The sequence below is a fragment of the Callospermophilus lateralis genome, chromosome 14 (genome assembly GCF_048772815.1).
Source record: "Callospermophilus lateralis isolate mCalLat2 chromosome 14, mCalLat2.hap1, whole genome shotgun sequence".
Lineage (NCBI taxonomy): Eukaryota > Metazoa > Chordata > Mammalia > Rodentia > Sciuridae > Callospermophilus > Callospermophilus lateralis.
In genome coordinates, this window is record NC_135318.1 from 30,745,272 (window position 1) to 30,889,450 (window position 144,179).

General features: G+C 39.1%; 2 protein-coding genes across 2 annotated transcripts; one reads left to right on the forward strand and one right to left on the reverse strand.

The window, feature by feature from the left end:
* The first annotated feature begins 18,115 nt into the window (after nucleotides 1-18,115).
* Nucleotides 18,116-78,123, forward strand: Tmem178a (transmembrane protein 178A). Its single transcript, XM_076833862.1, has 4 exons — nucleotides 18,116-18,515; nucleotides 64,722-64,835; nucleotides 68,079-68,216; nucleotides 77,882-78,123. The coding sequence occupies exons 1-4, from the start codon at nucleotides 18,116-18,118 to the stop codon at nucleotides 78,121-78,123; spliced, it is 894 nt and encodes a 297-aa protein (XP_076689977.1).
* Nucleotides 78,124-97,594: 19,471 nt separating this feature from the next.
* Nucleotides 97,595-140,541, reverse strand: Thumpd2 (THUMP domain 2 tRNA and snRNA guanosine methyltransferase). The gene is made up of 10 exons (XM_076832856.2): nucleotides 140,410-140,541; nucleotides 132,987-133,122; nucleotides 131,335-131,732; nucleotides 130,313-130,390; nucleotides 128,335-128,387; nucleotides 122,477-122,564; nucleotides 115,296-115,367; nucleotides 114,706-114,820; nucleotides 105,499-105,607; nucleotides 97,595-99,300 (listed from the first exon to the last, which is right to left on the reverse strand). Exons 1-10 carry the CDS (start codon nucleotides 140,533-140,535, stop codon nucleotides 98,976-98,978), a joined length of 1,500 nt encoding a protein of 499 aa, XP_076688971.2. The 5' UTR covers nucleotides 140,536-140,541; the 3' UTR covers nucleotides 97,595-98,975.
* Nucleotides 140,542-144,179: the final 3,638 nt, after the last annotated feature.

Here is a 144,179-nt window from a genome sequence, read left to right on the forward strand (position 1 = left end):
AGGTGAGAGGCAAAGGATATGAGGGCTGAGTCACCCTGTAGAGTTCACCAGTTAACCCCTCCCAGCCTTATGCAATGGGTTCTCTCCCAGTGCCATTCCTTTGTTGTCTCCACACTCTCTGGGCTGTATTCGGCTTGGGCTTGTGCACGGTTGTGTGCATGGAGGCATAGCTGGTGATAAAAAAATGATGAAAGTCAGGGTAATTACTCAAAGTAAAAACACCAGTCTTGGTTTCCTGAGCCATCCCATAGGTGTCTATTGGTTGGCTTCTAGGAATCAATTCTATAAAAATACTCACATAAGTGTCCATGAATAGTTGGGCCTGGTGGTACACGCCTGTCATCCCAGTTACTTAAAAGACTGAGGCTGGAGAATTACACGTTTGAGGTGAGCCTGGGAAGCCTGGAAAGCTTATCCAGACCCTTTCTCAAAAAAAAAAAAAAAAAAAAAAGTGGGGTGGGGAGTTTTTGCCTCGCATGCACAAGGCCCTGGGTACAATCCCCAGCACCACACACACACACACACAAAAAAAAGCTGGGGATGTAGCTCAGTGATAAAGTGCTTGCCTAGCATGCCAAGACCCTGGGTTCCAGTACTGCAAAAGTAATTAATTAATGTGTCCACAAATATGTATACAATGAGGTTAATTACAGTACATGTATACGAATTCTATCTTGGAAATCACCTGAATGGGAGAGGAATTATATATTTTGATGAATTTATGCAATGGAATATCATGTAACTCATGAAAAACAGCTGGGCAGCTTTGTAAGGATGAAGATGCCGGTCAGATTGCTAAGGAAAAGCATCAAATGCATTTCTGTATTTTAAGGAACTGTGTGTGGGAGTCAGTGCTACCTTTTGGAAGTGGAGTCTGAGAAGGTGAGGGAAGGGCCCTCTTTTGTCTTTTTGCATCTTTGTATTACTGGAAAGTTTGTAATTAACATGTATTACTTGTGGAGCTAAATATATATATTTGGAAAAAGAGATTAAATAATTTAAAAGTGTTTCAGTCATATTTCCCAGAGTAATCCTGGGATTACATTGTAGCCAAAAAGAACAAATCCATAATTGCAAACAGAGGTTCAATGGTAGCTCGGGGCTGTTGGATAAAACATTTCATCGGAGTCTATTTTCTCTGACGTGTGTTCTGTCTTCAGAGAGCGGGTGGGGCTATCAGTCCAAGCTGTTTATTGTTCTGGCCCCTTTTCTTCTATCAGCTTAACAATATTACCACTAATAGACTGTCACTCATGTCCCATTTCATAGTTTACAAGCAACGTTCACATCATGAATAATTCAAGAGACCTGTGAGCCTGTGAGGGGTACTATTACCCCCCTTTTCAGAAAAAGGAGTTGAAGTTTCTGGAACTTCATGGAAGTGCTCCAACGACCCAGGCAGTTAGGGACGAGCTACAGGAGGAGTCAAGTAGGGATTCTATTCCCAGAGAGGCCATTACTTCCAGGTAGATCACCGATTTTCTAGGGCTCTGGTTCCTCAACTATAAAATAGAGGCTAGGGATGTTTTCTCGGTATAAAAGTACACAATTGTTTAAATAAAACTAAGTAGCCTTTCCCTACTCATTACTGTCAATTAGCTTTGAAACAATTCCCTGGGCATGTTTAAAGATATTTATACTGTGTGGACAGTGGCTGGTATCCTTTCTATTAGGATGTTTACATGGAAGGTAAAAGGCTGGGTATTGTGAGGTGACTTAACATCTTGCAGATTGGTTAGAAAGAACCTGAGGTGATGCCGTCTTACCAATCCTGTGGTGGCCCTCCTCTTCAGGAGGCACAAGAGGAAATCGGAAAGCTTAGAGATACTGTGCATCTGTACTGGCTCAGGTGGTCATGGCCCATCAGAGGTGAACTGTTCTCTCCTGACCTTGGTAATTTCAGCTACTTATATAAGGATTCCACTTGAATTTAAAGTAGAAAGATGGTTTTGTACAGACCTAGTTGATACAATAAATATACGCTGAACAATTGAAAGTGCTATGTGACCGATTGGCAATGGGTCAGAGGAAAACAATTTTCCTTATAACTGACTATCACCTTATTCTACTCAATACCATCTCCCAAACAACTGAATCCTAATCTTTGGCTTATAAATAAAATTTTCACAAACCTGTGCCCATCGGGTGATGCTTTAAGGTGTTGGTTTTAATTATTCAGACTCAGTGAAGCCAGGAAATCAGGAGATGACTGTCCCTGAAAAGAGGTTTGTTATGCCCAGTTCCCAGGGGCAGGGGACACAGCCGTCAAGGCCACATTGAGAAGTAACAGGGTCGATCCATAGGCCAAGGCAGGGAGCATGAAAAACAAGGGCCAGGGCCTCTCTTGTGGTTTCCTGGGGAAGGAGTGGAGAAGGCAGGGTGAACAGGCTTACCCTTAGCTAGCTGAAACACTTCTAGAAGGTTCCAGGTTTAGAGGCTGTCTCCCAGTTTAAGAATCAACAGGCCTCAGGCCCAGAAGCCCTCTCTGTTGGAAGGACCCAAGTTAATTCTTTAAATGTAACCGATTCCTTTCTTTCAAGGCTTCATTCGTTGCTTCAACCCTCCTTCTTCCAAACCTCTTCCACTCTCCTCCCCAAATGGTGCTAATTAGTCACAGGTAGCCCGACTCCTGACAAATGGATGAATGCATCTTTCCCCTGTCATGACATCATTAACAAGAGAAAGACATCCCAACAACAGAGCAACAGGGACTGGGGCAGGCATCACTCGATTTCATGCTTTCGTGTGAACCTTCAGCTTGTCATGCCTAACCCCACGGTGCTCTTAACATCTTTTTTTGCTTTTATTTGTGGTGCCGAGAATATAAACATTCTTCAGTTTCTCCTTCCCTTTTTGTTTTTGTTGTTTTCTCCATAAAATCTTTACAACTGGTCCGCGTTCCCCTGGATTTATTAACTTGGTTCCTTTTATTTCTGCTTGTTAACCTTGATGTCTTTCCTTCCTCCTGGACAAAACAGTTCTCCCTTGTACCAACACTGCTTCCTCAGTCTTTGCAGAGTCCGAAGACCACCTCTGGGGTCTTGACATCTTGGGTTAAGTAATGAAGGCCGTAGCTGAATGCGCTTTGTTCTATTAAATGCCTGGTGAAAATCCATTTTGGTGGCATTGAAAGGGACAAAGTCTTCACAGCTGTTTGATACTGGGAACAGCTCAGAGTTTCTGCAGAAACCTGAGCAACTCACTGGATATATCTTTGTGGTGACTATAACAGACACAATAATTTGCACTCGGGCTTCTCCATTGCTTTCTGGAGTATCCACTGCAATAATTCTCAAACCTTTCCTACCCAGTGGCAGCCAGAGTAGTGCCTTGGGCGACGGGTGAGCGCTCAGTTAAAACAAATGCCTGAAGACAAAGGATGTGGGAAGGCCTGGAGCGCAGGAGGATCTGCTCAGACATTCCCTCTCCATCTGCCAAGCATTTGAATTTCCCCTCTTTTGGACCCTTGGAGATGGACCAAAGAGGGGACAGGGTCAGGGAGGAGAGGAGACCACTGTGATTCTGGGGCTACCTGTCTGAAAAAGGGAAGCCATTTAACCATTATATTAGTTTCCAATTGCTGCAATATCAAATTTATTATCATCCAGTTTTGTAAGTCAGAGGTTCAAAATTAGCCTCATTGGGCTAACACCAAAGTGGTGGCAGCTCTGCATTCCTTCTGGAAGCCTCGTATTTTCCTTGTCTTTTCTGAAGGCTGTTTCATGCATTCAGAGCCAGGTACATTGCTGCTACTCTCTCTGACCTTTTTTTTTTTTCTTTTAATATTTTTGTTTGTGGATGGGCACAATGCCTTTATTTTATTTTATTTTTTTATGTGGTGCTAAGGATTGAACCCAGTGTGAGGCAAGTACTCTACCACTGAGCTACAGCCCCAGCCCTCTCTGACCCTTTTTATATTGTCACAGTTCTCTCTTTCTCAGACTGTCACTGGGAAAGATTCTCTGATTTTAAGAATAAATGTGATTTTGGGGCTGGGGTTGTGGCTCAGTGGTAGAGCACTTGCCTAGCATGTGTGAGGCCCTGGGTTCGATCCTTAGCACCACATACAAATAAATAAATAAAAATAAAGGTATTGTGTGTGTGTGTATGTGTGTGTGTGTATATATATATATATATATATATATATATATATATATATATATTTTTTTTTTTTTTTTTTTTTAAAGAATGATGTAGCTGTGTCCCTGTTGTATGCTCTTTTAAGGTCTTTTAGGTATAGACCGAGAAGGGGAATAGCTGGGTCAAATGGTGGTTCCATTCCCAGCTTTCCAAGGAATCTCCATACTGCTTTCCAAATTGGTTGAACCAATTTGCAGTCCCACCAGCAATGTACAAGTGTACCAGGGGAGGGGAGGGGGCGATAGGAAGGGTAGCAGAATGCAATAGACACTAGTATGTCCCTATGTATAAACGTGGCTGTATAACCAATGTGATCCTGCAATCTGTACACGTGGAAAAATAAGATTACGTACTCCATTTGAATCAAATGTATGATATGTCAAGATCATTGTAATGTTTTGAGCAACTAATAAAAAAATTTAAAAAAAGAATGAATGTGATTAGATTGGATCATTTGTATAATTCAGGATAATCTCCCCATTTCAACAAGAATCCTTAACTTAATCTCTCCTGTAAAATCTCTTTTGCCAAGTAAGGTAACATATTCATAGGTCCAAGAGGACTGGCAGTTTTTCTGTCCTACCACCACCACAAAGGTGATAGCCTTACTGAGACAGAAAAGGAAGCTTTTACACTGGACCTGCCTTTTCCATCTCCTTGAGATCTATTGGGTATCCATAATTTCTCTCTCTTTAAAATTCTCTATTTTATTGCCTTGGATCAGTCTGTGACAAATGAGATTTTATAGGTAAGCCATAATATTATTATTAATGATATAATTATTCTTTACTCAAATTATAATCTTAATTTCAACTATTGAGGTAAATTTGGTCTCATTTTTTTCTATGCCTCTCTTGCAAACCTATACAAGTTTTCCCTACTGTTAGAAAATTTTAATCTTCCTATCCTCTGTAGCCCTAGAATGATTCCTCTCCCTTCTTTGACTATCAAAGTTTTCCAAAAAATTAATCAAGAAGTACTACTTTTATTTTTTTCTCACCTTCTATTTACCCCTCTACATGAGCTCTCTCTCATCCAGCAAGGAGGTCCATGGAACAGGGTAGAGGAAAGTGTGGCTATGGAGTCACTAATCAAGACCTCCGGAGACCAAGCAGGAAGCAGGTCTGATTTTATTGCACAGTTACCATGTATATATACTCAGGCAGTAGCTAAGCAGATTACAGGCAGCCACCAATGCAATTTCTGCTAACTGTCCTTGCAGTGACCAATCGAGGAGTGGGCTGTGGAGCAAGCTCAGGGACTGCAACACATGGCCTCGGGTAAGCAGCCTGCCACTCATTCGCCTAGCACGAGGGGAGTGGCCTGCCACTTAGATGCCCTTAACATATGCCTAGGCAATACTCCATTGTCCTCACACCTCTCAAACCACAGAAGTTTGATTCCTGCTTTAACTGCTCTGTTGACACTTAAGGTTTTAGGGTTACATCTCTGGAACCCTTCCTTTTCCTTATCAGCTGCTAGATGTTACTGTAACTCTTGGTGCTATTGCCTTGGAACTCCATACTCTTAGCTTGTATGGCTCTCCTGATTCACTCACATCATGCTACCAGACCCTGGTTTCTTCTCATTTCTTCTCTTCATGGTTATCTCTAGATGGAGGCCAAACTTACTTTCCCCACTATCTTGTGGGTATTTCTACAGATATCATTCTGGCCCCTAAAATGGGAAGAACTACAATCTACAAATTTGTTCTCCCTCCTGATTTATTTACCTACTCATTTACCTGCAGTTACCTGAAGTCAACAGAGCCATTGTTGTCCTAGTCCTCTTGGCCTGAGCATTTAATCCTCAGCATTCATATGTGACTCATTCCCCAACTTTGGTTGACCTATGCATTCTTTATTCTGTATGCATATCTCTAGTGTTTCTTCTGCTTCAAATGCCACTATCATGACTCTCATCTGCCGGGCCTGGATGACCTGGTGTTCTTTTTTTTTTTTTCTTAATACCTTTATTTTGTTTATTGATTTTTATGTGGTACTGAGAATCAAACCCAGGGCCTCACACATGTGAGGCAAGCACTCTACTGCTGAGCCGCAACCCCAGCCCCACCTGGTGTTCTTTTTGCCATGTAGTTTGTCACCATGGATAGATGAATTTCTCCTTCCGTCCTGACATTCCATTGTATAAGATCATGGTGATGATCTATAGTCTGAATCTAATGAACACTCCTAAATTTATCATGAGTTTCTCATCACAAGTCCTCCTCTCCAAGAGGACCAGGGTTTTCATGGTCCCACGAGCATACCTTGCTCATTTACTGTCTCTGGATTCACATAGTTTTCCCTTCCTGAAATGCTCTTCTTCACCTACCAACTTACTTCACAGATATTCACAGTTTAGGTCCCCATAGTACTTCTTTGGCCATCTCTATGTATAAGATTTCTCTATCTTCAGAATATACTAACATTTGGGGAACATATTATGGATCAGCAGAGACCTTCCAGAAGGTCACACCTATCCATCTTCCTGCCACTGTCACCATATCTTCAATTGTTCCTACCCGTAGTATGGATGAATTGTGGTTGTGTCCACATAAGACAACTTCTCCAGCTATCTACCGGGTCCCTTCCCCTCTTACACACATATAGACTTTGGCCCAGAAAGTCTTTCTTTTCTGTATCAATTTATCTTATTAATCATTCTTATCAGCCCACAAACATACTGCTTTCTTCCCACTCTCAATATAATAAGCAAACCCTCACTTTCTAAAATTAACACACTTTAATTGTACAAATAATGGATTCCACTGTGACATTTCCATATATGCATATATTGTGCACTGACTGTGTCTACCCTCTCTTCCACGTCTCCTGCTCTCCCATGTCTCTGCCTCCCAGTCCCTAATAGTATCCTTTCAGGTCATCTGTGTTTTGTTTTGTTTTGTTTTGTTTTGTTTTAGCTTCTACATGAGAAAAGAAGCATGCCATACCCATCTCTCTGAATCTGACTTGTTTTCCTCAACATGATACTCTCCAGTTCTGTTTTTCTTCAAATAATAGGATTTCGTTCTTCTTTCTTTATGACTGAATAATACTCCATTGTGTATATGAACCATATTTTCTTTATCCAGTCATCTGTTAAGCAGACTGATTTCATATCTTGGCTATTGTAAATAGTGCCACAATAAACATGGGTAAGCAGGTGTCACTTTTGTATGCTGACTTCATTTCTTTCTGATACGTACCCAGGAGTGTGGTATAGTTGGAGTGTGTGTAGTTCTATTTTTAGATTTTTTTGCGGAACCTCCCTACCACTTTCCATAGTGGTTGTACTAATTTACATTCCCACCAACAGTGCGTAAGGGTTCTCTTTTCTCTACATTCTTGCCAATTTTTTTTTTTTAATTACAGCCATTCTAACAGGGATGAGATGGAATCTCAATGTATTTTTAATTTGCATTTCCCCTAAGGACTAAAGACAAACCCTCTCTAAATTCCATTTCCACCTCTAGCTATTAGTCTTTTTCTCTCCTTTCCTTTATGGAAAAGCTCCTTGAAAGAGTATTCTATACCCATTGCTCCACCTTCTCCCTTCCCAGTCTATCTTGAACCCACTCTAACTGACCCTTTGTCCCCATTACTCGGCTGAAACTGTTTTTATTAAGGTCACCAGAGACCTCTGTGTTACTAAACCCAATGCTGAATTCTCACTTGTAGTCTTGCTTGACTAATCAGCAACTTTGAGACACTGATGATTGTCTCCTGTTAAAAACACTTTATTCACTTGGCTCATGTGCTTCATGTGCTGTCCACTCCCCCTCAGTCTCTTTTTGCTGGTTCCTATGATCTCTTAGACCTCAGTACATAGTAGTTTTCCATGTCTCAGTTCTTGACCTTCTTCTCTTCTCTAGGCACTCACTTCCTGGATGACATCACCGAGTCTCATGGTTGAAGTTTCTTCTATATTTGGATCCTCTTGGATCCCAAATTTACATTTTAAGTCTGAGCCTCTTCCCTAACTCTAGACTTGTATATCCAATTGCTCACTCAACACCTCCACTTGGATAGCTAACAGGAATCTCAAGTTCAGTGCACCCCAAACTGACTCCTGATATTATCCCTGCTCCAAATCTATATTTTCCATAACCTTCCCTATGTCTTTTGATGACAATTCCACCAAGTTACTTTCTTTCTCTTTGGTCACACACTGTACACATTGGTAAATTCTATTTTCTTTCTCTGTGTGTGTGTGTGTGTGTGTGTGTGTATGAACTGGGAATTGAACCCCGGGCCTCACACATGCCAGCCAAGTGCTCTACCACGGTCAGCTGCCTTCATTATCTCTCCAGAAACCAACCTCTTCTCCCCACTTCAATTTTGTCACCCATTCTAGATCACTATTATCTTTCTACTAAGTATACAAATAATAAATAAGAGTGCAGGTCCTGAAGTCACACAAGGCAGGCTAGAGACCTGGCTTTGCCACTAAAGAAGAGTATGACCTGAGTACGTTATCACCCTCTCTGTGCCTCCCCAGTTGTAAAAAGGGGATAATAGTAGTAGTAGTAGTAGTGGCAATAATAATAGTAATTGCAATGATTAAAGGAGAAAAAAACATATAAGGTGCTTACCAGTACCTGGCAAATAGTATGTGATCAACACATGCTAGCTACGTACTATTATTCTATAAATCTATAAAAGCTCCTTAATAATAGATGGAAAGTAGTAGGCAAGAAGATCAGAGAAACCGTTTAAATGCCAACTCTTTAAATACCACATACCGAGCCAGGTTGGAGAATTGTACCAAACCACCCTGACCTGTGCCTACTGCTGATGTGTTGCTTATTTTGTTCAGCTTTAATGAATAGATGAATGGTCCATTCCTAACATTTATTAATCATGTACTTTTCCCCTTTGTCTTGAGAGTAATTTCTATCTCATCTCTTCTCCAAATTTCCTTTCAGATCCCAGGAACCTCAGATAGCTTTGGTCCTGATCCTGGCTATATCCTCAGTTGACCACTACTACCCCACTTCAGGATTACATATTTAGTTTGCTGTCACTACTACCAATTATAACAAAGGGACCATATAGCTGGGTATAGTGGTGCATGCCTGTAATACCAGCAGCTTGGGAAGCTGAGGCAGGAGGATTGCAAGTCCAGGGCAAGCCTCAGCAACTTAGTGAAGCCCTAAGCAACTTAGCGAGACCCTGTCTCAAATTAAAAAGTAAAAAGAGTTGGGAATGTGACTCAGTGGTTAAGTACACCTGGCTCCAATCCCTGGTACCAAAACTAAACAAACAAAAAACAAAGGGGTCATATAAACTCAGTTAAAACTGCCATGAGAGCCATTTTAAATTCTTGTTTAATTGACACAAAGAACCTGAGCTTCTTGACAAAAGTGGTTGATATGGAGAAAGGTAAATTGCTGAATGAGAATGGAAGGAGCCAGCAATTAAAACTATGTCTATAAAATTCAGGACCAAGACATCCAGCAATCTTTCAGAAAAAGAAAATTGAGTGATAAAAGAATTTCCCTAGATACCCAGAAACTAACCATTTCCATTTGGGGTTAAACTTCAGTGTCGGAAACTTCAGGAATTTGTTTTGGTTAAATACAAGGTTTCTTGGGAGAGAATCCCTTTCTGTTGTGTTTGGATTTCAGCGGGATTCATAAGGGGACATGGTGACTTGGCTGGAAAATACTAAGAGACGTCTTCCCCATCGCCAGCCCCTCTCCGACTTGCCACTCACCTAGTCTGAGGCTCTCCATCACATGCAGATTGCAGATACCAAATAAATTCGGCAGATGGAACTCATACATCAAACCACCTACTTGGATTCCTTTTTGGCTACTGTTGCATTTCCTCTCTCTCACTTTTTAAATCAGCCTCATAAATCTGACCCTGACAAGGTCCTGCCTCTCCATACCCTCATTGGAGGTGAGATGGTAATTTGTCCTCAAGCTTTCATTTGCTTCTCCACCTGAGTGGCCATCAGTGCCACGTGGTGACCATTCATTACAGGGGCTCAGGTGTGGCCATGAGAGGTGTGTGCCAAATCCTGCCAAACTGGTTACTACTTCTAGAAGGACAGGATGGTTCTCCAAGCACTGTGCACATCAGATGATTACACAGCGCCGGATGAAATCCTGGCGTGCTAGGAGCTATAAAGAACACAGCGCAGTGTTAGGTATTCTGAGTATCTGGTCCCTCATTTACATCCTGACTAAGGATTACCTGAACTGAAATAATTCTTCCAGGGGTTAATCTGAATCGCGAATTGAAGACAAAAGCAGCGCTGTCCAAATGCTGAAGTAGTTGTGTTGAATTTACCCATTTCAGGGACCTCTCACTCAATCTTTGTCCCTTGGTCTTGACAGGAAGAATCTGGAATGTGGACTCAGCTCCTATGGGTAAAGTTGGGATTCCTCCTCACGGGTGGGGAGCTGCCTTCTGTCTTTGGGGAGTTGCGTTTTTGTGTCTTGGGTTTTCCTGGGTTCTTGCCCTTTTCTCTCTGCCTTTCTTAGATGGAGTCTGTCTTGTTTTTCTCTCTCATCCAGATGCTGCCCACAGCTGGCTTAATGTCTCCCTATCCTCTCAGGATTTCCCTATTTCTTGGGGAAGGGAAGAGTCAGGCATTCTCTCTTGTCACCTAACATGATTTGTACCATAAGATGCAGTAGCTGTGGGCAGTCATTTTCCACAGAGGCCTTTCCACTGAGTCCATTTTAAAGACCTTGAGAAATGGAGATACCTTATCATGCTCTCGCAGCTTATTTCTGCTATTCGCAAAACAGCATTAAACCCCTTTTATGGGCTCATAACAAAATAGCCTATTGAAAGAGCATAATAGTTCTTCATACTTTTGAATGCTCATCATTTCACCAATACTACAGATGATTTATGTTTTTAGGGGCTTTATGGTAGGCCTTCATACTTTTCATTAGGGCACAGTCCTTGGGAGAGTAATGTTCTGTATCACATCTAGGATTACAGCCTGCAAATGTGAACTGTCTCCAAATATTATTGTAGGAGATGATAAATGTCAACAAGGACAACAGCTGTCATTTGTATATGGAGCACTTGCTACCTGCCAGCCTTCACACTCCTTATGTTGTTAAGTACTTTATATTCATTATGCTTGGATTCTCCTAGCATTTCCTAAGAAGGTCTTTATTATTCCAATCCCCACTTCACAGATAAGGAAACAGAGGTTTGGATAATGTAAATCACTCCCAGAGCCCTGATCACACTGAAATTTGAACCCAAGTTTCTTTGACTCCTCATCCAATCTCTATATTGTCCTCTTGTGTCATCAAAGTATATTGGTAGGCTCCCCTGTCTTGGCTCAGGGCACCTATGTTTTCTTACCTATTTTCCTTCCCTCTGTGGTACCTTCTCCTCTAATGCAGCTCTATAATTTTCAGTGCCTCAGAGCCTGGATCTCAACCTCTTACTTTTTCCAGCTACACGTTCCCCTAGCAATCTTGTCTAGTCCCATGAATTTAATATCAATATGTGTATATCACCTGCAGGCTGACATCTCTGAAATCTAAATCTCTAGTCCAGACTGCTTCCCTTCCTCTCAGGTTCACATATCCAACTGCCTGTCCCACTGGGATTTCTAAGTGACATCTCAAACTCAACATGTCTAAAACATTTTTTTCTGCTTCTCCTCTCAAGCACATTTCTCCTCTAGTTTTCCCCTCTCAGCACTCAAGCCAGAAACAGCATGGTTCACGATTTCTCCCTTCCCTCATTTGCACTCACGGTGACTTGGTGACCTTGACCTCCATCTGCTAACTTCTCTGTTTCTATTGCTGCCTCCTGGCCCAAATCACCCTTGTCTGCATGATTGTAATAGCCTCCTAACTGGTTTCCCTGACTCTCAATTGCTATCCCCAGCCCTGATCCATTTTCCACATAGCAGTCTGAGTAACATTTAAAAACATTAATCAATTCATGACTTTTCCCTGCTTAAAACTTTTCAAAGATTTTTTTTTTTTTTTTTTTTTTTTTTTTGGTACAGGGATTGAACCCAGGGCCTTGTGCAGATAAGGCAAGCACTCTACCAAATGAGCTATATCCCCAGTCCTCAAGATTTTCTTTTGATTAAAGTCCAAACTCTATAATATGATCTTCAAAGCCATGCATGATATGGCATCAACTCGGCTACTTCATCTCGTACCATCCCCCCCTCATTCACTACTCTAGCCCACAGTGGACTCTTTTCAGTTTCCTTAGTGATACAAAACTTTCTCTTGCCTCAGGACCTTTGTATTCTTTGTATTGGCTATTCTCTAGGACTGGAATACTCCCTCCCTGGCCATGGGTGTTCAATAATGAATAAATGAGAATAGTAGATTGTCTCCCTTATTTGAATAGTATAAATAATAATGTGGATAAATTGTGTCATTAATAAATGATTTGGCCATTTATATTTATGGCATTTAAATGAGACGGTCTTGATATAATGGACTTACGGATTTTCTGAAGCATGTTTACCTGTTTATGTAGATGGAGTAGGATGGTGATGGTGTGGGAAGGATGTATCTAGCGGGTGATAATAGTGAATCATGCATCCTAGGAGGTTGATGTTGATCTCTGATGTTCAAAACTTAGGTTTCTGGGTAACTAGCTCAGGTAGAAAGCAGTGGGCCTGGAATTTTCTGAGTGGCTCCAGTGCCCATGTGTGCATTCCCCAGATCCTGGTAAGAAAAAGGGGAGACACTTGGAAAGGCTGGCTTTTCTATTCACCTGGAACTGTATCACAGGTGGTTGAGAACCACAGACACTGGGTATTTCAGTTCTACCCAGTTTTTCTTTGGTTGTCAAACATGGTTTGAAGGAGCCCAAAGTATATTGGTAGGCTCCCCTGTCTTGGCTCAGGGCACCTATGTTTTCTTACCTATTTTCTATACCCCAGTTATCTGCACACATAGATGAGGTGGTGAATACAGTTAGGTATGGCAATTAATGAGCTACCATCTGCTCACACATCACACTTTGAGTGGGACTTAACATGGTTATGGGTTTCTTTGAACACTTTTTTTCCCCTACCATATGTGCTTAAAGGATCCAAAAAGGAAACAGCTTAATCCAGGAATGTGAAAAAGAATGGTGACATTCTGCGGTGTGTCAAGGAAATGAGAAACTTATCAGGCACCATCTATTTCAGGGGTTTTGTGGTATTTTATGGTTCCAGGCATCTAGTAAGTGACAAAATGGCACTGCCAGGATGACTACCACATGCGTGGGGTAGAGAAGAGCACCATGGTGTAGGAGCTACCTCGAAAATTCACTTTTGGCTTTGTCTTGGACTGAGCTAACACATACAGAAAACACTCCTTTTCCTCAAGGGCCTGCCTGAGATAGCTTCTATTCCACTTGGCTTACCCATGTTCTTTCCAATGGAAACCAATCTCACTGTACTAGATCTCCTGGTTACATTTGTTTGTTCCTCTGGGATAGCACGTATCCCTGACTGTCCCCCTGCATGGCCTTTTGCATTTCTGTTTTCCCCTTGTACTAACCTAAGCTCCCTAAAACATAGACCATGTTTCATTCATCTTTGTATAATACAGCCCAGCCGGGGCCTAGCATGATATCTTACATTGAAGGTGCTCAATATATGTTGTTGAATTAAAATAAAATTGCTTTAGAAAAACACTAAAACAATTTAGAGTGCTGACTTTAATATAAGATAACTCAAGTATTTGCAGAAATGTCATATTGTAGATAAACAATATAATTGACTATATTCTTACTTTAAATGCTAAAAAAATATGTATGATATTATAAGGGGGAAAAACCCTCACTCTTTATGAAAACCAGTGGATGGTTTTGGCTAAACTACATAGATTCCATAGTGGGATCCAAATTTTGAAATTTGAAAGAATATTTCTTTGAACATTAGGACAAAGGGTAAAAGTCTCTTAGAATATTCATGGTTAGCTTAGCATAGTTATGTCAATAAATCACCTCTGTGACACCTGGAGATCACATTTAGGTGTGTGAGTGTGTGTGAATGTGTGTGTGTGTGTGTGTGTGTGTGCCTTTTTATAAGGAAATATTTATTTAAAGAATATTTGACTATAGAGAAATATGAGAAATATGACAGATATCATAAAGCACTTAGGCATTATGGTAAATGTGTTTGAAGATGGCAAAAGTATTTTATTTTCTAAGTATTTAAACATGACCAGCACATTATTTGTAATTTTTAAATGCTATGTGAACACTGACAGTAACAAAGAAGGGCTCAAGAGTAATATAGTGAATCATTGTCTCTATCCTAGAGAGTTGGAGGCTGAAAGATGACATGATAAAAGTAACATCTGAGGAAGATGCTTCTGGAAACAGTGTCCATGATGACTACAGGGGGGGTTGGTCCCGGAATCATGGGGGTCATGGAGGAAGCTGGAGCATTAATCCAGACGTGAGGGGCATGGTGATTGTGAATCATAGAAATGTAAAGAGTGGATATATAAGACATGTCAAAGGAAAAATCTCTAAAAACTATATAATTCCCAAATACTGAGTTTGACAGACTTCAGTGACTCATCAACAGCATAGAAAGAGAAGTGGAGAGGGGGCAGCTAGACCAGGGGGACATTGTGAGAGTTCAGTTTTGGACACATTGAGTTCAATAGAGTGAGACACCCAGATGGAAATTCCCTGGCTCTTTTCCTGTTATTTTAGGACAAGTTTGTTTTCAGAGGGATGTTCTTAGGTATTTGATCTGGAGATGGCAAAAAGAAATTTACGACAAGTGAAGAACAAGCAAAGTTGGAAAATGTCGGAGTCATTGCACAGCCAAACCTAAGACATGGCACAGTGTACCGGCTGGATATTTGATCTCTCATCTTCTTGACTCTATGGCAGGCTAAATAACTGACTGTATTCTGGCTTAGACTACTGCTTCACTCATCTGTAAATATCTAGCCTGCAGTAGTCACTAGAATCTTTCAACTGTATGACTTAAACATGTAGAAAAAATACTTATTTTCCAATGTCCCCAAATATTGAAGCCTTCAAATGCGTATGAGGTAGACATAAAATCAAAGGGGTGTATTCTGACTGCAATGTTAATATCTCTGGTATTAGCCTCTTGGCAAAGTTTAACTCATCCTTTGAGAACTAACTCAAGAGACTCTCTGCAGCCTGCCTGAATCCTCCAGGCAATTAATTAGTCTTTCCATTGTCCATGTTCCCTCAACATTTTGTTCATTTCTGCTACAGCACTTGCCTCTTATTCTATGTGTCTCTTTCTTGCCACCGATTAGGAGCAACTTGAAGATGGGAGCCATTTATTCATCTTTGTATGTCTCACTCTCCTCACAGAGCGGAGGTTAGCGGGCGATAGTTCTTTGTTGGAAATATCCAAAAGAGAAATTTTTAAAATGTGGATGAAGCAATGTGCAGTTGCTGTAGCGGAGCCTGTGTACACATCATATGTCACATCCCGGCCGACACCGTTAATGCTGCACCAGCAGAGGCAGTGCTCTCATTACATACTGCTGGCCCATATTTGTAATGTGTGACATTTTTTATGAAAAACTGTCTAGGGCAATCCATCATATAGTAACCTTTGGATTATATGCTGAGACTGGTCTTAAACAGAGACGTAAATGAACTTCAAATATAATGCTATTTTCCAGGAAGGGTACGATCAAGGAGTTCTGGCTAGGAAAATGAAGCAGAACAGTATGTCCTTTTGAGTTAAATGGCAGTGCCTGAGAGAGAGGTTTCCCTCTGTCTAGCTCCAGTTGGGGAACAGAGTTATTGTGTGAAGATGATCCAGTGACTCTTGAGATGTGGCTGAATATTTCTTGTAGAACACCAGGTAAGGATTGAGAAAGGGATGAGGACATGCTAAAGGTTTGACTCTCCAGGTTTGTAATAACTTTATTTCAAGAAGCATTTTTTTTAAAAAAAATACAAGGACACATGAAAACTTGAGCTAATTTTAGATGTCAATTGTGGTCTCATAGTTCAAGGTTTACACATAATTTCTCTGGTATCCATAAAGATCTAGGATTTTACACATATTATGGAATATAAATAAAAGAAAGCTCCTAAGTCTCATCATTTTTGTGCAAATCCAGATAAGACTGCTTTGATGAGCTTAGTGTTTCCTGTTAAGGGAAAGCTTATAGGTGAGAGAAACACTAAAATTATAATTCTTTGTCTTCCTTAATTAGACTAGAGCTCACCATAGTTCTTGCTGAAGCTGTGAGAAAATCCAAGCAATAATTCACATTGTCAGGTCAGCAGAAACGGGCACAGGGGTCCTGATATGACTGAAAGATTTGCTTAAGGGATCTATCAGAACTGAACAGCTCAGAAGAGGCACATGCTTTTCCTTGGAAAAATACTGTCTGAAGATGCTGAGCACAAACAGCAATGAAAATAAATCCCAGCATGATTCTCAATACCACCTTTAAAGATGTCATTCCAGAGGAAATATATAAATCACATTAATACCAATTGATGTGGGGCACTAATTAATAAGTCCCATTAAATCATGGAGTAATGACATTTAGCATCTAATGAATGCCTCATAATCTCTTGATCATTAATATTTCATAGCATCAGAGCAGAATTGCCATCCCTGGGCTCCTGCAGCATGGTTTCCTGTCTCTGACACGGCCCCAAGGGCATTAAGTGGCACAAGGGTACTGCACCTCTGTTGTACAGATTATATACTTACACCATTAACTCTTAGATACCCTGGATCCTAATGTTTTTCTTCCTTTCAGAAAATGAAAATCTGCTTGCCATTCTTGGAATTAACATCTGTGACTATGGAGTGCCCTGGAAGAACACAAGAGCTCAGATGTTGACTTGAGTGTGTAGCACGACTTTGTTGTTGACCCTCTCAGCCCATGAGAGAAACTTGCACAGGAGAAAAATCATTACTTTGATTTATTACTGGGGGCTTTCTTTATTCAAAGGCAATAATCACTTCACAGAGCAGGTGCCATTGCCAGGGCTTATTGATCCTATGCTTTTCTAGAAATTCCAGGAGGCCCCTCACTCCTCGGGGGGAGGTGGAGGTGGTCAACGAAAAAGAAGTCCATCTCAGAGCAGGCTGAAATGAAGTGGGAGGAAGATCTCTGGCTATCCTTCTATCATTCCAGGGACACTGGGTGTCTTCTTTCAGAGGAGGGTCTGAGCTTACATAACGAAAAACTGAGAGGGAAAGAGCCCTGACAGAAGGAGCTGGCAGGGGGTCTAAGAGGCTGCACAATTCCAGCCCTAGGAGAAGGGTCCACGGTTAGAGAACAAGATTCCAGAGATTTAAATACTGCCGCACAGCCCGGGGTACAAAACAGAAGACAGTGATCAAAATCAACTTGGACAACTGACAAGACTGAGTCTGATGTTGGTGAATGTCTTTTAAGGTCATTGGAGGGGGAGAGGACTGGAGAGAGGTGGTGTGCTCAGGGGTAGGTGGAGAGAGGTTTCAAGTCCAGGGCAGGGATATAAAGAAACACGGATCCAGAAAGCAGAGGGACAACAGGAGTGGGGAAAAGAGCGACAGGACCAGTTGGAGAAAAGTAAGGGGAAAGTAGAGACAGGGTTAAGGGGAGAGAGGAAGATGAGAGTGAGAAAAGTAAGGACGGCGGGGAGCGATTGAAAAGGCATGAGCTCTCCAGAGACAAGGGCGGACTGCTGGACCTGGAGATAGGGCGAGGGGCAAGGGGAGTGAGCGGCAGTGGGGCGCCCAGAGTGAGGAGAGGGGGCTGGAGAAAAGGAGGCGGGCAGGAAAGTGCGAGTGGCGCGGGGAGGGCGCGGAGCCTGGGGCCGGGGAGGGGGCGGAGGGCGCGGGAAGGAGAGCTGGGCGCGGGGAGCGGAGCGAGCGGGGCGGGGAGGCCGTGGGAGGGAGGTGGGGGGCAGGTGGGGGGAAGAGGGAGGGAGGGCGCGCGGAGGAGAGCCGAGGCCAAGTGCATTGTGTCTGGCGGCGGCGCGCGAGCCCACCGGCGGCTGCGGCGGGGCGGGAAGCCATGGAGCCGCGGGCGCTCGTCACGGCGCTCAGCCTCGGCCTCAGCCTCTGCTCCCTGGGGCTGCTCGTCACGGCCATCTTCACCGACCACTGGTATGAGACCGACCCCCGGCGCCACAAGGAGAGCTGCGAGCGCAGCCGCGCGGGCGCCGACCCCCCGGACCAGAAGAACCGGCTGATGCCGCTGTCGCACCTGCCGCTGCGGGACTCACCCCCCTTGGGGCGCCGGCTGCTCCCGGGCGGCCCGGGGCGCGCCGACCCCGAGTCCTGGCGCTCGCTGCTGGGGCTCGGCGGGCTAGACGCCGAGTGCGGCCGCCCACTCTTCGCCACCTACTCGGGCCTCTGGAGGAAGTGCTACTTCCTGGGCATCGACCGGGACATCGACACCCTCATCCTGAAAGGTGAGCGGCGGGCGCGCCCCGCGTCCCGGCTGCCGCGCGTGGAGCGCAGCCCGTGGCTTCCCAGGGGCGCGCCGGTCCCCGCGGCCACCTCCCCGCCGCGGCCCCGCGCTTCGCTGCCCGGCGCATTCTTTCATCCGTCCCCGCCGCCTCCTTTCTCCATCCCGTTCCCTTTCTTTCTCCTCCGCTTCTCTTCCTCTTCTTTCTTTCCACGATTCCTCTGTCTTCCTCATCCTGCCCTTCGTATTTCCCCAAGCTTCAAGTCTGTGCTCTACCCCTCTTTCCTGCTTTTGCTGCCTCTGGCCCTCTTCTTTCCCTCTCTCGTCCTTCTCTGTGCCCACACCTGCCTGACTGGGGATGCATGTGTGGATTTTCTTGACGCGCCTCCCTGTGAGGGCAACAGTCAAAAAGACTCGATTCCCCCCCCCCCCCCCATTGGGTTCCTTTCTTCAAGTTGTGCTTTCCTTTTATCAATACCTTTTGGAAGAAAAGCGATGCAAACCTCAGAGGAGGTTTGCAATCTCTTGGATTGCGCGGATGTTGGTATCAAACTGAACTGATGTGGGCACTCCATCCTGGTGGGCTCCTGGGGAGATAAGGAAGCCCCAGAACCTTCCTCCAAACACCCGAAGTGCAGGGTTTGTGTGGATTGGACTTCGCATACCAGTAGTTCACTGGGGTAGGCGTTTAAAGGCAGATAGGACACCTGCGGTATTCAGTGATAATGACCCACCCGCACCAATCCCCTGCCCCATTCCGTCCCTCTTCAGGAACCAGGCAGAAGCTGAGGAGAGAAAATAGCCAAGCCCTGTAAAGTGAATGATCCAGACGTGGCATGAAGTCTTTACATATCACTCTCTTATGTTGTGACATCTTCTAAAGAAGGTTATTTTTATTGTTTTGTTATCTGGCACTGAGTTTGCTCTTCTGAAATCTATACAACACCTGGCTTCCACGCATGTAATCAGATAGTTTGAATTCTCTCTCTCTCTCTCTCTCTCTCTCTCTCTCTCTCTCTCTCTTTCTCTCTCTCTCAATTCCACTCATGCAGAAACATCAATGTGACTATCCTTTAACTTTCAGAACTCAACCCCTAACAATTTTTTTTCCTTTCTGAGAGAAAAATAAATAAATATATATATATATATATATATATCTTCTTCCTTTGGACTCATTTCAAAAAAGAAAAAGCTCAATATCAGTACATTTTTAATATTTAGTAGCCACTTAGGAAGGCATATGAACAGATGTACATTAAATTACAGCTTGAAATGGATTACATAGAAAGGAGGCTAATAATGTGTTGGCTTTCTGAGTCTTGTTAGTTGGCGTATTCTTCATTTCTCAAACATGTCAACTTCCTCCTTCCCATGGCTAACCCAGCTGGGGACTGCCATCCAAACTGTCTGTATATGGAAGGACTCCAGCAATTTGGGGAGAATTGGATACAGTAATCTTCCTTTGGAAAGTGCACCTTTTTCTTTTCTCTCCTAACTTGCATCCATCTCTGGTTCCTCCTCATGAAGATGCTGCATAATTAATTCTGATAGTAGCATAGTACATGAACAAACTGTAAAAGCTGAATTTGGAGGCTCAGTTATGGAATGCTCATTTAGGCAAAGCAATTTTGAAAGCTAAGCAGTGTAGTCTGTCTTTGGAAATGACAGAACTGCATTTCCTTACACTCTTTCTATGCCTAGAGTATTTGATTGCATGTAATTTGGGTATAGTGTAATGCCTGAAACAGCAGGGCAGAGTTCAACCCACAGCAGGAGAGGGACTCCCACAAGACACTGCAGAACATTTCTGCAAATGCCCTCACTAGCTGAGGCATATAGCTCTTGTACAGTTCAGAATCAAATGATCTTAGAAGTGGAAGGACTTTAGAGGTCAATAAATCCAACCTTTATCCCATTGTCCTACCTCCCTTCTACAATCCTGACGGAGGGTTGTCCAGGCCAGCACTTCCGTTAGACAGAACCCACATACTCGTTAAAGAATTAGAGTTTTCTAGTCTGAATGCATCTTCTAGATAAAAACAATCTCATATTTACATTGACAGGGTTAAGCTAATCCTTTGTAGAGACCACTGAAGAGTTTGAGGTTGTGATCAGAAGACATGGGATTCCTCCCTGGCTCTGTTGCTCAATTGTAGTTTGTTCTCCCACAAGTGTCCAAGCCAGGAGCAAGGATGGCCTTCAGTTTTGTTGTCCTTACCATTAGGAAGGCTGACTATTCTTTAGAATATGATCTAGTTCTCACATTTATCACTGTTGTAATCATAACAAAGTAAATTTAACTTTCTGGGAAGTTAATGAACTGGCACTATTAAGAAATGAGGAGCTTGGAAGAAAGGGTGACACTGGTCTGTTATAGAATCATAATTTGTTGTTTGGGAGAAGGTCAGGAATGTCTTGGGTACTTCCAACAGTACTTTGCTACTACCCTACCTTGTGTTGGTTATATAACTCTTCTGAATCTCAGTTTCATCATATGGAAAATGAATGGATGACATCAACAGCTTCAGAATCCTGATTCTTTACATAATTTGAGAATGTCATCAATATTTCCCTATCTCAGATGATTTTTGGAATCTGTTTTGGGTAAATATTATTGCCTGTGTTTAGGTGTCTGACATTAGCAGCAGTGGTATGAATTCTCTAAATGAGCCATATAAAAATAGAAACTGGGGGCTGGGGTTGTGGCTCAGTGGTGGAGCGCTTGCCTAGTGGTGAAGCACTGGTTTGATCCTCAGGACCACATTAAAGACAAATAAATAGACGCTGGGCGTTGTGGTACACACCTGTAAACCCAGCAGCTTGGGAGGCTGAGACAGGAGAATGGCGAGTTCAAAGCCAGCCGTAGCAACTGTGAAGTGCCAAGAAACTCAGTGAGACCCTGTCTCTAAATAAAATACAAAACAGGACTGGGGATGTGGCTCAGTGGTCAAGTGTCCTTGAATTCAATCCCCAGTAACAAAAATAAAAATAAAGAAACTAAAATAAAGTTTCAAAAAAACCCTAGAAACCGACACTACATCTAATTTAAAACTTTGGAAAACCAGAGTCCAAGTTCTTTTCTTACTTTTGTCTCTGAATTACTTTGTTTATGAATCCTAACATCCTATAGACATTTTAAATTGTTTTGAAAAGTTAACTCAAAAGAATGGAGAGGAATAGGATACGGGTATAAGGTCTGCCTGGCAGGTTTAGTGAGCTTTTGAGGAAAAGAAGTTAACTTTTTTCTCTGTGGACCCATAGGACAAAGCCAGGAGGTGGGTGAAGGTTGCAGAGAGGAAAATATGGAAAACATTATCACCATCAGGATTATTTGCATTTGTTATTACTGGAGACAAGATAAGGATTTCTGAGAGATGTGTAAGAGATGGAAACATACACTGTGAGCAATGAGAGATTAGTTTAGAAATGATATGTATAGATCCTATGGTATTAATCTACTTAAGAAAAGCCACATGAACCAGGATAGCATTGATCTTAATGGAGCTAACATTTGGAAGCATCATTGAATTCTGATTTTTCACCATGTCATTATGATTCTAGTTCATTTCTATCTGTCCCATACCTTGGAAGTGTTTAAGATTGGACCTCTAGGATTGGGGCTATGGCTCAGAGGTAGAGGGTTTGCCTACCATGCGTGAGGCACTGGGTTCAATCCCCAGCACCACATAAAAATAAAATAAAGATATTGGGTCCACCTATAACTAAAAAATAAATATATATATATTTTTAAATTTTTAATATTTATTTTTTAGTTTTCGGTGGACACAACATCTTTGTTTGTATGTGGTGCTGAGGATCAAACCCGGGCCGCACGCATGCCAGGCGAGCGCGCTACGGCTTGAGCCACATCCCCAGCCCTAAAAAATAAATATTAAAAAAAGATTGGACCTCTAACCAGAATCTTCAACAAGAATGGAGGTAAAATTATTGATACATTCCTTAAAAACCAAGACTAGATCCTTATGCTGCTCCATCAAGCTGATGAAGAACAGTTAACTCATAAGTATAGTTTGAGGCACAGTTGTTTTTTGGGTAGTGAGTTCTCTTTATAGCACTGTATTCACCAATCCACACGCCACTATCTTGCACACCAGGATGACATGAGATTTTATCAAATGCTTTAGAGATAATTGGTTTGCATTATAATTCAGTAGTTTACTATCCAACTCAATAAAATACCCATAGAAACCTATTATGTACAAGGTAATGCCAGGAAGGTTTTGGCTACACATATGGAGTTCTGATGTGTTTAAATCTAAATTATTCTTCCATATAGGCCCTTCTTGCAGCACTGGCTAACTTTCGACACTAAGGAAGATTCGCTGGTCAAAGGACTGGTTCTGAGAATATGAAATGAAGTCATCTTTCACCCAGGCGTAGGAAGTCTGGAATAGCTGGGGGAGCCTTGTGGTAGGGACTTGAACAGATGGACTTAAAGCTTAGCGGTTTTGGCATCCCCGTGCCATTGGGAGTGTGGGGGAGGTTTGAAAGAAACCTTTATGTATTAAAGTCATAAAAAGCTTATAAGGCAAGTGGGTTTGCATGATGTATGTTTGGGTCCCAGGCAATGAGAGGAGATGACCTAAAGATAGATTCTTGATTGATTGATTGACTCATTATCTGTTTATTCACCCAACAAATAGATACTGGAGTACTGACCTAGGTATAGGAGATTCATGTAGAGTGAATAAGAAGGATCAAATGCCTGCCTTAGAGTTTATTTCAAGTAGTGGCATTTGTATTTTGTAGTGGATTACATAGTAACTACTTCAAGTAGGTGTGGAAAATTACCTAATGGAGGCAGAGAGCACGTTGGGAAGGATGATAGTACTGGTGAAGTAAATGACAGAAAATCTAGTGGGAAGTGACGGAGTGCTGTGCCCTTTGGGGTACTCTGGGCCATCCTGTTCTGAGTACAATACATGTGTTTCAACTAGTGGATGCTTAGTAAGATAGGAAGACAGATGGAAGGAGACTCAGTGGGAATGTTACATGATGCTTCTTTCAGTTACTGAAAGCACTGACTTTAACAAATAAACATTGATAAGACTTGTGAATACACCATGTAGAACTTTGGAGAAATCAATTTTGAACAGGAACCCGAGTTACTGAAATTATATTGGAAGTTCCAACTGTTCTACTAGCTTCAACTTGAAATTTTAAATTAAAAACAACAGTACCTTTCAAATGCATGTACTTTGTGCATGTAAATCAAATTCTTACATTATATACTGCCTGCAGTAAACAAAAGGAATATTAATGTTGTAGTGTTTTGTTTTTATGAAATTAAAAATGATCGGATTTCAGATATGTGAAGATTATCATTCTATAACGCATCATGTTAACTTGTATAAATCATTTGGGATTGAGTTCTTGAGACTTGAAATAAAATATGTCCTTGTGATTTCAGAAGCATTTTTCTTCTAATGAGATAAACAGAGATATCAAAGACAGTAGGACATAAATACTTTGTCATTTTGTTCTGTGTAAGAAAAGGAAAGTAAAAGATTTGGTAGGAATTCATTGGGTCTGCTCTTCACTGTGCTAATGATTTATCTGCTTCCCCTGTTGCTTATTCTCCATGAAATTAATAGTCTGTACAGGACCCACCAAGTTCTACCTGACACAGAAATAGATTGATGATTTTCTTCAGCTCATTTGTAGGCCAAAGTATCATTTGTGTTAGAATAATTATCTCCCAAGAGCAGATGTATCTAGGGAAGCTGAGAGGCCAGCATTCTTCCTCCTTCTGACTTGGAAGTTCACGGATTGCTCTCAGACCTCCTCTTGGCCTAGAAGATGCTGCTGGAAAAGGGATTCCTCAGGTTTGAGGATGCTAACATTGCAATTTAAGACTTCCTTTTCTTTTCTCTCTTTATTTTTGAGGCAAGTAGTGTCTGAATTTTTTTTGAAAATGCACTTATTTGATGCTCATATAAACACAATTTATATTTACTAATTTTTAAATTATGTGTATGAACTGTGCTAACATATACATCATGAAAGTAGACATTAAATGAACCTTTTTTTTTTTTTAACTAAACAATTCATACTACTCAATTAATGGCTACATTTGCAGTTTCATTTTATCCCATAGTGTATTGGATCTGTGCACACCCAAGTGTGATAGTCAACACATTCTATTGCAAACCCTCATAAAGGTGATCTCAAAGAGAAATTAAATTCTTGCCACTCTGCCATCAAAAGAAAATACTTGCTGCCATTCTTGCCATCTGCACAGGAAATATCTTTAAAAAATAATTTATAAACAGAAAAGTGGATGGTGCTTGAAGTGGTTTGTGATCAAAATTTCCAGAATCAATAACATTTTCATTCACCATATCTTGTGGATAACATTTAGCAATGGCCATGAGGGGAAATATAGAAAAGTTTTTGCTGTGTCATAGAAAGTTCACATCTAGTTATATCCAAGTCACTGAGACTTTTTTTTTTTTTCCTTAGCTACTGATTTTTCTTCTTCAAAGCTCAGAGAGAGCCCTCAAACCCCATCAGGCAGACTGATCATAATTGCAAGTGTTCTTGATTGCTGTACAAGATAAGCTTTTGTTGGAGGAGCATCTGGAGTCACTGAGATTCCTTGTGTCACTGCTGAGAATGAGATCCTGAGCAGTGGGAACATTGAAATGGTTAAGGCAGGTCACAGGGTTTTTCCAACTGTTATTCAGAATGATCTGTCCTTCATCTCTATACACCTGCAGTGCATTGTACTCCAGGTCATCAAATTATGTAATCACAGACTACTAGATTACAATCACAGATTGTTAATCTACGCCCCCACCAAACAAACCATGACCTTGGATTGGCTGTCTCCTCATGCCCAGAGTCCACCTTTCTTGTGTCCACTTTATTTTTCAGGGAAATTCCACTGTCTTTCTTTGAATCTCGATTGTCTGGATATCTGGGGTCCATTTTCTTGAATATTTTGCTGATTCAAAGAATAAAAATAGATTTGGTTTGATCATCTTCTTCAGTTCTTATCCCCTCCCAAAGCAACTGGTGAGGTGGAAGGAGAAACAAGAATTGGCAGATAATACAGACAGCAAATATGTCTCTTGTGGAGCACAACATTAGCTCAGTATTTTGGTAATTCAGATAAGATCACTTTAACCATGTAGGTTTTAACATTTTCTGCTTTAGGTTTTAATTTTTTTTTTTCCCTATTATTGTTATTTGTTTTAAAACATCACACCATTGATATTGTCTAAGGCTGTGTGTAGCTGGTTGTAAAGATTTTTATCAAAAAATAAAAAGCATTTTAAAATGGACTTTATCTTTCAAACCTGGTAAAATTTATGACAGTTTATTCTTTTGTTCTCTCATAGCGTTTCCCCGTGGTTAAAAGTGATTGCAGTGATTAATCTGTTTTATTGCAAGTTTTAACTAAAAGGATGCAACTGAACTTCTTGGAGCCTGAGAGAGTCTGCGTCCGCAGTGGTGAGGCTGACAGCCTTTGTTTGCTGCAGAGTACCGGGAAACTACACGCTGTACTCCATCTTTCCTGTAACTCAGCCAGATAAGCTGATTGCAGACCAAACAATAATGTCATGGGGACACCCATCAGGGAATGCATTAGCAAGTGAAAAAGGGGGAAGGATAGGAACCATATTTCTTTCCCTTTTCTTGAATTACTGAGGACACACTGAATTATTTTCTATAACTTGCTGGATGTTTCCCAGTGCTCAGACTTTTTAATATGTTGTTTATAGGTGAAAATCAATCAAGTCATTTCCCTGCTAAGAACCAAAAGGATATTATGTGGTTCCTTTCAGTTTCTCCAAGTTATTTGATACTATACTATACTACTATACAGGTAGACAGGGAACAGACTCCAGAAATTCTGGAAGTGGCAAATTGTGTGTATATGGATAATTCTAGAAGGCGCAATTATCTCCTTACAACAGGTCACTCAACTGCAAATCAACACTGATGCTTTCATCCCCCATGCAAATAAGCACTGACTTACATACTTAGGGTCTGTAAAAACAGCAGAACAAGAAGGGTAGAGGGAATCAGGGTGGGAGGCCCATTTGGCTGGGATCTCTTTTGTCAACATTTTAAGCAATTTTTATTTGGTGTGGGAGATGTGAACATTTGCTTCACTCACAATCAGTCAACAAATGTTACTGTTAGAATTTTCTCTTTCTCTCCCTCCCTCCCTCTTTCTCTTTCTTTCTTTCTTTTGTAAAAGCCTGTTTAGTAAAACAATAACAACAATAGCAACAAAAACAAGCAAGGAAGCAAACAAACAAACAAAAATAGTGCTAAATCCTCTTGGTTTCAAAGGATTGAGCTTTTCCTTATGGCACCCAGAGCAAAGAAGAATGGGGTCTGAGTCAATGGGTTAGTCTGAGTTTGAATGCTTTTTCTTTTTAAGACCTCACAATTTCTTTTTCTTTTTCTTTTTCTTTTTTTTGTACCAGAGATTGAACCCAAGGGTTCTTAACCACTGGGCAACAACCCCATTCTTTTTTTTTTTTTTTTTTTAATTTATTTTGAGACAGAGTCTTGCTAAGCTGATTAGAGCTTTGCAGAGTTGCTGAGGCTGGCTTTGAACTTGTGATCCTCCTGCTTCAGTCTTCCTAGTGTCTTGGATTCTAGGTGTGCACTACTGTGCCCAGCTAAACTGTCACAATTTTGAAAACTGCCTGCCGTAATGTTTACCATTGTCATGAAATTTTAAGTATGTGCATCACGTTAAATATCATCAAATGAAGTTATCCTGGAAAAAACAACACAATTGATCACTTGTGATTGGAAAATTATAAAACAGAACATCAGAGCAACAATTTAACGTGGCAGAAGATAAACTGCTACTGCTGGTGGTGAGGGACAATAATTATAATGGCCAATTGGAATGAATATTCGAACCTATGCCAGTTGGAGCTCAGTGTTTGTTTTCTGCCACTAATAATTAAGAATCATTTATTGCAGGTGACTTATCCTTAGTATTTAACATATTGTAGGAAAACTGTAATTGGTGTTCAGAAAATGGACGTATTGGTTGCAGGAAGCTCACAAGTATTAGAAAAATAAAGAGGTAGGCTGAATGAAAGAGTGGCAGGAAAAGCAATAGTGACTGCTAACATGAATGGTTTTGAAAAATGTGGTTGTGTTTTTTTTTTTTTTTTTTCTTCAGATGTTCTAAACAAAACAAAAGCACAAGGTAACCATTTACCATTCGCAGTTACAGGTAAAATCCAGCCAGATGAAGCTGAAAAACAAGCATCAAGATCAAGTTATATTGACTTCCTGCTTTTCTCAAAGGTTACCTTTTCTTTTGGAAGGAAACTCAGACTAGTAGTAGGCAAATAGGTAAGCACAGGTAGAATCAAAGACTCGAAAGGAACTTCAAGCAGAGATGCTCACCAGATTTTTATACCGTGGTGTCTGTAATAGGTGATTTACACTTGAGTAGCAAACTCTGGTCAATTATATGCAGTTCCTCTCCCTCCCTCCCTTCCTCTCTGAAAGCTAATCAGAATGCCTGTGAGCAAGGGAGATCGGCATAATCTCAAATTGGTTCTAATTTATAAGACAGTATATCCTTAGTATATCCAAAGAAGGTTCCCTGCTTTGGTAGGGGGTATGGGTGGGGCTTAATTCAGACTACATTTTTTTGGAGTTTGGGTTTGTATCAGGGGCTGATGGATATTGTGGCCTGGGTGCTTGACTCCCTCAAAGTCATCCCTGGGCACCACTACTGTTTTAGAAAATTGGCAGCTGTATAAATAACTCATTACCTGTTAGTTCTCTGAGCAGGCCCCAACACACCTGATTTGGGAAAATTCAGAATAAAAATTACAGTAGGAACCATAACAGGGCACAGTTGTGTATGTCCTCCAAATGTGATAGAGTTATTGAATTAAATGTACTTGAGAGTTGTTAAATAGAGTAGTTCCCTGTTCTATTTGGCGGTGCATACAGATGATTATGCAGTAATATTTCGATTATGCCATGAGAGAAATTGAGTGCTTTTTACTAACAGGCCATAGATTTTCATTTTGAAAATTTGTGGCATGGGTGCTTTTTAAGAGTATATTTTTATTTCTAAATTATCACAGTTTCTTGTTTCAGCACTCTTCCAGTTCTATTTGCAGGTTAAAATGGCAGAAATATTTTTTTCCTCTCTGATCAGTTTCTCTATGTACATAGTTTTCTGGAAATGCTTTTTTTCTTTTATTTCTTCCTCCCAATAAGAAGGAACGTTACTGATTAGGTATGAAACATTATAATTGGGTGGGTGTAAATTTAAAAAATGAAGCTAATGAAGTGCTTAATAAACATTTATCCATTCCTGCGGGTGGGTTTATTAGTTAAGAATCTTTTAGTGTCCAATAAGAGAATACCCAAATAACAATGATTTAGTCTACAAGTAAAATGCATTATTTTGCATAAGGGTATATCTAGAGGAATCCAGCACTGGTAGTGAATTCAGAGATTTGAGCTGGGAGGCTTTAGAGTCCCAGCATAGGCAATTTTGCTTAAAAGCCTTGTCTCTTTCTGGTCATATTAGTTCTGTGTGTCCTTTCCTCACATAGGAACAAGTCAAAGACTAGGAAAAAGGAAAGGCCACTTTTGGTTTTTTCTTTGTAATTAATACATGCACAACCCCCCCCCCCCCAATAATTGTTTTACATACTCCAGATTTTATAATCAATATGATTTCTCATTGGTCAGAATTATGTCACATGACTGTTTTTAAACCAATCTCTGGCAAGTGGAGTGGAATTACCATGATTCTCTTAGGCCAATCAAAGTGGTACTCCGTGGGGTTGGGGAGGGGGCCAGTCTCCTCAGGAATCTCTTGGCCGCCTGGTTTCTGTTAATCAAGGAACAGTGGCTGCCATACACCTATAGAGGCTGCCACAGCAGGGATATTCCAATGGCATTCCCATCCTACCTGTGGTTATTCCATAGTAGGACACTGCAAAGAGAACCCAGATTTCCTGCTAGCTCCTCCAAGTACACCACTGTCTCTACATCCTGCCCTGATGGACACATGGAAGTGCCCTGAAAGCGCTATGTTTTTCTTTTTGAAGAGCTGTTTGTGTCTCTTTAACCTCTAGTGGCCCAAAGGTTACAGTTGTTTCTAAGGAAGTTTATTTATAATTTACTGTTAAAATGGAACATAGAATATTTGCAACTGTGCATCTGAGAGGATGTCCTTGTGCTCTATGATCAGATGGTACAGTTGTTAAATTTTAATACTCATCAGAGTAGTAAGATCAGTGCTAAAGGGCTTCCCATATACACAGCCTTTGTCCCCACCCCCATGCCCCCCCCCCCAAGAAAGGAAGTTCAGCACACTCCAGAGAAGACTGTCATGGAGATCATTATTCTGATCATGCCCAGTCCCTGTCCATTTATAAAATCTGTTCAAACCATGATATGACTTGTTTTAATTTCTTGATTCCTTAGGGGAAAACAACAATATGTTTCATTCCAATTCCTTGACTGATGCTGAGGGGCCATCATTACAATTTCCATGTGCATATACAACTATAATTATTTTGAGAAAGAAACTTTGCAAAACTCTTTTTGCTATTGCTCATGTCCCGGTGTGTGATAGAGGCACATATTCAAGATTTTAGAAATTAATCAATTCAAAGAAAAGCCAGTATCATAAATCCTTGAAATTTTGTCAAGAATCCTTTGCTTTTGAAAGTACAAATCTAGAAGACCATCTAAGGAAGTGATTGTTTAGCAATATATGTTTCTATGTTTGGAGAGTAGGATGGACACAGGGCATATGAAAATGAACCCCAGTCATCTCAGCAGGAGTGTTCACGTCAGACCACTCCAGTGAATCTCCGGTTTCTTGATGGAATTGCTGTGTTCCTCCTGGATCTCTCATTTGACACCGTGAGGCCTATTTATTAAAGCTTGGCACCTTCTAGGGCAGGAATTACGAAGCAAGAAAGTCTGAACTGTTGCAGATGGGCTGAGCTAGCAGGATTTTAGCACAGAAGCCTCAAAAGATGGTGTAAAACCACAAGGTATGTGGGTGGGCATATATTTGGACCTCCAGATTGCATGCCAACTTGTAGGTTCAGGGAAAAAAAAAGGCAGTAAGAGAGCAGAAAGAAAAAAGTATAGGAAGGCTGGGAAGGAGACAGGGACAGGAAGGAACAAGACATTTGGCGGGTCTTTGGGGAACAATCTCTATAGGATCTTATTTTCTTAAATACCCATTAGATACATTTAACTTTCTAAAATACAGTATTACCATGTCTTTCCTTTGACTAAAACTCTCTGATGGGGTCTCCAATAAGCTAAACATAGAATTACCAAAACCCCCAGCAGTTCCACTTGTAGGTATACACCCAAATAAATTAAAAATGGATACTTAAATAAAAACTTTACATAACTCTTCACAACCGTACTATTCACAATAGCCCAAAGGGAAACAACCCAGATGTCCATCAGCTGAGGAATGGATAAAGAAGATGTGTATGTCCATACACTTTTATTCCTTTGTATGGTGGAACCTTGAACGCATGCTGAGTGAAAGAACTCAGGCTCAAAAGCCCACATATTGAATGATTTTATTTATATGAAATATCCAGAATAGACAAACCCAGAAAACAGGGAAGGGGGGAATAGGGAGTGATTGCTTAGTGGGTATGGGGTTTTCTTTTAGGTATGAAAATGTATGGGAAAGAGCTAGTGGGATTCGATCACACAAGATACTAAATATCATGATGTTGTATGCTTGAAAATGGTTAAAATGATAAACCACAATAACAACAACAAAAGACCCCAAGAATGTCTGTTTTCCCACTGCCCAAAGCTTCAAGTCTAAATTTCTTTGGTTATAAAAAAGCTTTTGCCAGGGCTGGAGTTATAGCTCAGTGGTAAGGTGCTTGCCTAGCATGTGTGAGTCACTGGGTTCGATCCCCAGCACCACATAAAAGTAAATAAATAAAATAAAGGTATGGTGTCCGTTTATGACAAACTTTTGCCATGAGGCTCCAGCTCCCTTGCTGGTTACATGCCTAGCCTCTTCTCCATGAAATCAAGGGTCAGGCTACTTTAGACCATTTGCTGTTTCTTCTGTAAAAGTGCCCTTTCATGTTTCTGTGTCGTTGCATATCCTGTTTTTTCTGCCTGAAACACCATCCTCTCTTGTCCATCTGCATAGTGTCTGCTTTTCCTTGAAAGCTTAGGGCCATTGTTATTCCTTTTCTAGCTTTTTCTTGAATCTACCCTCATTTCCTGCAGAATTAATTGCTTTATAGTAGTTTGGTCTTATCCACAGTTTTGCTTCCATGGTCAACTGCAGTCTAAAAATATTAAATGGAAAATCCAATAAATAAATAATTCATAAATTTAAGTTGTGCACCATTCTGAAAAGTGTAACGAAACCCTGCACCCTCCTGCTCTGTACTGCTCAGCATGTGACTCATCCCCTGGACCAGTAAAACCGTTCTATGCTACCTGCCTGTTGGTCACCTAGTATCCTTTGTTATCAGACTGACTTGCAGTAGTATCTTGCTTGATGCTTGGGTTCAAGAAATCCTTATTTTACTTGATAATGACTTCAAAGTGCAATAGTAGTGATGCTGGTAATTTTATTACAGTATGTCATAATTGCTTTGCTTTATTATTGTCATTAAACTCTTATTTGCCTAATTCATAAATTAAACTTTATGAAAGTTTTGTATGTGTGGGATAAAAACATGGTATATACAAGAATCAGTACCATTCACAGTTTCAGAAATCTACTGGGGGTTTTGAACCTCATTGTGTGTTATATATCTCTCTATTATAGTAATGTGTACACTGTACTGTAGTTTAATTTCCTTGTCTATTTTACTCCCTACCTTAAGACCAAGAATATTTGCTGCCATGCTCAATATCGGGCGCATGGAGATCTATTCATAGAAGGGCTATTAAAAAAATTGCATTTGATTGATTCAAATCACAGTCATATTGGATCCATGTCTTTCTTACCTACTTCAGAGTTTTAATCCGATTCAAGGACAAGGAGAAGGGAGAATTATTCTGTTTTCAAAGACTAAGACACTAATAATTCAAAGAAGACAAAGTACTTGGCATTAAAAAAAATAGTAATAGATGTTAAAAAAAAAAACAAAAACAAAAAGATGAAAATCAGCATTCCTTGTATGCTTTTACCTCCTAAGGATTCAAAGTTATCAGTATAAAATTAAGAGAGCTTCTTTATGAGGGTCTTCCTTGTAAAATGCTCTTAATCTTTATTAGAGAGATTATAATTGTTATTCAGATTTTCTTGTCTTTCTGCTTATCTCTAGGAAGTCCCACTGTCAGGAAGTGTTTCTTTGTCTTCTTTCTTCCACAGCAGCCAGTAGGGTGGTTTTGAAATGATTGGAACTCAGTATACTGGTAGTATTTTACCAAGTTTATTTTATGCATGTCCTGTACAGTTTTGGCTTATTAAATTTTTTTTTTCCAAGAAGAGCCTTGCAAGTCCAACTATATACTTCCCTTTACCAGGAAGCAGAATGGCTGAATGAATTTGAAAGACTCTTGTTTGCTGTCCTTCATTAAGCTCTTGGCTGTTTTGCTGCTGTCGGACCTGTTGCTAGGTAGGTTTCTGTGTGCTGAGAAAAGCCTGCAGTCACGTGGGGTGCAAGAGTGCTCTTGAGACTCTTCAGGCAGAGGTGGCTCTTCAAGAGATGAGGGGCTTTGCTGGCATTCTGAAGTGAGATTCCTCTAGCAAGTTTATTTTGTGGTTTATGGAGGTAACAGGAGTCAGGATATTTGGGGGCATTTCTTCACTCTGCTCTTAACTAGCCTGGGTGACTATGGGCAAGTCACCTCTCCTCTTCAGATCTTGATTTTTCTCATTTGTAAATTTAGAGGTTGAACTAGTGTAACCTGGTAGACCTCTTGCAGCATTAACCAACTGTAATGATAGCATGCCCAGAAAACAGCAGCCTAATTAATTCAGCAATGTGGCAGACTAGGAAAGGTCACTTTTCTCCAGAAGTAGTTAAATGTTAGGACAACTCAAATTTAAGGGCCATTTCCTGTTTCCAAGTTGTTCATCCACATAGCTTTCTTTTGCTCTTTTGCATGTGGCTTGCTTTTTTATCACCAACTTTCTTTTTCATCTCCAGAGAGTTTTAAAGGATATGTCAAAACCGTCTGTATTATTTCAAGAATTCTGTGTGGTGGGAGCAATGTTTGCCATTTGGTTGGAAGAACTGGACTGTATATTTTTCTTTTTAGTTTCATGGGGAATTGGTATTAATAAGGCATATCTGGTTTTAGAAAACGGAATTAGAGTTTGTAATGGACAGCAGAGCAGAATTCCCTTTAGAAAATTGCATAGTATTTATAATTTAAATTTTGCTTATTTCTTTCAGATGTCTTTGAAAAACTTCTGAAAAGATTTTTGATGAAAGAAAAAAATCTACTTTTTTTTTTTTTTATTACTACAGGAAAAACTTCTAGGTTGATTTCCTTCTTGGCCAATGAAAGTATTTAATACTTCAATCCACATGAATTCAACGAGAAGCCCATAATTATGTTTCATTTTGTTCAAAAGTTTTAGAGACGTCCTTTTTGAATTTAATAATCCATGGTGTTAAATACCTGGAAGTTGTATTTGATCACTTTAATTTATATTATGAATATTGGTTATTCATTTCATTTCCTTCCTTTCTTCTTTGAATGATATTCTAGGTTGCTTGCCAAATATTGAAATAGGCATGATTGTTAATTTCACGGAGAGCCCTATTTAAAAAACTTGAACATGATGTGTTGACCCCAAATTTTCTCCTTGGTACAAATGAAAGGATGTTCGTGGGTATCCTGCTTTAGTCGACATGGCAATGATTACAATGGCCGACCTGCTCAGCCTCTGATGCTCCACAGGACCATTTGTTCCCTTCTATCTTTCCATACTGGGCAGACATTAGTTAGATAAGCCCATCTTCTGTGGCATCTGATCCAGTCTGGCTGGTTCTTATTGACATGGTCACAGTATGACTTCCAGTCATTTGCATTTTGGTTATATGGAAGACTTAGAGGATTTTCTAAGAGAAGAAAAATAAACCTCTTCAAAACACATTAACAAAACTGCACTGAAGAATGATGGGGAAGATGGGGGAGAGACTTCCAGGAAGGATGAAGGGAAGAGCCATTACCTATTGGTCTGAACTTTGGATTCCCGATTTGGGAAAGTGTTTGTTAGGATACATACATTTTTTTCATTTGGTTGGGGTTTTTGGTTTTTGGTTTTTTTTTTTTTTTTCCTTTTACAAACTGTAACATTAGGGAAGAGGCTTATAAAATCCACAGATGATTAACTAGAAAACTGAAATTATTCTGTAGTATCCGTGTGATGAGAAATGCATGACTCATGGAATGTAAGAAAATACACCTTAAGTTTACACAGCAACTTCCTTTCACATAACTCAAAGCAGTTTTTACATAGAGAAAAAGGAGAAACTCATTCTGACCAATCTTGTGTTTGGGGAGCATAACAGTGGAGCTGCTGTTTGTACGTGGCGGGGATTTCTATTTGGCATGGAGTGGGCAGATCAGGAACCCTGGGAACTGGGGGCTGGTGGCCTGGTCCTGGCTCTCTTGCACCTTACTGAACATTGGCAAATCATTTCAACTTCTCTAGACCTTAGTTTCTCAGTTTTTTAAAGTGAAGGGTGGAATTTCATACTTTCTCTGAGTTTTTCAAATTATTACGTTTTATGATTTATGCAGAGCATCAGGAAATAAAGGATGAGTTTTTCAGATAGCTAAAGTCTACCTTTATGTGCGTCAAAGCTTGTTTTTATCTAATTGGATGGATATATTTATTCCGTACATGATACATATTTCTGCTTTCTCAAACAGCACTAAATTTAACTTTTGCTTAATGACTCAAGGTTTCATTATGAACTATGATGTAATACCTAAGTGCCCTGAGGGAGCTTAGCAGTGTGTAAGAACTCTGTGCCTTAAAACTAATCGACACTCTCTACTCTCCATTAAAAAAATGTGCTTGTTCTGATTTGTGTGTGTGTATTGTTAAGTATTATTTCCTTCTGCTTCTATGTCTGCCTATATCTGTCCCTTTTTATATTCCACTAATGGACTAAAAACAGGGGACCATTGATATTAGGTCTGAAGTTAGGGCAAGTAGTCGTAAATGACATCTCAGGAGCTACCCCTGTGAGTTAAGACTTTGGAACTTCATTGTCCCAGAGGCCTTTGGGGGTATTCTTCTGTGGTGCAGACGTACAGTATATGGTGCTTCCTGTTTATAGAATGATGTAAAGTGTGTGACTATACTTTGTAGGAGAAAATAAAGATGAGAGTAGAGCAAGAATGGCATAGTCCCAGGGACCACAAGATGGCTCAGAAATATAAAAAGGTCATGCAGAGGGAAGATCCTCAGGATCTGTGAGAGTGTCCAGATAATTGACAGGCATGACTAGACCTCATTTATAGGGCATCCCACACAGTTATCCTGTTCAGCGTCCTGGCTTGCCTGTCACCACCTTCTTAAAGTAGATACCAGGGGATTGATAGTGGCAAAGGTTAAACTAGGATCCATGGATGCAGAACTTCTAGTTCATCATTATCAATTGATCCTTAGGACTACTTGCAGTGGAGTAGGAAAATTTAAATTGGTTACTCATTTTCTGTGTATTTACAAATAAAAGCCACTTTATTAGCTTGCAAACTACAGTATCGTCCATTTCAGCATAAATTTGGAAGCTGACTAATTTGCACTTGTTTTATCTGCAAAGCTGGCAATTTTGGGAAACCTCCTACCTCCTCCATCTTCCCTCCCCATGGTCTCACCTCACCCATCCAACAACAAAGCCAAGAATGTTATTTTAGGCTATGAAAGCCATATTAAAAATATTGAGTTTCTGTATACTTTTCTGAAATTTAAAATAAACAAAAATAGGACCAGTCTAATGCCAGACTCTTTTTTGTTGCATTTTCTGGGTGCTGGTGGAAGATAAGCAATGTGCCCTGCAGTCAGACCTGGTGCTGTGTTGAGACCACATTTTCCCTATCTAAGAGGACCATAGGTGTCCATCCTGGGCAGGGTGGAGCCTGGAATCACTAAAAATACCTGTGGCTGCAGCTGTTTTTAGGGTTATGTTTTTGTAGCTTGTGAAGTTGATGGGGTAGTTGGGAAAAAGCCACACGGCCATCAGCCATCAGAGAAGTACAACGGTATATACTGCTTATTTTTGCACGGAAGCTATGCATCTCGCGGTTTATGTGCACTTGGGGAAACTTTTGCCTTTCCTTTGACACAATCAGTGTGGATGTGATGGCCACAGCATGGAGGCAACCTCTGTTTTCTTCCCTTGCAAAGCTGGCTTCCTTCTCACTTCTCGAAAAATACTACCTAATGGAGCTTAGGATCCTGGAATTATAGTCCCTGTAGCAGTGTAGCTAGCTGGTTTTATTTATCTGAGGATTGGGATTGACTTCTTCTTTATTGATTTAGGCTGATAATCATGCAGTCTATTGGGCTGTTTCTAATTATTTTGGCTATCTTAATTATTGGATTGTGCATGATCTGTTCTGTTCAAATAATTTCTCAGCAAAAAGAATTGAACCAGCAGAAGAGTGCATGTGTCTACCTAATCCCTATCTGCTTCTGCCTCCAGCCCTTTGTGTCATGTTAAATGAATCATTTTGCTTTCCTGTTTTTCATTTTCCTCTCTCTGAGCATAGAGGGAATGATATTTATCCTGTGCTTAAGATTTAGGGTCACTAAATATCAAAATGTAAATTGATGTTATCAGTTTGATAGGACCTTCCTGCTGACTTCATGTAGTTTAAGTATTTCTTTCTGATTATGAACTTTCAATAAATATATGCCTAGAGTAGAAATTGCAGAAAGCAATTTTCCACACTATAGAAGAACACAAAAATCATCTGTAACCCCTAACTTAGTTGTATAAATTTGCTAAAAGATCTGTTTTCATTTAGTCTTTATTCACATCTGTATGCAAATATTTGAGATACCATGAAATTTGCTGCTTTGGATTCAATAGTAAAACACAAGAATTCTCCATATTTAATCATTCTTAATATTTTTATATGTGTGTATTTTAATGTTTGTAGTCATCTAGTTAATTATCTTTCCAACTCCTATATATCCTCATATCCCTTATTTACCAGGTAGACAGAATCATCTGCCTAAAATGAACTTGATCTGATAATTTCCTTGTTTAAATCATCTGTGGTGCCTGAGAACTTGGTGCATGGGGCCTTGTACTGCGGGGGAGGAGTGCTTCCTGTTTGGCCTCTGTGTACCCTTCCTTCTATCTTGTTATTTCTCGACGCTCCATCTTAGCATGTTTTGCTCTGGCAATATCCAACGTCTTATTGGCTCCTCTAGACACCCTTTGTTTGCACCCTCTGCATTTGTAGTTCCTCTGTCTGGAATGCTCATTCCTTCCCAGTACCACCCCAGACTGGCTCAGGAGGGCCTCCCCAACATCCCTTCCCTGGGAACTGTTTCCTGCTGGCAGTTCTGAGATGGCCTGTTTGTATCTCTATCACTTAAATTTACTGCTGTCCTCGCCTACTCCTCTTTGCACTCTTGCTTGTTTGCTAAAAAAATCAATTCTGATCATGTCTTCTCCTATTTTACAACCTGGGGAGACTTCCACTGAGGCTTATGATAGAGACCAAGTCTCAATGCAGAATTCAGATCTTCCTCGGTTTAGCCTCCCCCTTTCTTTCTAGCAGCATCTTCCATGATGCCCCTCACTTTCTCTCTGCACCTGGTCCTGCAGGCCTTCTCATTCCAGGAGTGAGTCTCCACCAAGAAGCCCTTATTTACACTCTTCCTTTGCCCTGCAAGGACAATCCTGCCCCTCCTTGGGACCTCGGCCTTCTCTGATTGCCTTTCTCTAATCCTCATGGCTCAGGCACCCTATTCTGTGATTGCAGAATGCCATGTGCTTCTCCTCTATGCCAGAGTTGTAATTTGACATCTTTTTGCCCTCTCATTTCAAGAATGGCTGTGTCCTTCGTAAGACTCTAAATTCTGCGAGTGAGGGCTTGTATTTGTTTTCATTCGGTTCACAGGTAGGATTGAACTGGGGGAAATCACAGGGTCCAACAGCTGAGGTTAGATAAGTTCTACAACCCATCAGGCTGGACAAGATTAATTATATTAGATGGAATCAAGTAGGGTAAGGCAGGAAATATGGATTAAAGAGGATATCATGCGTAAGAAGGGTCTGGACTCTTACAGTCCTTGGAATACCTGATAGGATCAATATTATTAGCCCCCTTTTATAGATTGAATAAGACTCAGAGAATTATTTTGCTGGAGGTCATGAAGCTAATGGGTAGTAAGGGCCATCATTCAATGTTAAACCAACCTTCAGGGAGATGAAGTGGAATGAAGAACTTGTCCAGGCTGTGTTTTAGGACACAGTCTGTAGAGCTCACGTTGGTTTCCTGTCTGAGGCAAACATGTTGGTAGCTGGTCAGCCTGTTGTGGGACTTAAACCATCCAGGCAGTGAAGTGGTATGACCAGCAGCTGTGAGTGCCTGCAGAGGCTGACTTTGCCTCTGCACACCTGTGTTCCTTGTGCCTAATGGGACTCTCCAGATATTTTGCACAGGGGCAGCTTCTGACCTGGGTAGGGTATCTGAGTCCTCAGAGAGCACTGGGCTGAGTCCTGAGCAGTAAGTCGCCAGGTGTTCCTACTTGTAAACCTCAGGTGCTTCTGAGCCATGCAAGAAAACAGAAGTGAGTTCTAGGCTTCCAGCCCAGGACTCTTAAGCTACCCCCCTAGGAGGCAGGAAAACCATGGGATGTCCTAGAATATTGGATATCTTGCCTTAGGCTTTGAAAAACAAACAGATTCAAAACAGAAGTCTTCTGGTAAAAGAATAATCCATACAGAATGTTGCCAGAGAGGTTTTTTTTTTTTTTTTTTAATGTCTTCAGAATTTTCTTAAATTAGGTTTTTCTTTTAATTACCTACTTATCCTTCGGAAACTTGGAGCAGTCCCATTCCTTATCAACATATTCCTTGTCAATTATGCACAGGCTCGAGCTGATGGTGCCGGGGGTGATGCTGAAGTACAAGGCAGCTGGAAATTTTTCCCCTTGGGTTGAGTGGAGTGATAGGAATGCTGATGTGCTGCAGCTCTAGGCAGACACTTCCGCTAAGGGGAGAGCCAGACCCAGCACAGTGCCTGGGGGCAGGGTGCGAATGGATGGCTGGGGCTGATCCTATGGCTACTTACTGCGTCCCAAGGGGCCAAGGACCTAGCTGCTGAAAGACAGGGTGAATGGGGGGCTGGGTGCTAACCTTTGATTTTTGTGATCTTGGTAAACTCTGCTTATTCACTGATTCTTAGCACTGAATCCTCCAATAGCTAATTTAAGAGATGCTTAACAAAACTGTCTATTGGCACTTTTCCCCTCTGCCTGATTAGTTATGTCAGTGTGCTGTTTGATGTGAAATTAAGGGTGGTAACATTATGTGGGCATGCTCTGTGGAGATTTAGGCTGAAAGGCAGTGGTGTGTGTGGGTGGTGTGGGGTAGGAAGCAGTGAGTGTGGTCTGGACTCTTTGCAAGTTATCTTGTCCTCTTTGTCCTTCTGCTAAGCATTCAGTATGCCCTTGTTAGGACTAGATATGACTAAGATAGGTGGTAGACAGAAAGAGAAATAGTTCCCTTCATGCTGTCATTGGAACAGTTCAAAAATATATTTATTTTTCAGGCTTATGCACCTGATGGCTACTTGGACTGTTTGAACTATGCAGCAGGTGGGTAATTCTGGAAGGAGGAAACATGGGGAATTCATTGTAGAGTGTGCAGCTATGGGGATGGGGCCACCTCCCCCATGGACAGAGACATTCCCACCTGGAGATGTCATTTCCACTTGGTCATTTTGTGAGGTTTTCCAACCCTCATATTAGAGGTGAAGCCCATTCCCACCCCTGATCAGGGGTCTTATGTGTCTGGGGCTCTGGGGCTACAGAGAGGTGGAGTTCCTTCCCCTGCAGGCCCTTCTTCCCCACACCACTCCCCAGACCTTATTCCTTCCTAGTCACTTCTGGATTCCTTCTTTTCTTTCCCCTTAGCCCTAGTTAGGTGTCTAGTCCTTGAAAACCTGCTAGCAGAGAAAGATGTCTTTGGACCGTGGTTTAGAAAGGTGCCTTCAGACAGCGGTTTTGTTCCTGCTTCAGTGTGGGTGGAGGGCAGCCTCAGTGTATGGGGACAAGGGCAAGGGGGATAGGAATGTATTGATTGAGATCACGATGAAAGCAGTGCTGCTGTCAATGCAGGCCCACATGCTCTGTCCTGGTCCGCTTAAGGGGATTAGTTAGGTATGACCAGATGGAGTCATTGTTCTTATCAAGACAAAGTCAAGATTCCTATCTGACAGTCTGTTTCTGGTGTCTAGGTCCTAGGTCTTAGAGTTAGTTTTGGAGGTAGATGACAATTCAGTCCCAGTTCTTTCACTTGCTAGTGTGAGTCTTTAGGCAGATTATATAATCTCTCTGAGCCTCAGTTTCCTCCTATGTGGAACAGAGGTAGTGATCGAACCTATCACGTGGAGGAAATGTGAGTGAAGCTCCTAGCACGGAGCCTGGCATACAGTAAGCCCTAGGAGGTTATGATCATCACTGTTTAGTTATGTGGCCTTGGGAAAGCCTCTTAAGCGTCCTGACCCTTATTGTCCTTATCTGTGAAAGGGAAAAAAATGTCTGCCTTATGTAACTAACATGGATGGTGCGAAGCACTTGGAACAAAGCATATCATGCTCTATAATAAATAAAAGTAGGGTCATCATTTTCCTGTAACTAAACTACTGCAATTCTGGGGGTCTCAAAAGTGTGCTTATCTGGCTGCTGATTGCTGCAGTGATGTGGAGACGTCTGCAGAGCTGTTGGAGGAGCAGGAACACATGGGAAATGGTGATAAAGCTGCCAAAGATAGAGGACCCTTTCCTGATTGTCACTTCCTGCTGCTGCCACTAATGGCTTTGGGATTTGGCTTCTTTCTACCATCAGGCTCTTGCCATTGGAAGGTGGGGAATGTCATCCTCAGCTGTCGTTGGAGCACATCCTTGATAATGAAACCAATTTGTAGCTTTTATAGCCCCTTTGCTTCTTTGTCTCTGGCACCTACCAGGCTGTCCCTGAGAGGGTGGACTGAAGTAAAAGGAATGGCAATTCAGGTTTCTGTTTTACTTGGTCCTTGCTTAGAAAAAGCTGAAAATATAATTTTAAATCAATTTGTATTATTTTTTAAAATCGCTTTCAATAATCCATGGAAGTCCAGGTGTACAACTTTATCAATTATAAAGCCAGCTATCTAGCAATCTCTTTTTAAAAAAATTTTTAATGGACACATAGTGGTTGTAGATATTTATAGGATAAAGTGTGACATTTTAATACATGTTTACAATGTGTAATGATCAGAAGGGGTAATCAGTATGTCTATCACCTCAGATAGTTATCATTTTTTTTGTGTGTGGTAGGAGCATTCAAAATATTCATTCACCCTCCCTACTAGCTATTTTGAAATAATGAATTATTGCCAACCATAGTTATACTACTATGCTACACAGAACATTAGAAAGTATTCCGCCTATCTAAGAGCTCCTCTCTACCTGCAAACCATGCTTTCCTCCTACTCTCCACACCCTTTTCAGGTTTTAGTAAACTCTCTCTTTAGATCCGGAAGACCAGCTTTAAAGGACTCCTTGTTCCCATCTATCTTGATGTGTACCAATGACACAACCCATCATAAATCCAGCAGCCCATCTGGTGAAGAGGACATGAGAACGTTGTTCACCATAGCAAATATGTTTGCGTTTTTTTTTCGTAGTCTGAACAAAGCTATTGTCCTTGTCAGTATTTTCATAAATTAGCTGTATTAAATGTCACCTTCCTAATCTCCATATACAGTAGTTACTAGTCAATTCAGGGTTCATTTCATAAAGGGAAATAAACTTTTCAAAGCGTAGCACAATTAGAAGATTTCTACCACGACACTTGGAAAGGACAAAGGGTACAGGGCTTTTAAGGATAATTTGCCCTGGAACATTGCCAAATTCTAAAATGTACAGCCTTTCTCCAGCAAGTTGTGGTCCTGAATATTTGAGAAATTTGCTAGTGCTATCAGTGTTTACAGGTCATTATGAGGCAAGTAAGAGATCTCTTTCTCCCTCCATCCCTTTTTCCTTCCCTTCAGAGTTCTGGGTTAGTTTCACTTTGTTAGTTCTTAGTTTTCGTGGTACAGTATTCTAGATTCAGAAAGTAGGTGCTCAGTTTGAAAGATTATTGAAAAATAAAGGTTTGTGGAATGAATGAGCCATTATTAATTCATTTAATGAGTGAAGAATAAATGGTAAGTGATTGATGAATACAAAAGGTAATGGTTGGTGCAAAGACCAAAAATAGAATGGTAGTTGCCAGGGAGAGAGGATGGGTGAATAGGGAGGTTTTGTTTAATAAGTTTTTTTTTTCTTTTTTCTTTTGGTACTGGGAACTGAACCCAGAATCATATGGACAGCCTTTTATACTTTTTGTTTTGAGACAGGGTTTCACTAAGTCATTTAGGGCCTCACTAAGTTGCTGAGGCTGGCTTTGAACCTGTGCTCCTCCTGCTTCAGCCTCCTGAGCAGCTGGGATTACAGGTGTGAGCCACTGCACCCAACAGTTTTGTTTAATAGGTAGAAATTCAGTTCTGCAAGATGAAAAGAATCTAGAGATGGATGGTGGTGATGGCTATATAAGAATAAAATGTACCTAATACCATTGAACTTTATACTTGGGATTGGCTAAGAGAGTGATATCAACAAGATGGCAGAATAAGAGATTCTGACCCCAATGCCCTGACAAAAATATTGGTTTTGACAACCACCCTTAACCAGCAGTACCTCTGGAATTCAGTGGACCTCTGAGCAAAGAATAGTTAGAATAGATGCATCAGAGAAGGTAATAAGAGCAGTTTCATTTTACCCATGCTTCCTCTTCTCCAATGTGGCATAGATTGGTGCCGAGAAAGAAGAGTGTAGTGGATGCCCAGATTCCACAACTTCAGAAGACATTGCTTGGGTCTCAGTTCTGCTTCACTCCACCCAGATCACTGAGGGTATCCGCATGGCTGAGTGACCTTGTGGGGAGGAATCTAGGTGCAGGGAAAAGAAGAACAGGCTTATAACACGAATGTTGCATGAATCTGCATGAATCTCAAAATGTGGCCACAGATTCTACTAACTCTGTATTCCATCAAGAGGCCTACCCACAAGCCCTATATTATGCCTCACTGCAATCCCCCTCCTCAACACTACTGGCTGTTGTATGCTGTGCATATCCTTGAGTTGGTGCACACAAGCCTGTAATGATGATGTGCTCCTGCAGATACCACATGGATATTAGTAGCCAGCTCAACTCTGTGGAATAATAGAAAGTACACAGCCTTGAACACTTAAGGAAAATAAGTAGAATCTCTCAGCACTTGGACTAACTCTGTGGAACTGAAAAGTTGCCAACAATCCTAAGATTTCCCTTGCAAGATAAAATGAGTGGAATGGGGCAGGAGTGTTTGTAGGAAAGATCTGAGATCTCTTTCTCTCTAGCTGGTTAGGGTCATTTTCCTCTGAAGTCCGTCAGTAAAGACTGGAGGAAGGCACTGCTTCTTCAGATCCGAAGACAGCAGCACAAGTGTTCAGGGAACATGAAGAATGAAGGAAATATAACACCACTGAAGGAATAAAATAAATTTCCAGCAGCTAATCCAAAGAAATAGTGATCAATGAACTGCCTAACAAATATTAAAAAAAATTTTAAAGAAGCTCAATAATTTACAAAAGAATACAAACAAATGAACAAAATGATGAGTTCAACAAAGAGATAAAAAATAAATAAAAAAGAACCAAGCAAATGCTAGAGCTGTAGAATATAACGACTGGATCGAAAAACTCAATATAACATTTCACAATAGAAGAAAAAGAGAAAAAGAAAGAGTGAAGAATTCAAATGTGACTTTTGTGACACCATCAAAGAAAATAATACATGCATTATGGAAGTTCTACAAGGAACAAAGAAAGGGACAGAAAGCTTATTTGAAGAAATAACAACAGAAAACTTTCAAAATCTGGAGTGGGAAATGAACACTTAGATCTATGATGCCTAAAGAACTCCTAATAGACTAAACACCAAGATTTCTTCTCTGAGACACATTATAATCAAATTGTCAAAAGTCAAAGACAAAAAGAAAAATTTGAAAGTAGCAGTTGAAAAGCAACTCATTGCAAACAGGGAAACCTCCAGAACACAGTGGACGTCTCAGCAGAATCCTTGCAGGCCAGGGTATATTAAAAGTGCTAGAAGACAAACATGATCAACCAAAAATACTTGACCTGGCAAAGCAGTCCTTCAGAAATGAAGGCGAAATAAAGACTTTCCTAGACAAACAAAAGCTCAGGGAATTCATCATCACTAAATCTGCCTTATAAGATATGCTGAAAAGAATTCCCCAAGTTGAATAAAAGGATGCTAATAAGTGAAAAGGTCTGGGTTTGTAGTTCAGTGGTAGAGTGCTTGCCTAGCAAGTGTGAGACCCTGGGTTTGATCCTAGCACCACATAAAGATAAATAAATAAAATAAAGATATTATATTAATCTAGAACTACAAAAATATTTTTAAAAACCTTAAAAATATATAGCTTACTAATAAATGTAACTCTGTAGTCAAATTCAGAATATTGTTATGATGATGTATAAATTACTTTTAATACAAGTATAAGTGTTTACAGATAAAATTTTTAAAAATAACTATAGCTACCATGGTTTATTAGTGGATATATATTATAAAAAGATGTAAATCATGACATTAGAAATATACAATGTACGTAAGGGAGGGAGAATTAAGAATTTTTGTATCTAATTGAATTTAAGTTGTTATCAGCTTAAAACAGTCTTTTATAAGATGTTTTATGTAGACCTATGATAATAACAAAGAAAAAAGTCTTCACAAAAGATAAATAGAGAGGAATAAAAGCATAACACCACAGAAGATCATGAAGTGACAAAGGAAGACCCCAAGAGAGGAAAAAAAAAAGGGGGGGGAGAACAAAGGAATTACAAAACAATCAGAAGACAAGATCCTGTGATTAGCTGCCTACAAGAAACTCCTGTTAGTTTTAAGAATGCACACAAAGGGATGGGAAAAGATATTCTATTCAAATTGTAATCAGAAGAGGGCAGAGGTGACTATAGTTACATCAGATAAAAAAAACTTTAAGGAAAAACCATCATAAGAGACAAAGAAGGTCATTATATAATGATAAAGGGGTTTGTTCATAAAGAGGGTATAGCAATAGTAAATATATATGCACCAAACATTGGCACCTCTATGTATATATTCACAGAATTGATGGGAGAAATAGACAGCAATTGAGTACAGTATGAGTAGGAGACTCAAATTCTACACATGCAACTTTGAATAGATTATACAAAGAAAAATCCCTAAGAAAATAGTTGACCTGAGGAACACTAGAGACCAAATGGACCTAAGTGACAGATACAGAATATTCCATCCAACAGTAGCAGAATACAAGTTCTTCTGAAGCATGCATCCAACATACTCAAGGATGGATTATGGAGTTGGGGATATGGAGCAATGGCAGAGCATATGCCTAGCAAATGACCAAAGCCCTGGGTTCAATACTCAGCACCAAAACCACAAGCAAGCAAAATCCAGAAAGTAATAATAAAAAATAAAATAAAATAAAATAAAATAAAATAAATAAACAAAAACAGAAATAAACACAACTCAAGGAAACCAGGATAGATTATATGACAAAACAAGTCAACAAGTTTAAGAAGATGGAATCATATCAAGTATCTTTTCTGACCTAAATGGTGTGAAAATAGAAGTTAATAACAGGAAATTGGAAAATTTACCAAAAAAGTTTTAGGATGCAAAACCAACATACAAAAATCATTTGCATTTCTGTACACTAACAATGAACTATCTGAAACAGAAATTAAGGAAACAATTCCTTAAAGATAAATAAGCATGAAATAATAATAAAGTCTTAGGAATAAATTTAGCCAAAGAGGTAAAATATCTGTACATTACAAACTACAAAAATTTCAAACTTGATGAAAGAAATTGAAGAAGATACAAATATGTGGAAACATATCCCATGTTTATGGATTAAAATAATTTGTGGGGGCTGTGGCAGTGGCAGAGGGCTCATCTGGCACGTGTGAGGCACTTGGTTCGATCCTTGGCACCGCATAAATATAAACAAATAAATAAAGGCATTCTGTCCATCTACAACTACAAAAAAAATTAAAATAAATTTTCTTAAAAAGAATTTATAGTGTTGAAATGTTCTTACTACCCAAAGCAATCTACAAATTCAATGCAATTCCAGTAAAATTTCAATGACATTTTTCATAGAGATACCAAAAAAAAAAAATCTAAAATTCATATGGAACCACAAAAGATCCTGAATAACCAAGGAAGTCTTGAGAAGGAGAAACAAAGGTGAAGATATCACACTTCCTGATTTCAAATTATATCACAAAGCAATAGTAATCAAAAGAGTGTGGCACTGGTATGAAAACATACAGATAGACCAATGGAACACAATAAAGAACACTGAAGTAGCCAGGCATGGTGTGCATACTTGTAATCCCAGTGGCTCTAGAGGCTGAGGCAGGAGGATTGCAAGCTCAAAGCCAGCCTTAGCAACAGTGAGGTGCTAAAACTCAGTGAGACCCTGTCTCTAAATAAAATACTAAATAGGGCTGAGGATGTGGCTCAGTGTTTGAGTGTCCCCAAGTTCAATTCCTGATACAAAACAAACAAACAAACATAAAACTCTGAAGTAGCTACATGTATGTGGTTAATTCATCTTTGACAAGGGTGCCTAGAACATACAATGTGGAAAAAAAGAGTTTCTTCAGTAAATGATGCTGGGAAACTGGATATCTATGTGCAAAAGAATGAAACTAAACACTTACACCATACACATAAATCAACTCAAAGTGCATGAAAGATTTAAATATAAGACCCCAAACTGTAAAATTCTAGAAGAAAACAGGCAAAACCCTTCTTGATACTGGTCTTGGTAATAGAGCAGGAGAAAATTTTGCTAACCATATATCTAAAACGGTTAATATTTAAAATATTTAAGATACTTATATAACAGTTAAAAAAGAGATAGAACAAATAAAAAATGAGTAAAGGAACTTAATAGGCATATTTCCAAAGAAGACATACAAATTATATATATGTGTATCCACACACATATACACACACATAGATATGAAAAAGTAGTCAATCTCACTAATCATCAGGAAAATGCAAATCAAAACCACAATGAGATACAATCTCTTACTTGTTCTGGTGGCTATTACCCACAAAAAATAAGTACTGGTGAGGAAATTTTTTACATACCACAATGATGGTATTGTTGGTGGGAATGTATATTGTCATAGCCACTGTGGAAATCAATCTGGAAGTTTCTCAAAAAATTGAAAATAATGTTGTCATATGATCTAGTAATTCCACTTCTGGGTATTTGTTCAAAAGAATTGAAATCAGGATTGTGGAGACATATCTGCATCCCTGTATTCTTAGCAGCATTTCTCACAATAGCCAAAATATAAAAACAATGTAAATATCCATCTACAAATGAATGGAGGAAGAAAAGTGTGATTCAACATAAAATTGAGTATTATTCTGCCTTAACTTGCCATTTGCAACATCCTGGGTAGACTCCACAAACATTATGCCAAGTGAAGTAAGTCAATGGATAAAGACAAATACAGAACTGCATGATCTCATATGTGGAATCCCAAAGAGCCAAGCTCATAGAAACAGAGAAAGAGAAGCGGGCTGGGGGTGGGGAATGGTGTTAACCAGGGCCTGAAAGCTGGGGGGACATGGGGAGATAGAATGTCGGTACAAGGTTCAGCTATGCAGGACACATAAATTCTGGAGACCCGATGTACAGCATGATGACCACAGGTAACAGTACTTTATTACATATTTGAAATTTGCTAACAGAATAGATCCTAAATGATCTCACTACAGGCACACTTAAAAACAAAAACATGTAATGTTTTGAACAACTAATAATAAAAAAAAAAAAAAAAAAAGCTCTGTGTTAATTAACTTGATTGTGGCGATTATTCCAACGTATGCATATATCAAGTTATCAAGTGGTATACCTTCAGTATACTCAATAAAAAGGATAGTAAATTTTATGTTACGTAAATTTTACCACAATAAGAAAAATGGGGGGAAAAAGGTAGTGATTCTGACTTGGCCGCTTATTTCCTCCTGAATGCTGGAGCTGAGGATTAAAATGCCAAAAAGTACTGCAGTCCCGAGGTTACAGTTTACTTGTGCTACTCGTAGAGAGGTTGGGAAGAGGAAGTGGATGGAAACCATCATTTTTAAAGCACCAAACATTACCAAGCATGGAGTTAGGACACTTGAATGTATTATTTCATTTGATCCTCATGACAGTTCTGGGAGATGGGGTGACCACTCGTTTTACCAATGAGGAAACCAAGCTCCAATCAATACAGGCTGAATTTGTTGCTCTTAGTCACACAGTTGATTGTCCTGAAGCTAATATTCTGGATTTCATTATTACATGCCACTTATTATACACACATTTTAAATGCAGAAAAAAAAGAATGCCTTGTCAGGTTTCTTGCAATATTTGGGAGCATAAAGGCTTAACATTACCATTTTAAACATATTCATTGACATTCACGCTAATTGAAAAGTCATAATGGAGAAGTTAGCTTCCCACCTGGACTGAATATCTTCCTTTGAATTCAGCAGATTTTAAGTTCAGGTTGCATACGATAACTTTAGACCCTGTACTATTAATAAAGCTTTAGTTGTGACTGTCTTGATCTCTCTGAAAGTAGTATGTTGTGACCAGAACAAGAGTAACCAGCAGTGACCGTGGGCTGTCCTGGTAACATGGTATCTCTGTGGAAAGGCAAAGGCCACGGTGGGTTTCAGTGGAGCATTCCCTGAGTTAATGGCTATGTTCAGTTTCACATGAGGCAGTGGCTCAGGGAGCAAGGTAGGGCGGGTGTGTCTGTTCTTGTCTGCATGTGTCTTCTTTCCAATGGTAAGTTCATGTCCCCCTTTCTCACCATGGTAACTCTGAGATGTAGAATAAAGAGTAGGCATTGTCTCCACATTGTGGTTCTTTTGTCTCCTCCTAGAGAAGGAAGATAAAGGAAAGGAGGAGAAGCAGAAAGGGAGAGAGAATCAGAGAGTACTTAACTGGGGCTAAAATTCCACACAAGCCACATAAAATCATGTCCCATCTTGAGCCACAAGTCATAAATACCAGCCATACCAGTGAAGCCACTGGCTGTATGCCATGATGGTTCTGAGAAGCCAAGATTTCTTGGTGTTAAAATTCTAAGTATCTCATTACTTTTTATTGTTAGAGACAACATAGCAGCAACATTCAAGGAGATTTCAAAATCAGTAACTACACACTACCCTAACCCAGGACAGTTTCCACTTTTGTATAAGATCTTCCTTGTTTGGAATGTTGTTGTTTCTGGTTGGCTCCATTGCCATTTTTTGTTTTGTTTTGTTTTGTTTTAATTTCCTTGTGATGACATTTACTGTCTCTGGCATTTTTGAATCTGTCTGACTTGTCATTGAAATCTCCCTCTTTGCCTCAAGAGATCACATGTATGTAGTTTAAGGAACTTCACCCAAATCCTGTCTTTAAGAAATAGTCTAGTTGTCTGGGTTTGCTTAGATTAAAAAGCAGCAGTAGTAATGATAATAATAATGGAAGCCAATACTAACAATATAAGATTGTTTTACTTAATCCTCCTGTGAGGCAAATGGGCTATCACTGTCTACATATACGAGGAAACTGGTGCTCAGAGAATTTAAGTAACTTGCCAAGGGCGCTATTAGCAGGTGAATGGTGAACCCAAAATGCATATGGCCATCTTGCTCCAGAGAATGTTGAATGAACCCACATATAATTCCATAGCTACCAAGTTAGTTCTTCATAAATAAAAACAAATAATTAGGAGGAACAGGAGAGTATATTATGGAGAGAGAACCTAAACAAAGAATAATTTTCCCATCTCGCAGGTCCTTCCTTTATCAAACATCCCCACTCTCGCTTGCTTTTACTTTCATTGGAGGCTTATTCACCTTCATCCAGACACCTCCTCTCTGATACAATGGCCACCAATCTCTTGGGACTTTGAGCCCTTGAAGTGAGGCTTGTCTGAAAGGAGATTTACTGTAAGCAGAACACAAACACCAGACTCAGATTTTGAAGACTATAGTATGAAAAACAAAGTATCTCATTAATAATTTTTGAAGTATTGATTGTGTGTTAAAATATTAAATGTTAAAAATTAAATATTAAATATATAAAATTTCATATCTATACATGTTTACACATAAAATATTAAAACCTCCCATTTACTTTTAATGTGACTATTAGAAAATTTAAAATTTTATACGACTTACATTATAGCTCCACTAGACAGTGCAGCTCAGGTTTACTAATCTTGTATCTCCTTCCTTTCAATAGTGTGGACTCAATAGATTTGTCCTCCAGGGCTTTACTTTGGGACTGGTTTTGGCCATTTGAGGCTCTAAAAGTCAGTGTTAAGTCACTAAGCTTACTGTACTTGGTTTATTTATTTAAGTGAGGGTTCAATAAAGGAGGAGATAAGGAAAACATTTTCTTTTGTCTGCTTAGTGCCTGATTTGCTCTGAAATTAAATCTCTCCAACTAGAACACGGTTGCTGCCCTGCCCTGTGACCTTCATATTTCCTTTTAAAGTGGGCTGCATGCTGGCAGAGCCGGAAAGAAAAAGAACTCTTTATTCTGCCCATGGGCCAGTTATGGAGTTCCGAGGTTCCCTTAAAATGTTTTAGGAAACAGTGCAGACGGCCGCCGACCCCTTCTGCTAGAGGACTACTGGAAGCATCAGTTGTCATCACCTGTCTTGGACCTGTCTCTCAAATGTCACATGCCAAGGAGAAGTCACGCCTCCTCTCCCAAGGAACTTGGGTGGTTCATTGAGAGGCAGACTTTTTGATCTCTTAGGAAATGGCAGACTGACCACAAGAGCCAGGTTGTGAAGCTCAGTCTCAACTTGAATATAAAACCCAAGAAAAGAGTGATCTGCGAGGACTCTGGAGTTGGGGAGGACTTTTCCGAGACAGTGGGTATGGAGGGCTTAGTAGGTTTGGGGATGTTTCAGGGTGAGGGTTGGAAGGGCAGGGACTCATAGAAGTGGGCTTGACACTTCCGTGGGACACTTTTGAGAAGGGCAGAGATAACCCCTAGGAACCAGTCCCAGGTAACTACAAATGAGGTGGGGGTGCACACAGATGAGAAGTGTTAGTGTCCAGGTTTGATTCAAGGAGAAGCCTCTCCTATCTGCTTGGACAGAGACAGATGACTAAGATGGCCTGACAGAGCCAGATAGTGAGATCCCAGTCTTAGGTTCTGCTCTGAGGGCCCACGAGTGATTTTCTCACCTTTGAGTCATCAAAGTTTGAAAGCTGGCACCTTGGCAAAGCATTAAAGCTATTTAATAAACAATTATGTAGCACTTGCATGTGCCAGGCACTTTGTTTTCAAATAAATACGTAATTCTATCACGGCAAGTAAAACTGTTTTTTTTCATTTGTAATCCTTAATTTAAAGAAACCCAAGTTCATGATACTTTAAAAGGCAGGTAGATGTGGCAAAAATCTTAAAGGTTTTCATATTTCATTTTACTGATGGGCAGTGGAGGCCCCAGGTTTTCACAACAGCAGATTATCAAGCAGTGGCATGAGGATGGTTGAAGACTAAGAGAGTGGCTAGGTCAGCTCACCAGAGTGAGGCAGTGGCCGTCTTGCACTGAGGTGGCAAGAATGGAGAGAAAACATGAGAGCTAATAGTTGGGCCTTTGCTATACAGGTGTGTTTATCACTCCGTACGCTTGAGTTAAACTGATGGCCATTGAGATTACAGACTTCTGATATGTGGCAAGGATTCTGTAATGAATGTGGGCAGCTGCCAAGAGGCCACTCAGAATCCAGTGCTGACATCTATGGAGTTCTTACAGTAGGCCACATCTGTGCTAAGTCTTGCCTTGCCTCCTTCATCCCTTGCAAAAACCTCATGAAGTATCTGACACAATTTCCCCTCTTTTATAAATAAGGGAACCCAGGCTCCCAGAGGTGGAATAATTTGCCAGAAATCACACATCTGCAATTCAAACCCACATCTGTCTGACTGCAAGGCCTTAAAGCATCACATACACTGCCTCATCTTTGATTGATAATAATGACTTTTTATAGCATCTTCTGCAGCTTCTTCTGTTTCTCCCTCATTTACTCTTCAGTGTGGGTTTCTATGATTTAGCTTGGAACTAAAACATCTCTTAGCATTGGAAACAACAGAAATTCACTGAAAGCTCTATTCCTCACCCCTGTGCAACACACATTTATGTATCTTATTCGGTGGTTTATATCATCATTAAAGTGGCTCTACTTGGCCCTTTAAGAAGCTAATTAATCACTAAATATAGACCACAACTTGTTCTTTTCAATCCTCTGCATGTTTCTTCCCCCCATTGTGTGATGCCATCTGGTGCTATGAGCTCATGCTTTTTTGTGTTCCTTTTCAGAGAGCCAGATTCACTGCTATCTAAACCCAGAAAGCCGGGTTAATTTCAAAGTTTGCATGTGTGGCTTTGAAAACATTGCGTCTAGTGCCTCCTTGTGGATTCTCACAGCATCGCTCCTTAACAGAACTGCGCGAGCTTCTGTCCCTACCCCAGATACACTTGTCTTTTTATCCAGAGGACCCACTTTTTCCTTGGCAAACCATCAAGTAGCATCTGGCCTTTTCCTGTGTGATTTTTGTCAGGTTTCATTTTGTCAGTTTAATGTGTGTGCTGTAGCAAGCCAAACCCTAATGATACGCTTTCCTCTTCAAAATCTCTCTGACTTTCTGCTACGACAGGGGAACAACTGTTTAAGATCAAGGACATAAAAAAGCTAATGGCTGGTTTCTGACACTGCTGCTGATCCATCCTTCACCCCCCCCCTCTCTCTTCTAATTCTGTTGAAGTCTCTCATCATCTTTCCAGGGAGTGGCGCACTAGGACCCTAGGACTTCTTCCCCCACCCCCAAATGTAGCTGAGGAGCTTACTATCAAAAATCCCCATCTCAGGATCTTTGAGCACTGCTTGTTGCTGTCTAGGTCTGACTGCAGGCTAAATCTGGTCACTCCCCTTACCAACTTTCTCTTCTCACTTTAGAATTCTTGGTTTAGCCCCAGATCCCAGTGGGGGAGGAAAGGCCATTTGGTGATGTATGCACTACTTACCTCATTCCTGGCACATGCAGGCTTCCCTGGGAAGAAGGACAGGACCCGTCCAGCTGCTGCCTTCTCCCTGCTGTACTCCCCTGCCTGCTGGGATTCTGCCTGTTACCAGCAAGAAGCAGAGGAGGAGATGGGACCTGGGGAAATTTGCGATGATTTGAAATGGGCCACACATTTCCTAGTGCAGAAGTTGTTCTAAGGCCAGGTCCTTGAGTGTGAGAGAGCCATTTCTTCCCCCTCCACATCTCATCTCTAGCATGAAGTAGCTTCTGCCAGATGCAGGTACAGTGAAGCCATTACGTCAGCCATGGAGCCAGTCACATCTCATGTAACAGGTACAGGGGTTTGGGTAATATATAGACAGAACCCCGGATTAGGTTTCAGATTTGTTTCCAAATGAGCATATGTTGATGCTAAACTGGAAGAATTGACATTTTTTTTAACCTTCAAATTAATGTATATTTTTAGAACTACAGTTTTAGATACCTAGAGAATTAACATGTGTTTCTAAAAGGTTGAGAATTTCTACCTTTCCTGAGTGAGTAGTGTACAAAGTTTGGATTAAAGCTAGGTTACTATATTGTACCGTGGCCTTAGAATAATTACTGAACCTCCCTGAGCTTCGGATTTTTCTGTTTAGTTGAAGTAATAATAATACCTTTCACATTTAGCTCTAAGGATCATCACAAGTATTATGTGATCTTGTCAAATGTTCTTTCAGAGCATTGACATGATCAGGTGATTTCTGTCTTCTATTGATAAATTGATTTTATTATATTGAACCAATCTTGCATTCCTGAGATAAATTCCACTTGATCATGATGTAAAACTCTTTTTTAAAATTGTTTTTAGGGGAGGTGGCTCAAGCGGTAGCACGCTCGCCTGGCATGCATGCAGCCCGGGTTCGATCCTCAGCACCATATACAGAGATGTTGTGTCCGCCGAAAACTAAAAAAATGAATATTTAAAAAAAAATTCTCTCTCTCTCTCTCTCTCTCTCTCTCTCTCTTTAAAATAAATAAATAAAATCATTTTTAGGGCTGGAGTTGTAGCTCAGGGGTAGAGTTCTCACCTATTACATGTGAGGCACTGGGTTCAATCCTGAGCGCCTTATAAAAATAAATAAATAAAATAAAGGTATTGTATCCATCTACAACTAAAAAATATTTTTAAAAAAATCATTTTTAATTGGTACATTATGATCATACATAATAATGGTATTCATTATGTCATATTTGTACATGCACATAATATTATTTGATCAATCTTATTCCCCAGTACGTGCCCTTTCCCTCCACTCATTCTTCCCTATTTCAGTTGTTCTTCATTACTGATCTTCATTATTATTAGTAGTATTAGTATTTTAGTTTATGCACTATAATTATATATAAGTAAGATTTATTGGGTTATATTCACACATGGACATAGTGTAATTTGGTAGATTTTGTTCTCCAGTATTTTCCCAATTACCCTTTTTTTTTTTTTCTTTCTCTCATTCCTCTTCCTCTACTCCATTGGTCTCCTTTCTGTTTTTGTGAGAACCCTTTTTCCTTTCTTTCTTTTTCCTCTCTCTATAGCTTTCACATAGGAGAGAAAATATTCAAACCTAGACTTTCTGAGTCTGGCTTATTTCACTTAGCCTGATGTTCCCCAGTTCCACCCATTTACTAACAAATTACATAATTCATTGTTCTTCATGGTTGAGTAAAATTCCATTGTGTATATGTACCTTTTTTTAATGCATTTGTCTGTTGACAGACACCTAGCTTGGTCCCATAACTTGGCTATTGTGAGTTGCACTGCTATAAACATTTGTGTGCAGGTATCACTATAGTATACTGATATTGGTTCTTTTGGATAGATAATAAAGGGGTGGGATAACTAGGTCATATGTGGGGTGAGGGCAGTCCATTCCTAGTCTTTTGAGAAATCTCCATATTGCTCTTCAAAAGGTTATATTAGTTTGCAGTCCACTGACAATGCATGAGTTTACCTCTTTCCTCAAATCCTAACCAGCATTTATAGTTATTTGTATATATATATTTTTGTACTGGGGATTGAACCCAGGGGTGCTTAACCACTGAGCCATGTCCCCAGCCCCCTGTTTTTATATTTTATCTGGAGACAAGATCTCACTAAATTGCCGAGTCTGGCTTTGAACTTGTGATCCTCCTACCTCAGCCTTTGGAGCCACTGGGATTATAGGCATATGCCACCATGAGCAGCTCATTATTTGTATTCTTTCTGATTGCCATTCTAACTGTAGTGAGATGAAATCTCAGTGTAATTTTGATTTTCATTTCCCCAGTAGCTAAAAGTATTGAACATTTAAAAAATTTTTTTAGTTGTTGATGGACCTTTATTTCATTCATTTATTTATTTATGTGCAGGGCTGAGAATCTAACCCAGTGCCTTACACATGCAAGGCAAGTGCCCTGCCACTGGGCCACAATCCCAACCCTTGAACATTTTTTCATATATTTGTTGGCTATTTGTTAATCTTCTTTTGAGAAATTGCCTATTTATTGACTGAATTATTTGGTTTTTCTTTTGATGTTAAATTTTTATGTATTCTGGATATTAAACTCCTATTAGAAGAGTAGTTGGCAAAGATTTTGGTAGATTGCATCACCATTCTTTTTGATTCTCTGAATTAAAAAAAAAAAAATTCCCCCTCTTTTCTTTTTTTCTACATTTCATTCCTTGCTCAAAAAATGTATTTTTCAATCTTCATGTGTTTTTATGGTTTATATAATCTTTATTGCTGTTAATTTCTAACTTAATTCTATTATGATCTGATAAGATGCAAGAAATTATATTGCTTTTTAAATTATTCTTTTGTTTTGTTAAATCTTGCTTTGTGTCCTAAAATATGATCTATTTTGGAGAAAGGTTGCATGCATTACTAAGAAGTAAGTGAAGTCAGGAGTTGTTGGATAAAATATTTTAAAGATGTCTGTTAGGTCTATTATATTTATAGACTTTTTAGGTCTGAAGTGTTTTATTGATTTTATGTCTGTATGACTTATCTATTGAAATCACCCAGTATTATCGTATAATGATTATCTGAGTCTTTGTCTAGAAGGGTTTGTTTTATGTAATTAGGTGCACCAGTATTTGGGACATGGATCTCTACTATAGTTATGACTTCTTGTTGTATTGTTTCCTTTGCCAATATAAGGTGATCTCCCTTGTCTCTTTTGATTCATTTTTTAAAATATGCTTTGTCAAATATGAAAATAGCTACTCCTGCTTGTTTTTGGACTCCATTGGCATGCAATATCCTTTTCCATCCTTTTACTTTCAGAGTGTGGATGTCTTTACTCATAAGACGAATCTCTTGCAAATAGTATATACACTGTTGTTATGTTTTAATTCACTGTGCCTATGCTTTTTAATTGAAGGGATGAGACTGTTTATATTCAGAATTATTATTATTATTATTATTATTATTATTATTATTATTATTATTTTGGTACTGGGATTTAGTTCAGAGGCACTCAAAAACTGAGCCACACCCCTAGCCCTATTTTTGTATTTTATTTAGAAACAGGGTTTCACTGAGTTGCTAAGTGCCTCACCATTGCTACAAGCTGCTTTTGAATTCACAATCCTCCTGACTCAGCCTCCTAAGCCTCTGGGATTACAGGTGTGCACCACTGCACCCGGCTTCAGAATTATTATAGAAAGATGATTATTATTTCTTGGCATTTTGATTATTTTATACATTAAATCAGTCTTAATTTTTATTTGCTTAACTGATTTTTTTTCTAGTGAGCTTTATTCATCCAGAAGCTTAGGGGTTTATTTTTTAAGTTCTTCTGCATATATTATTTAACTGTTTTCTGTAGTGCTGACTTTTTGGTCACAAATTCTTTTAGCTTATCCTTATCTTGGAAATATTTTATTTTTCCTTTGATTCTGATGACTAGCTTTGCTGGATGTAGAAATTTTGTTTGGCAGTTCTTTTGTTTCAGAGCTTAGATTTTCTTATTCAAAACCCTCCTAGATTTTAGAGTCTGAGCTGAGAAATCAGTAATAATCCTTATTGGTTTATCTATAAATGATATTTTTCTCATGAGGCTTTCAATAATCTTTCCTTATTCTTTATGTTGGGCATTTTGAGTATATCTTGAAGAGCTTCTTTTCTTTCTTTCTTTCTTTCTTTTTTTTTTTTTTTTTTTTGTTGTGTTAGGGATTGAACCCAGGGCCTTGTGCATGTGAGGCAAGCACTCTAACAACTGGCTATATGCCCCGCCCTTGAAGAGCTTCTTTTTTATTATTGTTTACTTGGAGTTCTACATAATCCTGTATGTAGATGTCCACCTCATTTCTAAGTTTTCTGCTATTATTTCACTGGAAAGGTTCTTAATAACTTTAGCCTCTACTTCCATGCCCTCTTTAATGCCAATGACTTTTGAGTTTAGTCTCTTAATGCCCCAGAATTCTTGTATATTCTGACTATAGTCTTTTATTTATTTTTTCTTTACTATGTACTGAGTGTTCAGATTGTACAACTCTTTTTAAATGTTTGCCAGTATTTTGTTAAGGATTTTTGTGTGTATATTCATAAGGAATATTTTGTAATTTTCTTGTGATGCCTTTGGTTTTCATATTAGGGGAAAGCTAACTCCATATTATGAGTTAGGAACTAACTATTCCCTCCTCTTCTCTCTCTCTCATATATGTAATATATGTATATATAATTTTTTAATTAAAATTTTTTTGGAGGAATCTGTGAAGGACTGTTAAGTCTTCTTCAAATATTTGGTAAAACTGACCAGCAAAGTCATCTGGTCTTGGACTTTTTCTTGTGGGAAATTTTTTTACTAAATTAATTACTAACTCAATCTCTTGACATATATGTAAGATTTCCTATTGCTTCTTGAGTCAGTCTTGGAGTTTGTGTCTTTCTAGGAATATGCTATTTCCTCTGTCTTGTCTAATTTATTGGCATATAATTTTTTATGGTTTTTCCTTATATTTCTTTCGATTTCTGTAAGTTTGTTAGTAATAGTGATACTGCTGGTTATCAGTGACGAGTTCTGCTCCCTCACATGTCGAAGTTTGAACATTAGAGAAGCCAATGGAGGCAAGCATATAAAGCAGGGTTTATTTAAAAAGGGGTAACAGACTTCTCCCAGGAGGGAGGAGGGGGCCATAGCTGGTATTCTGGTATTCCCAGAAGAGAAGTGTTCTACCCTTTTTATATGTCCTAGGCTTCCTTTGTTCTCCTGCCCTCTTCCCCTTATCTTTCTCCTTCCTAGGCCCAGAAATGCTTGTGGGATGGCCTTAAGGTGGGAAACAGGTGGGCTGAAAGGGGAAGGGTGGGATGGAACAGCCCAGAACACATTCATCAGCAATTATGATATATAGCTCCCTGTAGGGAGGGGCAATTCCTGGGACCTGTTAACCTTAGCAACAAGTTGAAGTAGGGGCAGTTTCTTGATAAGGGTGGAGGAAGGGCTTTGAAGTAATTAACATTTCAATCCCTCAGGGGACAGTCTTCAACTTGGTGGAATCACTCAAAATTGGCCTCTTTGATCTGACCTGACTCGGTTTACCTATCTATACTGACTGCCTGTCTAATTCTTGCTTCAGTAGCTTCTGCTTTATTCCTGATTTTAGTAACTTGAATTTTCCCTCTTTTTGAAGCTAAAGCTGGGCTTGGTGGTGCATGACTGCAATCCCAGTGGCTAAAGTGACTGAGGCAGGAGGATGGCTAGTTCAAAGCCAACCTTAGCAACTTACTGAGATCCTGTCTCAAAATAAAAAGGGATGGGGATGTGACTCGGCGGTTAAGCCCACCAGGGTTCAATCCCAGGTCCCCCCCCCCCAAAAAAAAAAATCTAGCTAAAAATTTGTCCGTTTTATTAATCTTCTCAAAGACCAAGTTTTTGGTTTGTTTACTTTCTCAATATTTCCATTCTTTATTTCATTTATGTCTAATTTTATAGTGTATCTATTTCTGCTCTGTGTTTGGTTTGCTCTTCCTTCCTAGTTTCTTAAGGTGGAAAGGTAGGTTATTGATTTGAGATATTTTGTAACATAAATTTCCCCCTAAGCTCTCTATTTAAACTTAGAACAATACTTGAAAAATACTATAAATTTAGTATTGTGTTAGTCAGCTTCTTGTCACTGTGATTAACAAGAACGACTTAGAGGAGGGAACATTGTTTTGGTTCAGTTTCAGAGGTTAAGTCCATGTTCCTCCAACTCCATAGTTCTGAGTGCAAGGTGAGGCAGATATCATGGCAGAAGGACATGGCAGAGGAGAATTGCTCAGCTCATGACAGCTAGAAGCAGAAAGAGCTTGAAGGCAAGGAGCCAGGGATAATAGTTACCAAGGGCACATCTCTGCTGAACTACTTCCTCCAGCCATGCCCTACCTGCCATTGATTCACTCAAATTATTAATGCATCAGATGGACTAATCCACTGGTTGAGTTATAGTTGTCATAATCTAATCATTCCTCTTCTGAACATTCCTGCATTATCTTATGCATGAGTTTTCAAAGGTGCACCTCATATTTAGATATAAAAAGTGTGTTGTAATTTTGTTTTCATTAATCCCAACGTGTTTTCTAATTTACTCATGATTTCTTCTTTGACTCATTGATTATTTAATAGTGTATTACTTATTATACACAAATTTGTGAATTTTCCAATCTTCCTTCTGTTATTGATTCCTAATTTCCTTGAACTGTGGGGAGAGAATATACTTTATATGAATTTAATTTAATACTTTTAAATTTATTGATTTTTTAAATCCTAACTGGAGAATATTCTATGTACATTTGAGCAGAATGCATATTTTGCTGTTGTTGGGTAGAGTGTTCTATAGATGTCTCTTGCATCTAGTGGTTTATAGAGTTGTTTACATCTTCTGTTTCCTTGTTGAATTTTGGTTGTTCTACCATCATTGAAAGTAGGTTAGTGAATTCTTCAATTACTTTTTTGAATTATCTGGTTCTTCTTTCAATTCTGTCAGTTTTTCCTTTTTGTATTTTGGTGCTCTATTGGTAGGTACTTATATGTTTATAATCATTATACCTTAATGTAGTGATCCTTTTATCATTTTAAAATGTCTCTCTTATCTTCAGTAACAATTTTTGTCTGAAATCTGTTTTGTCTGATATTAGAATAACCATTCCATCTCTCTTTTGGTTACTATTTCCATGGTATATCTTTTCCTATTCTTTTACTTTCAATCTATTTGTGTCTTTGAGTCTAAAGTATATATTGTGGACACTAAGTAGTTGGATCATGTTGTTTTATCTGTGATGCCCATCTCTACCTTTTAATTGGTATATATAATCTATTTACATTTAATGTAATTCCTAAAGGTAGGATTTGTATCTACCGGTTTGCTCTTTATTTTCTGTATGCCTTATGACTCTTTGTTTCTCATTTTCTACATTACTGTCTTATTTTGTGTTAAATGAAAGTTTTCTAGAGTGCCATTTTAATTACCTTTTATATATTTGTCGTCATTGTTAATTTCCAAGTAGTAGACGTATTAATTAGAATTGATGTCTTAATTTATAACAACTTAGTTTGGATTAATACCAAATAAATTTCAATAGTATATAAAAACTTTGTTCCTATATAGTGCCATTCCCTCTCCCCTCCTTTGTACTATTGTCATACAAATTCAATGTTTATACATTGTCTGTGCATCAACACAGATAGTTATTGCTTTATTCTTTATGAATTTTAAATCAAATAGGAGAAAAAAATTACAAATGAAGCATGGATTTTGCTGACTTTTATGTTTACCTATGCCATGGCTTTTACAGATACTCTGCTTCTTCATGTGGATTCACTTACAGTTCTTTCATGTCAGCTTAAAGAACTCTCTTTAGTATTTCTTAATGGATATTTCTGATAGTGCTCAATTCTTATCATTTTTGTTTAAGTGAGATGTTTTACTTTTTATTTCTGAAGGGCAATTTTCCTGCATATATAATTCTTGGTTTACAATGTTTTGAACATCATCCCACTCTATTCTGGACTTTATGGTTTCTCTTGAGAAATAAGGTGTTAATCTAGTAAAGATCCTTGTACATGATAAGTTGCTTTTTCTTCCTGCTTTCAAGATTTCTGCTCAATCTTTGGCTTTTAACAGTTTCATTATTACGTGTCTGAGTTGGGATCTCTTGGAGTTTATTCTTTTCATATTTTGTTAAACTTCTTAGATGTGTAATTTATTTTGTAAATCAAATTTGGGAAGCTTTGGACAAATTATTTCTTCAAATATTCTTTTTGCCTCTTTCTCTCCTCCTTTCTGTAGCTCCCATTATACTTAGGTTGGTATAATTGATCTCACAAATTGTATTTGTTTTTCTTTATTTTTGTCAGGCAGGATAATATCAATTGACTCATACTCAAGTGTGCTAATTCTTTCTTCTGCCTGCTCAAAACTTCTATCGAAGTGAATTCTTGCTAGTGAATTTTTCATTTCAGTTATCATATTTTTCAACTCTAGAATTTTAGAAAATACTTTTGACCAGTTTACTAATATTCTGGTTTGTGAGATATCGTTTTCATACCTTATGTTTTTGGACATTATTTACTGTAGTGTTTTTGGACATATTTAAAACTACTGTTTTAAAGTCTTTATCAGATAAGTTCAATGTTTGGGCTTCCCAAAATGCCAGTTTCTAGTGACTGCTTCCCCCTACCTCCCTTATGAGCCAATCTCCCTCCCCTCCTTTCTTTCTAATTGTGGTGCTGGAGATCAAACCTAAGGCCTCATGCATGCTAACCGTAGGCTGTACCACTGAACTACATTCTCAAGCCCTGGACCATATTTTCTTATATCTTTGCTTATCTTGAACTTTCATGTCAAAAACTCAGCATTTTAAATAATATAGGGTTGCAACTCTGGGAATTAGATTTTCCCCTTCCCCAAGATTTGTCATTATTTTTGTTGTTGCTGTTGTTTTTTATTGACTTTCCTAAGCTAATTCTGCAATTTGTGTGTGTGTGTGTGTGTGTGTGTGTGTGTGTGTGTGTGTTTTGTCATAAGTGGCCCCTGAAGTCTCTGATTAGCTTAGTGTTCAGGTAATAGTTGGACAGAAATGTCCTTCAATACCTGGAACCATTGTTAAGTCTCCAAGTTTCTGGCAACAGAGTGGGTGTGTTTGTTGGGGCTCATCTTCGATTCTACTTTAGCCTTTCATTTTGTGTTTGTGTGGAGCTTTAAGATCAGCCTAGAGATGACTATCAGATGGAATGATAGTTTTGAATAATAGAAATGCAAGCTATTATCACATTGTGGTCCTTTAACTGCCTTTATTCCTACACCAGATTATTTGCTCTTTGCAAGCACAGGTACTTATAAGCATCTAACTTACATAAAAACACCTAACTTATATGCCTTAGACCTTACAACCACGACCAAGGGGCTCATGTTAAAAAGAAAAAGAAAGGAACATTGAGATTTTGGTGTCTCTGTGGTTTCATGAGGGAAAATAGCTTCCAAAAATCAGTGATATTTTGGGGTAGTATTTCTTAAATTGAGATTCAAGGACTACCTGCCTCAGTACTCAGAATTACCTAGGATATTTGTTAAACTTCAGGTTCCTGGCTCCATTTCAAATCTTTTGACTTAGGTTATCTAAGGTAGAATCTGGGAATTTGCATTTTTAACATTTCAGGTGATTCTTATGCACATTAATATCTGAGAAACTCCTTAGGGAAGATAATCCTGTAGATGTGTTCACAGGAAGGACTGACTAGCTTATGATATGAACCATGCTTAAATATTAATCTCCTCCTTTCGATCTCTGATTTTTTTTTTTAAATTTCACTTTACTTTTATGCTTCCTCAAATTCCACCAATTAGAGATTTATTTGCATCTATGAGGACATTTCTGAACTACTCTCAGGGTTAAAGGACTAACATTTACTCAAACCTTTATAAAAATTAGTTTAGTGAAATTGTGTTTATCCAAACAACTGGCCAAAATAACTTACAATGAAAGAAGGAAGTTTCAATTGTTCTTTAATTTTAAGAGAAGGTAGGTACTTTTCATGGGATTCAGAAGCATTTAGAAGAATAGGACTGTGTTCATTTATGTAATAAAAGCAGAGGAGAGGGTACAAGATCAACCAGTGAGTGCCCTTGCCCATATCAAAATGTCGTGCCTAGGGCTAGCCATGCAACCAGACGAAGCAGGAAAAATAATTATTTTCCTTTTCCTTTCCACTTTCAGTATTACCCTTTCACTCAAGATCCATAACTCAAGCCAATAACATTTGTATTGAAGAATGACATTAGCTGACTGAGGGTTACATGGGCTTTTGACTGACGATAGGGTCACCACATGTAGAAGTTGTCTTAATGGAAAAATGCTTTCTGATTTCCAAATTATACACTTCCTAATGAACTTTTCTATATGACCTATTTGAAAGTTTGAGATTGGGTCAAATTCAGACATGTAATTTATGTGTTAATTTAAAATTCTGGAACTGATTATTCCTGGCCATCTGTAAACTTTTAGGCCGTTTCTTTTTGGGTAGTTTAATGTTTAGGTCGTACAAACTTGGAATGGAAAACCATTTAGGGTAATACATAGATCCTTGTAAAATTTAATACTTTAAAAAATGAAACGTGAGTTAAGAATTATTTCATGGTTTAGGTTTTTACTGTTCTGACATGTCTCTGTTAATGAGAATCATCAAGATTCCTATCCCCTCTTCCATTCAACCAAGTTTAGGATAAATTATTCTGCCTTAGGTCTCCAGAATTCTATTACAAAGGAATAGACTAGTAAATCGCATTTCTTTTTTCCTTCAAGGTATTGCACAGCGGTGTACAGCTATCAAGTACCACTTTTCTCAGCCAATCCGCTTACGAAACATTCCTTTCAATTTAACCAAGACAATACAGCAAGATGAATGGCACCTGCTTCGTAAGTATTTTTGGGAAAGAGAGAAGAATTGGTGTCTTTCTGAACAAAATCCCTTTTCCCGCTCCACACACCTCTCAGATTTGGACTGAAATATAGTATTTACCCCATATGTGCCTCTGGACCCCATGGGATTTGGTCAAAGGCTCTGAGCATCTTTTCACTATGCTATGGGTTCGGCTTGTTTATAAGCCAGATGTGTGAAAATCAAGTATGAGGCTCTGTGAAACAGTGTAGCCTGTGCCTCTCTGTCTTGGTGGCATCTGTATATACCAGATGACTGAATATTTTCTTAACCAAGTCATAGGGTATAAGGATCTGCCTTTCCACTTGTCTAACAAGCCAAGATGATGATACTTTCTGTGCTTTCATATTTGCTTTGTTTATGCAATATGTATTTTAGCTACTGTGTTTATCTCAAACCTTTGTATTTCTGCTAAAATATCTTTATGAGTGTATGTCATAATTTTCTCAGTGGGTGTCTGTTACCTCTGTATCTCAATGGAAGGAAAAGCTCTTTTTCACTGTTGGGGAAATGTGAAACTCAACAAAGGACCCTGCAATGTGAAACTAAAGAGGGCTGATATTTATGTGGAAATTATTGACTCAAACTGTCTGGTGATAGATAGCTCCTGAAAACAAAACATTATATTGAATTCTTTTCAACGTGTTCCCAAATTAGAGGTTGACATTGTCGTTTTTCCAGTGAAATAAGCAACAAGGACTGCAACTACTTTGGTAGTGAGAGCCACTGCAGAAGTCCAAGCAGGGTCTCATTCTGTACGTAAACAGTTCTGCAGAGCTAAAGACCCTTGGATCTCAAACATATATGTGTTAGCTTTTCGTTGCTGTGACAAATAACCGAGAGAAACAACTTGGAGAGGAAAGATTTATTTTGGCTCACAGTTTCAGATGTTTCAGTCCATGGTCGACTGGCTCCAAGGCAGAAATATCAGGGCAAAAGGGCATAGCAAAGGAAAGTTGCTCTGCTTCTGGCAGTCAGGAAGCAGAGCAAGGGGAAGGAGCCAAGGATACGATAGAGTCCCCAAGGGTGCATGTATCCCTGAGTGACTTACTTCCTCCATCCCTGCCCCACCTGCCTACAGTTTGTAACACCTCCTGATAGTACATTCAGTTATCAATGGATTAATTCTCTGATGAGGTCAGAATACTCATGATTCAGTCACTCCCTCAAAGCTCCACCTTTGAACATCTCTGCGTTGGGATCAAGCCTTCAACACATGAGCTTTTGGGGATGTTCCAGATCCCAATTATAGCAACATACAAGGAAACTCTAATTGCCACATTATATTATTGGTATAATACATAATATTGTGAATGCAAACTTTAAAACTTGGAAAAATCACTGGATAAAATGTGATTTATTTCTTAATAATATGGCTTCTTGAAAGTTCTTTCTTGCTGGCAAATTTTAGCTACCACTTCTCAATAGATCCAAGTCAGAGTCATACCTAAGTGTTATTAATTCTTTATGAGCATGTTTGGAGTTCTTCATATTAATTATCTGTCCATATGAGCCTCATGGTTACTGGCTTTGGTCAGGTCAGAAAAGATCATTAGTGGAACCTGAAAAAGAACCTTATCTCTTCACTGTGAACCCAATTGTGGCCCAACAAGGCAATATTTTACCGCTCTTTTAATTTGGGGGGAGGTTCTCATAGAAAGATGCTTTTAACAATCTCATGCATGGCTCTTTCTAAGAAAATCACCTTGGTAATATCTGTACTACATTTGCTGGATAAGGTTAACATGTCTGGTACTAATGCAAATCCCATATGGATTATATCTGAACTTTGTGTCTTTTAATAGTCTTGGAAGATAGAACTATCACTCAAACCACAGGGAATTTGAGAGGTTGTAAGATAATAGTGGCTGGACTACTATCACACTTCTCTAGATCAGATATGAATCTCTCCAAACTCCTTTTATCCATACATTTAACTCAGTATCTTTAAATTATCACTCCTCCTGATCCCTTGCTCTACTTCCTTTTCTAGGTAGACACCCTGTTTTTACTTGGATGCTCTGAGCTAGAAATGGAGAATCCCTTTTAAGAAGAAGGCTGGTCTGTGTGTGTCTAAGATGCTAAGAGCAAGGCTGGAGGCTACTCTAATTTATCCTCCATGTAGCACCTCTAAGATACCAGGAGCTGCAGACAGATAGCAAGGTGGCAGCTGCTCAAGCTGTTCCACATGAGCAGAGAAGCCCACACTTCCAACAGTGTGGTGTGCTGTGCATCTTGTCTTGGTCCCATATGCCCCTGAGTGTTCATGGTCCTTATTATTTTGCCCTCTGGTTGTCTAGCCCTAGGGCAGCAGATGTGTGGTTGGAATCTATTATAAGAAGCATCATAACATTTAGCATTTAGATAGCAAAATTTTAAAGTTAGCTTTGTTAGGAAAACAAACTTAAAAGGAAGGAAGGAAATAGTATGAAAAAGTAAAATAGGCCAAAGGTGGACACTCTTGAGTGCTGTGTTAATTTAGTAATTGGAGGGAACATGGGTCTGGATAGATGTCACCACTAAGCCTGACCGTTGGGTATCCAGTGGAGACTTGACCCTTGGGAACAGTTTCTCCTTCACCTGGATAAATGGGTGCTTGGCTTCTGGGACCTGTACCTTAGGAGAGAGGGTGTTTATGAGTAGACACCTCCTCTGTGCACTTTGGGCCATTATTTTATTCCCCACCATTGACTTCACTTTCTCAAATCCTTTTCTAAAACAGGCAGGTGTAATTGAAATGTAAATGTAGATGAAAAACAGAGTAATCTTTGCCCTTGACACTCAGACAAAACCTTATTTCACTGTAGTTCTCTGTTTAGGCTCTTCCACCATTGACAGATTCATTACAGCCACTAATTAACCTTCATCTGTATTGCTCTTTTAGGGCTAATAAAGGGAGTTCTCAACCCTGCCTCACTCTCAGTTTGCTAAGTCCCTTGTTCCCTGCTACTCGATTGACCTTGGGGTTGCCCTCTGCTGTGCTGTGTACTTGGACGGATTTCTCCGTGCACTTGGAGGGATAGACTTTGTCCCTCCGTTGGTTATACTGCATCTAGTCTCTGTGGACAGACACCTGGGAAGAGAATCCCCCAAACCATTTCCCTCCAGCCCAAAGCCTGTCTGTGTAACTGAGTACTTGTCACATAGTATACAAAACTCTGTTCTCTCTTCATTTACTTTCCTGAGTCGTCTGATTGTGATTATCTCTGTTTTGAGATTAGACTTGAGAAGAATCACTGCTGGCTTCCTGGGCATGGCCGTAGCTGTCCTGCTGTGTGGCTGCATCGTGGCCACCGTCAGCTTCTTCTGGGAGGAAAGCCTGACCCAGCATGTGGCCGGACTCCTCTTCCTCATGACAGGTATGCTGCACACCTCAGGCTGCCTCTCCCAGCCAAGGGGGACGCTGTTCCTGTATGCAGCAAGCTTCACTTTGGTACATCCCCATTAAATTTATTTTAATTTGTGAGAAGAGCAACCAGAAGGTCATTTGGCTTTGGAGGGAAGTACAGAATTTAAAGAAAACAAAATGCCGCCGTGAGTTCTGCATTGTGACCTGTTAGCAGGTGAGATGGAAGTGTCCTGGGTTCATTCTCCATGTGAGCCAGGTCTGTTTCTTTTCTGTCCTATGCTTTCAGACATGCACCAAACAAAGCCTGGTCTGGACTCTTGGCAGAGGCGGGCCACAGCTTCTTAGGAGCCTCCAATGAGAGCAAGGGAGATAGAAAAGCACAGCTCATTCCTGGGCTGAAAGTCGGCTCAAAGTACATGCCTCAGAGCAGGGACCTTGGCATCGATGTTGCAGACAAAGCGTTTGTTCATTTCCCTCCACAGATATTTTTTTGAGGACTTACTATGTGTCAGACACTGCTCTGGATACTAGAGATGTGAAAAATAGGGTGAGAGCCTCTTTGTCTGTTTTGTGGGGATACATCAGCAAGGGTTTATGATCCTGTTGAAAGCTATGAAGCTATGACGGGGTAGAACAGGGGCTTGGAAAGGCCTCCCTGCGTGGTGATTTCTGAGTTAAACTGTGAGAAGCGGCCAGTGGTTGGGAGTGTGCTGCAGGCCCAGGAAGTTTAGCACCCCACTCTAGGTAGGAATGTGCTTGTGTGTCTTCAGCCTCAGAAAGAAAACCAGCGCGGCTGGAGGGGACCAAAGGAAAGGTGGGTATCACATCAGGCAGTGGCCAGATCTCTAGGGCTTTCTTGGTCATGGTGATGAGTTTGGATTTGAAGCTAAGGGTGATGGAAGCCACTAGAAGGATTTAAGCAGAGGAACTTGACTTAAAGCATGAGACTGGGAGGGGTATGTGTGGAGACATGGCCAGGGAGTTTTTGATTAACAAGTGGAGGATATTTTTGTCTAAAAATGGCCAGGAGTTGAGTTGATGGCTAACACAAGCTGAAGGTGGTGGCAGGGAAGAAGTCTTTCTTCCTACCCTTCATAAAAAATTACTGTGTTAATGATGAGTGAATGGCAAATTAAGTTCCTCCAGGTGTACCCAGCATCAGAACGAATCCCACCTCAGATGGCCATGTTCAGTAAGCTTATTTCCACTTCCCTGGAGAACTGCTACTCAAGTGACCATGATGAAGTTTTTTAGGACTTCTCACTATAACTGGTCATTTTCTAAGCCTGTCCTCCAGAGCTTACAGCATTTTCTGTCTATCTGTCTATCTGTCACACACAGCCGACAGGTGGGTGACGCTTTGCTTTCTGGCTTGCTGGCCCTGGGCCCTTCCTTCAACTCCTCTCTGCCTGTGTCCTAGCATCCTGATAAACTATTCAGAAATCCCATGGACCCTGCATAGTTCTGAGCAAAAACTCAAATTAACTTTTCTAGATTTTGGTGAATGTACAGTGGCACCAGGAACCTTACACAAGTTCCTGACATTTTGGAAGAGGATTTGAACTCTGAGGTCAGCCACTGGGTGCCTGCCCAAGGGATGTATTTAAAATCCAAATTGTAGAGTGAGCAGGAAAGAGCAGCTTAGAAAAAGAGACCAGAGGATTCCTTTTAGTCTTTGCTGGGGCTTAGTGATCATTAAAACTTTCCCCCACTTTCCACCCCATTATCAGTGCCCCCCCTTCTTTCTTTAAGTATATCCAATAAGTGCAGATGTTCCCCCCTCCCCCAAAAGGCACCACATCACAATCCTTTACCAGGAAAAAGAGGCTCTCTAGACTTGACAAAAGCCTCATTAGGATTATTTCTTAAAGGACACTGTTAATATGCAATAGTACTTGAATGATTTAGGATGCTTTTAGCAAATAAAGCAATTGTTAGCATTAAAATAAATCATGAGGCCATGAAACTCAGGCCCAGTGAGTGTGCTCTGGGAGGCCTGGGGAGGTTGGTCTAGTTTTAAGAAAAGGAAGGTGGAAGTTTAGTGTTGATTGGGCACACGAGAAAGCCTGGCATTTCCTGGGTTCTGTATTCATCTGTGCCTTGCTGTAGGATTTAGAGAGATTTGTCTTGTTGTTAAAATAATGCCTTGAAATTTTCTTTATAAACAACTGAGGTAACTATGTTCTTCCACTGCATGAGATAAATTAGCTATAGAACCTTCACATGCAGTAACGGGGAAAGAGAGCAAATAAGGGTTAAAAATTGATTTTAATTAAGCAGACTGTCTTCAGCAGCTCTTGACAACAGCCCTCCCACAGATTTTTGATGCTAAACTTAGCCTCTTCTAATGCACTGGCATCTTCATTCTCTGCCTGAACTTATTAGCCAAACCTTCAATGGAGAACATCAATGATGTGACAGTCTGAGCCTGTGAAAATAGAAACTATTGAACAGTCTTCCTCCTTTTGCCTTGTTTTAAGCAGACGGGTCTTGATTACCCGTATGAGAAGCAGCAATGCCATTACTCACATCTGGGAGCCAGGTTGCGCCCCCTTTCTTTTTGCTGGGACCTGTGAGGGTTACTTGAGCAAGACAGGGCAGACCTCACATCCCCTAAGGGCCTTGAATTTAGACTTTTGATGTCACCTGCTCTGAGGCTACACACTGGCACATAGGCACACTCAGAGGATTGAGGCAATCAATTCTTCTGCCCAGTACAAGGGCGTACTACTCTGAGTGTGATGAGAATGGATATTTCCATCCACATTAAAGGATGCATTCTGTGAGATTGCTGTAGTAATGCTATTGGTCATTATTATAATTTAAATTATAGATATCTTAAAGGGTTACTTTATTCAATGCTAATCTTTTAAAATATAATTTTTATATTTCTGTTGTAAGTATTTTTAAATATCCCTTAATACACTGGGAGTCTCAAAAATTGGAGCTTGGACCTCCCTTGGTGGGGGTCTCCCTGCCCACTGAATGCATTCTCCTTCACAGGCTGTGCCCTGAGTGGTCACTGCCGTTTTGAAAAAGCACACTCAGCATATAACACTCCCATCCTTGTAGCAGATAAAGAGGAGACAGTGCTCAGGAGGCACCATTCAAATGTCAGGGGCAGTTAACATCCACCCTGGGTTGCCCATTCCTTTGCTTTAATGCAGACAAATGAAAAGACTCTGCTGTAGTAGAGTGTGGTCTGTGTCTGTGTAGTAGGTGTATGAAATTATCTAGGCCATCCATCAATCAGGATCTGAAACTACAGGTCCACAGGGTTTTATCTGAAACCCTTGGGGCTAGGTTGTGTTTTGTAACTCAAGATTTTGAAAATTTTATTTTAGAAAGGTAATATGGTACATGTATCCAATATTATCTAACACTCAGCAAGGTCTGGGGTAGCATCTTGAAATGAAATACATTGACATTTCTACAGCAAAACTTATGAATATTCACACTTAGCAGGATCAATAAGGACAATAATAGATTATGTTAGAGAAGTTCAGGCTTTACCACTAAAAGAACTTGCTATAATTTTTTAGAAAAAGATTGTTCTCTTCCCCCTCGCCCTTTACAGATTGTAGATCTGTTTTTATTTTTACTTACTATTTCCTTGTTTTTTACAATTTTGGTCTGTCTCTGTTATCCATGCCCAGTCATTTAGTTAAGACACTGTAGGCCTGACAGTTTGAGTAATCTATGTGAAAAGTAACAGGAGGCATTTTTTGCTGGAAGGGCAAAAAGACCAGAATGATGGGCAGGTCATCGTTTGGTGGGAGGAGGTAATCAATGTTTATGCCTTTGGGTGTTGTAGTTAGGTTATTTATCAAGCAAGCTAACCACTGTGAAGCGGCTTCTACTCCTTTCAACCTTTTAAGCACATCAAAGGAGGGAGGTTAAAAAATGGGCCCAGTTGCCCTAATTACATCTTACCAGCTGGCCACAGGCACCAGGAAGATTTTAGGGTAGGGCATTAGGTTAATGATCTGGGAGAGTAGCATAAATTCACTGCTGTCCTGATCTGAAAATATCCCTTCTAGCCCTGCAATTGTGTAATATTGCATCTTCTAATTAAGAATATTGGAAGAAAAACTTTTAATATTTTATAAGAACAGTAGATGCATATAGGGCCTGTCAGGGAACAGTAATTATTCACTCTTTTGAAGATACTACCAGCAATAGCCAGGAGCAAGTACAGGACTAGAGAACCTCTCTTTCCTGGGGCCACCAGCTAGCTGAAAAAATATCAGCTGTCAGGGGAGAAGAGGAAGGGGGAGGGTGAGAGAAGAATGAAGGAGAGGTGGCCTTGTTCCCCATGGATCTTCAAGATGGACCCTTAGATTCCGAAAGTTTTGCATGCCAAAGTTTCTTATTTGTCCTTTAGCATCCCCATTTACATCTTTTTCATTAATTAGATTGCTGTTGATGGCAATCTAGTATTACCGCAAATAACTTGCTACATAGGTAAGTCCTACACGGGGTAATTTGGTATGGCCAGGCAGAATTAAGTTTTGTTCAGCAGGTTTCCTTTACCCCACGTGCTCAGCTCTGTCAGGCATGTGTGGAAGTCAAAGAAGTCTCTCCTACCTTTGCCTGAGAAATAAGATGGAAAGTGGAGTGGAAGGTACACTTCAGTTCCTAACCACATGGATGTCCAACAAAATATAGCTGTGACCGGCAAGAACTGGTTAAACTAAGTTACCTCTAACATAATCAGAAGTATGGCTGGGAACAATTGTTGACTAACTGATGAACCAACCCTTAACATAGTAAAGTCTTACTAAGACCAACAAAAGAGATTGAAATCTACATCATTCACCGGTTGTATGTACATAATGTTATGGTTTGAGTTTTATGTCTCCCAATTCTGTGTTAAAGCCTTAATCCCCAGAACCTCGGAATGTGACCTTATTTGAAAGTAGGGTTTTTAAAGAGAAAACTAAATTCAATTAGTCGTTAGGGTAGGTCCTGACTGGGTGCAACTCCTGTCCTTAAAAAAGAAGAAATTTGGACACAGTTACAAAGGGGACACCATGTGAAGACACACAGAGAAGATGGCCAGGAGAGAGACCTCAGAAGCAACCAGTCCTGCTGATGCACTGATCTCAGGTTCATAATCCTCTTAAGTCACTCAGTCTGTGGTGCTTTGCTATGGCAGCCCCAGCAAACTCATATACATGAATTTTGGAAGATGTGCTTATGGAACTTAAAATAGAATTCATGGTATAAAAATTAACCTAAACTATCAATCCAGCTACAATAAGCATACTTTCATTATTTAAAACAATGTTTTTTTTTTCTTGGTGTCTTCGAATTTAGAAGGATTTTAAAAATTTGTTCTAATTAGTTATACATGACAGCAGAATACATTTTGACACATTGTGCACTAATGGAGCACAACTTCTCATTCTTCTGCCTGTTCATGTTGCAGAGTCCCATTGTTATGCAATCATACATGTATATAAGGTAATAACATCCGTCTCATTCCACCATCCTTCCCACCCACACATCCCTTCCCTTCCCTCACTCCTCTCTGCCCCATCCAAAGTTCCTCCATTCTTCTCTAACCACCTTCCCCATTATGGATCAGAGAAAACATTCAGCCTTTGTTTTTTTGGGGGGGATTGGCTTGTTTTGCTTAGCAGTATATTCTCCATACTACAGTGACATAGCCATACTACAGTGACATAGCCACGTCAATGTTTATAGCAACTCAATTCACAGTAGCTAAACCACGGATCCAACCTAGATACTCTTCAACAGGTGAATGGATATAGACAGATTTTTTTTTAAAGTATCTTGAATGGGGCAAGCTTCTTTTACAAAAGCTTATTGGAAAAGTTGGAAACAATGCTTTGTCTCCTCTCAGTACATTTCCTTATAATAATCCCAAATAGCCCAGCCCATCCCACAAACAACAGCTCTGAGAGCTAGGTATTTGCAAATTTCCTTGAGATTTGTAGGTCTGAAAGGAGAAGCTTTTCTTGTTCATCTGGTCTTACTTTCATCTTACCCCAAACAGCTTCTCCTTGAAAGGAAAAAAGGTATTATAGAAGGGCAGCAGCCTCTGAGGGCATTTATGGAGAGAGGGTAGGGCAGAAAGGGGGTATATTTGTGGGCCAATAGACCTGATTTCCACTCTTTGTTGAGTGAATCAAGGCAACAGGAAATAAAGAAAGTTTTCATCAAAGTTTGCTGAGTGTCTATTAAAAAGGACCCAAGTGGCACAAAAAATATAATATTACATGTAAAATAAATACAAATCAGTAAAAGGAATAGGACAAGGGACAACCAGATTTGCAAAGTAGATTAGCTTTCTGTCACTATGACAAAATAACCTGAGAAAATCAACTTAAAGGAGGAAGAGTTTGTTTTGGCTCATGGTTTCGGAAGTTTCAAACTATTGGTTGTTGGTCCTGGCTTTGGGCCTGAGATAAGACAGAACCTCATGGCAGAGAAAACATGTGGAGCAAAGCTGCTTACCTCATGGTGGCAAAGAGAGAAGAAGGGGCTGGGGTCCTAATATCCCCTTCAGGGCAAGCTCCCAAAGACCACACCCCCAAAGACCTATTTCCTTCCACTAGGCACCACCTCCTAAAGGTTCCATGACCTCCTACTAGTGCCTCGAGCTGGGAACTGAGCCTTCAGCATATGGCCTTTGGGGGATGTTTATGATCCAAACCATAACACGAAGCAAGATAGATCCAAGAGTAAAAGTAGAAGCAAAAAGCATGCCAAGAAATCCCACGCTTTTACTTATGGGAGGCAACAGATTTAGCTTCAAGGAGCTTCAGCTTTCTGGAAGCTTGAGCAAAGATTTTCTGTTAGTGACATCATTCAGTGTCCACGGAGTAAGTACACACCAAGTGCCTAGGCAGAGCACAGCCATCCATAACATTGAAGACAGACAGAAATCTTCGCCCTGGCTAAGTCCTCAAAGTAGATTGTTTCCTATGTGGCCTTTTCTATTCAATATGAACCCTTGATGTAATAATAAAATTTATTCCACTAATAGCAATTTTGGGGAGCTGATAGGGGAAGGGAAATAATGAAAATTCCTTTTCAGTATAAAATTGAAGAGAGTACATACAGAAGGAAAAATACACAGGGCACTTCATTTTTTATTTGGTTACATAAAACTGAGGGCTAGATTCACTAAGAAGTTTTAGAAAAATTTATTTTTCCACGTCTTCTATTTGGCTAGCAGAATTGTAGAAATTTGACATCATAAGTGCTTCAGTTACCAAGTCCCCCATTTTTTTTTCCCTAGATGAAGACACGGAGACTCAGAGAGGTTAGGTAATTTCAGGGTCACACAATGAATAGTAGTAGAGCCAGGGAACAGAATACATTATTTCTTATATCCCAACTCCATGCATGCACACATCAAAGGATGCTTAAAAGTCTGTTTGAACTCAAAGCTATCAGAGGTCATAAAACCGTGGTATTTGTAAAAAGAAAAAAAAAAGAAAATGTTTGTTGTTAGGCATTCAGCTGTGTGTAGACAGCTAAATGCAAAATTGAGGGGTTTTTTTTTCCCCTGAAAATAGGTCATTGTTCTATTATTATATTTTACCTGTTGCTACTCCAGAGATCAATTTTCCCCCACTAATGGCCTTGTTCTATTACTAACATTCATTAAAAGGGACTTGTTATACATAAACATTGTCTTTTTTATTTTTGGTGCCAGTAAAAATAAAAACATTCCCAGAGATGTCAGAACATTTGCTCTTCATAAGGTCTGGAGAAAGCAATGGAATATTCTTTTTTTTTTTTTTGAATAGGATATTCCTTTATGAAAGAATTATTTCCATCTAGTTCTTTCTTCTGGATAACTCAAAATGATGGGTCTGCTGTGAAAAAAAAAGGGGGGGGGGAGCCAGAAGAAAGAAGATGAGATTTTGCTGTTTTAGAAAAATGAAATCACTTTAGAGTTCAAAAACAGAATTAGGCAAAGAGTAGAAAATATCAAATTATCTCAGATCGAGTATCCTTGTAATTTAGAATATTTATTTTTCTAAGTGCACATTTGGAAAAAAGATTCAGGCAATATATCCTTACATGATTTGAATAGAATTAGAGTTATGACACTTTTAAAAATGGCATTAAGTGATTTTTATTTCCTTCAAATTGGTACTTACTCTGAGTTTGTGTTTTTGTTTTTTCTTCTAGTGTTTTCCATCTCCAAAGCTATATATTAAAGGGAGGGGTGGTGATTCTGCTTCTTGTAACTCTCTCTTTTCAGTCCTAAAATCTGTTCGTTTCTAGTGCTGCCTGTATGCCTAAAGGTACCAAAGCAATTTCCCAGCAAGTAGGTGTGATCTCCATTGAACACAGGGATAAACCAGAATAGGATGAAAAGATGTGTAGGACCCAGAACAGACCAACAGAACTGGAACTGATACTCGACTGGGTGTCAGTTTCTGTTTTCATTACTCATCTCTAATGTATTGGCTGCTTGTTCTGATCCCCTACTTGTCCAAAAAGAACGTTGGTTGTGTTCCTTGCGGTGGAGTAGAAGCGTCTACATCCTTGGAATATCACTTGAACACTGAAAATCCTATGGCTTGGGCTTTTGAAGCATTTATATTGGTCTGGATTTTACTTTCTTGAAGGACAGTTATACTTACATGTATTGATATAAAAAAGTAAAATTTGGTGTGTGTCTACTTATGTACCTTAAATTGCTTACAGTTTGAATGGTTGAAAGTATATGATCTCTTTATCCAAATTACTAGACTTAATTTATATTATTAAAAAGCATTCATTCTTCATTTAGGAAATTTGTTTGATGCTCTAGTATGAGCCAAAATCTGTACCTTAAAAAAACAATCTGAGCTACTTGTAAGAATTTATTGAAATATTACTATAGGAGACATGATAAATTTTTATGATAATATTTATTGATAAAGAAAGCAGACTGCATGTAATGATCGCCACCATATAAAAAAAATTTCAAGTCAGATATGGAGTAAAGGAACATGATAGTTATTTTGTGTTAGGTTTGAGAAAGAGTATTTCTTTTCCTTAATAATTGGGGGCTGGACATATAGCTCAGCTGGTAGAGTAGTTGCCTCACATGCACAAGGTCCTGGGTTCAATCCCCAGCACCACAAAAAAAAAAAAAAAAAAAAAAGAATTTTTATTAAATTGTTTGTTTGTTTAGTATGAGGGATTGAATCCAGGGGTGCTTAACCATTGAGCTACATCCTCAGCCCATTTTTTGTGTATTTCATTTAGAGACAGGGCCTCACTGAGTTGCTGAGCTGGCTTTGAGCTTGCATTTCTTCTGTTTAAGCCTCTCGAGCTGCTTGGATTACAGGCGTGCACCTTCATGCCTAGTTTATTGAATTGTTTTTAAGAATAAAACCAAAAATAAATTTAAACATGCATAATCATTCACACCAAGTAATTCTGAATCATTGAAGTTATCAGAAGTTTCCTCTCTTTTTCACCCTGGTATCTCTAGTCCCTAGTGTGGGGTCTGGCACATAGAAGTTTTGTCCTAGTCTGTTGAGTGAATTAATTCAAGTAAAAGAACAATAAATAAATCTTTATGAATTTGGAGTGGTTGCCTTATTGGTTGGTCCGATTTTCAGAAAGGCCTGCCTGGTGTTGGCCTGGCGGCAGGCAAAGCCGTAACTGATGGTTCTGTTCTCTTTGTTTTATTTATAGGGATATTTTGCACCATTTCCCTCTGCACGTATGCTGCCAGTATCTCTTACGATTTGAACCGGCTCCCGAAGCTCATTTATAGCCTACCTGATGATGTGGAACACGGCTACAGCTGGTCTATCTTTTGTGCCTGGTGCAGTTTAGGTTTTATTGTGGCAGCTGGAGGTCTCTGCATCGCTTATCCGTTTATTAGCCGGACCAAGATTGTACATCTAAAGTCTGGCAGGGACTCAACTGTATGACTGTCTGCATTCAAGGCCTCTCCGCGGTGTGGGCAACTCCTGGGGGAAGTGGAGCGGAGTTCACATCAGGATTCCAAGCACAAAAGCCGTCTTTTACATTCCAACCTGTTGCCTGCAGCCCTTTCTGGATGACTGATATAAAATCATGCAAAACCTCCCAACCTTTCTAAGGACAAGACTACTGTGGATTCAAGTGCTTTAATGACTATTTATGCTTTGAGAAGGAGTAGGAGAAGAGGAACTGCATCGGAAAAAAAAAATTTGTATGATTTCCATTTATTTCAGAAAGTTTGTATATAACAATTACCTGAGAGTCATTTCTATTTGCAAAAGGATTCGTAACAAAGCAAGTATAATTTTCTTGTCACTGTACAATGCTTGTTAAATTTTAATGCAGCATCTTCAGAACTTGTTCGAATGGTGTCTTGTTGTGTCAGCACCTGATATTTGTGCATTATTTGTGGCTGTTCCTTGTCACAGGAGGATTCTTCTGTTGCCTTATTATTATTATTGTTATTATTATTATTATTTAATTGAAGTCTCTTCTCTGTAATGGAATCGAAATCATAAGAAAAACAGATCAACCGTGTAAGAGCTAATCTGTGACACTATGCAGTATTGTTTGAAGTCCTATCTGTTGTTTAGCTTCCGTCTTAACTGGATTTCTGCATTAAATGACTGCCCCCTTGTTAATCTAGGTGTGTTTTTCTCTTTCAGCTGTGTCAACAAATTTCCTTAGCCACAGGACAGATGAGAACTCTGTTGTTTTAGTAAGATTCTTATGAAGCCTAATTGCTTCATTTTAATTAGGTTGGCCATTATTATTTATCTTTTGTAGCAATCACGCACTTGCTATTGATGAAAGATTTTATTTTCGAACTTCTTTGTAAACCTTGCTATAAGATTTAAAGTTCTCCCCTGCCTCCTTTACCGTCTACCTAGCCTATAAGGGTACCTTGTTCTTGGACCCTTTGGACCAGTGATTTTCAACTTTGGCTATTTGTTAGAATCACCTGGCAAAATTCTTCCAAGGGATCTAAGCTGGGCCCCAAGCTGGGCCCCACCTGAGACCAATTAACTCAAGGTCCACATCTGAGTCTAGGCTTGAATTAAAAATAAAAAAAAATCCCATATACTGCTGATGTGCAGCTGGCACTGTTTGGGGCCAGAATCACACTTGCCTCCTTAGCTACCAAGTAGGTTAGCTAAAGTGCTTAGTTCCTACTAAGTACCTGTAACTGGCCTATGCTTTTTTCCAGGTGTTATTTCACTCAGTCCTCTCAAAATATCTATGAAGTTGGTGCTCTTCCTGGAAGCTGAGGAGCTGACTTGGCAGTGTTTGCTTCATCTCCGCCTCAGCCTTTTCCTATGTGTGGGCCCAGGACCAAAGCTAAAAACCTTCCATTGTGTTTTGTCATCTTTCAGTGGAGAAGTGGGCGCTAGCTAGCTTCTAAGCTTTTCCTTTTAACTCCAACATTGTCCCCTCTCTACACGTGGTGTTTGTATGGTAAAGTTGCTCTATAAAATACAGGAAGATGTCTTATCCCGAATAAGATGCTGTTTTAGATCCTAATTTCGCAAAAGTTTACTCTCTCTTCTTTATAAAAGCTAATTTAGTACTCAAAAGAGGAAAGGGATAATTATCCCCAGAGAGAATAAAGTCTGATTTTCAAGTGACAATGTCCACATTTTGTCATGGAAGCTGCTGGAAGAGGCTGAAAAATGCCAGCGGCCACGCAAACTCTTGTCATGGTTCCAGGCACAGCTGAGGCATGTGAGCACATTCCTGACAATCTCTCAGGCCTGTTTAATAAACCAGTCCCTCTGGATGGGATCAGAGACGTATAGACAGGGGCAATTATTTTCATTTATAACTTATGTGGAAAATCCTCAAAGCGGGAGAGAGCTCTTTCTTTGAAGTTCTTTTTAAAGATCCCCTAGAAGATGTCAGGACTCTTGAACATTTATATTCCACCCACCAAAGCAGTGTCTGAGTGAGTAACTTTTGAAGTTTCAGGGAAGCTTCCTCCGGGGTTTGAGGTGAGAATGGAAGAAAGCTTCGCAGTGGCAGAAGGTGGAAGGGTTCACACACCAGAAAGATGTGCCCAGAAGCCAGGGGAGTTCACTTAGGATTCAAACGTGTGCTGGCTAGAACTGAGCCTCCCTCCTTTCCAGAGGAAGGAGCCGTGTGTCTGGCCCAGGTTCCTCGCTTTCTATTTACTATCATGGAAATGTGAGCAAACTTTGCCAGTGTCGGGCATTTGGTCCCCAGTCCTTGAGGTTCTCCTAGAAGGGTTTTCTTAATTGGCTTGTGAATGAAGATGTTGGAATGGCTGCACAGTACTGTGTGGGATGAATAATTTATCCAGAGCCTTTGTTTGTTCTTGTGTTCTCTCTGTCCCACTTCTAGCTGCCTGCATGTAGCCAGACTGTATTCTGTGCCTCGGGGCTTTTTGCTGGGCAGAAAGCAGAGGTGACTGAGCTCATTGAAGTGACTATGCAGTGAGTCCAGGAGAGGAGGGAGGGCAGGAGGGGTGACTAGGCAGGTTAGAAGTGCTAGAGGTCTGAAAAGACAAAAGGATAGTGACCACAAGATTAGCTGAATAGTTCTGAAAGGTTCAGGGACAATGGGGCCCTTGGTACAATAGCTCTCATATCCCACAAACAGACTCAATGGTCAGGGAGGGGCCAAGCCTTGGAATGGGGGCTTCTCAGTAGTATCCAGTGGGAGCCTTAGAAAATCCAGGGACATGGTCACAAGTGTGGCCATGTGTTCCCAATAATGTTTGAGGGCAATTTCCTCCAATCCTGAAAAATAAGGCTCTGGATTTTGAGTAGATTTATAGAACATCTGAGATTGTGTATTAAAAGTCATGCTCATCTGCCATATATAGATAGCATTTACAAAAACTGAGACTTTCCCTAAAACTTTGATGAGACAATCACAGACCACACCTATGTTCCTTTCCTTTGAACAGCATTGTCTTTGATCTATTTACAATGTTAAGACCATACTTGCTCACTGCCAGGGAACCCTACCTCTTCTTTTGACCCTTGAGACTCAAGGTTTCCCAGAGAGCATAATATCCCCCATAAAGTGCATCATGTCTTTCATGATGAGTGAAAGACATGAGTGCTTAATGTGTGCCTAGCACTATTCTAGCCACATGGGGAACATCAGTGAAGCAAATTAGGCAAAGGTTCTTGCCCTTGTGAAGCTTTTGTTCTAGTAAGATGCAGTAAAATGCAAGTAAAAAAATTAAAGTCACCCTTTCTGCCTCTAAATAATTGCATGAATGCAGAAATAAATTAATTCAAACAGTTATTAAAATAAGTTTTCTTTGCACATTCTCATTGGTTCTGTGCATTTCGCTTCACAGGCGTTCTTATCAAGTTTGCATTTGTCTTTGGCAAAATGAAAAGTGCATTATGAACTTTTGGGAAGTGTGGGTGGGGAGGAGTGCCTCTTGAAGATCTCCCATTTGAAGCTTGAACCTGAGAATGACAAAAGTGGATCTGGCCTTCTGGAGACCCAAGAGCTCAAGGTGAACCACCAGATGGAGGCTGGTGCACGTAGGATGCTCAGGTCACCTGCATGTTGCCTCCAGGTCTTAGCTTAGGCTGACTCCTCTGCTGTGGACTCCCATTCCTCTGCTTGGCTTATTCTGACTTTTCCTTGTGTCTCAGCATCAAGACAACCCTCCTGAATGCCATCTTCAAGAAGGCTGTCCTGCTTTGACTCCTTTCCTGAGCAGATATGCTAATTATTCATTCACCCCTAACCAGACTGTAGATTCCTGCAAGGTAGAAACTGTCTTGCTCTGCTGTCTCCAGTGCTTGGCCCACCACGTAGCACACAATAGGTGCTGTCCCATCTTTGTGAAATCATTGAATGAATTAAGAGTCACAGATAAACTTTCCTCTTCCTTGGACAGAACTGACTCCCTTAGCACCAATTTTAGAGAAGCCATTAAAAATAGACAGTAGTATGATGAGGCTAAATGGAAACAGAATATAGCTTGGCAAGCTAGCAAGCCTCATTAGAATAATTAAAGGGACTATTAACCCAAACTAACCCAGACATAATTTGAAATGTGTTATGAACTAAGTACAATGGAACATTTATTTGATGGCTCAAACATTATTACGTTAGTAACCTCAATATGGTTCTACACCTCAATTTAAACTTTCTCACTTATGTGTGGGTGTTTCAAATCTCTAATTGGAATTCTGAAAGGAATGCCTCAGAAATGACTTCCTTTGAATGCAAATAGCTATACTGACCAAGGACTCTTTTAAATTGCATTTGAATTTCTCTAGGGCCTTGTCCTCTGACCAGAGGAGAAGAAATTCTCCGGGATGCAGGCCAACCACAAATGCTTGAAGATGCTCAGGGCATCCAAATGCATACTGGGGATATGGCTATTCAATATAGTTCTTCTCAGTATGCAACCTATATTTTGCAAACCTTCAAAGCAAGGCTTTTTAATTGTTCTAATCCTATTAGAATATCTGCCTGGAGCCCTTACAAGGGGGAAAACAAATTAGTTGGCTATAAAATAAGATACTTTTCAGCCTTTATTTCCTATTTTTTCTCCCTTTCAGCATACACTGTAAAATAGTGCCTGCTATGTGTAAAGCCTGGGGCTATCCATTTGTTCTTCTCCAATCTCTAAGTACATGGTATGCAGACAGGAACCAGAGGAGACCACAGGTTTTCAGCAGAGAGAACAAGGGTGCAGTGGTGCAGATGAGGTTGCTGAGCTAGGCAGGATGGAGGCTGGGCTTTATTCTGGCAATAGAAAGCAATTCAAGGGTTCAAAAGAAGAACAAGGATGTGAACTGATTTCTACTTTAAGGGTACAAGTGTTGCCACTGGGTGGAGAATGAATTACCATAGGCCAAGACTAGAGGTGGAGAAGCCGATTTAGAGGGAGAATGTCACAGGATTTCAGGAGACTAGATGGTGCCTGGACTGAGGAGCTGGCTGTGAAGATGGAGACATGGATGGCTACATTTTAAAGAGGGTGTTGATGAGCCTTGTGGTAAATTTGATGGAGGGGAAAACAAAGGGAGGTTTTCAAGAATGAGGTCTAAGACATTTTAAGGGTTAGCTTGTTTTCTAAGTAAACTGTGGTTCTTATGCTGAAAAAGGGATACAATAATATGGAGGGGAAAAAAAAACATGGTTTGGAGGGGATGCTAACTTTCATGGTACGCTGTGTCACTTAGAATGGTATTTATCCTAAATTGAGTGGAATCTGGGCCTGAAATTAGCAGTTGGGAATATGGCTCAGTGTTCCCAATGTTCTTTCTAATTGATCTAATTTGGCTCCAATTCCTCTTTGATCTCTAGTTGTTCTCCAGAACTTGCCTACAGAGTTGATGATAGTTGATCGATTAGTGATGACAGGGAAGATTTCAGTTCAGGTACAAGGAGAAAATAATGTCGTGATTTTAGGGAGTGGCTGTGAGTGAATGGGAAGGGCATTTGTTCCATAGTAGCTACTCCAACTTCAACCATATCTGATAGACTGTCAGTCTGCTTCAGGTAAGTATTTCCCTTCTCTGGAGCCTACTGTGAAATTCTGATAAGTCCCTACTATGCCTTAAGGCTGACACTCCTGATAGTCATAAATGCATGTGTCATTGCATCTTCTCATCTTGAGAGGCCACGATTGACTGTGTTACTCCCTCATGTGTGGTTTGTGAGGATGGGGGAATGTGCTGTAGGTCTACACAGGAACTTGGAGATAAATTCCTTCAATATCTGCATGTGAGGAGTGACATCCTATGGGGATTCAGGAAAGTGCACAGAAGCTTTGCTGTGACAAAGATTCATGAAGGCTCTACTAGATTCTGACAAAAGGGCCAGGCTCCACTGACCATATTCACTGAACACAGTATCCCTTACAATCATAGCCAGATGTCAGGCTCAGGATGTTTCATTCTTAAATCATAGGTGCCTTCTATTTGTATCTATGACTTTGCCCATCACTCAGGTTGACTGGGATAAGCACATAAATTCTTGCTTTAGATACTTGGCTATGCCTGAGCTGAACTTCACCCTACCACGGTTTCAGTGGGCTTCAAACTTATTCCCTGCATGTAAAACACATGACACCTCATCATACTGGTTGACCCTCTTCATGCTAAGAGCTTAAAATATACCCAAAGACTTAAATAATTTGTTGCAGTTTTCTCCTTTCCCCCTAAAGCTCTGGTTTTTCATTTGTTGGTTCTAAACTCTGTTGGGTGCTCAAAAAACAAAACAAAATAGAAAAACACAACATCTCATTCCTTTAAAGGACTGTAAGAGGATGGCACTAGGAGTCACTCACATCCATGTCAAGTCTTAGGTCTTCTTCATTCCTGTGAAGCATAAACAGAAGCTCTGGTTCTCAAAGTCCTCTCTTGGTGGGTCTCTTGGCATTAATGAGAGTGAGTTCATGAATGAGGAGAGGACTCAGTGCTCCTCAGCGATGATTTCAGGCCATCTTATTATTTCTGCCCCTACTTAATGAATGGAGAAAGGAAGTCGCACAGAGGCCAAACAACCTTCCTTAAACTTCCAGGGGGCAGAGCAGAATCCGGAATCCAGCCTGCTTCCTCCAGAGTGTTTACACCTTCCTACATAGCATTCTGATTAACTACCCAAGACCCAGTGCACACACCAATATACAGTAATAGTGCATCTTGAATCATATCTGGGCCTGTTCTCAAAGTTGTATACCTCTAGATAGGCTCACATCCCCCACCCCCATGTTAGACCATTCTCCTTGGAAGTTACTGCTCTATAGTTTTTAATCAAGCCTCTGTATTTCTAAACCAGAGCACACCCTGCCCTTTGTAAATCTGTAAAGAATGCCAGACCTGTTTTCATAATCACAGGATTTCTCCTTACATGACTGACCTTCAAGAGACCCTGTAGTCTGCAGTAGCCTAAAGGTATGACAGCAATTTTAATTACCTTCTTGGCACTTCCCACTCCACAGCATATTATGAGAAATTCCCATGTCACCAGGCCTGCTCAAAGGTTAATATTTGAGTTGGTATGTCCTCCTTACTTTGCCCTGTGAAAGTATCCCTGATGGCTTTTTAAAAACGTTATTAAATGAAAGCAATTACTCCAAAAAGGAGTCTATAAAGCCTCGTGGTTAGAGGTAGGTTAGCCACCCCGAGAGTTAGGAATTACAGTTCTTGCTTCCTGGCTGTTTCTTTGTGTGGTCCCTGACCATCTCTCTGTGGGCCCTTCCAGGAGGCGTCCTTGAACCAATGTACTGTCCAGGGATGTTGGCAATACTGGCACCTTGAAGAAACCTGAAAAACACTCTGAACACCTCTATACACTTATTTTCTTTATCCAACTTGAATGGGAACTAATTTAAAAACATAGCATATTAAATTATACAAACAATAAAACAAAGCCATCTGATGTGGAGTCAATTCAAGAACACCATCCAAGTTAGCTTTTTTTTTTTTTTCCCCATATCAAGGAGAGCATTTCACTTTGTATCTTCTCTTCAAGAGAATGGTTGCTGTGTGATGATGTAGGGAAAAAAATAAACAAACAAAACCCCCTAAAACAAAACCTCAGACAGCCTGGGAAGCCCAAGGGGGCAGAGATTGTCATCCCCATTGACAGGAGAGGAACCTGAGACCCTGAGCATTAACCCCCACATTCCCAGTCAGTCCCTGGCAGAGGAGCTAGCTAGATTTTGAGGTGGATATATCTGACCGAGTATCTGTATTCCTGCGAACACGTCGATGGAACATCGGCCTCTGCTTTATATGCCTCTGCTGTGACTACAGTAAATCGCTATCATGCCAACAAGTTTCTCAAATAAAATGGACTCAGGAATTGAAACTAAACCAACTGTGAAAGGTAATCTGAGGAGATAACACAAGTGATTAATGCAGTATTGACTCAAAGGATGAGCCAGTTCTTAAATAAAGCATTCTCCAAATAAAGTCACAGTTTACAGAGTGCTCACACAAGTGGGGAATGGTTTTCAGGAGAAAGGAAGTGGAGGTGAGGAAGAGAATGGGGGTGAGCCACAGGGAGGAACACGTGGGGCCACATAGAGGGGACACGTGAATGGTCCTCTGTTCACAAGCCTGTCCAAAAGCACAAAAGAAAACCCCAGTTACTGTGAGGAGCCAGAGGAGTAGGAATGCAATGGGTTAAGATGAAATTTAGCACAATTTCATTATTTTTTTTAAAGCAATCAGCCTGTGGGTCTGTGATACGCCTACATAATCATGAAGGTGCCACAGAAAATGTCAAGCTTTTCCCTAGTAATGACTGAGCAGCTGGCTCTGTGCTGCATGATTCCATACATTCCAATGTCACAGAGGAAAAGAGAAATCTTTCAAGGGAAGAAAATTTTTTCTTTTTGCCTTCGAGACATTGGGATGTGTGGATTTGATCAAAGTGAGGGGAAGTTGGTTTAGCAAGCCAGACCTTTCTGGCTCTGTTCACTTTATTGGCAGATGACCATGGGGCCAGTGGGGTGGAGAGCAAATGCTCAAAATCACATGCTGGAGCTACAAGGGAATAAGTAAGTGAGTGCAGCACCACAGAGAGGCTGATCCTTTGAACTCAAGGAGTAGACTGGCTGCCTCCCAGTCTCTGTTTTTCGGGTTTATATTCTTGTGGTATTTGGAAGGCCCCACAGTAGCAAATTGGTTCTGGGACCTCAGTGAAAAGAGGGACATCCCAACACAACAAAGACATGTGTGGTCATAGGAGGAGTGACCAGCGTGGCTGACCCCTTGCTCACTCATTCATGGGGTCATTTGTTTATCAAATCTATACTGACTGCAGAGTGTGTGCCAGAGACTGACTTAAGTGTGGGAGGTAAACAAGGGACAGATCAGACAAAGCGGAGGCCCTCGGGGAGTTGGCATCGCAATGGCCAAAAGCCAAGGGAACCAGCTTGTCTCAGGTAATGGGTGGTGGTGATATGCGCTACACAGAGAAAGGGAGGCGCTAGGAGAATCAAATGTGAAGGGCCAGGTGGCGGCCATTTCGATAGGCAGGTGAGGGATGGCCTCTCTAACAAGCAGACACTTGAGTCAGTGCAGGCCTCTGGGCAAACAGTCCAGGAGAGGGAGCAGCCAATATGGAGGCCTCAGATGGGAAAGAGCTTCGCATGACTCCAGGGTTAGCAAAAGAGAATGAAAGGGGGCCGGGGGGTGGGGTGGGGGGCTTCTGGGGCCAGATCAAGACTTTGGGCTTTATTCTGAGTAAAATGGAAAGTTCTTGGAAGATTTTGAGCAGAAGAGTGACATTATCTGACTTGTGTAAGAACCAAGACAAAACCCCTGGTCTGGTGAACCAATTTTTTTTAATGTTAATGCCCAGTGGCCAGTCCTGGACATGTGGACTCCCTGGCAAAACATATGGTCAATAAAACTTCTCTTCCACAGGCAAAATCAATTTCAAACCACATGAAGATGTCAAGGGCAGGAATCACAAAAGCGTAGCTAGAACCGTGACCCCAAAGGGTAGAAATGACCTGCGAGCAAGGAGGGACAGGAGGGCAGGGCCTGCCTAACTGGTCTTCTGAGCCCATCCGCCAGGCGGTTCCTGCAGAAGAAACACAATGAAGACCCACAACAGTAAACAATTGTGGCAAGATTACACTGCAGATCTCCCGAAGCTCTTGAACATCATAAATTCATGGAATTCAACTAAAAGAAAAAGCTGAGCTCTTCATGTACTCAGGCATGTTTTCAGTTGTTTCTTTCATCTTCTCTCAGAGGTTTTCCCCGACTCCCTCCATCAAGGTTTTTTTCAGAGAGCAGCTTCAGCCCTCTATTTCCAAAGGTCAGGATTATTTCCTTCTTTCCTAAACCATGACTTCTGGCTGTTGCCCTCCCACCCTCTGCCCAGCTTCCCTTTCAGAGAACTGTCATAGCAGCACTCCAGGTGCTTTCCCGGAGTCCAATGTAAAGCTAGTACTCATACATGCCTGAATGGAGGAGCAAATGAATGACTGAATGGATATGGAGTTCCAAGGGGCTGCACACACTATAGGAAAATAAAAGCATGCATGAAAATATTCTTTTGAGAATTCCTAATTCGCAGGAATTTCTCTGTTTAGACTTTGCATCTCTCCCATTGAGTCCAAAGGCTTTCTTGCAGAGTTCCCTGAACAACCATATTTATCCAACATCTAAGTGAGCAGTTCCTCTTGAACCTTGGTTTATTTTGAATTCCTAATGAGATGCAGTTTTCTAGGCTGCAAAGGAATTCAGTGTCTCTCTAATAGCTGTCTCTTGCATGGCTTCTGAGTGTCCCTTTGATTCTGTTCTCAGATCTGCAGGCATTTATTTATTTGTTTGCTTCCAACAACAGTCAGTTGAATTTGGTTTAAGACAACAACAGTCAGTTGATTTTTTTTTTTTAGTGCCACACCCTGAGCCTTATTCTGGAAAGAAAAAAAAAAAAAAGACTATAAAATACTCCAATTAGAAAATATCCTTAAATTTTGGGAAAATTTCCAAAAGATCTGTAGTTGTATGCATTTTGGTATATAAGATATTTTAGCAGAAACTAAAATCATGATTTAATTATTCAACTACACAGAGATCATCAGAACCGCGGCCCCTTGTGATCGACACCACTGTCACTCAAGTCAGTGAAGAAACACGTTTTTCTACCTGCCATTTGCTGCATCTTGGTCAGACACGCAAAGATGTCCACCCACATACGTTTTTTTCCTCTTCTCTTAAAGACGCAAATGAGGCTTAGGCACACAATGAAAGACATCATTTTTAAAATCTTTGAGAGGCCCAAGACATTAAAAGTGACTTAGGGGAAGGGAAATTAAAAATGATAGAACTTACACCTGGAAAATAAAGCCAGGGAAACATGCAAAAACTAAGGAGACACTCAACTGAGAATGAGCTACATATAGCATACATATAGCATACATATGGCAGGATAGCAAATGTTCTAGTAACCTCAGTTGCAATCAACAGAATCTACTCGAGGCAGTTCAGCAGAAAGGAAATTTATTAAAAACTACATTAGGATGGGCCAGAAAATTAGTCTAGAGACCTATACAACTGAGAACACCATCCAAACTATGCAACAGAGATGAATGATGCCTCTGCTGCCCGCCCTGCCCCTTGCACCTTGATGCTGGGCCCTGAACACCACCCTCTGCCCCTGCTGACCTTTGAGGCCAGACGCATCTGCTGCCACGCTTCCACAGAGTAGGGTCGATCGTGCCTGTTTCCTCAAAACAGCTCCTGTCCGAATCGATAGTCACATGTCAGTGTCTGGCCTACGTTCTACCTAGAATAGAGGTTGGAAAACTAGTGTTCCGGTTTCTGCCTTGGAGAGGTGGGACGCAAAAGCTGGAAAATTCCCCAAATGTTGGAAAAGTGTTAAAATATACTAAGTAGCCTGAAAATATCAAAATTTACTATTCTATGGCAATCTTGGATGCCCCTCAACATCCATTCTTACTTCACATTTGAACTTCCTCTGAATACCCAGTATTTCCATGGAACCTAATGCAATTATACTTCATGCAAACAAGAGCCCGCTCATTCTTTCTTTTGACAAGGGTAATACATCCACTTCAAGAACATGATTTCTGAGGGGTTTCATTCTTCCTTTAGTTTCATTTGACCTTCTGTAAATTATGGATTAAATTGTGGAGACAAAAATCCTAAAAGGAGGGAGTTGAAAGTCATCCTACTCAACCAATGGGCCTGGGGGATACTTCTTCTTTGGCCCTGGGGGTGGACAGTTCTGGGGGAGCATTCTACATAGCTCTTCAGAAGGGTCTACAGGATCAGATTGCAGCTTCTCACATCCCAATTGGACATTCTTAGATAAATTCCTTTCTCTCCCTATTTTACTCCTTCCAGTTCCCTACTCCCAAAAATAAATTATCTGCAAAGAAATCTTAGTCTTAGTGGTTTTGGTGAGAACCTAGGTTAACTCCTGGGTTCTAGACATACTTGTCCCTGAGTAGGAAGAACAAACACATCAACCCACACTATTAACCTCCTTTGTGCCTTTTTGTCCAGTGGGATCAAGAATTCCAAATAATCAATACCTCTTAATTCAATGGTTTCATAACTGTGTCTGCTGGCAGAAAAATTTCTCTCTTGGGAACCATTTTGTAAAGAGCACAGTTATCCGTGAATGACCGTGAGGCTCACAAGAGTTACACGGACAATGAGCAGCTGGGAACTTGGGGGTACCTACCTGTTCTCCCAGAAAGAGGTGATGGCTGCATTCAAACTCAGATTCCCACAGAACCAGTGGCTATCTTTCTGTTTCTCCCTTCTACCTAGCAAGGAGGACTGTAACATATTGTGGGTCTTCATGGTCAATAGGTCCCCCCAGTTTCTCAGGTGTATGGAAACTGGCTATCAGGATCATTCCTATAAAAAGCTGGAAGGCCAAATCCAGACTGCCTGACACCAGGAGATGTATTTCCCCACCGAAAAGGCTCCTTTCCAGTGGTTGACCTATAAGGACGGAGACCCATGGGCTGGCGGTGGCTGGGGTGGTGATGATGGTGGCGTTTGAGTGGTTATTTGTTGCAATGACACTGATCTTTCTATGGGATGATGTGGAGGCCAAGGGAAAGTGTGAAATATGTCCTAAAGATTCCCAAAGAGGCCTTTGTGACCTCTAAACCAGAGAACTTCAGTGATGAGTTGCAAATGGGAGAAACAGCACCATCTATTGGTCCCTGGTTTGTGGTGCACACAGCGTCGGGTAGGGAGGGATCCCACTCTCTGAAGGACACTGAGTTCAATAGGTCATCCCCTATGCCACAGGCCTTCTGTTTCAAGTGAGAGGATACATGACAAGAAATCCTAGGAGTGTCTATTATTTCCCTTACATTACTTTAAAAGGAGCTTTTTGGTGAGAAGTATTATTGGATGGAAATAAATGATAAGTGAGTAAATCAATTTGGTAAGTCCATGGAAAATGTTGAGAGAATTCAAATCCAGAGCAAATGGTTATTCCAGTGAGGACAAATTATTGCCTTCTCCCCAAGGGAAGGGTCTCCAGTGTAATCCCACTGGAGTTTTATAACAGTGTAATCCCACTGGGGTTGGTCACAGCTGCTAAAAAGTAGTCAGTAGTGCTAGTAGACACATCAGCCTTGGTAAGAAGGCCTGCTAGTCTGGTGAATCATTTCCATCTCTGTAACCACGGCCAGCTGTCTGGGAGGCTACTGAGCAAGCATCAGGGGAAAGGGAAAGCTTACCAGGGGAAAGGGCAGGCAACCTTCTACTACATAGAACCTCCTCTACACGAGGGGCCTCTTCTGAACATTCCAGTGGGACACGACTTTTCTTCCCTAAGACAATAGAATGATTTGGACATAACTTTCCTGGGTTCACATATGAATACATGACCAGTGTAACTCCACATCATGTACGACCACAAGAAGGGGATCCCAATTAGAATAAGTTATACTCCATGTATGTGTAATAAGTCAAAATATGTCATGTTTATCTTAAAAGAATACATAATTTTTTTTTCCATAATGGGCCTTGTTCTGAGATGCCCATCTACATTCCTTTTTCCAAGACCTTCTTTCACGTCCCCGACCATCCAACCAAACTTAGCTACCCCCTATGCCATGCTGAAGATGTGCCTCTCAGGCCATCTTGCCTTCTAAGCAGTGTGCATAGTGGACTACTTCCAGTTCTGCTCCCTGAGAGGACTTCGTTTCCCCCACTGTCCCTCATGCTGAGAGAGTCCGACATTCCTCAGTGATTAGAGTCCAGCAGGGACCAACAGAACTTGCTTGCATTCATCTGTAAACCAGATTTGACATCTTCCCCCTTATCAAACTGCTCATTGAGTATTTCTCATGAGGCCATCGCTGTGAGGGAGGAGTAGCAGTGAGGTCAGCGAGAGTCGTCAGGGTAAATCACTGACTGACTGCCCCTCGAGCCCTTGAGTCCAGTCAGCAAGTTGGAGCTCAGTGCCCATGTAGACCACTTCCATCTGATGAGCACATACTGCTGTCCTGGGCCCACAGCACTTTGGGATTGGTGGGTGCAAGCACTCTTCGTTTAAGATAGCAATTCAGGTCACGTGGTCACTGAGTGTCCTGAAGTCAAGTCCCAGTGGCAAATTAAGGGTTATTTCCAAAAGGAGAATAATTACTTGCATAAGAAAGCTTGGCTTTGTTCCAAAAGCTAAAAGGCTGCAGCTGTTCTTCTCCTATCGGGATTGGCCACAGGCTCCATGCAATATGCAGGTCTGTCACAGATGCTCTGAGTGTCGCTAGGTCTCCCAGGTCATATGGGCAATAATGTAGAGCTGCTTCTGGTGGGACCTGGACCAGCTGGAGAGCTCTTGCTTTGCCCAGGCCTCCATTAAGAGTGAATGAGTCTGAGCAGCAAACTCAAAGGTGACATGGACTGCCTTCAGAAGTCACAGAGTTCCATCAAGTATCTGTGCCTTTCTTATTGGTGGCACTAATGTCTGCAACTCCTACAATCATGTGGTATTGCTTCTGTTGAGTTATTTTGGCAGGAAGGGGAAGCCTAAGGAATGTGACATTGGCCCTTTCATTAATTGACAGCCTTATTTCATGGGTCAGATGGCTGAGGGGAAGCTATTTCAACTATGGACCCAGGAACTTACCATTCGTTTTTTCACTGAGAAAACTGAGGTAATCAGAAAAGAACTTCTACAGTCTCCCACTGCCAGATCCGCCCACTGTCCAGCATCTGTTCCCACTTACAGTTTGCTCTCCTACAATGCATGTTCTGTAATGGCACTAGCTCAAAGATTATTGCTAAGTAGGGAGATGATGTCACTCCAAGGTGGAAATTGGGTTGGTGTCTAAGTGACTTTTTCCCTTACCATATTCATGTTTGGTGTCACCAGAGCAGCAGAATAGAAGGGCACTAATGGAACCAGCAGAATGAGAAAGATGCAGAATAAGGTGCCCACATGGCATGCTCTTCTTGGTTCATTTTTGCCACAGATTGTGCTCAGAAATGCTTTTGGAATAATTCAGCAGTTTATCTTTCTTTATGCCCCATTCTGTTACAGTGTCTTTGCCTTTTCCCTGAAAAGGTGAAGTTCTTTATTTATTGATGCACTTATTTACTAGGAATATGATGTTTTTAAACTGTGCTAATATTTTCCTTCTCTCTCTCTCTTTTTCCTTTTTATATTGTTAAGGCTGGCCTCCATCCTGCCCCTGCTTCCTGAATAGCTGGGATTACAGGTATGTACCACTGTGCCTGGGTTTGTGCTTTTTTTATATTTATTTTTTAGTTGTAGTTGGACACAATACCTTTATTTCACGTCTTTATTTTTTTTTATGTGGTGCTGAGGATTGGACCCAGAGTCTTACATGTGCGAGGCGGGTGCTCTACCACTGAGCCAAAACCCCAGCCCCTGGCTTTGTACTTTTATGTTTACTAAGATGGTGTTAGTACTCAGGTTGCAAAGTTGGATAGAACTGGGATGGTCTGCCCAACCCATTTTTCCCCATAATTTCTTAGAGCATGAATTTGAGAATGAAAATCTTTTTAGGAGCACATCTATCATATTTTAGCAGAAATGTCTGTTTGCTGCCTTTCTGCCCATAACCATGGATAAATTATTCATGCTCCTATCTAAAGCTAATTCCTCCGCTAGTGGACTGCGTTCCATCCTCTTATTCAAAGACCTTGCTCCAGCATTTTCCCATTTTCAGCAATTTTTTAAATTTCATCAACTTTTTTCTCTCCTGGAACATTCTCTCCACCATCCTTCTCTCAGTTAAAAAAAAAATCATTCTCTTGATTCCACTTCTCCTACCAATCTACTACTCCCATTTCTTTGCTCTTCTTTTCCAAAAAATCAGTGGTAAGTGTTGTCTAATGCTTTCTTCCTCTAGCTCTTCTCCTATGTTCTCTTGAGCCTGTTGCCATCTGGTTTGGTTCACTGCTCTCAACAAAACTCTCATTTTCAAAGCCACCAGTGACCTCCTCATTGGTAAAGGCAATGGTTAATTTCCACTCCTTTTCTTACTTAGTGGGTCAGCAGCATTTGTAATGTTGCCCACCCCTCTTCCATACCCATTGTTTGCAAGCTTCCAGGCTGGCAGTTTTGGTTCTTGTCCTAGCTCACTGGCTGCTCCATCTTGGTTGCCCTTGAAGATTCCTTCTCTTCTCTCACCCCCTAGAGTATTCCCTCTATACATAATACTTTGGTGATGCCCTCCAGTTTCACGCTTTCTAAATACTGACATTTCCCTAATATGTGTCTCCAGAGCAGACCTTTCTTCTTAAACTGCAGACTCACATATTCAATTGCCTACGTGACATCTCCACTTTGTTTAATGTGCATTTTAAAATTAGCAAGTCTAAAGCTGTCTAGCAAGCAAGTCTAAACTGGATTTGCTAGTTTAGACTGTCTTGACTAGACAAGTCAAAATTAGACTGTCTAGACTAGCAAGTCTAAAACTGAACTTCTGATAGCCCCCACCCACTCTGCAAACCCCTCCCCAATGGCCCCAGAAGCTGTTCTGCTCTCAGTTGATGGGAACTCTGTTGTTCCAGGTGCTTGCCCCCAATTCTTAGCCATTTCTGTCTCCTCTCCATCTATTACCCCCCACATCAAACACATCAGCAGATCCTGCTGATTCCACTTGCAAAAACCATCCAGAATCCAGGCACCTTTTGCCTCCTCTGCTGCTGCCATCCTGCGGGTATCACTTTATCTTGCTACAATTACTATAAAAAAAGCCCTCCCAGCCGATTTCTCTGTTTCCACCTTTTCCTTCTTATAATCGATTGTAATACAGGAGTTATGTTGATTCCTAAATGGATGTTAGATTCTCTCACCTGTTCCAAACTCCTTTAGTGGTTTTGAGTAAAAGCCCATCTTTACAGTAGTGCTCAGGCCTCAACTAACCTCCCACGCACATCTGCCACCCACTCCCTCGCTCACCAGATCTCATTCCCCCCTCACTAGCTCTCCTCCAGTCACATTTGCTTTTCTTTGCTCTTCTTAAAATACATCAGGCACTCTCCTGCCTCAGATCTTTGCACTGGCTATTTCTTCTTCCTAGAACATTCCTCCGTCTCTTTATTTTGGTACCAGGGAGTGAACCCAGGGTTGCTTAGCCGCTGAGCCACCTCCGCAGCCCTTTTTATTTTTGATCAGAGTCTTGCTACATTGCTTAAGGCCTTACAAAATTGCTGAGTTTGGCTTTGAATTTGAGATCCTCCTGCCTCAGCCTCCCAAGCCACTGGGATTACAGACCTGTGCCACCGTGCCTGACTCTCCATCTCCTTTAAATATTTGCTCAATCCTCACATTCCTCATATTCTCAAGGAGGCCTGACCTATTTAAAATTGGAAAATACTTCTGTCTCCATCCTCCTTACTCCCCCACCATATTACCTCATTTTCCTCTCCCACTGTAGCTATCACCTTGTAACCTGTCAAATAAATAATGTCTATTGTTTTCTTTCTCTTCTCCTAGAATATTTGGGTCTTATGAAGGGAGGGATCTTTGTTGGGCTCACTGATGTATCCTAAGTGCCTAGAACAGTGGTTGGCACACAATGAGAATGCAGTATTTATTGCATGAGTGGTGGAATTTACTGGGTCAAAAATTCGTTTGCTGCCTGAGCACCACCCTCCCCAGTGGCACTTGGGTTCCAGGGATTAGGGCTGGTGTGGGGCAGTGAGCCAGCACCTGAAAGGTCTAGGTAGTCCTTTTCCTTAGTGAGCTGCTTGTTATCTTGTTAAATAGCTGTAGTTTTTTTTTTTTTTTTTTTTTGATGAAGGCTAAGAGGGCTTCTTCCCTCAGTGGTATCTATCTTCCTGTTCATTCAAAGGGCTATTGGATATGAAGACTCAGGTCTGGGAATTGGGTTATGGGCTATGACTTTACTGTGGCTTAAGTCAGACCTTCCTTGCTAGACCTTTTTTTTCTCTCTCTGTGTGTGTGTGGGGGGTTATGCACAAGAAGTAGGAGTTTAATAGACTTTATCTACTTGGAGCTTAGTGGCATCTAGGGAATATGGTACCTGATTAGCCCAAAACCTTGCAGATGAAAACTGCTCTAGTTTAGACACCACTTTGGCGTTACTTTTGTCTCTGGCCTTTACGTGCTGTTTTTTAGACTTTCACAGAGGTATCCCATCTATCCCCAGAGAAAACAGGAGGCCCATTGCAGTAGCCATGTCCTACCTGATCCCCAGCCCATAGAATCTACTACAGAGCTTCCCTCCACCCCTCAATGCATTTTTTTCCCTCAGTGCTGTGATGAAGGGCAGTTCCTCTGGGTTTTGGAGTACAAAGAGCGGGGAAGTATCATCAGCCCAATCCTATATGATGACCTCTTGGAATTTCTTTGTACATCCTAAAGTTCTGGGATTCAGCTCCAGATGATGTTGGCAACCAATGAATCCAGGTTGACTGGTTGTCAAACTGTTGGAGCCCCTCTCAGCTGCTTGGCCAGGACCTTTGCTAAGTGCCCCTGTATCAACAAATTCAATTTGATCTAAAATTACAACCAGCTTTTTCTCGAGAGACATAATGAATCCTCTCATATTTGCTACGATTTTGCCTTATCAATTAGAAGTGTTTGGAATTCTAAAATGCAAGCCTTTTTCCTCCACAGGCCCCAAGCCTCCTGGGCTCTGACTTTAAGTTCTAGAAGCAATGAGACATGAAGCACATGAAGAAAACTGGTTTCCCTGTGCAAGGGAATCTAGGCTATGAGCACCTTCCAGGAGAGCCTACTCAGGAAAGGAGCAGAGCTGCTGCTTCTGGCTCAGGAAGCTCCCTGGGCTATGAGTTATTTGAGTCACCTGTGTCTCCATCCCAATTCTCAGGGTTCCCCCTTTCCTAATCAAGTACCAATTTTCACCTTAGAGACCTACTAGGCTGTGAATTCAGCGGATAATTCAGCATCTCACAGGATCAAAGTCTTGAGTTCATTTTTTCAGCTCAGTCCAATGACTACCAGAAATAGAGGTTCTCTGGAATAATCATTAAAAAATTCCTTGGGCTAGGGTTGTAGCTCATAGTAGAGCATTTGCCTAGCATTTGTGAGGCCCTGGGCTCAATCACCAGCACCACATAGAACTAAAACACACACACACACACATACACATATTTTCCTGGCATGTTCTATCATGAACAAAGCCACTGTTTCAAAACTTGATCACTGCTGACATTCTGAATCATTGTTGAGGGACTGTCCTGTGCACTGTAGGATGTTTAATAGTGTCCTTGGTTTTCCTTAGTTCATTAGATTCCAACCCTCTTTCTTCCAAGATGTAGCAGCCAAAATGGTCAGATGTTCCCTGGGGCAAAGTGGCCCATAGCTGAGGCCATTGCATTAACCCAAGGAATAAGGACTACGGGAATCTTGATCTTTTTCTTCTAGTTGTCAAGTTCTGTTTAAAGTATAGTTCACCCTCAATCCTGCTTATGTTTCTCAGTTTATTGATGCTTCTCATAGCAGTGGAATAAGCATAGGAACAATGAATTGTTCTACTATCATCACATGCCACACATTTTCTAGAATACTAGCTTAAGTCATCCTTAACCCTAAGCAAGCCAGATAACTACTAACAGAATCACCTGTCTGGGGGCATGTTGCTTGAAACCCCTCAGAGTATCTCTATATTAGGGTTCTGGTTGCTAACAGACAAGTCTACACAATTTTAACAAAAAAAGGAATGGAGTTGAGGTAGCTGGTAGCTCTGGTAGCTCTCAGAACTTATAGGAAGGCCAGATAGGCAAGCTTCAGGACAGGAATGTTCTGGTGACTACTTTTCTGCTACTCACAGGCACAAATGCCACAGCTTGCACGTGTAATGTAGCTTGACACTGGCCTGGAAGACAGACCATGCCCTGGTTGGAAAGCAAATTTTGGGGCTTCACATAGTAGGAAATCTCCCAAACACAGGTTGTGTGAATGGTATTAAGTCAGACAAAAAGTTGAGCCACTATATCAGGATGTTGAAAAAAAAATCAGAGCTATATTTTCATCAACTTCCTATTTCTTCTTCTCACAGAATCAACACAAGACATATAAGGGGGCAATGTATTAATGCTGTTCAGAAAGAAAAAGTAAACTTCATTTTCTATCACGTTGGAGGCTACTGGCTTAATTCATGTTGTTATTATTTTCACTGATATTTTTTTATCACGAGCTGTATAAAATGTACTGCAAATAAAAATTATTTTCATTCCAATGGAGAAGAAAATTACAGGTTCAAAAAAATCAAGTTTTATATCAAAAGAAGTTACACATAAAGGTTTCTACATTTCTACAACCTGATAGTTAAAATTTCTCAACCTTGTGTTGACTGAAGGATTCATGTGAACCCTTAGAAATATTTATTTGGAAGCAGAAGTCTCTGCTCATAAATTGTGCATGGCGGAACAGGATTTTCATATTGACAGACCTTAGAACATGAGTTTTTTTTCCAAAATATTCAATAACTGTTCTTTGTCAAGAATGTAGAGTGCTTTGGAGCATAAAGCAGAAATTCTTAATGAGAGGGTGCCAATTCACCATAGCTCCTGTCTTCAGGGGAGTATTTACTTGAAACTGTGGGTGCCATAAAGAATCTCAGAGCAAGTGTGGTGGTCTAAGATAGTATGCAGCTACTCAGGAGGCTGAGGCAGGAGGATCAAAGTTCGAGGCCAGCCTATGTAACTGAGTGAGTCCCCATCTCCTGTGTCAAAATTTAAAAATAGCAAGTGCTGAGAATGTAGCTCAGTGGCGGGACAGTCCTGGGTACAATCCCCAGTGCCAAAAAAAAAAAAAAAAAAGTCTCAGGACAAACAGGATTCCACCTGGCTCGCTAGCAGCAAGCCCAAACCCATTACAGTCCAGAATTGTGTGACTTCTTATACTTGCATATGAATGCTTCTGTTTTTCCTAAGCTAACTTTGTAGTATTCCACTGGCACCAAAGAGCCAAAAGGTGACATCTTGTTTAAGCACGTGTTATTACTGGTTTCATGTGAAGATGGAACCATCTCTGATGTGCCAGTGTTTTCTTCAGGATTCAAGCATTTCTTAATTTCAGGTTCATGGGTGTGGCTGCCCTTGGAGTTGAGAGGGCTATTGCCCTCTCTGCAGTCTTTAAGGAGCCTGTGGTGATCTTCATTAAGCAACAAGACAATGGTTCCACCAACATGCAGCACTCTGTGACAAAGAATGGGGTAATTAGGATGAGTACTTCTTTCTTTTTAGACAACAAACAATCTTGCTTTATTTAAAATAGTTGTTTTTAATTTAAGATTTAATTTTCTCTATTTAAATACAAGGATTTTTGGTAATTAGGTAGTATCTTCCATAATGCATATTCATTATAGTAATTATTGAATCTCTAGTACAAATCTGCTTTAATTATCTATTTTTACTCTACTTAAAAGGCAAGCCTCAAAGTAATTTGTAGTCACATTCTAATAAATGATTGTACAGAGAAAAAGGCGAGTGACAGAGTCTACAGAATCAGCATATTTGAGTAGGCAGGAGGCTGATGGCAGGAGAAAGTCACCAGGAAGGAGTTAGAACATGAACAAAGAGATAGCAAAGGGAAGCTCAGACAAAGCGGGCAGACGGTGACTATCAGCCCTGTGAGGAGGATTCATTTACAGTCTCAGGTGGAACCATGACAAGGTGCAGATTTACTGAGCACTGGGGGAGAGGCACGTGAGGAGTGCAGGGGTGATAAAGGCCACCATGAAGGCACATGTAAAGGCCCTGGAAACACACGAGGTGGGTCCCAATCCAGGCACAGGAGAGGGGAAAATTCCCCAACAATGAGATGTCTGTGTGGTGAGCTGAAGGACAAGCAGGACTGAGCCAGGAAGTCGTAGGCTGGAGCTAGGGAGGTGGCTGGAGGCAGAACAGGTGAGACGCAGGAAGGCATGAAGTAGAGGGTCACTGAAAGCCACCAGTCTTATGGGGAAAACAGAGGTTAACAGGAGGAAGAGTAGGAAGAGCAGAGTTCAGTTTGGAAAGTGCCTGAGGAACGCACAGTGCAGATTCCCAGACAGCAGGGTGCTCAGTTTGAAAGCACCTACAAAGACCAGGCTTGAGGTAGAGGGACAAGAGCTTTCATTAGTGAAAGGCAGACAAAGCCATAGGGCAGAGGGGGTCATCTGGGTGGCAACAGAGTAAGAGAGAAAAAAGACCAGGGAAGACATAGGAGGTCTAGGGAAGGACAGAGGAGAGGAGCACAATGAACAGATACCATAAGAGAACAATCTGGACAACCGTGATGTCCTGGAAGCCCAAGACGCAGTTTCAAGAAGGGGATGGTCTCACAGTGTCAAATGCTACAGGACTAACAAGGACCAGGAATATAAGACGTCATCAGAGAACCTGGGGACAGCAAGCCTAGATGAGGACAGGAGCAGATAGACATGGGTCTGCTGGGGTTGAGTGAGAATGGGAGGTGAGGAAGCAGAGATTTCAAGAGTGGACTGTTCAAGAAATTTAGTTATATGGGTAAGGAAGCTAGAGGACCAAGGGTCACAGGGAAAGACTGAAGCGCGAAGGGAGCTTTCTTTCATCGAATCCATCAGGAAACCCAGATAATTCTGTTTCCACACTGTTTCACATGTTCATCTGCATATTCATATTCTGTCTGGACTTAGTAACAATCTCCTGATAGACAGGCCTTATTTCCATTCTTAGTACCCCTCCCACTCTCCTTCCCAGTTTCCACACAGAAGACAGATGCGAATGCCTGCTCACTCTCCAGCTGCTCTATGGCCCTTCAGTCAGTGCAAGCTCCCTCCACAACTGACCTCACCTAGGCTGCTGCCTGCCTGCCTCCCTCCGCAGTGACCTTCCTTCAGCTGCTCGACCTCACCAGCCACTGCTGCTCGCCTTGGCACTGCTGGTTCTGCTGTTTGCTGTGCATTTAACTCTCATCCCTTGCGTGCTTTCTCATTAAAGTCCCAGAGTTCAAAAGTCACTTCTATGGAGCAGTCTTTCTGACTTTCTACCTGTCTCTGGTAGCGACTACTCTTCTCTTACTCTCCAGCAAAATATCCTATTTTATTTCACTTATGATCTGGAATGACCCTGTGTGTCGACTCATTAACAATCCATCTTCCCACACAGGGCGGTCTGGGGCCTGTTCTGTCCTAGTCGATGCCTGGATCTATCCTCAGGACCTCGTGCAGTGATGAACTGTGTAAATACTCACAAAGTATATGGGGAAAATGGCCGATTCTCTGGGGAAAAAAATGAGGAGAAAATTAAGCTGAAGGTAGGAATGAGAAGTGGGCAGAGTGCTATCCGTGAGGAGGAGGGAATGAGCAGGGAACCCTGGCCAGAAGAGAGACTTCTCCTGAGACGAGCAGGTGGGATGAAGACAGATGCAGCTGTATACCATGGGACACAAGCAAGAAAACATACAAATGTCTCTAAACACACACATTACAATTAAAACAATACATGAGATATAACCCTTCTACCCACTGTATTAACAAAGATGAAAATAAACAATTGAGATTATGAGAAAATGAGTACTCTTAGAGGGAAATGTTTTGGAACAGTAACTATCAATAATGTATCAAAAATACAAAATGTACATAACCTTTATCCATCTATTTCACTTCTAAGAAATTATTCTAAGAAGATATAACAGCAATAGTAGAATAATATTGATAATGTGATGATAGCAAATATTTATTGAGCACTTATCATGTACTAGGCACCATTTAAAATATTTTGTATTACATATTATTTAATAGTCTGATTTGTCCTTTTATGTATGCCTGGTTAGCATTGTAATTTTAAACATGAAGAAACTAAGATACTGGTTTTAAGCAACTTGATCATATAGTAAGTTTGAAAAACTGCAAAAATGTTCAAGGCATTGTTCTTTAGTAAAATAAAAAAAAATTGAGGATTACCTACATCCATAAGTATTGGTTACATAATGGTAACACACATAATACTGTGACAATTATTGGAAATTATAATGTACAATACAACTGATCATAAAGGAGATTCATGACATACTGCTGAGTGGGAAAAAAGCAAGATACAGTAAATTAACAATGATTCTACTTAACAAGTATCTATTTATACAGAAGTACAAGGCAAGATGCCTATCACCAACTTATTTACTATAATTTTTTTAAAATAATGGAGGCAATAAGAAAGTAAAACTCACAAGGAAATTTAACATTTTGTAGGCATATTTTCATTTACATATAATTTCTCACTAAGAAAGCTATTCAAAAATTACAAAGCAATATTTCCCAAACTGTATCCCTTTGAACACTAGCATACGGGGTATTCGATGATGATAATGATATTATTTCTTGAAAAGAAATTTTGTGGTTCATAAGTTGGGAACACTCTGTATCAAACAAGATAAAAGAGAGACCTGCAAGACCAGAGTAGATGACATGAATAATTCTAAATTATGTGACCATGAAATATAGTAGGTCTTACCCACGTACTAAGTCCTTTGCTCCAGGAGGTCTGCTCTACTGACAGTCCTTGAAAACACCTTTCCTTCAGTATTCACTCAAACATTCACCAAACATCTGTGGTCTCTTTTTATTCTCTCTCAACTTCTAAATTCACTGAAATTTTGCTTCTTCCCTGATCATCTCATGTCTTTTTGTCACATAGGACTGCCTCCACCTTCAAGCTGAGCAAGCTGAATTTCTAATTTTGCTCATATATTTTACATGGCTATATTTAGAAAGAAAACCCATATTAAACTTCCCTAAATTCCTCAAAATGCTCTGTATTCATGAAATGGGTAATATTTAAATGAATTAAAAGAGGAAATAATTGAGCTGAGAGTGCCTAATTCAAGTCAATAGAGTAATCATTTGTCTGACAAACTTTAATTCTGATGCATGCACGATACTACATATAGGATCAGCTATTTTCACTGCTTATTAGGAACAGGTTTACTGACCTCTTGTAATTTTTTCTTCTTTTTATTAATAAAACTCCCCATCTCTTTCAATTCCTATATAAGGCCTTAAACCATCAGTAAATCACTGGGAGAGGTTATGTGTACTTAAATTTTTATATGTATCACCACTTCCTTCCCGAAGGATCTGAAGTAGTTTATACTAAAAAAATCAGGAAAGAGCTAACGGATACTGAGCATTTTCTAGGTGCCCAGCATTGTTCTAAAAGCTTTAAATCTACTGAATCCTCTGAACAAGGCTGCAAGGTAGGTGTTAAGATTTAAAGATTATGCACAAGGTGTGAAGTCAGGCAGTATGCCTATGACTGAAGAACTATGAGGAGTTAGAGCCAAGACTAGAACCCAGGCAGCCTGGCTCCAAAGCCTGTTCTCTTAACCCTAGCATCCTGTCTTTTCTGTATCAAACCTCAAACCACAAGAAGTTGAAAGTCAGATTGCACAGAGGTTGGGGCAGGTGGCAAGGAAGCCTGGGTACAGGAGATGGAAAAGTCCCTTATATTCAAATGCACACACTTTGAACTGGTCCTACGGAGGTGCTCTAGTTATGCAGGAAATTTGACTATTCATCTTTTGGATTCTCAGGTAAATATTTAAATTTACTGCCATGGTAAAAGGGTAGTCAAATCTATCATTATTTCACTTTCAATTACTTGGAATAAAATAAAAAACCAGCCTAGATAATGTCCGGCTGGTATAATTTACTAGTGCTGAAAGGACTGTCTATTCAAATTCCCCTGACTTGTGGAGATACATAAAATAGGCAGCACTAGATTTTGAGTTAGGTTGAGTCATCTTTGTTCTGAAAAGATCCAGGTTAAATGCATGTCACTGATCACATATTAATATCTCACTGTGAATCGGTTAATGATATAAATGGTGAATTACCTTATTAGGTTCAAAGGTTTAGTTATTAATCCTGCTTGCACAACAATTATACTAGGAGTTTTTAAGAAGTACTCACATCCAATGGAGTTAGAGAAGATAATGCTAAGTGAAGTTAGCTAATCCCAAAAAACTAAATGCCGAATATTTTCTTTAATATAAGGAGGCTGATTCATAGTGGGATAGGGAGAGGGAGCATGGGAGGAATAGACAAACTCTAGATAGGGCAGAGGGGTTGGAGGGGAAGGGAAGGGTCATGGGGTAATTAATGATGGTGGAATGTGATGATCATTATTATCTAAAGTACAGGTATGAAGACACAAATTGGTGAGAATATACTATGTATACAACCAGAGATATGAAAAATTGTGCTCTATATGTGTAATAAGAATTGTAATGCATTCCACTGTCAAATATAAATAAATTTTAAAAAAATGAAAGAAAGAAGTACTGACATCCAGGTCCTACTTCAGATTGGTTAAATTAGAGCCTTGGTAGAGGGTAGCTGGGAAAGTGGGGCATAAATATTAAAAAAAAAAAAAGTTCTGCAATGATTTTAAAATGAAAAAATTTTAAAATGCAAAATATGCAATGTGAAACTGTAGGGGAATGTGATACTAGGAAGCAGGGAGTATATGGGTTTCAGGAGATGTCTGAATTAAGAGTTGGTGCTCAGAAAGAAAGGTCCCTAAAAGTTAGGTAACTAGGCAGGAGGGGAAGTGGCTTAGAAATAAGACAATTCAAAAAGAAGTGTGAAGCACCCAACTTACAAGACTCAGTGAGATGGCTCTGACTTGGGCTTAGACTTTGAGTCAAGCTTTAATTTTGTGTACTGTCATCCTTGACACTGAAGTTTCTCCAAAATGTGTTCATTTTTTAAGAATATGTGACACATTATTCACATGGTAGGCTTATGACATTTATGTTATCCTAGTATATCAAATAAAAGCCCACATGAGACAACTTAACATGAATTGATCTTTTTTGGTGTCTATTCATTCCTGTAGCATTCTAGGTTCATGCCTTTACCAACTTAAATAATGAGAAAAATACATATCTAGGTCTCACTGTTTGAAGCCCTCTATTACATTATATTCCCTGATGTCAAATTAGAAGCCCTGAGATGAACAATGTCCTGTGCTGCACTTTCATTTCACAGCCAGTGCTGGCCTTGTTCACTGTTTCTTGTAACAGGATTCCTTTCAGTTGTTTTACTATCAATGTGATCGTGAGGAAGTTCAACTTTCTGGGATTCAGTTTCTCTTCTGTATAGCGTTGGTTTTTGTGAGGATTAGAAACATATATGTAAATTACGTAACCCAGTGAATGAAATAGGAAAAAAATTTTTTTTTCTGAATAAAATTTACAGTACAAGATGATATGGAATAACATTTATTTCAATTATAAACTTCTGACTTGAAATCTTAAGAAATTAAACCATAAAAATCTGGGAAAAATAATGCAATCAGATGTTAAGAGCAATGATATATTTTGGTTTAATGCCCAGAAGCTAAAAAATTATGAAAATAAATTCAACAACTCACCTTTCCATTTCCTGTAGAATGCTTTTGATGTCTTTTCCTAATTTAAACTTTTTTCCAAATGGAATGTCAGAAATAATAATATCGACACTGTCTGAAGGCAGTGGCAATTCTGAAATACAGAAATTATAGTAAGGTCAAATATTGTAACCTAGATAATGAGAAAACTGAAGTACACAATTAGTTTTGCATGTTGAATAAAATTTAGGGTTGGTAATATTGCTTCGAGGTAACCACATGATCTTAAAATGCTTTCCAAATATCTAAAGATTAATAGCTATTTACTGTATTTTGTCCTTTGAAAAAATGGGTTTTCAAATATTATAAAATGATGTAAGTTTAGTGGAATTTTAAATTAACCAGAAAATTCAATTTTCTAGACACATTACATGCATAGAGAGTTGTGGGATTCAGGAAGAAATATGATGTCTAGAAAATGTTTTTACAACATTATATTCTATTTCCCTTTCATTATTATATATAAATTTTTGTATGATAGGTTTCAGTTTCTAAGAGAGAATCCACAACTATCATTATATTTTTCAGGGGAAACTTAAAAAATTAAAAATATCTATAAAAGCCCTAAGATTAGAGAAAAAGCTATAAGATCAAAAATCAACACCATGAATATCGTCGCTAAACAAAACTAAATACGGTATCTGATCATTAAATTGAAATTTCCTGCTCCTCTTAACATTTTCTTCTCAGCATTACATTTCTTTAAGGCAATATACCCAACTTTTGCACCCAGGTTTCCTGTGTGTCTTCCCCTTTCCCACCCATCATGTCACTCAAGTATCTATAAGGTAGAAGGGTTCTCAAATTTCAATGCAAAAATGCAACCTAATCCTATAGAAATGCAATAAAGTTTAAATAATCTTTGTTAAATATCATATAAATTTTGGTTGGCCGGAAATTTAAAAACGAAACAAAAATTCCTCTTATCTGGTAAAGTCTAATGACCACTTGCTGGCTGTCTCCTAATCCTAAACCTTGTGAGAGAGCAGCAGAAAAGCAGAATGTTAGAAAAAAGCTAGTAGTATCTTTTAAACCTAGGCAGGAATTCTTTTTTTCCCCCATTTTTGTTTGTTTTGCAGTTCTAGGAATTAAATCCCAGGTAAGCATTTTATCATAAGCCAAAGCCCACCCAAGGTATGTTTCACTTCATGTGCTGTGTTTTAGGGTGCTGATACTGAACACATCTATTTCAGCCTTTCTATACTTTTTGCAAAATGACTAAAGAAAATAAATAATAAAGGAAATCACAGTGATCAAATGTTTTACATGTAAGAAACTACAAGATATACTCAACTTTGCTCATTTATAAGTCTTTCTTCTGTCTGATACCACACACACAGCACCTGCCCGTAAATTAGTTTATTAGTTGCCCAGTTTGTCCAGGTTTGGTAATGGTGTTGTTCTTTTTTTTTTTTTTTAAGTTCTGGTTGTTCTCCATTTTTTCTATATTATATAATTTGCTAAACTGCTTTATAAATAACTTTAGAAGGAATAAAATTCACATAGGTAGACAAGACTAATTTTTTAAAGAGTTCCAGAATTAAGCAGTGGAATCTTCCAACCAAGGACAAAATAATCTGAACTTCCGTTGCTGTGGTGTGCAGTGCTGGCTGACAGCCTGCTCTGTTTGGCTCTGTGACTAGTTAGCTCTGGGATCCTGGGAGGCTACTGCTTCAATTTCCTCATTGTAAAATGGAATGGTAGTGCCTACCTTAGAAGTTAATAAATGGGGGAAAACATTTAGAACAGTGCCTGGCACATGGTGAGCACTCCATGAATACTAGCTATTTTTTAGTTGTTATTTACAGTGTCCTCTCTGATGTCTATAGGAGATGACAGTCAGGTGGAGCCCAGTGGGCCAGAATCCTTCAAAGAGTTCAAAAAACTTCTAAAACTGTGAGCACCTAACCTTGTAGGACTAAAATACACAGTAAAGGCTTTTTATTTATTAAATACTTTAAACTGCCTATGAACAGTATGCTTGTAACTAAAGAGATAAGACTAAAATAGAAATAGCTCAAAACAAGCAAAAATCATTTTTTTTAAACATCTCTTCAGGATGATTGAAGAACATGAAAAAAATTAGTTTTAAAATACTAGTTGCTTTGAATAAAAGAACTGCCCCATTTTCCCCTTTTCTGAGAAAAAAGTGGGTAAAAATTGCCTAAAACTCATTATGGCACCCAGGTATTTTCTTTCAGTAGGTTTTATGGGCCTTCCGGGTATCTTTTTAATGTATATACTTAACAAAGACTAGGTTGTTTGAGGGCTTTTATAGAATTGATCACGTTCTTCTTCCTAGTTTCCTTCCTATACTTTCTGCTGTTTGTTATTCTTTCCAGTATTCAGGTTTATTACTTTGATGTCTGTCACATAACAATAATTCCCATAGTTATTTAAAATTAGTTCTATATTTAAATTAATTCAATCTCTGTTCCTCTGCTGATTCATCTCTTAAATGTCTGGATTTTATTAAAAATTCCCCCTGCCAAAAGCCTATTACTGAAATGTTGCCTGAACTGTTTCATATTGAAAATGTCTCCTCAAAAATAACATTTTAGTTATGTATAATATTTCTGTGTCACATACTGCTTCAATAACCTTGTAAATAGGGATCTCAGAACATTATAAATAAACACTATTCTATTGGCAATTGCTCTATAACTTCGCTTATTTCCATTGTGGCCAAAATAAAATTAAGTTCACTGCATTAGATCATTTTCCCTTCTTTAGTTGCTGCTGCTAGATTTTTTCCTTTATGTTTATTATTCTTTTTCCCATTTAAATTAAGTGTAAGAGAATGCAAATCCTTCACTGAAATTTTAATCTGCCATCTTGATCCAGAAGTCTATAATAATTAAATAAGCACCTTATAGTGTGGCATGTGAATTGGTTACCATACAATTGTGCAGTCAGGAACACTGCCAAGAATGAGGATGCTAGAAAGAAAAGTTTATACTTACGAAATACTTACTATTGGTTTAATATGGGGAACCTAAAAATAAGGATCCATGAGCATTTTAATGCACTTTTAAAAAAGTAATAGGCAAAGTAGTTGTGGTATATATTCACCCACACACTGACCAGCTTCTTACATGTATTAGTCTCTAATCCCATGTTATCACTGGTATTTTTCTGAAGAATACAGTGTTTTTAAAAATAGGAACTTTAAGTTGCCTTTTTAATAAAACGCCTGTGATCAAAGCTTCACTTTCATGTTTAAAAACTTCTCTTAAATTACAATATGTTTATCTGAGGAAATACTTTGTTTGCATGTGCTATAGAAACTCTAGAGATCAGAGCAAATTTTGCAAAATGGAAGATACTCTTGACTCTTCTCAATTCTATTTTTTTTTCATATGGATAATGTAAAGATTTCAGTCCTCCAGTTCACAGTCCTTCCAGAATGCCTTTGACAAATATTTCCACAACACAAAATTCAAGTTGACTCTACTATTCTTTTGTTTTGCCAAATTTAGATACTGCAAAATTAAGGCCTTCTCAATTTCATTCCATTCCATTTTAGAAGACACAGATGTCTAATTAAAATGATGAAAGTCATCAAGAGATTCTTCCCACAATATATTCAAAGTACATTTACAGAATTTGAGAATTAAATCTCGAAGATTACTGAGCTTGCAATAATGTGTTCATGTCTTTCTTGGTGTTTTTAGAGATAGATTTAAATGTCTTCCTGTTGCCAACTTTGTTTTTAATAACTGCAATTCACAAAAAAATTCAAAAGCGACAGTTTTGTTACTCCATTTGCTGAAATCTTTGATTACAGATCGCCAATGGATTTTGAACAAAATGAAAACAAAATTAGGCAACTTGTTTATTTTTTAAGCAAAGCCTATAGCACTACCGTAGGACTGCTTTACAAAGTAGTTCTTCAAAAGCTTCAAATTTTAAACCCAACTAATGACAGAGAGAAAGTGTATCACTACACTGCAGTATAGTTTTGCATTCAAGCAAAACTTCATTACAAATAGCTTGCAGTCAATTACTCTGTGTATGTTTAAAAAATAAAGTGCTGATTATTTTCAAAGTTTAAAATAAAGTGCTGATTATTTTTAAAGTTTCTATATCAATTGACAGAAGGCTGCAAACCAGAGGTAATTACGAGTTATATGGTACCATGTTAAATTTCAGGTACTTTACTCCGTAGGTTTTAGCAAGATATGAATTTTTCTCCTGTGTTGGTCTACCAAATTAATGCATAAGTGGAGACATATATGCAATGCTGAACTAAATTTATGGTAACATTTACAAGGATGTTTCATTTTTCACAAGGAAAAATCTACATTTCCAAGAATTGTGGGGGGGGGGGAGCTGAACTACTACTGGAATTGGCTTAACTTGATTTTGTTTGGAAGCATCCAAAGATGTTGCTACAAAACTGGCAATATTTGTCTGCAAAGGTCTTCTAGCGGAGCTAAAATATCAATAGCCATAGTTTCATTTTGCTTATGTGCATGAGAAAACTTGGAATTGAATATGAGCAAAATTAATTTAGAAGAATAGTCATTTAATCTAAATGAAAAGTCATGCTTCATGGAGAGATACTTAAATGCATTTTCTTCAGCTTCATGTGATAAATAATTGGCTTTGGCCAAGTATCCTAAAAATAACTGCTAGGTTTTGAAGTAAATGCTAGATGCTGCTATACACAGATTTCTTTCATTTGGGCCCTCATAGTAGATGGTAAATGTCAACAAACATTTTACTCAAGTTATGTGTTCATCATTAGCTTTCTTGAGAATTGGAAACTCAGTACTTTTTAATTTAAAATGCATGTTTAAAAAATTTATTGCTGCTAAAAAAGTTTATTATAAAACAGAAGTGGTACTGAACAATAAAATGATACCATATGATCATCCAATACACACAATAACAATAGTGCACAACAAAGGAAAAGACCTTTGCTGCCAGGACACTCTCTAGGTGGTGAGCTTCTTTCCCCTATTTCTTACATATACTTCATGGACAACCCAACAATCAGGTTCCACTTTCCCTGACTCTCCAAATCAGGCAGTCGGGCAGCTTCATAAATCTTGTAGAAGACGGCATGGGCCACGAGATGCTGTGCTGAAAGGGTAGGGGCCAAGGCAGCGTGGGCAGGATAAGCAGCAGGAAAATGCACGAGCATGAAGGAAAATGTAACCATGCATGGTGCATGGACAGATGTGGTGGAAAAAGTCCATCCTACTACTGGCAATAAATGCCACCTGAGAATAAAGTATAGTAGTTGCAATAATCTTGTTGTTTTATACTCTACCACTGATGTGACATGTGACAGCCTGTAGAATGTCTAATTGGGAAGGCTGAAAACATTCCTTTTTACCTACCTATCTTGTTTTTTTTTTTTTTTTTTTTGGTATGGGGGATTGCACTCAAGGGCACTTGACCACTGAGCCACATCCCCAGCCCTATTTTGTATTTTATTTGGAGACAGGGACTCACTGAGTTACTTAGCACCTCGCTTTTGCTGAGGCTGGTTTTGAACTCACAATCCTCCTGCCTCAGCCTTCAGAGCTCCTGGGATTATTGGCATGTACCACTGTGCCCAGCTCCTACCTATGCTGTTCATATTTTAACTAAATCATAAATGTGTTTCTCTGGCTCAAATCTGATTGTTACAGCTTCCATCTTATATTGAGAATGTACATATATCCATAGATTAAAACCCAAACAGTGATTAACTGTCATTTCCTAAGATAACTTATAACACAATATTCATTTGATTCTTAACTGCCATGATGATTAAAACTCAGGAATAAATATATACAATTTCTTTTTTTTATAGTAGTACAGAGTTATAAAACAAAGTGAATATTACTTTAAAAAGTAGAAAAAAATAAAGTCATTAAAGCACAATAGAGAGAATGAGATTGTGTAGAAACATAAATAATGATGGGTGTTTTAGGTATAATGTGTTTGTACATCAAAATCAATGATCAAATAAAAAAGAAGAATATAATGTTGCAGGATAACAGAAAAATTGCTCATTTGCTATACTTGAGGCACATGAGAAGGGAAGTATCCCAGTGCACAAGTGGTGAGACATGCCCTGGGACAGGAGAAGGCAGACGGGAGGACAGTAGAGTTGAGAAAGGTCACAAACTAGCAGCAGAGGTTAGTGCACATTTCCACATAACCACACATACAGAGGTCTTTAATTCATAATATGTATTAGGCACTATGCCATGTGGATTAATGTATAAATCCTCATCAAAGCCTCAGAAAGTAGGTATTATTATCATCATCTTGTAAATACAAAGAATACAGAGAGGTTCAGATTTCTCAGAAGGCCACACAGAAAATAAATAACAATAAAGCCAGAATTCACACATGTTCTTAATTACAACAGTCAATAGGTGTGAGATCCTGAAATCTGTCAGTGTTAAAAAGGATTCATGGATCTCAGCATTCTAAATTGTACTTATGATGAGAACCGTTAAAGGCAGAACCAAACAGAAAATAATTTAGTTAGAATATCCACCTCTAACATAGAGATAAGAAATAGAAGGCTGATAATTAAAGAGTTAATACTGGCTCTGTTAGTAAGATCTACAGATCCCCAGACTGAAATTCACCATTAAAGTCTATGATGATAAAACAGCTTACAATAGACGCTTTAGTCTTTCTTCCCAAAAGCCATTCTAAAAACAAGTGATTCACAAAAGAAAAATCTACAAATAAAATAACCTGAAAAACATTCAACTCAATAATAGTCAAAGAAAGGTATTTAAATAAACCAAATTTGCAAAGTTTTAAAAACTGTAATAAAAATGGTGATACATCAACAAAGGCTTCTGGAAAGGTGTACTAACCTCTGCTGCTAGTTTGGTGTGACCCATCACAACTCTACTGTCCTCTCTGTCTTCTCTTGTCCTAGGAGTGCATGTACCACCACTTGTGCACTGGGATACCTCCCTTCTCAGGTGCCTCGAGTATGGTAAATGAGCAATTTTTCTGCTCTTCTGCAACACTATATTCTTCCTTTTTATTTGATCATTGATTTTTGACATACAAACACATTGTACCTAAAATTAATTCTGATTTCTATCTTCTAAAAAAATTCTCATTTAAGGTTGGGGATGTAGCTTAGTGGCAGAGCACCTGCCTGGCATGTGCAAGGCCATAGGTTTGATCCTCAGCACTGAAAACAAACTAACAAACATACTCTGTTTGAATCCCAATATTCTTCCTTTCAGTTACTACCCCATTTCTTTGCTCTCCTTACCAACCAAAGTGCTCCTGAGAATGATCTAAACTAGCCCTCATGGGGGCTCTGTGATTTGCCTTGCAGGCTCGAGGTCCTGGGTTCAATCCCCAGTACAGAAAAAACAAAACAAAACAAAAAATCCCCACAGAAATTCAACTAGCCATCTCTAAGTTCTTCTCTCCCACCCCTCATGCCCACTCCAGGCAGGCTTATGTTCTTGCTGCTCCACAGAAACAGCCCTTGGCCTCAGTTTACTTCACCGACTGGCAGTGGGTCGCACAGCTGGTTACCCTTTCTCTTCCCTGGATCCTCTCACATCATTGGCTATTCCTCTACTAGATACTCAGTTCTAGCACTCAAAGCATCTGAATGTGCTCAAGAGCGCAGTTCTTTCCCTTCACTGTTTATACTCACTCCCTAAATGATCTCATGGATTTAAACGTTATCTGTACTCTCCAACTCCAGATTTGTATGCTGGGCTACTAACCTGACATCTTCTCTACATGGTATCTGATAATCATGTAAAACTGAAAAGGTTCAAAACTCTTGTTCTTCCTTCAGGCTTCCCTGCACCCTCTGGCTGCTTTAAGTTGTTATTCTCATTCTTGCCCTCACACTCCATTGCCCAATCCAACAACAAATCCTGTTTGATCTACTTTCAAAGATAAATACTTGACCTCTTTTCCATCACCTTCAGGTACTCCAATTCAGCCCAAGCCACCATCTTTTCTTACTGGACTACTGCAACAGTCTTTGCTTCCACCCTTGCTCCACTAGTCTATTCTTACCATGGGAGTTAGAGGGATACTTTCAAAAACTAGGATTTATTTGGTTACCTGATGCCACAGAGAACTCCTTTTGTTTTAAAAACACTGGAGTGCCTTTGCTTTTTTTTTTTTCTTAAAGTAACACTTCATGGGAAATGCCTCCAAAATGAAAACAGATAAAAGTGAAGGGGTGTGGTGGGGGTCTGGTAGACAGCTCTATGTTCCCTTCCTCATGCCTACAGGGTGCTCTGGCAAATGTAAAGGTTCCAAACCACTGCTCTGGATCAGCTGGTGGACTATTGGCAGAATGGCTAAAATGCAGTCACTGGCCACAATCAACTGTGAGATCTCAATGACCCTGGCTGCTTTATTATGCTTTTACACAAAAGTTATCCTCATGTTTTGTTCTGTTGATACTCATCTTTCCTACTTTTCCATTTTAACAAAAAATTTTAAATGATATTTTGTTCCTCTTGACTATAGGCTTGACACCTATCCAGTGCCAAGAAAACTCAAATTTCTTAGCTGGAAATGAAACTTGACATTTTTAAAGAGAGGTGTGTTAAAGAAACAGAAGAAATAAGAAATGCGAGGTTACTTTATAATAATCTGAATACCATGGCTATTAGAGAAATGTTATTTTGACAGGACTCTACAGATCTGATTCCCAGTCAAGTTTGTCACTGCTGATATCATATCAGTAAAGAAGCAGCAATTGTTTCTCTATCTCACAGGTGACCAATGGTCCAGGGTCCAGATTTGCCCCAGGCCTTCCTGGCTTCTTGAAAGTACTAGTTTTGTAAACTGTGACAGGTAGTTACTTATTCCTGTATATATCAGGGGTACTATCTAATGTGAGGTTGGAAGAAGGAAAAATAATTCAGAACAGTTCATATAGTTTATCTGAAAGAAATTAAAATTATTACTATTATACTATTATACTGCTGTCTAATGCGTATATTACCTGATCCCAGATTATGAACTAAGAATAATTGAGATGCAACAAATACCACTTAAAAAGGCATGCTTTTACTAAATGCTAATGTTTTAAATGTTGCTTCTCAATCATAAACCTTTTGAAAAATTAAAAAGTTACAATTCTGGAAGTAATCTGAGTTTTAGCCCCATAGATATATTATAAGGTACAGAAATTAAGCCTTTATATATAGAAAAATGATCTTGCTTTTATTTTCTTACCTATAACAGAGACTTTAAGCAACTCAATTTTATCCTTAAGGCCTGCAGCTTTCAGATTGTCACATGCACCAAGTAACTGTGAGTCGCTGACATCAGCACCCATATAGTATGCACTCTATGGGGAAAGAAAGTCATGTTTTCAGTATAAATACAACTGTTAGATATTTCAGTAGTTAAGGACATCTTGTGTTTTCTCAAATGGTGAAAATTATATCAATAATTAAAAAATTCAAGTTATAACAAAAATTTACAGTGTTCTTTTATAAGAATACTATATAAATTAAAAATTAAAAGTTTATATTAAAATTTTAAAATCTATTAATGTTTTACCATTACAAATGTCTAAACACTTTGGGGATTAATATAATCTAATCCCCATGATTAATTATTGGAATCCTGTCACAGAGAAAAGAAGTTAACACAACAATTTAATCAACTCTTCAGAATCGATTTTAATAATAGGGAATGGTACTCATATAATTAAAAATAATCCCTAAACAGACAATCTACTTGTAAATAACTGGCAAGAGATCACACATGCTGATTAAAGTAAATACATTACTTAGTTTACACCAAACTTTACAACTTACTGGCCATTCTTTAGCAGCTTCCAAAAGTATTGTTCCAAGTCCGCACATTGGATCTAAAACAAATGCACCAGGCTATAAACAGAAATACAAATTAGGTATTATTAAATCTACCATAATAGGTCTACCATAAAACAAGTCTTCTTCCAACCTGGAGAGTCCATATTTCAGGAGTAAAGATTCCTTTTTATACTTTCAATAGGCATTTCAGGTAGTTAAAACCTTAAAGCAGGAATGTGTTTGCCATGTTTGAAGATTAGGAGGGAGGCCCCTGTGGCCAAAGCAAAATGAGAGAGAGGAAAAAGATGGCGATATCATCAGGGAGGTAGCCAGGGGATGCCATCCAGGAGACCTGGATGGGGTATGCTGCAGGTACAACAACCTCCAAACCTCAGAGGTCTAAACCACATCTAGCTCATACTACACACCTGCAGTAGGATACCCAGGGCCTCTGCTCCTCACTCTGGAACCCAGGCTGATAAAGCAGTCACCTTCAGAGTACTGCCAGCACCATGGCAGAGGGAGGGAAAGCATGACAAATTGTGCCGAAAGGTGCCACATCATTTCCACTAGCACTTAAATGGCTGAAGTCAATGGACACATGGTTTCAAGGATCCATGAAAGTAATCTTATCTGTACTTAGGAGGAGAATAGGAATTTGGAGGAACAACTCATCACTCCCACTCTGGAGCTCACATCATGTCAGATCTAGTAGGTACTGTAAGGATTCTAGTTCTATTTTTAAGGATGAGCAACTAGTTGAGGGTGTGAGTAAAGGAGTCACATGATATTAGGAGACAGGATATTTCAAGGGGATCATCTGTCTGCTCTCCAACCACAGACCATAGAGTGCTAAGAGTGCTAACCAGAAACTAGTTAGGGAGTCCAGGCAGGAGACAATGGTGGCCTGGATTAAAAGCAGTTGGATTCTGAATATATTTTAAAAGGTAGCACCATAAGGAAGAATCAGATGTGGAATATTAAAGAAAGACAACAGTATGGAATGACTCAACCTTTTTCAGTTGAGCAGTGGAGAATAGCTGCCTGTGTCCGAGACGGGGAAAGAGTTGGGGAGGAAAAGATTTGGAGGAGACAAGAGCACACTTCTCTGGACATGTTAATTTTGAGAAACCTTTCAGACCTTCAAGTATAGACATCAACTGAGTCAACGGATATATGAATCTAGAGTTTAAGGGTTCAAGTCACAGATATTAATTTGGGAACAGACTATATGAGTGCTCTTTTTACAAAACAGTCTACATTTATAAATGGTATTTAACACACTGGAACTGATGGGATCATCTAGGGAAGTTAAAAGGGAAGACTATATGTTAGGTCTTGGAGATCTAAATACTGATGTTTAGAAGATGAAGATCTAGATCTGCATAATGAGAAGCATCATATATGAATGTAGGAGGGGAACCTAGAGTGGAGGTTCTGAAACAAAGTGAAAAAATCTGTTTCAAGGACAATGGTAACTTGCTAAAAGAAGATGAGCAGGTTCAGTGGCATACTGGTGATGAGGCCTGATGGAAGTGGGTGTACACAAGAGAATGGGAAGAAAGGAAGCAGAGGCAGCACACTTTTTTTCTTACATAAAAGGAGGCAGAGAAAGGGGGTGGTAGCTGAAGAAATATGTGGGTCTGGGAGACAGTTCTTGTTCCTTTAAGTTGCAAGATATTTAGCAAGTGTACATGCTGATGCCACTGCCCCAGTATAGAAAAAAACATCCTCAGTCCACAAGAGGAAACAGAATCCAGTACCCAAGTACTGGAGTCAAACAGACAGTTCACTCCTGTAATGACAACAAGGCAGAATGTGTGGGCACAGATTACGATATATTGGTAGATTTGGTGAGCAGAACATGCTAAAGTTCTGTCCTGATTCTAATATTTAAGTTAAATAAGAAGGAAGAGTTACTAGGAATAGAACCACCATATAACTTAGCTATCCAATTTCTTGTTATTCATCCAAAAGAACTAAAATTAGCCTACTATAGCAATCCAGCCACATCTATGTTTATAGCGGCACAATTCGTACTAAGTGAAATAAGTTGACTGAGAAAATCAAGGGTTGAATGTTTTTTTTCATATGTGGAAGCTAGAGCAAAATAAGGGGAAATGTATGTGGGGATAGAAAAGTGTGTGGGGGGAGCAAAAGAAAGATCAGTAGTGTCAAGGGAGGAGAAGAGAGGGAGGAGAGGAGAGAAAGTGGGGGAAACGGGGACCAAAGTTCATGCATGTATGATTTTGTCAGAATGAACCCAATGACTATGGTTAACCATAATGCTCTAACAACAAGAAAAAAGACAAAAAAAAAAAAAAGAGTTATAAGTGTGGATAAGATAATATATAATGACTATAATAACAGAGCATAGAATATAAGCTGTAAAGGAGGGAATGAGGACAGGTGGTGAGTGACAAATAGTAGGTCAAATGACTGGAGGTCCCTGGTGAAATCCTTAGGGAACCAGTGGAAGCAAACAGGAAAGAGAAGGTGTTAAAAGCAGAATAATAGCAGGTCTTACTAAGCTGCACAGGCTGGCCTTGAATTCCTGGGCTCAAGTGATCCTCCTGCCTCAGCCTCTTGAGAAGCTGGGATTACAGATGCATACCACCATGCCAGGCTAAAAACAAGAGTTTTGGGAAATCTGGAAGGGATATTGTTATGGGTATGATAAGGCCTAAGATCCACCTAGAGCAGATTCTTAGAGGAAGGGAAACCAAAAAACTAAGAGGCAGGTTATTGACTTGCTATGAAGATCATAAAGAATTACAGGACTGGGGATGCAGCTCTGTGGCAGAGTGGGTATTTGCCTAGATGCAGGAGGCTTTGAGTTTGATCCTCAGTACCACACACACACAAATTATGACAGGAATATGGTTTATACTCTAATAAGATGACAGGGAGTGAGATCTTATACATGACTAGGATGTCCTAAAGGCATATGCTTCAAGGGCCCTGAGAGACTCTGGGCAGAAGGGAGGAATCAATTATCCAAAAGGGGAGATAAGGAACAAGCAGGACACCTACCCCACCTTCAGGCCTAGTGGTACTCAGATGTGGGAGAAAAAACATCCATCACTTGATATGTCTATAGAGGAAGCAGGGTCCTCAGTGGACAGCCAGGTATCGGTCAGAGTCAGAGGGTACCTAATGGAAAGAACCAAAGTATTCTTCAGGAGAGAGAAACATTTCCCTGGCACTAAATTCTAAGGAGAATATAATATGGAAGGGGAGTAAGTTAACAAAATAATGATTTATATGGCAATTTATTAAAATTAATAAGATGAGAATGAATTATGATCTTAAAATGTGCCAGACTTTGTGTTCTTCCTCCTCCAAGGTCTGTGTTCAATAAGGTAATCTGACCTAAGATAGCTTAAGTATCTTTATTTTACCTTCTACTCATGTCATTTGTAGACACAGAATACTTCCAAATCAGAGTATTTCTGATGCTCACAATAACCACCAAGACTTACAGAACTTGATTTTCCTTACTTGTTAATGTATATTAAAAAGGAGAAACAATTATGAGAAATGTGAAAAATATCTGACATCCCTATTTTGAAATTAAATATTTAGTTGCATTGGCCTACCCAAGATTGAGCTGGGTGGGCACTGCTCTGGGTACAAGCTCCAAGGGAGGCACTGGATCAGGCTTCCTCTTACTTCTTACATGCTTTCTCAGACCTCCTTTGTTGGTGAGGAGAGACATTTGGAGGAACATTTCTAACTCTTGGTACAAGCAAGACAAACTGAGAGTAAGGAAAAATTCTTATCAAGCATTATGTTTTTATATTTGTGATCATTTGTTTTTGATTTTTCTGAAACATGTATGTTTATATTAAGATAAAAGTAACATTCCAAATTTGTAGGTGGTTATATAAATTTATATTTAAATATAAACTGTTGGAACCACTAACAGTTTAGAAAACAATAAACTGTAATCATTCTTCTTTCCTTACCCTAAATGAAATTTGGGATCAAGATTTAAATCAAATAAAGAAAAGCATGGGTTCTGGGAACATGGTAATCTGAAAGTACATCTTCTACTTCTAACTCCATTTCTGCTGAACCAAGAGATGTTCAATGATACCATTTACAGGATTTCAACCACTGAAAATACTTTAGCAAACATACTTTGGCCCTAGTAAGTCAACAAAGAAAAATAATAGGAGATCTAAGGGGCTGTGGCTCCCTTCTTAATGTAACAGAGCTAGAGGAACCACATAAGATTTGAATAAAAAAAGTAAGAGAGTGAAATGTGACACACATATTCTTCTAAAGCTAAAATATTATGATTTTTAAACTAAAAATATTAATAAGTGAATTAAAATAGAACATATCTCTGTGATTTTTATTATAACTTGGATTATAATGTTCAAGAATAACTTGAAAAGCAGAGCCAAAATAAAAAGAGATGGAAATCATGTAAAAAAGAATAAGTGACTTGGAGGATGGTCAAGAAGCTTAACATATTCATAACAGGAATTTCAGATATAGGAAAAAAAAGAAGAGTTCAAGGTTAAATTCACTAAATAGCTGAAGCAATAATAATTAAATAAATAATGGCAGAAAGAGTACCTGGGCTGGAGAAATAATAAATGATAATAAATAATTATATACTCCATATTGTTGCCATAGCAGTAATGAAGAATTATACATTTTCTATATGTCAGGCACTGTTCTAATTGCTTTTATTAATACTAATTCATTTAGTCTTGACAAGATCCTATATATCATTTTCATCTTGCAAATAAGAGACTGAAGCACAGAATGGTCAAGTGTGCCTTAAACTTCACAGCTAGTTAAGTGCCAGAGCTGGAATTAGAACCCAGGCAATAAGACTCTAGAAGGCAACTCTGGGCTGAATAGAAAAGACACATATAAAAGGAAATTCTGGTAAGATTCCTGAACTCTAAGATTAAAGAGAAAAGTCTTACAAGCTTCTACGTGTAAAGAACACATTGTCTATAAAGGGAAGAAAAACCACAGTGGCATGGCAGGCTCATCTATGGAAAATGAAATAGTACCCATGGACCTTGGAGAGAAGCACCACAACTCAACAACCCTGGGCCCTGCTGAGACGGGTGAACCAGGATGAGAAGGAGACACTTGAGGAGAAAGGAATGTAGGCAGTATCTTACTCAAACACTATGTGTGAGGAAAACACCCAAGAAAAGACTAGCCAAGCAACAAATAAAACCAGAGCAGAGGCCTGGAACTGAGAGAGGCAAAGAGGAAAAAAAAACAGGAAGGAGCAATACATCTGCAGTACATCCTTGTGTGTTAGAACTTCTCTGTGAATGCTCAGGCATAGACTGTGATATTTAAGTTCTAGGAAATTTTGAAACAGAAAAGGCAATATTAAGGGAAGTTCCTATATACAATAAATAATTTAATTTAATCTAGTTGCTGCGGTTGGTAGAGAAAGGGGGTAATAATGTTTCAAAGGTCTCATTGTAGGCAGGAGTATAGAGAAAAGAATCCTCTAAAGGTCTCACCTCACCATGGGGAAGAGGGAGAAGTTGGTAAAAATGATAATTTTTACCAACTGTCTAGGGAGTAAAAAACAGTGTGTCTTAGCAGCTGAAGCCAGTTGATATATTGCTTTAAAGTACAAGTAGAGCTCTATGTGTTTAATTGAGAGAGCTGGGAAAAGGAACTTCATAGACAAGCACAATAAAATTTCCAAGTGTGGGAGAACAATGGATTAGCAGGTAACTTCATCAAAACAGCAAACACGAAAAGTAAACATAGGGGGCTGGAGATACAGCTCAGTTGGTAGAGTGCTTGCCTCACATGCACAAGACCCTGGGTTAGATCCCCAGCACCATCAGGTAAAAAAAAAAAAAAAAAAGTAAACATAGCTGGGCATGGTGGTGTGCATATCCTCACAGCAGCTTGGGAGGATGAGGCAGGAGGATCTTGGGGTTCAAAGCCAGCCTCAGCAGCTTAGTGAGGCCCTAAGCAACTCTTTTTTTAAAAATTTTTTATTTATTTATTTTTTAGTCATACATGACAGTAGAATGCATAAGCAACTCTTGATGAGACCCTGAGATATATACAAAAATTCAAAAATAATATACAAAATAATAATATAATATATATAAAAAAGGGGCTGGGGATGTGGCTCAGTGGTTAAGTGCTTCTTTAGTTCAATCCCCAGTAAACAAAACAAAATGAAACAAACAAACAAAAAAGTTACAAAAAAGTAACCAGATGAATTAAGAAGTTTTGAATGGAAAAAACAAAACAAAACAGAATATAGTCAAGTCTGAAAGACCCAGACCATCAGAGTGGGATAGAAAAGATCAAAGCAGTTGTGTGTTGGTAAAAAAAATACTTAAACTTGAAAATAAAGTAGTAGGAAAGACATTTTAGGCAAACACAAAAAGAAAGGAGTAAAAAATATTAATAAGGAATAGTGAAAGTTAAGTTTTAAACTTACTCATCAAGATCAAGAGGATTTTATGTACAATAGAAAGGTACAATTTTGTAATGAAGCAATAATGTGTATGTACCAAACCACATAGAAGCTAAATAATGCAATAACTAATAAAAATGCAAAAACAATATAAATACAATAATATGAGATTTCAAAATAGCTCTTTCAGAAAGGAGCAGATAGTAACACAGTAAGTGAAGGTCATAGAGAACATTTCTTAGTCAGAAAATAAAATTATCAGGCTGGGGCTATAGCTCAGTGGTAGAGTGCTGTCCTAGCATGTGTGAGGAACTGGGTTCGATCATCAGCACTAAAAAAAACAATAAACAAATAAAATAAAGGTACTGTGTCCATCTATAGCTAAAATTAAAGAAAGAGAAAAGAAAATATATTTTTTTATGTTCATAGAACATTTACAAAAATTGATCAAGATCTTAGTTATAGAGAAAAATTTTAAGATGTAGAGACAGACCACACCTTTGGACTACCACACAAACAATTAGAAATAATAAAATGTGATTAACTTTTCACTCAGCTTCTTCATAGCCAAAGTACACAGAAATATATCACTGTAGTTTTAAAGTGTAATGGCAATGACATAAAGTAAATAAATGAATAAATAAATATGAGAAAAAGAAAGCAAGCAATCTCTTATTGTCCACCAATAAGAGACTATATAAGTTAACTACGGAAGAGACTGTGCTAATAGCAAAAATAAAAACATTTTCATTACCTTAATTTCTGCAAGAGATGCCATTGCCCACGCGATGGTGGATCGAAGTCCAGCAGTCTTGATGTAAGTTCTGCTGGCTAAGGGGATTCTACAAAGAAAAGAAGCTGTTTACATACCAAATATTACTATATATTAAAAAATAGGATATAAATAAAAATGATGAATCTGTCCGTATCTAGAACCACTTTAGCACATTCATCTAACATATCTCAAGAATTATCTAAATTAGAAAAATTTTAACCTTATTCAAAATAATTCTCTAATGGACACTTTGTTTAATCAGCCACTGTGATACTTAAATTCTTTGGAAACTGAAATTTAAACCCTCACGTTTAATTTATAAAAATTTAATTACACATGAGGGAAATCTTTCTCATTTAGTATTTCCTTATCTTCCCATATACAACAGACCGTTCCTTTCTCTCTGGAGTCAAGAGGAACACACTGTTTTTTGATGTAGGTGTAGTTGGCTGAATGGATACTAACCTTCAAACCTGTTTTCTACCAAAAAATCCCTTTTGTAAATTTGCTTTTTGCTTATTTGCATCTTTCTCAAAAGATGAAATGAAGCATGACAATCCACTGTCTAAAATAACTTACTGAATAAAGGGATGAAGCAGACATCTCCCAAATGAGTTTACTGGTCTCTGTTCTATATCATCATTGTTACTAATCACCATTGTTACTATTGGTGTTTCCAGAATCGATAGAAATTTTCTTAATATGTTAAGATATTGTCAAAATATATTATTTCAAACTTTCTAATGCTATAAGCAAACAACATCTTGGAAATTAAAGTAGTTATGATTTCAAGAATTTGTGATGGTTTGTTCTGGGGTAGGCTTGTTCTGAAACTACTAAGAGGGCTCTTCTATAACACTACCCAAACACACAGTGTTCTCCACTCTTCTTAAAGACTTTCAACAGAATTCCATGTATATAAATTTATTAAATATTGATTTCTTCCATGATCTATTTCCTCATCTTTCTTTGATTTTAAATTATCCTGTCCTGGTTTATACTAACTGCAAGCCCCTTATGTGCTTAGAAATAAGATGATATACCCCTTTCAAATAAAACAGTGTAGTAGTATGCCACTATAATGAGAAAGTTCTGCATGGCAAACCCATGGGAACTTTGCTTTTTAATAAAGTTTTTTTTTTCAGGAAACATTAATTCATATTATAAGTAATACTGTATCTATACATTCGAAATCAAGAATGTAAACTGGCAGGTGAAAAGGCTATAAAATATTTCAATCAATTAATCACTTCTACAGGGTAAGTTCTACTGGTAATTCTACAAGCAACTGTCTTGCTAGAAAACATTTTATACTTTAGACACCAAAAATACATGAATAAATGAATAAATAAATAAAATAAAATAAATGAAACAGTATGGAAGACCATTTTTTTGGTCTCTAAATGTTTATTTTATTTTTTTTGATTCTTTTTAGTTACATAAAATATTAGGATATATTTTGACATAATCACAAAAGCATGAAATATAATTTGCTCTAATTCAGTCCCCAGTACTCCCCACTTCCTCCACTCCCTCCCCTGCTCCTCTCCCTTTACTCTGCCAATTTTCTGCAATTTATTTATAGTTTTTTTAAACATTAGTGTCTTGTGGGTATACCTGTTGTTGGGATCCACTGTGGTGTATCCATGTAGTGCAAACGGAAGTGTAGTCACCTTCACTCCACTGTTCTTCCCTCTTTTAGATCCTCCTTCCTCCCCCTCAATCCCCTCTCTACTCTACTGAGCTTTCCTCTATTTTGATGAAATTCCCTCTCCCTTTTTTGGAAGACTGTTTTCATGAGTATGTATTACAAAGTTTATATTACCAACTTCTAAGTAGCAGGGATTTATGTGGTACCTTCAAATTTTTGACAATCATGTATACATTTTTACCAACACAGCTTTTATTTTTGTGGAGCTAACTCTACTAAAATGTCATAAATGTGAATGTGTTTTTACTTTGCTGAAAGCTAGGTGAAAGTGATCTGCTATTACTCCAATAAATGGTCCCTGTTAAAATCAGTATAATAAAATTATTCAGGGGAAGACAGTATTCACAAACTCCTTGCAAATAAAAACAATGCTCTACTTTCATAGTGTCTGACTAATGTTTTAAATCAGATTGTAGCTGGCTTTTATGTAGTTCAAAGTAAATGTGTTTTTTGCCCCCCCTTTCCACATATCCATATATATATATGTATATACATATATACATATATATATATATATATTTATATATATATATTATTCTCTTGCACACCACGACAAATACACTCTTACCCACATCTCTAGCCTAGATTTGAGCCCCAGATCTTTATCTTCAAATACCTGCTTGGGCATTTTTACCTGGAGGTGAAGTAGTGTATGTTCAACAGATGTAAAGTGAACACACTCTCCTCTCCCTCTTTCTTGCATATACATTTCTGTTTTCTTATTCCATTTGCTATCCATATATTGGACACCCTAATGTATATCTTCAGTCTAGACTTGTCACCTGAACTTTAGAGCTGTAACTTTAAATATCTACTTGGACGTTTGTCACTGAATATAGTTTCCTTTCCCTATATTTTGTATCTCAGTGACTAACACTAACATCCACTAGTTGCCTAAATCAGAAATATGAAGGTTTTCCATGACTCCTTAACTTTTCCATGAATTCAGTCCTTCTGTTACCCCCAGTTTTTGGTTTGGTTCAGTTCTTCATCATTTATTGCCTGGACAGAGTTTAAATCCTCTCTCTTTTTCATTTTAAAATATAATTTCCTTAGTAATTATTTTAAATCACATATATAATCACTTTACCCTTGTGCTTCAAATTCTTATGGCTTTAGAATGAAATCTAAGTTGTTTAACATGGCTTACAAGACATTTTGTGCCTTTTCCTTAACTGTTCAGTCTAATTTTTGACCACTCTCTGTACCCTCGGTCCCATCTGTCCTGGGACTACTTGTCATCCCCTCATAACTCAAGCTTTCTTACATCTCTGTGCCCTGCACAAGCTACTCTTTGTCTGTTAAGAATTTTCACTTCTTGTGTCTACTAAGGAGCCCTTACTTATTCCCTTCAGGACTCCGCTTAAGTGACACTGCTCCATGTTCTTTTCCTCATGTCCTCCTTTAGCTAAATCCTTTTTTAGTTGGTCAAGCATTTATCATATGTCTGTTGTACCACTAGACCAAATTCCTTGAACTTTGAGGGTCTGGTACACAACTGATGTTTCAAAGGAAATTAACAGGGTGAATTAATCTCACTCTAGTAAATGCTTCTCCTCTGACTAGCTGCTGACTTAAAAACAAAAAGTTGAAATTTATTCAACACTTCCTTATCCCAGAAACAGTACCAAGCATTTTCACATGGAGTATCTCATTTATCTCATTCAATTCCAACCACAAAGCTATAAAGTAGGCAATATTATTTTCCTGATTTTATAAAAACAGAGAAATGATAAACTGCCCAAGCTTGCAGTTAAATGGAAGAGAAGGGAGAATTCAAGTCCATAGTTCTTATCCATTATGCCATCACTACTAGGTTATATGTACAGTTAATGGCCTATGGGGCTAACTAATACCCCAATAGTTCTTTTCTTTAAAGAAAGTACAGCTCTATTATGAACAATGTCTTCAGGAACTACTAAAATATACATTTTGATGTAACCTTCAAATTTCCTGTCTGTTCTATACTGTTTCATCACTTCTCACTTTTTTTTTTTTTTTCCTGTTTTCAGGGTCATCAGCTTGTCCCTTCTTTTGTCAAATGCTATCTGCTCTTCATGTCTTCATGTCACTTTTTTGCTCATACCCAGTAAATTGTTCTTTTTAGCCAACACATCATCAAGACCATTTCTTCCTTTACTAGCTAGTAAAACTGACTTATCACCAAGCATCTATTAAAATCTTATCTACAATCACTGTTCACTCAAGATCTGAGTCTTAATTTTCAGGTGCATACCTAGTTATCCGTAAATTTTTAAGTGTATTACCAAGTAATATTTAAAAATGCCATAAGCCTGACTCTGAGTGTTTCTATGAACATAAAAATAATTTGGAGTAATAAAATATAATGTCTTTAAAATGCTATATAAAGCTATATATGGTTGCTACATAAGAGTATTTAACACTTCTGTATATAATTAAAAATTTTTTAAATTAAAAGACAGTAGAATAAATCTAACATAATTTTCCTATGTACACATATGAAAATGCCCACCCATAAGAATGGGGTCCTAATCAGAGTAAGATATATCCCATTCTTGTATAATTTTATCAAAATGCATTCTACCATCATGTATAACTAAGAAGAACCAAAAAATAATAATAAAAAATGTTTATATATGCACACACATAAATTAATTAATTAAAAATATTTTTAACTATATTATAAATTCTATTAAAAACATTTCATATCTTGTTTCTTTTGTTAAGCTTTCCTATCTTTGTTTTGGTGATCATCAATATTATTCTGACAAATGTGATCATTTCTTCAGTCTCCCCATCCTTCATGTCAGTTATGAAATCTTAAAATGTAAGACAGGCAAAAGTATTGAAATTAAAGTCAATCAGTTTTATAAGTATTTTACAGTGATTAGGGCCTGGAGTTACAAAAGGTACTGCAGTAGAGCAGCCTAGAAATGGTTCAGGTGTAGGTGTAGGAGAGCAGGATAGGTTTGATCTGCAAAAACTTGTAAGGTATTAGAGTAGGTGGGGTCCAAGAGAAACGAAGAGGGCATTGACATGTGATGACCTCTCAGGACTTATGGTGCCAAGAAATTTTACTTAGCATGTAATGTGATCTTTGTTGGTCATGGAAATGCTGGTAGAGCCTACCATATGGCTGGCACATAGCAAGGTACTCAACCATTCACCATTCTTAGATATCTACAATGTTCTGAGCATTGTGCTGGTCAAATACTAAAGCTCACCCTTAAATAAAAGTTTTTAATCTTAACATAAAACTTAATAATCTTAAACATTTAAAAATATATCCTGATTTAAGATTTCAGATGCATAAATATGAGCTTAAGGTAAATACGTTATTCTCACAGGATTTTCCAGATCTTTAAAACATCCTACTGCCTAAAATCACCTAGGAAAAGGGTATTTAAGTCACTTAATAAGGAGTTATGCATATAAAATGAAGTTTTATTAATATTTGCTATTAATATTTACATTCTTCCAAGAAACTGGAAATCAATGGTTTTATTCAACCAGGTCTTTCTCCCCAGAAAACCTAGACAAATACCTGTTACACAGGAAGAGTTCATTGGGTATTTCTTAAAAGAAACAAATCATTTGTATTTATTATTATTTAGTACTCTACATGTCTAGGGAGACCCATGAAAAATTTAAAAACTAGCAATAACCTGTTACAATAAAAGAATAATGGCAATAAAATCTGGAGAATATTCAATATGAATTTAAAGAACTACATTTTATTTTCTATATATTTCTAATATGCCAACAGACTAAAAATTTTAGCTTAAACAAATAAAATCTGGAGAATATTCAATATGAATTTAAAGAACTACATTTTATTTTCTATATATTTCTAATATGCCAACAGACTAAAAATTTTAGCTTAAACATGGGTTTGAAAAAATCACTTAAAAAAACAGAAATAATTAGATGTAATTTTCAGTATTAATCATGTAATCAATGAATGATTGTGACAAAATTTTTCACAGCTCTAAGTGGTCAGATCAAGTCACACCCCACTAAGCTCCATTACCTTTTGCCTCCTCTGTTTTATCATTATTTCATATTATTAAAAAAAAAAAAGCACACAGTTTTTAATTTCACAAACTCTTAAGGGACAAACCTGAAGCTTAGAATATATAGTTACCTGAACACAGGAATCCCCACCACAAAGTAAATGTCATTTAGATGTACAAAGATCTGAAAGAGCAAACACAGGAGTTCATATGGAACAAGAAAATACATGACCAAATTACTGACAATATGAAACTTCTATTTTGAATTTATGTAACAGATATTTTAATATGAAATTCCAAGGCTTATATGCCATATCTGGAAAAATATCTTTTTTTTTCTAAAAGAAGAAAACGAAATTTTAAGAACATTACATAGAAAAATTATGAGGTCAATTTTGTACATACATTATATGGAGAATCATGTTACAAAGAACTCAAGATCTTTTTCCTCAGAGATTATTTTATCACAACGGAATTAGACTTTTCAGCATTTTGGGTTAGAAAAGACTTCCTAAATATACCACAATTCTAACCTCAAGTAAGACTTGAGCCCACACAAGGTTATCATGAGCTACAAATACCTGCAGTGTGATAGAAAACTTTCTTCAGGCCAAATGTATGGTAGCAAGAGTGTCCTTTCTATCTACTATCTCTAGGTGAGTTTTTGCCTCTTTTATTTCCTTTCTTCTGTTAGGCCATGCAGAAAATATAAATGCTTCAGATACTAGTAACCCACATGAATTAAAAAAGTTAGAATATCACTTTTGTAGTCTGATAAGGTTTAAGGAATATTTAACTGCCACTTTGAACCTTAAGAACATTTGATCCCTGGTACTGCCATCCCAAACTCAGGGCAGTATGCCAAACAAGTATTCTATCACTAAGCTATACCCTCCGGCCCCTCAAAGTTATTTTTAACATAAGCAGTTTAGTCAGAATTGTTCCAATATTGATACATTTTCCTAAAAAATAATTATCTAAAGTGACTCATTTTAGAAACTTAATTCTTTGATCAACTGAAACATCCCAGTTAAACTTTCCAATTTTTACATAGCATGCACTGTAGCAATATTATTTATTAAAATTCTTTTCTATTTATAATTTATACCAAAGATATGATATATTTTTGATTGATCTTCTTTTTACATATCAAATATTAAAAACAGCTTCTCCATTATAAAAACTTTTTCTATCAACTTGCCAAACAAATTTGTTAAGATTTGATTCTCCTGTCAATTTTCAGTCACAAATTTTATTATATGTGATTTTAGTGTTGTCAATTTTGTTTTGTATGATTGTTTTTTACAGTTTTAGCTATTATTGATTTCATTAAGGCTTGTAGAAATTAAATTTGCTATTTTTATAAGCTAAGCTATGAGAAAACAGTAATTCTGACAGTAAGATGGGGAGACAAAAAAGGAAAGTGGGAAGAAGAAGGAAAGAGAACTTAAAAGGCGGGATGGGTATAAGACACCCTATTCAGGGGCATCAAAGTATTTTTCATGAAAAGATCGACATATATACCAGATGTTATTATTTTAAAATTGAAAAATATCAAATAAAATTAAAACTATAGAACTATAAAACTGAAAGAAAACCATAAGTGTTTTGATTTCGCTAGTTATTACTCCATTTAGAGCAATATAACAAAAAATTAATTTATGAATTAATAAATCATGAAAATGACTATCTGTCAAATTCATGAGATGGTTTTCAAAACAAAGAGAAGAATAATTTCTGCTACTCCATGTAACAATATTATTAAATTTTATGCATGCCTTCTTGTTGCTATTGACTTTAAACACCAGCTAGAATTTCTTATCAGAGACTTGTTATGTATTATAGAAACTGTAGAGAGCACCTCTGCAACCTCACAGTGGGTACTTTATTCTTCAGCTGTGAACAAACAATTTCCTTCCTTCCAAGTGTCTTTTCTTTTTAAATTTGGATAAAGCATTTTCACAGTGAAACTACTAGAAAAACTGTTTGCACTCTTCTACTGTTAAAGACAAACTTGACTATTGAATCCATACAGACATGGATTTTAACAACTGAAAAGTATGATAAGAATAGGTTATATGTATATAAATTAAAAAGAATATTCATTACCTCTAAATTTGGAGTCCTCAAATCTGCTTTCCATCCAAACTGCTTCATAAGAGCAATTCCAATTACTCTTCCTATCTCCTGCAAAGTAGCAAGTTACAGAAAAGAATATATTAAAAATGAAAATCTGAAATTTAAAGAGAAGCAAAAATTTATAGAAAATCAGTGTTATAGAAAAATCAAGTCAGATTATCTGATGATAATTTAGGATTCCAAAATTAAAATGTTACTCTGAAGCATTTTCTATTCAAGGCAATAAGGCTATATTTTATCTCCCTTACTCCTCAATATACCTATGGCATTAATGTCTACACATGAATAGCATCTATTCTTGCAATTTTAGGTATACAAAATCACAAGATCATGATCTGATGCATATGGTCATTCTAAGTTGTAGGAAACGAAAGCAAGATAAAAGATGAACCATTTCAGATATTATCATCCTGTTTACAAATTACCAGAAGAGTATCATTAAACCCCACTTTTAGGATTTGATTCTAAAGTTCACTAAAGAACTCAGACCAATGCCCTTTGTTTCACTGAACTCTGTAAGGGTCAACCAATAAGGTTCTGTGGAAACTGTGGTGTCCACTCTTCCCTGAAGTGTGGAGACCTCCTGTGTATTTGTGGTTGTAGGTCCTGAGGAAAATCCCACTTATAGTACCTAGTGCAAAGTAGCCACCCAATAAGCAAAAAAACTGTTTAAAAGAGAACCCCTACAAAGCTGAAGACCATGGCATCAGGGTTTCCAAATGCAAAGGACATCTATGAATTTAAGGAAACCTTTAGGCACAAAATAAAAGGAGGTCATTACATGGAATGGCATGCCACTCCTTTTGGATACCTAGGGGTAAGTTAAAAGGGGAAATGCAATCTTGAAGGTATTGAGTCAAGTAAGATTAAACCTAATTATCTGCTGGGCTTATTTATCTGTCCTATGGGAGGGCTGCCTCTCATTGTAAATCTCAGGAGTGATCGATTCATTCTTTTAGAAAATGGGACCCCGCATCAGGAGGTAAGCATACCTGTGCAGTAAAGGCTTTTCCGATAGTTCCACTGCAGCGACAAGAAACCCGGAAAGTCAAGTCGTCCTGGTTATGAGCATCAACTGCTTTCCCTACATCATTCTGACATTCTTCTTCTTGAAGTGTTTCTTGGCCAGTGACAGAATCTCTTTCTTCTATTTGTTTTTCCAGCTGGCATTCCTTATCAGTTGTTTCAATCTTTTGCATTTCTTCTACTTTTAATTTCTTAGCAATAATTTCATTTTCTCCCATTTTTCTTTTTAGTGGGTTAGAAGCCCTTTGAGAAAGTTTTTCCTTTTTTGTATTAAGTTCAAGAAGATTTTTCCAAATTGAAATGGTATCCAACCAACTTCCTGGATCATCATTTATAAGTTTTTGTATTTCATTAAGTATTTTTCCTAAATAAATAAAATCTCACTTTAACCCATATCCCTTTAAAGACCATTTATACACTCATTACTCCCAAATCTCATTACTTTCTTTAAAATAAGTTTTATTGAAGTGTTACATGAATAAAATTTCACTTTCATATGGAACTTATATAATTTGTCATAAGAATATTATGCAGATTACGTTAATTCTTATATACACAGCATCAATATTGGATTAAAATTCTCATATAATTACTTTAACAAATTCATTTATCCTATGATAATATATGTATCTCATGAATAAATACACAGACTACAGTCTTTTAAATAATGGTGATCTTGTCTATAAAAATTAAGGTTAAAAAAAGAATAAACTGTAAAATACAGAGTTCAGAAATTGGTGCAGCTAAATCTTGGGGTTATACAACATTAGCATGTATCTTAAAATGAATTTTCATAAAGTAAAACTTCATATACACAATCCATTCAAAACTTAAGGACTGCCAACATGCTCAGTAAAATTTAATCTTTTCTTGATGAATAAGGGTCATCAAGATGACCCAAAAGTAATTACTGTACTTCCCTAAAGATGAAGGTAGGTAGCAAACTGGGATGAAATTATATTAACCCCACAAGATAATACTTTGGGATTTGCTTTAAAATAATTTTTCCTGCCCAGTCTTGATTTCTTGTCATTTGTATCCTTCTTGAAGTAGTTTATTAGAGTATAATTACATGATTTCTTGTGCATATCAGCAACCAAAATGAAGTATAAGACAGTGTTTAATCCTGCAGTGTCTGGCCCTTTTTGCTGCTTTGATCAAGATTCTTAATTTATTTTCACAGCATATTTATAAAATATAAATGGGTAAAAGTTTATTGAAATAAATTTAAGGTCCTATTACTCAATTAAAATTTACAAGGTGACAGTTTTCACCAACTTATTATTAAAATAATACATTCTGAGTTATTACATGCTTCTAAATGCAAATAAATGCAAATGACCAAATGTACATCTAGAGAAGTTGCCTGTCCATAATTCCCAAAGAAAAAAATATGACTTTGGACATAAAAATCTCAGAAGACAGACAACAGATTGGAAAAAGGAAAAAATAGATCTCACTATCATTATGTGATAATGTCAGGGAAAAAAACATAACTAATGATGCCATTTGTATGAATGACTTATGAATGTGAAGTTGTTACATATTAATTATTACATAGAAAACTTTGGAGTTCAATGTATTAAGTGGATAAAAAGCAAATAGGCATACACTGTACCTTTATATGGAGAAGAAACAGTAAATGGAGACTGCTTTTTAATCAGCAAAAATAATCTTTCTGCAGATTTTAATTTCTTTAGCATATTCAAATCAGAAGAGGTGGTGAAAAAAACCTTTCCTGAAATATATTCAACCTAGAGACAGAAAGATATTAATGTGGTAAGAACTATCCTTCTTTTCCCACTTAATTAAGACCATAGCCTCTAGACTAATAATTAAAAATGTCCATTTCCAAAGCATCTTTTATTTGTTAAGCATTACACTAAGAACTCGGAATACATATTTTTTCCCTTTATCTTTCTAACACCCTCCTGTAAGGTAGATTTTATCATGTCTAATTTACAAATCAGAAACTGAGGTTTAGAAGAGGTTAAATAACATGTGAAGTAGTTATCTATAAGGTTACCCAGTCAGTGATCAAGATCAGTCCTTTCATGTCACGTTTTAACACTTACACATGCTACTAGAAAAACAGAACATCAAATACTTAGTAATTACATAAACCTTAAACACTATTTAAAAGTGGGGGGGAAAAGTTAAGGTGGATATTTATAAAACACCTGCCTGTGGTCCACCAGGAAGCATATGCCATAAATCCTGAATAATATTATAGTAGATATTATCATTAATAATGTGATAGATATATACTGGCTGTTATGGTTTAAAAATGAGGTGTCCCCAGAAGCTCATGTGTGAGACAATGCAAGCATTTTCAGAGGTGAAATGATTGGTTTATGAAAGCCTTAATCTAATCAGCAGATTAAACTACCGATATGGATTAACTGGACAGTAACTATAAGAAGATAGGGTGTAGCTGGAGGAATACGTCACTGGGGGTTGCCTGTTTTGTCTCTGGTGAGTGGAGCTGTGTTTCCTTAGTGCCATGTCCCGAACTGCTTTCCTCTACCATGCCCCTTCCACCCTGATTTTCTGCTTCACCTCAGGTCCACAGCTATGGACCTGACCATTTACAGACTGAGACTTCTGAAACCATGAGCCCCAAATAAACTTTCCATTTTCTAACTTGCTCTTGACAGATCTTTTGGCCACAGGGACGAAAAAGTTGACTAAAACACTGGCATGAAAATTAAAAGGTAAACTATATAACCCAAGAACTTGAAAAAAAAAAGAACAAGTTTTAATATTATAAAGCACTGATATGCTATCTATACAATAAGTAGCACTGAAGGCCAATGTCACTTAAAGCACTGGGTAAGAATTCTTCAAGATTTGGGAAGAAGGCTAGTAACAAAAGAACAAGGAGCAGATGCAGAGGCAGACAGAAAACCTGGCTGAAGTCAAGTGTAAGTTGGCTTGGCAACTTTCACTGCATTATGCTGACTGATACTGTCGAGTGGATAGATGGTGTGGCCTAGGCCAGCTTGACGTATGGTCATGAAATTTTGAGTACCATGGATGGTAATGGTCAGCCGATATAGAATTTTGATGAAAACTGTGACAGCACTGAATTAGCTGGCAGAAAAAATTACTTTGGAAGAGACATAAAGGACTGAGTATAGAATGTGATGCTGGAGGGAGAGGTAGATTACTGAGATAGAAATGATGAGACATTGGAAAATGGACAGAAGCAAGATATACACTGTTTCAAACAGAAACAGGCTTTGAAGACAGGGTACGTGGTAAAAGTAGGGAAGAAAGGAAATGAAAGAGCTCTGACTTGTAGGAGCCTGATGTGGTGTGGCAATTGGGACTCAGTACCAGTGGAACCCTAAACCTCATAGGGCCGAACCAGCTCTCCTAAGTTTAAGATGGATGTAGACTGTGTTGGAATTCTCTTTCAGCCGTGGCCATGGGCTAATAGAGTTCTAAGTTATTTCAGAGAACTAAGGCACCTGGAAAAGAAAGGAACTAACGTGCTAGGGTTTGAGCCTGTTCTTCAAGGGTCCATGTGCAGAAAGCTTGATCTGTAAGGTGGTGATTCTGAAGGGTGGTAGAATCCTCAAGGCCTAGTGAGAGGAGACTGGGTCATGACAGCCTTAGAAGTGATTCATGCTGCTCTTGCTGAGTGGGGAGTGTCTTGCAAGCTGGACATTATAAAACAGCAAACTTGGCCCCCCCTGCTCTCCTGCTTCCTTGCTCGCATACCTGCTCCTTCTATGTGCAGCTGGTTCCCTTTCTGCTTTTCTGCCATGTTGTGACTTGGACAGGGGTGACCCTTGTCAGACACTGGCACCATGCAGCTGGACTTTCCATCTACCAGAATGGTGAGCTAAATAAGCTCTTTTATGTATATACTATCCAGTGTCGGGTATTCTGTTATAGCAATGCAAAACAGACTTACGATACTATGTGTTTAGGCAGCTACTAGTCATAGGAACATGAAACCAAAGATTTGTTTTGTTTTGGCTCTAATTGAACATCTGCAATGGCAATTTCTAGAGTTACTATTCCAGGTTGATGAAAGAGGATTCTCTGCCCAAGAAGCCCTAGGTTGGTACCAACTAAAACTCAAATAGCTTAGGTATCAGCAATGTGGTTGATCAAAGCAGATGGAGGAACATATGATGACATTATGGGAAAAAAAACAAAGAATGAGAAGAATGTTTACGAATCAATATTTAGGGGGATGGTGAAGTAACCCAAACAAGATTTAACTCCTTTCTCATTACATAGGTGACATTTTCCAAAACTAAATATTTATCTCAAAATGCTTAGACCTTGAAAAGAGAGTTTTAAAAAGTAAACTTTTGAAGTAAGATTTGTTACCCAGTGTAAGAATATATCTGATATCAAAGCCCTCCCAAGACAATTTCACAGACCTTGCTAAGATTCTGGGGAAACCGAATTAAATATTTTACTGAAAATGTATGGTTTTTAGAATTAAGTCCTAAAAGCAAGAAAATGAATACAAACCCTTAGATCAGGGACTAAACCTTCGTAGTCAGTGATCTGGATATTTTGGTTCCTTAACTATACAAAGATGTTATCTTTTCTTATTTGAAAATTAAAGGAAACATTTTAAACAGTGAGCTTTCTTTAAAAATATCTTCTAAAAAGAACATGACTCAGTATTAATTAAGAAAACTGAAAGAGTTTAATTTATTTAGGGTTTTAAATCACAAGGATAGTGTATGTTGATGCACTAAATTGCCAAATACATTCTCAGAATCAAAAAAAAGCAATGTTACTCTTTTTTAAGAATTAACATAAAGCCTGCATTGTTCTTATGAATAAGCATGTAATCAGAAGTAGTTTACTAAATTATGAGATAGTCTCTGTGAGAATAAAATAATCATATTTGTGGACACACAGTTTACGCTTCTTGAAAACTGGATTTCATCTTAAAGCAATAGGGAGACTGACTTTTGGTGCTTATAATTTCATCAACTGCTAAAGCCAGCACTTCTCTTTTTCTTCATTTTATTGGTGAGAATTGATCATATTCACTTACAGTAGAGATAAATGTAAAATTTTAGAATATTTCAACCTAATATTTGTTACTTGAAAATTTATATATTTTTTTCTCCTTGGAATTAAACTATATCTAAGTGTCTAAACACTGGTTTATGCCTAACATTTCTGAAGATTAAATAACAGCTCTATTATCTGCTAGAATACTATTAATCAGCATTTTTTCTTAAAATTCATGGATTCAAGTCTAACCCAAAGATTAAATGTTTAGATCTAGGTAAAATCATATGATATTACAGGGAAGTAATACAGTCTTCCAGGACTGTAAAGAGTCTTCTCTTTATAAAATACTCAGTCTGTAGTATTCTATTAGAGCAATACAAAAAGGACAAAGAGAGGAACATGCTAAACTACACCACAGAAATGGGATTGCAAAATCTAGACCCGGGGAAACTATCAGTGCTGTCCAATAGCTTTCTGCAGCAATGGAAATACTATATAACTCCTGCTGTCCAATACGGTAGCCACCAACAGTGTGGTTTCTGAGCACCTAAAGTGTGATTAATGCAGCTGAAATAGTGAATTCTTATTTTATCCAACTTTATTTTTAATTCAAATAGTCATTTATTTTGAATTTAAATTTGGTTAGTGGCAACCTTATTGGACAGCACAGCCATGTCAGAAAACTAGGCCTAAAGGCTAAGAATGGCTTTCATATTTTTAAAAGGATGTAAATATAAAACAAAGAAGAATACATGCAAAGAAGCCACATCTGATTTATAAAACCTACGATTATTACTATCTGGCCCTTTATAGGAAAAAGTTTTCTGGCTCTGGCAATCCAACTTCTTTAAGACACAGTTTGCAAGGGGGAGAAAAGAGAGAGATGGGAGCGGGGGTAAATCTGTAGATTAAATTGCTTAGAAGTATACTGGTCAAAGTATGAAAAGTATTTGAAATCCTGATTCAAATATCAAACTTAAAAAACAAAAGTGACATTTAAGAGACAATTTGAACACTTGACTAGATATTTGATAAGGAATTATTTTTATCTGTGACAATGATAATGTGGCTTACATTTTTTAGAGCCATTATACTATACGGTATTATATTATGTCTAGTGTTATAAAAGAGTCCTTATTATTTAAAGAAAAATAAATATTTACAGATGAAATGATTCCTGGAGTTTAATTCAAAATAACATGGGGATAAAGAGTGGCAGGAGGTGTGAATGGGGCAGAATTCACCATGGGTTGATCTTTTCATAGTTGGTCGGTAAGTATGTAGAATTCTTTATAATATTCTATTTACTTTTATATCTGCACAAAATTCTCCATAAACAAAGCTAAAAGGAATACACAGGAATATTTTCTACTGTGCACTGAGCAGTTTGTTGGCGGAGTCACCTGGGAAGGAAGAGTGTTTCATGTTCATGTGAACACCTGTGCTTATCAGCAGTTCTACTGAAAGAAAACCTTTTGAGGTGCGCACCCGGGGATATGGCATTTTCAACAAGCTCCCTCGGTAATTCTTATGTTCACTAAAATTGGAAAAACACTGATTAAAATTGAATGATTACTTTCTAAAAGTAAACAATCACTTCTGAGTTAATTTGTTTTATAAATTCCTGATTTTGAATATTAATTTTTCTTAAAGCAAACCAAAGTTTCTGACAGACTCTCTTGTCACTACAGGAATAGTCTTAAGTATTCCTGTGCAACTCCTGTGGGACCTAACATTCACTGAGCACTAACTGTTTGTCATGCACTGGGTTACCAATCTATCCTCATTTGAATAACTGAATTAATCCTGTAGGTACTACAAAAAATAAAAAGCGGGTCCTATCGCCTTTTTTCACCTCCAAGGAAACAAGCTTAACAATTTGAGTAATTTGTCCCAAAATACAAATCTATTACAGGAAGATGTAAGGTATGAATACATGTCTTTGATTCTAAAGCCCACATATGCTGTTTGCCAAGGTGTTATGGAAATAACCTATACCCAATGTTACAGGGCAATTTCTCACATGGCAGTTGGCCCTCTGTAATGCAGGTTTCCTATGTGCCGATTCAACTAATCTCAGATGAAAAATATTTGGAATAAAAGCCTATGTTTGAACATAAATCTATAGAATTCCTTCTCATCATGATACCCTAAACAATACAGTATGATCAGTATTTGCAGAACATTAGCTTTGCATTAGATGTTATAAGTAACCTAGAGATGATTTTAAAGCACGTAGGGGATATGTGTAGGTTAGATGCAAATATTACACCATTTTACATAATGAATTTGGGCAACTGTGGATTTTGGTGTCTGAGCAGGGGTAGTCCTGGCACCCATCCTCTCTCAGATACTAAGAGACAACAGCAATTGAGCTACCACATGGGTTACAAAGCTAGAGAGTTTCTGATACGAGTCCCCATTCCACTATTTTGGACTAGTTTTCTGGCTGCCATGAACTGAGTATCTTTCCTCCATCATGCCCTTCAGTCAAGATGTTCGGTCTCAACTTAGGTCCAAAGCAATGGAGCTGGCGGACCATGGACTGAAATTTCTGAAAATTGTGAGCCAAAAAAAAAAAATTTTCTACTTTGTGTCAGGTATTTTGGCCACAGCAACAAAGTTGACTAACACGTCCCTAAAACATACAAGAGCAGAATATGGAAATTATCTTGGCATTTAACTACTCTCATTGTCAAGAAGTTTTCCCCTGTACTTAATTTTCTAACTTCCCCATCTCATTTTGTCTCTAAAGAAGACAAATAAGTAGTGAGGGTCTTTTTCCTAATAAGCTTATGTAACTAGATTGGATCTTGGATCAAGCCTTCTATTTTTCATACCAAGCATTCCTGGTTAACATTAAAATAAAACAAACCACAGCAGGATTACATATGGCTATATAATTGGCCTGGGTTAAATATGATTATATACTCATGCTTGATTTCACAGGCAGCTTGGGTTTGAATCTCACCTTTGCCATTTTCTGGCACAAGACTTGAACAGATTATTAAATCTACCAGAGCTTTATTTTCTTCATCTGTTAAACGTGGAACACTTACTTCATGGGGTCATGAAAATTAAGCAGTTAAATTGAGGGTAAGGACCTAAGAGCATGTGCCTGACACATTAAATGCTTGAAAAATGTCAGCAATTATTATTACAGAGTGACTATTTTAGATTAGCTACATTCAATACTTTATTAAATTCTGTGACCCAAGCCACCACTGGCAGGTGGTCTAATAGGGCTGATGACATTTTTGTGACTGTCCACCCACATTTTAAACCTCCACTGCAGAAATTCTTTTGTGGGTCTCCAACACTGAAGGAGCTCCGAGGGAAGTGGTCTACTTGGTTTGCAAGCTTTCCTTTTCCAAGACCACATTATTCACAATGTCCTAGATACCCCATCAAGATGCCTTTTCTAATTACATCTTTACCTTCTGCTTTCAAGAACCAGCTCAGCAGTTCTAGATTAAAAAAAAGGTGTTTACAACCTTGTTCATTTCATTGAAGTTAACAACAGCTAAGTATGAGGCCTGCAAGAGCATATTATTTTCCAGCTATTGTTGTTGAATGTTTAAGGTGTACTTTAAATACCCTATATCATTTGATCCTCACAATAATCATAAGAGGTAAAACCAATTATTGTCACCAAGCAAATTTCAAATAACTGAACCTGAAGATTATGTTTGCATTTAGAGGAGGAAGAAAGGATACTGACAGGTCTCAATCTAGTTCTTGGTCCTCTGTAGCACTTCCTTTGAAAGAACCCAGGAACTTGGCTCAACACCTCTCTTTTAAAAACTTTAGCCACGACAGAGGTCGGAGGTGCGGGAGGAGGACTGGGTATTTAGGAGAAGAAACAACCGCTGGTTCCTCCCAGCAGTAATTAAAGAACCGGCCAGTCAAGTTACGCGGTCAGGGACCTCAGCCTCGGTCACTCCAGAGTCTGGGAAGCCGAGCTCGCTTCTAAGACTGTGCTGGCGGGGAGTGGGGACCGGGACGGGTACGGCCGCCTGCCCTTCTGGAGCACAAGGCTGACTCACCTGCGTGGCCGCCAGCCGCGCGCGCACCTCCTGCATCAGGAAGGGCTCCAGGCCGCGGCCCGCGGTGCAGAAGAAGCGGACGCCCCCATCAGGCCTGCACCCCGGCTCTTGGCGCGCAGCCGCCATGGCGGCCCGGGAGCGGCCCCGCGGCTTCGTCACGTGGCCTGGGACGCGAGCGGCGCGCTCCCGCGCTCTCGGAGGCGCGCGCCGAGACGGCTTTGGCCTGGGCCTGGGCGGGAGCTAGAGCCCAAGGCCCGAGGGTCTGCGGGAGCGGCGCTTGTGGCTCTCCTTAGTTAACTGCACGGAACTGCATTGAGTTTAGAATTCCGGGTGAGAGGAGTGTCATTAATCACCTAAGCCACTTGTTTTATTTTTCAAATTGAGGGAACTGATGCCCAGAGAGGTCAAGGGACAGCATAGCTGAGCCTGGAACCTAAGTTTCTCAATATCTAGTATAATGGATCTTCTTCTCTCCTTCCTTCACCCCTTCCTTCTCACTAACCTCAGAGAAGGAGGCCCGCTGTGTCCACCAAGACCCCGTCTAAATCTGCCAATCCTGGGCCCCAAGAGCAGAAATTCATATGCTCTAACACAATGCCTTTATATTCCCAAAACACACCACATTTCTTGCACTACTTAGTTAACCATCCTGGTAATGAACAAATTTCTCATCCAGTTTGGGCCATCTGATTTGAGCGGCTCATAACGGTATTTGAAAGTTATTTAAAACAAATAACAAACAACCTCTGAATTTTAAAATGACAACGAGAATCCTATTTGCAAAGAATAGAATCCATATCACAAAATGGACAGCTTTAAATTAAATCAATAACTACATATTGAATCAGATACACAGAAGGTGTTAAATCTGTTTATTTTGCAAGTGCCTCCCACGTGCTTCACAATGGGACACCAAATGGAGAGCAGAATTGTAAATATTCTTCATAACGGAGTCTTGAGATATGGACTTTTCATAGATTCAGTCCTAAGACCTTTCAGAGTTCCATTTTGATGAATTCTTTTCTCCCCCAAACTATTCTCCTTTTGGGTTCTGACTCTCAAGTCTGTCTTGGGAGTATCATAAAACCTCTTTTTTTTTTTTTTGTTATCAGGGATTGAACCCAGGATCACTCATCCACTAAGCCACACCCCCAGCCTGTTTTTGTATTTTATTTAGAGACAATGTCTCACTGAGCTGCTTAGGACCTGGCTAAGTTGCTGAGGCTGGCTTTGAACTCACCACCCTTCTGCCTCAGCCTCCCAAGCTACTGGGATTAGAGGGGACACCATTGCATCTGGCTTATAAAATCTCTTTATTACTCCCAACATCCTATAGCTAAGAGGGTAAGCACACAGATAAGATGCATCCTGTTCTGTTCAATAAATCCTGAGCAGCTATTCTCTGCCATTCACCAGGCTGACCTGGGGATTCAGAAATGAGCAAGGAAGGGTCTGGACCGTCAGAAGCTCAGAAGATGATGAAGTTCACTGACTGACCATTGATTCATCCAGGAAAGCTATGGCAGCACTGACAAAGCGGAGACACAGAGCTCTTCCTGAAGATCACTCATGAGTGAGTTCAGCTTGGAGGACGTGGGAGAGGGAGCAGCACGTACAGAGTGGAGTGGGGCTGAAAGGTTGAGAGCTCTTAGGAGGTGTTAGGGAATCAGTTATATGAACTGAGGAGTAAAGGCAGAGGGCTGGGAGTTTGGATCAGGAATGACCATCAAAGGCTTGTGCATTGAAAACTTGGCCCTCCGTTGGTGGCGCTATTGGAAGGTGGTAGAAAATTAAGGAGGTGGGGCCTAGTTGGAGGAAATAGGGGGACATGTCCTGGGTTTATTGGAAACATGTCCCCTTCTTCAATCTCTCTCTCTCTCTTTTTGCTTTCCATCCTCCATGAGGTAAGCACCTCAACTCCATCATGTGTTCCCAGCTATAATGCTTTGTCTCACCAAAGGACCAAAAGTGACAGGGTCAACTGGCCATAGACTGAAGCCTCTGAAACCAGGAGCCAAAATAAATCTTTCCTCTGGTTAAATTGTTTATCTCAGGTACTTCATCACAGTGACAGAAAGCTAACACAGGTGAGGATGGGCCAGGTTATGTAAGTGCCACCCAAAGCCATTGAAAGAATGACTGTCCAGCCCAGCACTGGTCAGCAGCTTCTGTTCCTGGATGGGACTGCAGCTGAGTGAAGGCTGCAGTCTCGCAGAGTCAACCCTCATTTCACATTGCCTTCTTCCGCCTCCTTTTGATATCTTTCTCCCTCCAGTAGCCTCGGGTCAGCCAGGTCAGGGGTTACTTTTGTTCCAGTCGTTTTCATGTGCATTTGTTCTCTGGACCCTGGTCCAGCCTGTCACATCCACCAGTACCTTTCACATAATGCTTGCAATGAGTTGGAATAGGTGGGGTTCTGCCTCTTCTGGAAGAAAATAATTAGTTTTCTGGAAGGAGAGTTGCCTGGAATTCTCTCTCCCATTACTCCTTCCTCCATCATTTCTTCTTCTCATTAGCAAAATGTCTCTACTGAAAAAGGACCATTGATTCCTATAGATGAATTTAATATATCCATCTGCGATTTGCTATTTGAATATTACATATGCAATGTGCAGGAAGTGGGAACTCGGCAGGAACAGCTTTTAAGTGAGAGTATGTTAGGAATAGAGGACAAGACCAGTGTTTCAAGAAGTCTCCTTATTTTCATGCCACTGGCAATTCCTTTAGTTCTTAAAAAATGTTTAATGTATATTCTTAGATATTAGAATGCAGACGCTTTAGATTGTGAGATCCTTGAGAGGAGGGGATGGCTATTCATCTGGGCATCCTTAGTGATAACACTGGCTTTCACGTGGTAGGCTCCCAGTCGGGGTGTGCTGCATTAGATGCAATGTTACTGAATGGATCAACACTGAAGTCCCCCTGAGCTAAGAGGATTGCTATAACCATCATATCAGCAGGGAGTTTGTAGCAGGATGTGGGAATAAGGGTATGATAGTGAAGCAAATCAGGTGTGAAAGCCAGGGAATCGAGGGATGACCCGAACCTTCTTCACTCTTTGCTTGTTATTTCCCCCTTCCTCTTCATCTTCTCTGTCCTCCCCACACACTTATTAAATAATGTTTCTGAGTCAGGAATATTGCTCAGAATTACCTGAGAAGGCCTTTCACATGTCCTGTGTTCTGGTTTGGATGTGAGGAGCTCCTCAGAAGCTCATGTGTGAGACAATGCAAGAAGATTTAGAGGAGACATGATTGGGTTATGAAAGCTTTAACCCAATCAGGGAATAATCCCCCCCCTGATGGGATTAACTGGGTGGGAGTTGAAGGCTGGTAGGGTGTGGCTAAAGGGGGTGGGTTATTGGGGGTGTGGCTTTGGGGTATATATTTTGTATCTGGTCTGCAGAATCTCTTTTTCTGTTTCCTCAACATCATGTGAGCCACTTCCCTCCACCCTTCTGCCATGATTTTCAGCCTCATCTAGAGCCTTGAGGAGTGGAGCCTGCTGTCTATGGACTGAAGCCTCTGAAATTATTAGCCCCCAAGTAAACTTTTTCTCCTCTATAATTGTTCTGTTTGGGTGTTTTAGTCACAATAGTGAAAAAGCTGACTGAAACATCCTGCTTTCCATTTCCCTCTCCTGCAGTCTGGTACAGTTGAGTGGGGTTGATGACACACCTTGGTCTCTTCTGTGCAGGAGATTAACAACCTGCTTCATACCAATCAGTACCAACTGCTGACTTCAGAATACTACTGCTTCCCTCCTCCCAG

Bases quoted from the DNA above. Each gene is read 5' to 3' on its own strand.
- Tmem178a (XM_076833862.1), top strand. From the start codon at position 18,116: ATGGAGCCGCGGGCGCTCGTCACGGCGCTCAGCCTCGGCCTCAGCCTC. The intron at 18,516-64,721 runs GTGAGCGGCGGG...TTTTCCTTCAAG, and splicing joins CGACACCCTCATCCTGAAAG to GTATTGCACAGCGGTGTACA. The intron at 68,217-77,881 runs GTATGCTGCACA...TTTTATTTATAG, and splicing joins ACTCCTCTTCCTCATGACAG to GGATATTTTGCACCATTTCC.
- Thumpd2 (XM_076832856.2), bottom strand. From the start codon at position 140,535: ATGGCGGCTGCGCGCCAAGAGCCGGGGTGCAGGCCTGATGGGGGCGTC. The intron at 130,391-131,334 runs GTATGCTTACCT...GCTACTTTGCAG, and splicing joins GAAAAGCCTTTACTGCACAG to GAGATAGGAAGAGTAATTGG. The intron at 122,565-128,334 runs GTAACTATATAT...TTTTCTTTGTAG, and splicing joins GTGGGGATTCCTGTGTTCAG to AATCCCCTTAGCCAGCAGAA.